This window comes from Trichosurus vulpecula, chromosome 4 (assembly GCF_011100635.1).
Source record: "Trichosurus vulpecula isolate mTriVul1 chromosome 4, mTriVul1.pri, whole genome shotgun sequence".
In the NCBI taxonomy this organism is placed as follows: Eukaryota; Metazoa; Chordata; class Mammalia; order Diprotodontia; family Phalangeridae; genus Trichosurus; species Trichosurus vulpecula.
Window position 1 is genome coordinate 21,517,706 of NC_050576.1, and position 144,179 is coordinate 21,661,884.

The 144,179-nt window shown below is 44.2% G+C and overlaps 2 protein-coding genes across 4 annotated transcripts; both read left to right on the forward strand.

Annotated features, from left to right (window-relative positions):
* Positions 1–780: 780 nt before the first annotated feature.
* Positions 781–2,166, forward strand: TACSTD2 (tumor associated calcium signal transducer 2). The gene has a single exon (XM_036753611.1). The coding sequence runs from the start codon at positions 1,198–1,200 to the stop codon at positions 2,134–2,136; it is 939 nt and encodes a 312-aa protein (XP_036609506.1). The 5' UTR covers positions 781–1,197; the 3' UTR covers positions 2,137–2,166.
* Positions 2,167–31,431: 29,265 nt separating this feature from the next.
* Positions 31,432–106,056, forward strand: OMA1 (OMA1 zinc metallopeptidase). Of its 3 annotated transcripts, none has more exons than XM_036753304.1 (10): positions 31,432–31,480; positions 42,892–42,989; positions 47,309–47,841; positions 60,192–60,420; positions 64,362–64,535; positions 64,646–64,753; positions 68,514–68,642; positions 73,336–73,410; positions 82,134–82,283; positions 105,605–106,056. In XM_036753304.1, exons 3-10 carry the CDS (start codon positions 47,330–47,332, stop codon positions 105,824–105,826), a joined length of 1,599 nt encoding a protein of 532 aa, XP_036609199.1. In that variant the 5' UTR covers positions 31,432–31,480; positions 42,892–42,989; positions 47,309–47,329; the 3' UTR covers positions 105,827–106,056. The 3 variants fall into 3 exon arrangements, with proteins under 3 accessions (XP_036609199.1, XP_036609201.1, XP_036609200.1); XM_036753305.1 differs by having other exon boundaries at positions 31,451–31,539; XM_036753306.1 differs by lacking the exon at positions 47,309–47,841.
* The last annotated feature ends 38,123 nt before the right edge of the window (positions 106,057–144,179 follow it).

Below are 144,179 nucleotides of genomic sequence, written 5' to 3' on the forward strand. Positions count from 1 at the left end.
AAAGTCCCTACTCCGAGCCAAGCACTTTGCTGACACTGGGCATGCAAATATAAACCTGAGCTGGCCCTGGTCCTCAGCGGGTCTATCAAATGTTAAGAATGAAGACTATCGGTGGCTGTCTTTTGAGATGTTTTGCCTTTCACTTTTGAGAGAGGGAGGAAGAGGGGGGAGGGGAAGGGAAAGAAGAAGGGGGGAAAAGAGAGGGGGAGGAAGAAAGAGAGAGGAAAGGATAAAGGGGAAAAGAGAGGGGAGAGATGGAAAAGGGGGAGAGTGGAAAGAAGGGGGAAAGAGAACAGGAAAAGGAGATAGAGCAAAAGAGAGAGAGGAAAGAGTTAAGGGGAGAAAGGAAATTGGGAGAAAGGAAAGGAGGGTAGGAAAAGGGGAAAAGAAAAGTAGAGAGGGAAAAAGGGACGAAAGGGGTAGAAAGGAAGAGAGAAAGATGAAATGAGAGAAGAGAGGGAAAAAGGCAAAAGCGAGAGAGAGGGAAAAGTAGAGAAAGGAAAGAAAGGGAGGGAAAAAGAAAGGAGGAAGAGAGCGAACAAAGAGAACAGAGGAAGGCGAGAAAGTCGAGTGGAGAAAAATATAAAGAGAAAAAGGAGGCAAAAAGAGCAATAATCTGAGAAAGATCCCGACCCAGAGTGATAGGGGAGGGGGACGGGGGAGAGAAGAGGCAGGTGCCTCTGTGGGTGTGTTTCCAAAACACAACTTAGTTGCTCTGTCCAAGAGGGGAGGAGCCCTGAGTTCTGGTTCACCTTGACCACTAGTCCAGTGGCTGGGGCAGGCGTTGATCCCACTCCTTGAAGGGCAGGGGCCCGGCCAGCCCTGGGGATGAGGGTAAGGGGCGTTAGTGGGAATCTGGATAGTACCCTCTCTTCTCTTCTCGCGGGGCGGGAGTTTCTGGAGGCGTACCGTCCCAGCTCCCCGCTCCCCAGATGGCTGGCAGGATACAAAGGGAGGCGGTGCAGCAGCTCTGGCTCTCCAGCCCTGCTCCTACTGGGCTAAAGTGCCATCAACATTCCTGTAGCTGAGTCAGTGGTGGAACCTGCTGTGCAGGTCGGACGTCCTATAAAAGCAGGACGGCACAGCTCTTCTGGGCACAGACACCTTGGGATCCTGCACCAGCCAGCCCAGCCGCGCACTCACGTTCCAGCCCGGCACCTGCTGCTCTTTCCTTCCTCCCTTGGTCTCCCGTCCTCGATGAGCATGGCCCAGCCACTGCTGCTGGCGTTGCTTCTGGTGGCGGCTGCGGGCTGGACAACGGCCCAGAACTGCACCTGCGCCACCAACAAGTGGACGATCTGCAGCCCGGCGGGCGCAGGGGGCAGCTGTCAGTGCAAGGTCTTTGGCTCCAGCCATGTGGTGGACTGCACCACCCTGACCTCCAAGTGCCTGCTCATGCAGGCGCGCATGAGCCCGCACAAAACCCGCAAGCAGATCAAGCCCAGCGAGCACGCCATCGTGGACAACGACGGCCTGTACAATCCGGACTGCGACAGCTGGGGCCGCTTCAAGGCCCGCCAGTGCAACCAGAGCGACGTGTGCTGGTGCGTGAACTCGGTGGGCGTGCGTCGGACCGATAAGGGGGACCAGACGCTGAAGTGCGACGAGCTGGTGCGCACCAGCTACATCCTCATTAACCTGCGGCACCAGGAGCGCTCCCAAGCCTTCAACCACTCGGACCTCAGCTGGGCCCTGCGGCGCCTCTTCCACGAGCGCTACCGGCTGAGCCCCAAGTACATCACGGCCGTGGAGTACGAGCGCCCCACCATCCAGATCGAGCTGCAGCAGAACGCCTCCCAGAAAGCCCACGGCGAGGTGGACATCGCCGATGTGGCCTATTACTTCGAGAGGGATGTCAAGGGCGAGTCTGTGTTTCACAACCCGCACCTCAACCTCGAGGTCCGAGGGGAGCCCCTGCGAGTGGAGGACACGAAGATTTACTACGTGGACGACAAGCCCCCCGAGTTCTCCATGAAGAGGATGACTGCCGGGCTGATCGCTGTCATCGTGGTGGTGGCCCTGGCCATCGTGGCTGGCATTGTGGTCTTGGTCATAAGCAACAAGAGGAAGTCAGGAAAATACGAGAAGGTGGAGATCAAGGAGATGGGCGAGATGAACAAACAGCTCAACTTGTAAGGAGGAGACTCGTTGGCGAGGATGCTGGGGAGGGGGATGAGGGCGGGGTGGGAACTTTACGGTGAAAGAGCCTCCTCCCTCTGGAATAGAAGCCGAGTGTGCGAGATCCTCGGCTGGACTGAGACTTTCCCTGCCATCCCTCCCCCCACCCAACCCCCACCCCAACCAAAAAAAAAAAAAAAACAATCTTAGGGCTAGAAGGAGAAATAGTCCAACCACTCTTTTTACATATGGAGCAACTGAGGACCTGGAAGACATGACAAGGTCCGTCCAGCTCTTAACATTGATGTTCTAAAGTTCCTTCTAGCTCTGACGGTCTGTGTTCTGTGGTCTAACATCTTCTGTTTTAAAAACCTTCTGGCACTTACATCCTGTTCCATGTAGGATTCTCTGTTCCAAGGTTCCTTTCTTACAATGCTAACATTCTAATTAGAGGAACCATTAGGACCAAAGCATTGGCCACCTTCCTTTCCCTAGTCTCCTAGCCCTTTCCACTTTATTATATTCTTTGGTCTTAGTCCTGTTTGTCTGACTTCCTATCCTAGCTGTGTGGCCCTGGACAACTTAATTTTTCTGAGCCTTTGTTTCTTCATCTGTAAAATGGGAGTTTAAAAAAACCACCTACCTCCTAGGTTGTTGTGACTGTTGAGAGAAATATAAAGTATATAACACCAGCGCTCTATAGGTGTCAGGTGGTATCATCCCTAAGGAAAAGCATCTGTAAAACAGCCCAATCATTTCAGACCTAGGACAGAAATATGACTCTGAAAACAAAGAACTCGTAGGAGCTAGAAAGGGCGGGGTCGGTTTCTATTGAATGTTCACCGGGTGCCTCCCTCTACCCACTTTGTGTCTTCTCCATTTATAACTTCTAGGCAGCATCTGAAAGTGTTATAAAGAGATTTTTCTGAATCTTAAATGAATTTGAATGGGCCCCAGCACTTAGGGTTTAAGCTAATTTCATTATTTCATGCTGTAAAAACAAGCAATGTGCAGCTTCTAAATTCCCCACTTTGTATAATGGCGTTCACTATGGGACAAGGATTCGGTTCTCTGTAACGTACTCATTTCGGCCGTTTGTATTACAAGCTGGCTCCCCATCCATCCTGCTGCATTGGTCTGAAATGCATTTTCCATGACTTGGTTTTTGGGGGAGGACTCTGTGTCTGCTCCCCTACGCTTCTGTAGAGCTCATAAGTGTTACTACTCGGTGTTGTTACTGTTAGCTTGTCAGTCTGTTTTGCAAAATGTATGTGTGTGTTGTCTTTGACGTCAGAATTTTTATAAGCTGTTGGATTTAATAAAACATGAAGAAAACCCATAAAACAGTGAAAGGCCTTTGTGACTTCTCCAACCACTTCCCCAGGAACTACTCAGATTTACTGTTTAAAACACTCAGACTTGGCTGGGGCAAGGATTCCCCAGTGCCCTCTCTCTTCTTGGGATTTTCTGTAACTGCAGCACAAAACTGGAAGAGGCCTCACCTTAGCAGCCGTATAGTACGCTCTGCTTATTTTACAGGTGAAGAAACTGAGGCCCAGATTTGCCCAAGGTCACATGGCCAATAATTCTGGAATGGGCAGAGCAGAGATTCGAAACTAAGTCTTCTGGCTCTAAGCCCATTGCTGGTGTCTCTGAACCCCAGCAGTGCCTTTGATCCTGTGATGTTGAGGTGCTGGGTTCAAAGTCTTCCCCATCCTTATGGAGACCACTTTCCTAGGTTTCCATTCTCTTAGAGAGGACTGCTTTAATACCAGGTACTTGGGGTGGGGTCAGAAGAATGCAGACTGTTCTTTCAGCTAGAAAATGGTTTCTGGGAAGTTTCTAAGCTTTGTCATTAAATAAGAATTTGGTAGGAGTCATCACAGCTGCTGGGACCTTTTAGCTCAGCCTAGCCCTCCCCCAACTCCCACCTACTGACTGAGGTTAACCACCTGTGAACTCATTAGTTCTTCCATTTGACTTCCTCCTCTCTTTTTCCCCTTCTTTTTCCTCCTTTCTTTTATCTTTACTATCCTTTTCTTTCTCTACTCCTTTCTCCTTCTTTCTCTTTCCCACCTTTCCCCTTTTTGTCTCCCCTCTCTCCTTTCTTCATCCTATTTACTCCCCATCTCACCTTTCTCATCCTCCTCCCCCCCAGAAATCTGGTCTCCTAACTCCCAGTTCTTCCTCCTGGATCCCAGGCTTTTGTCCAGAAGCGCCCCAAGCATTTAGGCGTGTCCTTTTAACACTTTTTCAGGGGAGGCTAGACTAGTTGGTGAAATGAGTGGGTGGTGAGGTAGGGGGCCCTACTCTGAGAATTTCCTGAAGCTCAAAACTGGTTCACACTCTGCAAAAATTCTCCATACTGCCTAGGGGGAATATATTTGTTTGTGTATTATATAAATATACATATGCTTTTGTGGCCCTACCTTCCAGACTGGAGAAAGTCTCTTACACCTTAAACTGGGAGGTTTGGGGAGGGGGTCATATTTAAAATTTCACTGCCTTCCTGAGTACTGGGCCTTACTATAATTTGCAGTCTGGAAAAGTGAAGTGAGACTCAGTGAAAAAAAATGTTGGACTCATCTTCTGGAGAGAGCTGGGTTCAAGTTCTGACACTTGTTGGGTGAGCCTGGACTAGACCCATAACCTCAGAAACCTGGAGACTGGAGCCCAGTCTCCAGAGAAAGGAAAGGATTTGTAAACTACAAGACTCTGCAGAAATGCTAATTATTATTAGAATTAAAGTATAATGTATAACCTACATCAGATTTTTTTTTTACTATCTCAGGGAGGAAGCGAGGAGAGAGGAAAGGATAGAATTTGAAACTCAAGACTTTTATTAAAAAACCACAAATGTTAAAAATTGTTTTTACATGTCAGTTGGGGGAAAATAAAATATTATTTTTAAAAAAAGGAATCAAGGTGTAGTTGGCCCACGAGGGAAAGGACAAGCGGTGGGGAAGCTGAGGTTTGACAGGGCTGACCAAGTCTGGGAACTTGGATCTGTGAGGAGAATATGAGAAGGAGCCTGGGATTCCCATGTTGGGTTTTTGAATTTAGTCATTTTTCTGTCTGCCTTGAAGTTCTCATAAAATCACTGAGCCAGGGATGTTGAATCCAAAACCAATGAGGTTCTGGGGCTTGATGAGAAGAGCCCTGGGCTTAGGCTCAGATCTGGGCTCTAACTGGTGTCGGGCAGTTCATTAACTGTGTGAATGAGCATGGGGAGAGAGGATGGGAGTGAAGAAGGGGTTAATGTCCTATTATTATGTGCTGTTCGACCTGAGGCAAGATTCGTTTCTGGGCCTCTGTTTCCTCAGGGACTATATCATGACCAAAGCCGCTTCCATCTCTAAGTTCAAACACCCCAAGCTACATCATCCCTCTGGGTCTCAGTCTCCTCAAATGTAAAACGAAAAGGAAGTCCTCAAATGTTCCTGCCACCTCTATGACCGCAATCCTGAGTGCTGTAAGGGGAATGTTGTCTGAGCCTAGCTCTGAGCCCACTATACCACTAATTAACAACAGCAACATGTACTGCCTTCCCGGTAGGGTCGTGGTCGGGAAACATTTTGTGAACTTTGCAGTAATATAGAAATGTGAGTGGTTGCTACTTTGGGGAAACTGAGGCCAAGAGGGGCAAATGACTCTATGCTGGGCCCCCAGCTGATGGAGCATCCACTGGGCACCCTCTAGTTGAGATTCATTGCACCAGATGGTTTTTCTCTTTGAGCTCACTTTCCAACCTCATGAGTCATCTACCTTATGATTAACAACTGAGGTAATGTATATAAAGTGCTTTAGAATCGCGAACCACTGTCCTATGTGAGATATTAAATAACAACAAAGCAGTAAAAAGGTGGGAGATGGGATGGAAAGGGAGACAAGGCTGGCATTTTGACTACTTTATTCCTCCCCTAATTGAAGGTTCTTTTATCTTTCCTTAAGGACTCCAGGATAAATACTTGAATTGGTCTGAAAATAGACTGGGCTTTCCCACAAAATCCTTCTGGGAGAAAATTCCCAGGTGCCCCAGAACTTGTCTCTTTTTTAGTTTTTCCCTCTATATTTTTTCCCTTTCAGATGAATCTCATTTTGTGAGGTGTACTTGTATTGGGGGTGACCTATATTCAGAAAGATTCAATATTTACCTCTCTCTCCACTAGGCAGAGATGACGTTAGGCACTATCGCCCACAGGTTTGGGGACACTTCTTACTCAATTTCTCTAGGGAGAGATTGGTACCTCAAGTTTCCTGTTTTGAGCACCTAGGCTAAAAAGGCCTATGACTAAAGATGGGGAACTCCAGAACGTGGGTATCTACCTGGGTCTAACTACCCAGCTTCTCAACACAGAGAAATCTCCTAAGAAGGAGGTAACCTTGTTCATGGCCCGGATACAGCCTGAAGGGGAGTGTTGTCAGGGGAGTGTCTGTAAGGTGTGGCTCCCCCACAAGCCACTACCTGTCTACCGAGGCTCCTTTCAAAGACCAACTGGCTGCTTTTTTTTGTTTTTTTGACTGCCAGGTCACAAGTGATTCCTTCATGCTGAGTCTTTAAAATGCCAAGTTTTTTTTTCCCCTAAACGATTACTTTTTTTTCCCTTCTTTGCTGCTTTTTGCCTACATAGTTATTTCACCAACTGCATCCCTTACCCCTCATCACCTCAACTCCCAATTGCATCCAGTATTCAAGAAGGTCACTCATCTTTTGGGGTTGAAAATACTTAGTGAGGTCACCCCAAGGCAGCCCATTCATTTTTTGGATAGCTTTAATTCTTAGAAAAGGGGCAGCTGGGTGGCAAAATGGGTGGAGCACTGGACCAGAAGTCAGGAAGACTCATCTTCCTGAGTTCAAATCTGGCCTCAGACACTTACTAGCTGTATGACCTTGGGCAAGTCACTTAGCCCTGTTTGCCTCAGTTTCCTTATCTGTAAAATGAGCTGGAGAAGGAAATGATAAGCCACTCCAATATCTTTGCCAAGAAAACCCCATATGGGGTCACAAAAAGTTGGACAACGACTGAAACAACTGAACAACAACAAATTGTTAGGGAGTTTTTCCTGACATTAAACCTAAATTTGAGGTGGTCAAGTGGATAAATCAATGGTCCTGGAGTCAGAAAGACCTGAGTTTAAGACATTTCACTAGCTGTGAGACCTGAGGCAAATCACTGAATCTGTCTGCCTCAGTTTCTTCCATTGTAAAATAGGGATCATGATATCCTATCTCCCAGGGTTGTTGTGAGGATCACTGGCAAAGTTCTTAGTATAGTCCCTGGTACACAATGGATGCTATAAAAAGGTTTATTCCCCTTCCTTCCTCTCCTTCCCACCAAATTAGCCTCTTTGCAACATCTTCCCATTACTCCTGCTTCTCTCTGTAGCAAAACAAGAGGAGCCTAATCACTCTTCCACATGGCAGCCCTTTGATGTTTGAATATGCTTCCCATGAGTCTTCTCCTCTCCAGGCTTCTCATCCCCAGTTCCTTCAACCCCTCCTCATTATGGGGCATGACCCAAGGCTCATCACTATGGAAGTTTCCCTCTCCCATTCTCTTTGCTATCTGCTTTCATCACCCTATCCACACCAACAATGAGTCATATCCTTTTTTTGGCTTTTCCCTTGCTGCCAGCATAGCTCAAACACCTCTTTGGTTGTCAGCCTTTATTGCAGACCTCAGTTGTTCTTTTTTTTCTTCCTGACCTACTTGGCAGTGTTGTTACAGGAGAAAGCTGCTCTCTCATGTTTGCCTTCAGTTACCCATCCTCAGGTCCATGAAACTTTCCCAGATTTCCCATTCCAGATATAACCTCTCCATCTTCTGAACTCCCCCCACCAATACCTTTTAATGATAATTATCACATACTGCTTTGGGACACAGAGGAAGAGGGCCTGGTGTGTGAATCCAGACCCCAAGAAGAAATGGGTTCCTTAAGGTAAATCATCTAGAATTGAGAATCTAAAATCAGAACAGCTTATCCGTCTGTCAGAGCAACTGGATATGGGGTCCTACCTGAGCACTTCAACAATTTAACAACAAGTATTGCATTCTTCACTATGTGCCAGGCACTATTAGACACTAGGGATACAAACACAGTGGTCACCGCTCTCAAGGATCTTACAGTCTACTGGAAAGTCACAAGAAGAGCCCTCATAACCTCACTTCTAGACTAACGTACTAGCCTTCTGCTTGACCACCCACCTCAAGTCAATCATCTACTCAGCCGTCACATTGATCTTCCTAAAGCACAGGTCTGCCCGTGTCACTCCCTACTCGATAAACTGGCTCCCCCTTGTCTCCAGGATCAAAGACAAATACTCCATTTGCCATTCAAAGCACTTCATAACCTACCTGTCTCCCATCTTTCTGGGCTTCTTACACCTTACTCCCAGACAAGTATTCTTCCATCCAATGACGCTGGCCTTCTGGCTGTTCTATGAGCAGCAAGACACTCCATCTCTGGCTTCGGGCCCTGCCTCTCCCCCGCACCTGGTCTCCTTTCTCTTGGTTTCTTTGGCATCTTTCGGATCCCAAATAAAATCCTGTCTTCTATAGGAAACCTTACCCAGCTCCTCTTCATTCTAGTGCCTTCTTTCATTTAATTATTTCCATCCTGTCTGGAGCTTGTTTGTACATTTTTGTTTTTGCTTTTTGTCTCCTCCATTAGATGGTGAGCTCTTTAAGGGTATCCACAGTGCTTAGCACAGGGCCTGGTACATAGTAGGTACTTAATAAATGTTTATTCAGTGACTATGACCATGGAACAAATCTCAACCTCTTTGGGACTCTATCTCTTCCTCTGTAAAATGACAGCCTTGGACTATTTCTGAGGTCTCTTCCAACTTTAAATCTATGACCTTGAGTTCCTACGACTCAGGCTGGTCACTCTGAGGACCAGCTTATAAATCAAATCAATTAATCAATAAGCATTTGTTGAGTACCTACTATGTGCCAGGAACTGTGTTTAAGTTCTGGGTATAGAAGTAGAAAGAATGAATCTATCCCTATTCCCAAAGAGAGGGTGATCAGCAGTGTCAAAGGCTGCATAGATTTAACAGGATGAGGATTGAGAAAGGGTCATTAGATTGGACAATTAAGAGATCATGGGTAACTTGAGAGAGATCATTTTCATTTGAGCAATGAGTTCAGAAGCTAGACTACAGAGCGTTAAGGTTGAGAGGAAAGAAAGTGAAGGAAGCCAGGATTATCTACAGTCGGATAGAGATACGTGAAAGAGAGGAGAGATATGGGATGATAGTTAGTGGGTATGGATGGATCAAGTGAGGGTTTTTTGAGAATGAAGGAGGAACGAGCATGTTTGTAGGCAGCAGGGAGGCAGCCGGTGCATGGGGTGATATTGAAATGAAGTGAGAGAATGGGGACGAGAGAGGAAGTAACCTGCTGGAGAAGAAAGGAGGAAAGAGGATCACTTGGGTTCTCCTAGGCAAAGAGTAAGGCCACCTTTTCATGTGAGCTGGGTGATCAAGGAGAAGGTGGCAGAAGGAATCTGGGTGATGTGAGGTGAGGAGGAGAGGAGTAGAAGCAATTCATGGGGAATGGCCTCCATTTTTTCAGTGAAATATGAGAAAGGTTCTCAGCTGAGAAAATTGGGGGGGCGGGGAATGGGACAGAGGCCTATGGGAGGTTTGAAGAGGGATGAGAAGGTTTGGAAAAGCCCATGTGGTGAGTAGCATAGTGAATTAATCAAGGAAGTATCAAAGGATTGCCTTGCTACAATGAGGACCCAGTTTAAACTATATAACATAACTTTGTAGTAGACCCAGTCATCGTAGTTTTGTGATTTTTCTCTAGCTCTGATAAGCATCATATGTGTAGAAGTGAAAAGATTCCACGATGGAGAACCTCAAGTGCGTGAAGTTTTGATTCAGTCAAAGGACCAAATTTGAGGGCCTAGAAAGCCACATGTGGCCTCAAGGCAGCAGGTTCTCCACCCCTGTGAGATGGTGGAAACAATTCCATATTGGAGTTTGACAGAACATTATTAGCAACTAGAAAACTAGGCAAGGGCTTTGGGAGTAGAATAAGGTAGGACCGGTTTGCTAAGGAGGGAAGATGAGGAAGGGAGGGGAATGTAGCTTGTGCCAGGGAGATGGTCTGTGAAAGAAGTAAATGGTGGCAGGATCAGAGGTCAGAAAGGATGAAGACCCAAGGTTGTAAGAAAGATGAAATGATAAAAGATTATGATCAGGTAAAGGAATTTGAGCATTCACAAACATGGAAGTGGGACACTTGGGAGTGATGGCGAGAGTGCAGCACAGACATCCCTGTGTAGGGTGAAGGAGTCATGGGGTCATAGGCAATGAGTAAATTGAGGAACCGAAACTTTAAGTGTGTTTGAGGGAGTATCGATCGATATGAAGGCAGGAAGTGAGCAGGAAAGATTCTGAGATAATCACTGAACATGTGAGGAAGGAGGGAGAGAGTCCTGGGGGTCAGGATATAACAACCACCAGAATCTTGTTTGGTGACAAAAAGGGATTGAATGAATCTCAAATGACAAGAGGTTACTGAGTGATGACAGTAGGAGAGTCAGGATGTGGCAATGCAGAGCAAGGAGTATTCTGACTCTCATCCTAGCCATGGAAGGGCTTGAAAAGCCAAAAAAGATTTTGTGTTTGATCCTGGAGGCATTGGGAGTCACTGGAGTTTGTTGAGGTGGGGGGAGGGGCATATATGATCAGACCTGCAATATAGCTAAATCCTTTTGGTGGCTAAATGGAGGATGGGCTGGAGTGGGGAGAGACTTGGGTCAGGGGGACCTACCAGCAGCTATTTCAATAGTCCAGGGGTAAGAGGATGAGGGCCTACACTGGGGTGGGGGCAGTGTCAGAGGAAAGAAGAGAGAGTATTAGAGAGATGTTACAAAGGTAGAATTGATAAGATTTGGCAATGGATAAAATATGGGGAATTTAGTCGTAAAAATTCAGTTTGAAAAATGTATTGAATTAAAGTATGTTACAATGGCAGAGAACCTGGGTTCAAATCTTAGTAGATGGTAGCTAGGTGGCACCACAGTGCACAGAGTGCTGGGCCTGGAGTCAGGAAGACTCATCTTACTGAGTTCAAATCTGGCCTCAGACACTTACTAGCTGTGTGACCCTGGGCAAGTCATTTAACCTGTTGGCCTCAGTTTCCTTATCTGTAAAATGAGCAGGAGAAGGAAATGACAAACCACACCAGTATCTTTGCCAAGAAAACCCCAAATGGGGTCCTGAAGAGTTGGAAAGCACTCAACAACAACAGAAGAGGAATGCTCCAATCTATAGCCATTGCTTCTAGTTAGAGGAGAGAGGAAGAGCCTATGTATACCCATTGTCCCTGACTATGGGAGGAATGCTATAATCTATACCCGTTGTTTCTTTCTAAAAACACTAACCACTGTCCCTGCCTATGGGTGGAATGCTCTAATCTATACTCATTGGGAATATTTCTATAGCCAGTGTCCCTCCCTAAAGGTGGTGAGGGAAGGTCCTGGGAGTCTGGCTTCCTTTGTTTGTAGAAGAGCCCAGCCCTACAGATGGACTCAATGGTCCCTTTGTGCCATGGGTGAGGTTGACCGTGAGTATTCAATGGATGGAAAGAGGAATTAAATCTCAGAAGAAAGCAGGATGAATAGCTAATACTAACTTGTTTCAACTGAAAGGGGCCTCTCCCTAGGCACTTTTATTTGTTCTCAAACTCAAGCATAAATGAGAATTGACTGCCATGCAGACCTATCTCTCCCCTTGTTCCATTCAGGTTAATGATGTTCCCCTCCTCTTGGTCACACAGGGTCAAAGACAATCCTGACTGTTTTCTCAACACCCAGGTCCAGCCAACTCCATCTGGTCAATGCTGCATGCCAGCAGCTTCTTTTCTCCTCCCTCTCCTCTTCACCAATGCAGCAAACATCTGAGTCTGGCTCTTTCCTGGTCCTCCTTAATTTTAGCGCCTTCCTTTCCTTTATCTCCAATTTACTCTGCACGTATCACTTTTGTACCTAGTCACTCCCGTGGTGTCTTACGCATTAGAAAGGGAGCTCCTTGAATTTTTGCCTTTCTTTGTATCTGCAGGACTCTGTACAACACCAGCACATGGTGCTTAACAAATGCTATTTGACTGACTAACTGGAGGCCCCATTTTCTCTCTACTTGACTATGGTCTTAGATGAAAAGGACTTTGTTCTCACCAGCCTCAGTTTCTCTAATCTGTTTACATTGGACTACCATCCTTCTCTGTGACTCCATGATGTTACTCTGCTCAAAAACCTCCTGTGATTCCATGTTGGTTATGGAGAGTGGATGTGGAGGAAGGAAAGGAAATAAGCATTTACACATCTACTGTGTGCTGGGCCCCATGCTAAGTGCTTATTTACAAATATTATCTCATTTGATCCTTTCAGAAATCTTCTATGTGACCAGCACCTCGTAGGTGCTTAATAATGCTTGTTGACCTATGACTGACTGGCTCATTCAAGTTATGCAAATTTCCTCAAAAGGTATTCAAATGATTCTTGAGTCTTGACTGGGTTTAGAGAGATTAAAGATTTAGTCTACTAGTATCATTTCCTGATCTCTTGAGTACAAAAGAGCCACCAGGATCTCCAAGGATGGCACATCATTTGATGAGCCGCTGAGAGGCAAAAAGGCTTCAATCCATTGAATGACTCAGGGTGTGCTCACTACGCAGTGTATGACACCTGTGGAATATCCTTTTCCATCTATGGCTAAGGAAATCTTCTTTGGTTGACTGTTGAATGCCTTAAGCGGTTCTCATTTTGTTCCAGTATCGTGGGGTCCACAATTGTCCAATCTGCAAGAAAAATCACTGAGGCAGAGCTTTGAGTCAATAGTACTTTATTTAAAGGTCCACAGCTCCCTCTGATGAAGTGGACCTCAGATCTTCCTCATGATCTGAGATGCCCCCTTACTCCAGGGCTTTAGTTTTATAGTTCTTGATACCCAGAGACAGAGTTTCACTAGATAATAGACCTTGATTTTGACCCACCGCAAGTGCCAGAAAAGATGCATCAGCATGAGTGGTCACAGGATGGACAAGGCAAGGGTCATCTTTGCAAGCGGTCATAAGATGGGGCCCTCCTCATGTTGGGCGAGGGAGGGGGGTCCAGAGGTACAAAAATAAGTTGGGGGACTTTCCATATCATGTCAAGACATCCTACCCACACTGAGTTGGTCACGCCTTCATCTCCCAAAAGGGTGGAAGTGCTCTAGTCAGCATTCTTGTGGTTAGGCAAGTGAACTACGTAACAGGTGAGTGAACAGTGAACTTACAGCTTGTAATTTAAAGTTTGGGGACTATTATAAGAAAGAATCTATCTCATCTTATGTAATTACTCCTGTATCTAAGATATGTAAAATATGTATTAATATATGTAATTCCTATACTACAGGTTTCTCAAATATTCAGAGATTTATTTTGGCAAATTCTCCAGTTCTTTCATTTCTTTTCTTTTCTTTTTTGTTTGTTCAGTATTTTATTTTATTTCCCTCCAGTTACATGTAAAAACAATTTGTAACATTCATTTTAAAACTTTGAGTTCCAAATTCTCTCTTCCCCCCTCCCCCTGTTGAGAAAGGCAAGCACCTCAATATAGGTCACACATGTGTAGTCATGCAAAACATATCCACAACAGTCACAGACAAAAACAAACAAAAAAAAACCCTCAAGAAAAATAAAATTAAAAAAAAAAGTTTATTTCAGTCTGTATTCAGACACCAGCAATTCTTTTTCTGGGGATGGATAGCATTTTTCATCAGAATTCCTTCAGTATTGTCTTGGATCATTGTATTGCTGAGAATAGCTAAGCCAGTCACCCCCAATCATCTTACAATACGGCTATTACTTTGAACAATGTACATTTCACTTTGCATCAGCCCATACAAGTCTTTCCAGGTTTTTCTCTGAGAGCATCCTGCTCATCATTTCTCATAATACAACAATATGCCATCATACTCATTTGCCACCACTTTGTTCAGCCATTCCCCAACTGGTGGGCATCCTTTCAATTTCTAATTCTTTGCACCCAGAAAAGAGCTGCTATAAATATTTTTGTACATATAGGTCCTTTTCCTTTTTGTTTTTTATCTCTTTTGGCATACAGACCTAGTAGTGGTATTACTAGCTCAAAGGGTATGCGTGGTTTTATAGCCCTTTGGGCACAGTTCCAAATTGCTCTACAGAATGGCTGAATCAGTTCACAACTCCACCAACTGTGAATTAATGTCTCATTTTTTCCCGCATCCCGTCCAACATTTTTCATTTTCCTTTTCTGTCCTATTAGCCCATCTAATCACTATGAAGTGGTACCTCAGAACTGTTTTAATTTGCATTTCTTCAATCAATAGTGAGTTAGAATATCTTTTTTCATGTGGCTATAGCTGATTACTTCATCTAAGAACTGATCATATCTTTTGATCATTTATCAATTGGGGGATGGCTATTTTTATAAATTTGACTCAGTTCTCTATATGTTTGAGAAATGAGATCTTTACCAGAGAAACTTGCTTCAAAATTTTTTTCCACAGTTACTACAGCTAACTGTATTTCCTTGCATCCTATTCTTCCCTCCCCCACCCCCATTTATTCTATTCTCTCTCCCCTTTCACCCTGTCCCTCCTCAAAAGTGTTCTGCTTCTGACTACCCCCTCCCCCAATCTGCCCTTCCTTCTATCGCCCCTCACCCTTCTCTTAACCCCTCCCCCTCCTACTTTCCTGTAGGGTAAGATAGATTTCAATACCTAGTTGAATGTGTATGTTATTCCCTCTTTGAGCCAACTCTGATGAGATTGAGGTTCACTCACTCCCTCTTGCCCTCCCCCTCTTAATTCTTTCAGTTTTTAACTTCTTGGTTTAATCTTCTGGGGCCCTAAGACAGGTCACCTAGGGCCCAAAGATTCTTTTTGAGTGAATAGAAACATTAAAAATCAGGTGGTTGGTTTCTGGAAACTCTTGTGTGTCTCTAAACTATTCCCTTTATCTTTGGGTTTTGGTGAGTAGAGGCCCCTGATCTGAAGAGTAACATGGTTCAATCCCCTCAAATCTTTGTGGGAGGCTTCTGGAGATCTAGCCACAGACTTAGTTTCCAGGCTTCTGGAGCTAAGGAAGTCCCAAGTGGCCTGAACTAGGTTACTACGGAGAAGTGATTCCCATGAGTTCTCTGCCAAGAAGGAGACACAGGTTTTCAGACTGATCACCCTTGCTTTCAAAACCACCATCACTTGGAGCTGCTCAAGAGAGCCCTGGTGCAGCTGTAACCAGCCCTGGTACCCTGGAAGCTAGTTTATATTCTAAGGCCCTTTCTTACTCTAGGGTCACTGGGTTCACCTACCAGCTTTCTGCAACTGGAACCTGGGTGGCTGCTCATCCAGTCACGGGTGTGGCTGTCAGCTCTGTAAACCCTTTCCCCTTCGTGCTGTGACTAAGTGTACTGAAGAGACTGAGAGACCAACTTTATAAGGTAAAATTAATTGAGGTCAAATTATAAATCAACAAGATTTACATCAGCTTTATTTCAAAACTTCCTAAAAAATTTAACTCTGGTCATCAGTAACTGACTTGATCCTCAGTAGATATAAGTGAAAATAGCCTTACTTGCTAACTGAAAGGGAGCCTTCTTTCCTTATCTCTGTAAAACTAAAATGAGCCTTTTTTTTTTCAGGTCAGAAGAGGCTGGGGTTGTTCCTGGGGTGGTCACACACCTTGACAGCTTACCTTTGAGGTGGGGAATCTCTCCCCTAAGGCTATCAAGTCTAGCCAAAATTATTGCTCCTTCTACCCATCCAAGGATAGGGCCTAGGGTCCTCAAGAGGAGTTGCTCACTCCTTTGTGAGCCACTGTTCAGGGTTCCCCCTTAGTCAGCTTGAGAGATCGCTCTATTATGCCTTGTTGAAAACTGTTCTTTAAAAGGCAAACCCTGTATTAGCTCTGCCAAACGGAAGTTTTTCTAGCTGCTGGCGAGCTGGCAAAAAATGCAGAACTAGCAGTTTCACTACTGATTGAATCTCCCTAGTCTTAAAATGAAAGCAAAAAACATTAATTTATGCTTTAAGAGTTAAATTCGGGACACATAGTTTTTACAAATATTCGTTTAAGTGCTCTAGAGTTTATACACACAAACAAATTAGTTGTAAATTTAAACAGTCCCTCTTGGGCCAATAAGGGGCCTTTCTTTAAGAAAGAAAAAATGATTTAGCATAAATCGAGGCAAACACACCAATCTTCAGCTTGGAGAAACTTAGCACAGGTTTGGAGAATTTGAATGTGGATGGTGAAGGGAATCTGACCTCCTGCAGCTGCTGTCCATGAGAGAGTCAATTTTTGTCCAGGTGTGTACTTCCTTCTGGGTCTCTTGCAGGGGCCAGCCTAAGGAGGTAGGGGTGCATGCTTCACTGGTTCACCTAGGGTCACAATAATGTGGGGTCCAAAACTATCCAATCTGTAACAAAAACCACGGAGGAGGAACTCCAAGCCAATAGGACTTTATTAAAGGGTCCATGGCCACCTCTAATGAAGTAGGCTTCAGATCTTTGTCATGATCTGAGATGCCCCATTGTCTTGAAGGCCCTATTTTTACAGGGCTTGACACCTAGATATACAGAAGACACAAAGTAAAATACAAAATCTCATTGATTGGTAGACCTTGATTTTGACTTGGGGGGGAGCACAGAAATGATGTATCAGCTAGATGGGCAAAGGAAGGGTCATTTCTCCTAAGTGATCATAAGACAGGCTCTTTATGTTTGGCAAGAGAGAGTGGTCCAGAGATACAAAGATAAGTTGGTCCAGCCTCAGACACTTACTAGCTATGTGACCCTGGACAAGTCACTTAACCCCAATTGCCTCAAAAAACCCAAAGTTGGGAGATTTTCTGCGTCATGCCAAGGCATCCCAATCACACTTGGTTTGACTGTGGCAATTGCCACAAGGGTGGAAGTACCTTGGTCGGCATTCTTGTGGTCGCACTAAGGTACTATGTAACTGGTAAATAAGTGATGAAGGGTAAAATTACAGTTTTAAAGTTTGAGGCCTACTATGAGAATGAATCTATCTTATCTAATTACCCCTACATCATTCCTATGTGATATATGTGAAATATGCATTAACATATTATTCTTGTACTAATATTAGTTGACTAGACTGACAATGTATGTTACTAGATGAGTATATCACTAATAATTGCTTACCATCATTACCTCTATGGAAGCCCACTGAATTGATTAATTCTGATTGGAAAGAATAGGGGTCCAATAAATCATTTCTCTCAAGGTTCAGTCTCATAGTATCATTTCCCATCTCCTCAGAGAACTCATGGATGGCACTCTATTCATGAGCCCCTCAGAGGCACCAGGGCTTCAATCCGTTGGATGACTCAGGGTGTCCTCCGTACACAGTGCATGATCCCTGTGGAATATCCTTTTCCATTTTTGGCTAAGTAAACCACCTCTGGTTAACTGTTGAATGACTTAAGTGTGTCTCATTTTGTTTCAATATAGAACATAAGCAACTGGGGCTCTGGCCTGCAATCAGACCCAGCACAGAACAGAAACCAGCTGATCCTGATCAACTCCACCATACACAGTGAGTGTTTACTGATGGGTACATTGTAAGAACTTGTTGATTCATTGCATTTTGGAAGCATTTATGAAGTGTCTACTGTATGCTTACCCATTTTCTTCTTTGTGATAAGGTAGTTCCATGGAAAGTGGGATATAGTTGGGAATGATTGTGATGTAAAAACAAGAGGTTGATTAAGTAAACCTATTATTTTTTAAAGAAACATGAGGAGTTCAATCTGAAGAAGTGAGGTTGGGGAGAAAGGACCCATTCCATGTTCTTTTACTTACTCCCCACCCCTGATGCAGCGATAAGGTAGTTCAAAGGACTTGATAGAATTCCATGATGAGCATGGATGTGATGCTGAAGAAAAGGATACAGGAGAGGCAGGGAATCAAGATAGGGAACAGTAGATGGAACTTGTGTTCATAGAAATGGAAACAAGCTTCGTGAAAGGGCCTTTTGGGAATGATCTGATTTCTTTTCCAATCAATAGCAAATCCTGCTGGACATTTTTCTGGTTGGTGACCATTTTCTGTCATTGTTAAAAGCCACTAGGGGCTTCATTACGGTTTTTTCCCCTAGCTCAAGGAAGGGATTTGGGGTTGGGGGTGGAGAACAAACTGATGATGGGAAATAGGAAAGCCTGTAAGTCAGCCCTCCTTCCCTTCACCCAGCTACTGCCCGAGCCAATCTATAGTCAACTCAATTAAAATGGAAATTTCAGGGGTGGGGGTGGGGAAGCTTCAGGGGAGCTGTTGTGAGGGAGGAAGTAGAAATGATAATCTACAGTGACAGTTAGGAGAAAGAATTAGCAAGCTGTTTAACTGAGGGGAGGATAGAGCCTCACTGGGAGAACTGGGAAAATGCTTGGTTTGATTAGATCAGAGTTAACTCCTTCATATCATTATCTCTTACCAGCTCATCTATCCTTTGCATCTCCGAGGAGATTCTGTCATCCCATCCATTCAATAAACATTTATTCAGCCTTTTCTCTGTGCAGACCACTGGGCCCGGCATGGGAGAGGGAATCCAAATAGACACGTGATTGTCCTTCTCAACCCAGCAAGGCAGAGGAGGCAGGGTACTGGATTGAGAGTCAATGGATCCTAGACCTCAAAAATCAGCTAGTCCACCTCTTATTTTACAGATGAAGAGACCGAAGCCTACTGGGAAGTGACTTGACCAAGGTCAGACTGGTCTTGAGTGGTAGACATGAGATCCCAATCTGAGTCTTCTGACTCTTTCTGTCTAATTAAGGCCTGCATTCAGATCCAGGCTCTGACACATAGCAGGCACTTAATAAATGTTGATGGAGCGGCTAAATGGATAGAGTGCTGGTCTAGAGTTAGGAAGACTTAAGTTCAGATCTGGTCTCGGATACTAGCTGTGTGATCCTGGGCAAGTCATTTATCCCTGTTTGCCTCAGTTTCCTCATCTGTAAAATGAGCCGGAGAAGGAAATGGCAAACCACTCCAGTACCTTTGCCGAGAAAGCCCCAAATGGGGCTGCAAAGAACCAAACATGACTGAACAACAACAGCTTCTTAAGGGCAGAAACCATGAGGGATGGCTTCATCGAGGCGCACCTTGAATTCAGAAGCTCTTCCACAGGAGAGCACCAGGAGCCTGATGGGAAATTCCTAAACCTGCATCTCCAATCCTACAATCTTGTAGATTTAGAGATTATCTAGTCCCACCCACTCATTTCTCAACCTCTCTATTATCATGGCCACACAGAGAGCTGGAAGAGGCTTTAGAGATAATTGAGTCCAGCCCCCTCATTTGGCAGAGGAGGAACCCAAGACCCTGAGAAACAAAATGATTGGCCCCAAGTCAACAAGTGAGTTGTTCCAAGAACCAAGAAAACAAAACTGGATTCTCCATTCAATCCACTTAAAGAAAGATCCTTTTTGTTCTCACAAACTTAAGAAAAATCAACAAATATGAGTATTTCCCTGTACAAAAAAACTGGAAAAAGGTTACATATGACACTGTGAGCCTCCATTATATACAGCTTGGTTTTTTAAAAGTGTATTTCAAATTCAACATGTTCATTCCAGTGCTGCCTTGCTTGTCTGCATTCCCTTCTGAACTTTGTGCTCTTTTCTGTGTATTTTTAGTGACTCACTGACATTCTTTAATTTCTTATCTTTAAAAAAAAAACCAAGCACTAGCAAAGCTCCTCACTCTCTTTCAACTCTCCCCTCCGAAAGAAAGAAAGAAAGAAAGAAAGAAAGAAAGAAAGAAAGAAAAGAAGAAAGAAGGCCTTCCTATACCAGTGAGTATAGTCAAGGGAAACACATTTGCCCACTGACCATAGCTGATAGTGTGTGTCTCATCCTACACCTCTTGTCCACTCCCTCTCTTCTAAGAAGTGGGCAGCATGATTCAGCATCAGTCCTCTGGACCCATGATTGGTCATTGCATTGATTAGAGTTCTGAGGCCTTGTGCCAATGATTTGTTTTGTTTTGCTTTGTTTTTACAATGTTAGAGTCATCGTATAAACAGTCCTCCTGGTTTGTCACACTTTCCTCTACAGCAGCTCATACAAATCCTGGAGATTTTATTTCCCACTACCCCAGGTTTCTGGGATTCACTTGCTTCCAGATAAAAAATGTGATCTTCCCAAGAATTGTAGATAAAGCATCACACCAACCGTCAGAGGCCACAGAAGGTCCAGTGCCCCAAGACTCAGCTCACGGGATGGTAGCATCACCATTTTACTATGCTTTTATGTAGGAAAAATACCTTATATCTCAATGTTTGTGATGCCCCTACAGTTTTGCCACTTTGAAAGGCTCCTAGAGCAATAGGTGGCTAAGACAGAGACTGCCACAAATAGATAAGGAATGTTTAACCTTTCTCTTTACTCATTGCCTTGGGCTAGGGTCTGTGAGACTCTTATCTTTGAGTTCTGATGACTGAGAATCCACTCTCTCCTGCTCTCTCAATAGGATTTCAACTCTTAGAGATTAAACCTCCCAGCCGCTTAGCAACATAGGAGGAAAACATTAAGACCTCAGTAGTGGTATTTAAACGTGCAGAAAGAAATAGCAAATTTCTCCAGCACAATATATGTCTATGTTGATGCGACATATGTAGGTAATTAAATATATTAATACAGACTATCTTCATTAAGGGTAGTGATGTGGTACAGTGGACATAGCACTGGGCCTAGAGTCAGGAAGATCTGAGTTCAAATCCAGCCTCAGACACTTACTTGCTGTGTGATCCCGGATAAGTCACTTAACACTGCTTTCCTCAATTTCCTCATTTGTAAAATGAACTGGAGAAGGAAATGGCAAACCACTCTAAGAAAACCCCAAATGAGGTCACAAAGAATCCACAGTTTCTTGGTAATTGAATAGCAAATAATCAGTACAAGATCTAACAGGTCTGACTTTAGTTTGGGGGAGGTTTCTCTTATCTGCTTACTTGTTCCCCAGGTGGCATCTATAAGTAAACAACAAAAGGGGATTGGGCAGGGAGATAAGAGGAGCTGGGGAGTAAAAGGATTCTTGGAGTTCCATCCCTCAATGATGTATTTGTTTGCAGAAGGCTCACACATATTTGGTAAGGGCAATATTTATCTGCCAATGCATAAGCAGCTAAGAGCCTTTCAGCAACAGGGGCAGAGAATTCAAAAGTCATCATGACTATGGTGAATGGAGGGCAAAGATAGTCTTGCCAAGATGGTATGGTGGGGCCACATGATAGTCAGGCGGAGGTAGATCGGAGGTAGATGCGAATAAGACAATAAGTCTTTGGAAGTGTTTTTTCCTAAGAGCAAGTATCATTTACCTTTTTATGTATGTTTATATTTGTACACATATTATATATAAAGAACAGAGCTTGTGGTTACAAAATCCTAAATTGCAGAAACATATTTATATGCATAATGGGCCTGCAGTTTCATTGGCATGGGGAACTCCCAGTGAGAAAACTTCCTCTACCCACAACTATTGCACAAGTTCTAGTCTTGATTGCCTGGGTCCTCTGAGGTTGTCACTTCAGGGCGATAGAGTTAGGATGTGTCAGGTTCAGGACTAGAACTCAAGTCTTTCTGGCTTTGGCTTTTTCCCTTCCGTGCCCTCTGACTCTTTCACAGCTTCAGAGCCAATACATCCTGACCAGACTCTAGAGAGTCACAAGCTAGAGGGCCAAAAAGACTTCTTAAAGTCAATCCAATCAATTAATCAACCAACCTGTCAACATTTATTAAGCACCTATGATGTGCCAAGCACTGGGGGTATAAAAAGGCAAAAGACGGGGTGTAAGAGCTGCAGGTGAGGAAATACAAGGGGACAGATGGATCCAATTTAGCAATCCAGTCAACAAATATGTATTATAATAACGATATTTATAGAGATTAAAGGTTTTGTGTAAAAGTTTTATTAATGAGTTCTTATTTTATACAAACATTTCTAGATTTTATATATATACATATTATACATTATGCATGTGCGTGTGCATGTGTGCTCGTGTGTGCTTGTGTGTGCGTGTGTGTGTGTGTGTGCGCGCGCACGCGCTTGTGAGAGAGAGAGATTCTGCACCTCTCCCCTCTCTGTCAGGAAGAGGAGAGCAGGTTTCTTCCTCTGTGCTCTGGATTCATGGACGATCACTGTACTCATCATAATTCCTACTGCTTTCAGTTATATGTCTTTGCTGTGTTGTTGGTGTTATTATATAAACTCATATTCTGGGTCTGCTCATTTCATTCCTCAGCAGTTTGTAAAAGTTGTCAGAATTGTGTGTTTTTATAAGACTGATGCTGTTGTGTAACTTGTTCTTCTGTTCTCTTCACTCTGCATTGACTCCTACAAATCTTTCCATGTCTCTGAAATCCTTTCTTTCCTCATTTCTTATAGCACAATTGTATTCCCCCACATCCCCATGCCACGACTTATTCAAGGATTCCTCAATTGATGGGCATCTCATTAGTTTGCCACAACATGGGACATTTTTGCTAGACGTATTTTGGTACATAGAAGACCTTTTCTTATTTCTTTGATCTCTTTTGGTTATAGGCCTAACAGTAATATTCTTGTCTCCATTTCACAGAGGAGGAAACTAAGGGTAATAATTTTCTGAGGGTCACACAGCTCACAAGTATCCAACAACAGGAGTAGAGCTCAGTTCCTCCTGACTCTCTGGCTCCTCTGCCAGCTAGCTGCCATGAATAAAGGAGCTGCTTTGGGCAGAGCCCAGAAGGTGCTAGGGGCAATACAAAGTTTAGATGATACACCATCCCTGCCCTCCAGGGGTTAAAGCATATACTGAGATAATGATAGCCACATGAAATAAGTGCACCCGTGAATCACAGCCTGTAGTGCTTCGTGAGGTCTTTGAGCAAGGTCCTGGCTGACCACTGAAGATTCCCTAAACCAAAGTGATGGCCTTTAAAAGATGAGGAGGATTTTACCACCACAAAGCCCAGCAGTGGGCTCAAGGTCCATTAGGTGGCTGAAAGCAGTCCAATAGGAGGAATGAATGAATGAATAAATGAATGGATTGAAGAGCATTTATTAAGCACTTGCTGTGTGACAAGCACTGATACAAATACCAAAGCAGTGCCAGCTCCTGTCCCCAAGGAGCTTACATTCTAAGAGAGGGATGGAGGGTGATGGTGACCAAGGAGGGTATTTTGCTTCTGGAAGCTCTAGGATGGTGAGTGGAGCCTGACCTATGGTCTGGCGGAACAGATTTGATCAGGGTTCTAGAAGATGTTTTGGGGGGAGCCACGGCCAGGTGGTTGGCTGATGATTTCCAAAAGATGGCCAGGGAATGGGGAGTGAAAGGGAACAGGTTTTGGGCCTTCCTGAACTAGTGAGCCAAGAGGGCCCCTTCCTAATATGGACATCTGGTGCCCCGGACAGAAGTTCCAACAGATGAAAGGGTGAAAACCCCTAGGTCATGGTCTCTGGTGTCCTTAAATCAAAAAAGCATTTATTAAGGGCACTGTGGGAAGCACAGAGACTAGAAATAAAGGAAAATTAAGTGGGCTCTACCCTCAGAGAGATTACATTTTAATTGTGGAAGATGATTTTAAAAAGGGAGTTAAAGGGGAGGGGTCTGATTCAAAGGGGGGACAGTGGCAGAGTGAGGAGACCAGAGAGAGATGGTTGGCCTGTGCCCTTCCTGGAAAGGGCTGTTCAAGAGGAACTAGGAGGGGGTGCCAAAGAGATAGAGGCATCATTCAGGGTGAGAAGGCCACAGGGGCAGGGGCTATTCCAGGGTGAGAAGGTGGCTGAAGAATAGTGGTGAAGGCCAGAGGCAGAAGGGGAGCGGCAGGTGAGGCTGTCCAAATGGAGGAAGAAGAGGGAGAGGGTAGCCAGAGGAGTGAGGATGAGCGCAGCACTGTGTGGTCCAGTCCACCCATAAACCATTCCTTGGCAGGGAGAGGTGGATGGCTCGACCTGGCTGGGAAAAGCCTGTTCGAGGTGACAAACCAAGGGCAGCTCAAATTCCTGAAGGTGGAAGTGAGTGGGAAGGTGAGGGAGGACCCCCTGTCTGGGACAGAAAAAGCAGCTAAAACCCCAGTGGCTGATGACCAATCTAGGGCAAAGACCTGCTGAAGCAGGCTGGGTGGGGCCATGGGATGCTCTGATCACTCCTTAGCTGGATGGCAGGACGTCATTAGTCTTGGGAAGCTTGGGCTGGGTTAGGAGCTGCCTTGACATACCTTCTCTGGGCTTTATAACAATTTAGCTCTCTACTGTGTCATGTCACTTTAATTCTGTTTTTTAAAAATGTGGGTACAACCTTTAAAAGCAAAACAAAAGAAATGAATATAGCTTTTGCCTCCTATTATGATAAAGCGGCAGTTCAGACAGGCTAGGCGAGGGAATCCATAAAGAATTCTTGTTGTTTGGTCATTTCAGTCATGTCCAACTTCTAACCCCATTTGGGGTTTTCTTGGCAGATACTGGAGTGGTTTGCCATTTCCTTCTCCAGTTCATTTTACAGATGGAGAAACTGAGGCCCAGAGAAGGTAAGTAACTTGCCCAAGGTCACACAGGCAGTCAGTGGAAGAAGCCAGATATGGTCTTTCTGCCTCCAAGTCTAAATCTCTTTCTGCAACATCACATTGGCTGCCGTAATGGCTTATGAGCCTTGGACATCACAAAGCCAAGTTCCAGGAAGGCCAACGGTGGGAGGGAGTAGATTGGAGTCCAGCCAGTTCCCTCTCCTGCCTGGGTCCAGGGTTACCTAGCAGATCACTTACATTTTAAGCCTTTTCTTCAGGGACTGGTTAAGAAACTAGCAAACAGATTCCAAATCCCTTTAGTCTTAATCAGCCTTTTAATACTATTAAAGCAATAATCCTTGTCCTCCACATGCATAATTATCCTCTTCAAAGTGTTCCCATTGATCAGCCCAAAGGGGCTTTTTTGAAATCCCCGAGTACAAGCAATTACTGCTTTTTTCCCCCACTAAAAAAAAGTTAATCTGGAATATTATGATTTTCTATCTACGCAAAGGGACATGCTCCCTTTAATTCATCAGACTGCAGATGAAGCCAACCCCAAGCAAAGCTAGAAAACTCTGTGCCTTTTGACCACCTTCCAAGACCCTGGGGCGGGGGAGGGGAGGATTCTTTGTCTACTGCTAAGCTTGGGCCTGTCCTAGGGGACTCTCCATCTTGGTGGTAGAAGAAGAGAGCGGGGAGAGCCCAGGCCTGGGAAAGAGGAATTAGGCTTCTAGCCCTTTCTCTACTCCCTAGTTTACTTTACACAAGTTACTTTCCTTTCCTAGGCCTCAGTTTCCTCATCAGTTAAGGGGGAGGGTTGGATGAACTCTGAGAGGTTTGGTCCGACTCTAAGGCCCTAAGGCACCGCAGAGACTGTGGATTTCACCGTTTAACCTGGAGGCAGTTGACTCGAGAGTTGGGGGACCTGTGTTCAAATCTCATTTTGGAGGTTTACTATGTGTGTCACCTCGGGTGGATTACTGAAGCACCTCAGGCCTCAGTTTCCTCACATGTAAAATGAGGGGCATAGATAACACGCCTTGTGGAACTCCTCTTGCTGATGTGCAAAGGGCTTGAACTCTTACGATGAAAGGAGTAGGTGTCCCTTTCTCTTCTGGCTATCTGGGGTCATGAACCTTGGTCTGAGGCATAATGACCAAGTAAAGATACATAAGAGTCAGCAGTGAGAAATGGCAGCCAAAAAAGACTCATTATTATCTCAGAGGAGAGAACCACGGCCTCCCAGGATGGGTGAGGAGAGGGCAGACCTGCTGGGCAGGGCTCAGATGCAGGCATCACAGTTTGAGGAAGGCCTGGAGGGCACCCAGAGGATGGCAGCCAGACTGGTGAAGGGCCCAAAGAGTCCTTGGCTGAGGGGAGCAGGTGTGTAGTCTGGAGAAGACAAGACTGGGGGATGGAGGGGAAGGGGCATGATGATAGCTCAGGTATTTGAAGGGCTGTCATTTCGAAGTGGCACCATGCCAATCACTGGGAGCACAAAGACAGACAGAAACAAGCTCTGTGCTCAGGGAGCTCACAATTTAACAACAGCAACACAATAAGAATAGAGACCTCATGGCACAGTGGACAGATGATAATCACGATAATAGTAATTATTAATGTCATTAGCACCATGGCATAGAGGATAGAAAATAGTAACAATAACATAATAATAAGAAAAATGATTGTTAGCACTATGGTATAGAGGATAGAGATGATGGTGGTGATGATGACGACAACAACAACGGTGGTGGTGATGATAATGATGGTGGTGGTGATGGTGGTGGTGATGGTGGTGATGGTGATGGTGGATGATGGTGATGGTGGTTTGGTGATGGTGGTGATGGTGGTGATGGTGATGATGGTGGTGATGGTGATGATGGTGATGGTGGTGATGATAATGATGGTGGTGGTGGTGGTGGTGGTGATGGTGATGGTGGTGGTGATGGTGATGATGGTGATGGTGGTGATGGTGGTGATGGTGATGGTGGTGGTGATGGTGATGGTGGATGATGGTGATGGTGGTGATGGTGATGGTGGTGATGGTGATGGTGGTGATGGTGGTGACGGTGATGATGGTGGTGATGGTGGTGATGATAATGATGGTGGTGGTGATGGTGGTGGTGATGGTGATGGTGGTGGTGATGGTGATGATGGTGATGGTGGTGATGATGACGATGGTGATGGTGGTGGTAATGACAGTGATGATGGTGGTGATGACAATGATGTTTTATGGCATAGAGGACATAGAGTCAGCCTCAGAGGGTAACATTTTCTTCTTGGTAGAAGCAGAAGCCCATGGGAGGAGTCTCCAAAAAGCTAAAACCTGGCTTTAAATAGGGACAAACTCCTTAATGATCAGAGCTGTCTCAGAGTGGTTCCCCTCTTCTACCCCAGAGCTCATCAAGCAAAATCTTGGATGACCACTGGTGGGGGTGCTGTGGAGGGAATTCTTAGGGAGGTCGAGATGGCCTTCCCACTCCTTCTGAGATTCTAGTAACAACAAACCTAGATGACGGAGGGCACTGGCCAAAGGCACTGGGGAGAGAGTGAACCTGGCAGCCTGTCCTTTCAGCAGGCCATCGCGCCACCTAGTGACTGTTGGAGGAAAAATACTTGCTTGGCTGCCCATGGGCCAAGGGGACTTCAGGATTTCAAGCTTGTCTCTCCTGTTGCCCTCTCGTGCCAACATTCAAAGATCAAGAATGTTTCCACAGCGACTTCTCCCTCCCCTGTCCTTGCCATAGACACCTGGGCTTTATTTGGGGGTAGATCCTTAACAGAAGACAGGCTCCCTCATGGGGACACGTAAGACCAGATATGAGAATTCCCTTTTGTATCCATTAACTCAACATTTATTAAAGTTGTACAGAGCGTGGTGCATGTGAGTGTGTGTGTGTGTGTGTGTGTGTGTGTGTGTGTGTATGTGTGTGTATGTGTGTGTATGTGTGTGTGCATGTAGCCATTCAATCATATATAAGACCTGGACCCCGTAGGAGGAATGGGGCAGGGATATATCACCATCATCATCATCACTAACTTATAAGGAGATTGCTTCTGATTCTATGGAAAGAAGAGAGAGAAGGAAATCAAGGAACACATTCTATGGAAGTCCCCTCCCCACTCATTACTTATGCAGTATAGTCGCCTAGTTACATCCTGGTTTGGAATCCTGAATATTGAAAATGATTGCCACAATGAGAAGGCGAGGAGGCCTCATTACCTCTCCCTCCAGTGAATGATCCTGTTGGGACTCGCTCTATGCCTGGCACCGGGTTCACAAAGACAAAGACACAGCCACTACCACCAGCCCTTGCCTCGAAGGAGCTTTGACTCTGCTGGGGGAAACAATTGGTATCTAGAAAATCAAATATAAAATTTAAGCAAACGTATTTTTGGGGGGAGGGCAGTAGAAATTGGGGTGATCAGAAAAGGTCTCACGTCTTCTCAGAAGAAGGTGGTGTGAAGTAAGATAAGGATTCTAAGAGGCAAACGATGATGTTGAAGGAAAATAGTTCAGGACTAGGGGTCGAGTCTGGGAAGAAGATTGGACGATGTTGTACGTGGCAAATGAGTACCTTGGTTTGGCTGGAATGTAGAACGGTGGAGGGGAAGGGAATACTGCCCAAGGCTGTATGTCCCCTGAAGGCAGCCCCCTGGAAGTTGCCCGGTTGGGGGCTTCCCCAGCTCCTGCTCCATGGAATGCACTGGAATCCTCACCACAGAAAGAAAATAAATGTCAGATATGCCTTTCTTCAGGAAGGTGAGAAAGAAGCCCAAATAGACAGACAGCTCTGGAAGCTCTAGGTTGAATTTATTATAGATTTGAAAAGAAAAGCTGCATATAAGAGAGATCCAGGTTCACGTACAATTCTCTTTTTGGGTTCTACTGCAAGTGTAGAAATGCCTCCATTTTATTTGACATTAGTTAAGTTCAGAACAAAACCCAGCTTCAGACACTTACTGGCTGTATGACCCTGGACAAGTCACTTAACCTCTGCCTGCTTCAGGTTCCTCATCTGTAAAATGGGGCACTGACAGCAGCTACCTCCCAGGGTTGTTGTGAAAATCAAGGGAGATCACATTTGTAAAGTGCTTAGTACAGTGCCTGATGCATCTCAGCGCTAGATTCGTTGTTGAGTTGTTTCAGTCCTGTCCGACTCCTCGTGACCCCATTTGAGGCTTTCTCGGCAAAGATACTGGAGCGGTTTGCCATTTCCTTCTCCAGCTCATTTTACACATAAGGAAACTGAGGCAAGCAAGGTGAAGTGACTTGCTCAGGATCACAAAGCTAGTAAGTATCTAAGGCTGGATTTGAACTCAGGTCTTTCTGACTCCAGGACAGGTACTCCATCCACTTTGCCACCTACCTGCCCTATAAGTGCTTTGTACATGTGTTGTTATTATTTTAAAAAACCTCATTCCTTTCTTTGTGCGGCCATCTTATACCCTGTAGAAGAATTCAGTTCCATGCTGAAAAAAAAATTCCCTTATTTGATAGACATGTAAAGCTATCAGGCAGAAAGCGGGCCTGTGAGAAGGCCCTTGGCATCTTTCTAAATTTATCCAATAAATACCAGTCCTGATCATCAACATTCAAGTGCTTCTGTTGTGAGGAGTAAATGCTTTCAGCAGTAATGGCCAAATTGATCTATTAATAGTAAACTAGGCCTTAATCTCTAATTAGACTGATTTTTGCCGGCAGCTTTTTAGATCTGCTTCCTGGAAATGCAAATATTCCAAACCGTTGGCAACCGGCCTGTTGATTGCCTAGGGGTCTGCCATCCCTAGACCAGTCTACATGAGTTCAGAGAGGGGCAGTACTGGACTGGTCACTGGAGGATGCATTTTTTGGACCCTCTACTCAAAGACCATCTACAAACCTGAGGAGGAGGTGTAGTCTTCGTCACCAGTCAGTCAAGCAGCATTAATGGGGATGATACCTGTAGTATCTGCCTCACCAGGCTGTTGAGAGTCAGAGGAGGTGTCAGTCAATCCACAAGCAGTAATTAGGGGGAGACAAGGAGTTGATCAGCTGTTTAATCCTGTCAGCATTTAGTCTCAAGTGACTACTGTCTTTACATGTGTCCCTTGGGGAGCACTTGTCTAAGCTCCCTGTTAATTACTCTGTATCCCCAATACAGTGGGAGGGGAAGATGCCCTTCCAATGGAAAGTCACCGGAGGAATCTGCTACAGCTTTGTGGAGCATTGGGCCTCTTGGCCCTGGGACCAGACCATCATTGACACTCTTTGTACAGGACATGGGGACCATGTAGGGGAGGCAAGAGGTCAAGGCCCAGCTGCCATTTTGTTTCCTTCTTTTCTGGGATAACCCTGGCTCTGACCAAATGCCAATCCCATGGCTTTTAAGAATCTCATCTGCTCAGAGGCTCATCCCTCTGCACATTCATGGACACTCTTCTGGGACATGTAGTTAGTCCCAAGAAGGTTCTGGGCTGGATCCTGGCCCAGTAGAGTTCTTATCATGCAACATGGCATGGGATAGCACAGCGGGGTGGAAAACATTCTGGACCTGGATGCAGAGAACCTGGGTTCAAATCCCCCCACTGCAACATGCTACCTGTGTGACCTTGGTCAAATCACCTGACATTTCAAGGCCTTGATTTCCTGACCTGTCAAATCAGGGGGTTGGACTAGGTGACCTGCATGCTACGATCCCATTATCTGTCATCTGTGTCTTTATACTCAAGTGACTGTGTTTTAATCTGCATAAGGAGGGGTCTGTTTTATCTCAACTTTGAATCTACATGAATGGATGAAAAATATTTACTATTTTCTATGTGCCCAAAACGGTGCTAAATGTTTGGCAAATGAAAGAATTACTATATTCAACACGATTCATGCAGGGGGTATAACTAATTCTTTACTGACGCTTTAAGTAGAATCATTGCCCCTTTCCATCCACCCCTTTGTGGTGTGCTTTATATAAAACTCGTTCAATATTCATTGAACGTTAGGAAGTAGGGGCTATTATCGTCTCCATGTTCCAGGTGAGAACACTGATTCGGAGACTTGTCGGGAGCCAGACAACTAGGAAGTGTCTGAGGCTGGATTTCACCTGGAGTCTTCCCAGTTTCTTTTCAGGCAACAAGCATTTATTAAGCCTCTACTGTGTGCCAGGCGCTGTGCTAGCTCTGGTGACAAAGAAAGGCACAAGGTAGACACAGGAGTCCCCTGCGTACCGGGGGTTCGGTCTCCTTCGGAACCAGTCGGTGTAGACAAGGGCTCATTTGGACCCTTGGAGACGTATGCCCCACTCGGCCCTGGTGGGCGCCCACCTCCCTGCTGGCGAGCAGAGGCAGTCAGGGTTTCCAGGGCCCCGCTCCGGGCTCTGCACGGCCTGGGCAGCAGAGCCAGGGGCCAGTTTCCCACGCTGCACCTTTGCGTGGACAGGTGGTGTCCTCCCGGAGCACTGAGCTCTCGGGGCCTCCAAGGCTCTCCTGAGCGCCATCCTCTCCTCCCGCCGCCAGGGGCCGCCAGAGCGCCGCGGCAGTCCGTCTCCCTCTCATGGGCCCCCTCCCGCTTCGAGCAGAGGCCCAAGAAGGCACCTCCTCAAGAAGGGATCGTGCGCATGCGCGCACTGGCGAGAGGGCCGGGGCAGGAAGGAGAGAGGCGGAGCCAGAGGGCAGGAAATAGGGGCGGAACCCCCTCCAGGGACCGGACATGATTGGGTGGGATAGCACCTGGGGCCGCGAGGCCGAGACCGGGGCCTGGTGGGGAGGGTGGGTTTGCGCCTGCGCCGAACACCTTCAGAACGTCGCCGCCACCAGGGGCTGAGGGGACGTCGGGGTCAGTACTTGGGGTGACGGCTGAGGCCTCTTCGCTTGGCCTGGGGACCAAGGGTCCTGGTGAGGGCCCGAGGGACAGTGGGGGCTGGTCTGATCGGGGAGAGGCAGGGGCGTATATGTAGCGGAGGGCGGGAGAGAGAAGGGAGAGCGAGAGGGGGCGGGGCTTCTGCTTCTTGGGCTACCACGAGGCGGGGCTTACAGTGAGGGGGCGGGGCCCGCGGGGCCGGCGGCTTGGAGAACATCTCCTAGGGCCTAGCCCTTTTTACAGGAAACGAGGCGAGTGATCTACCCAAGGCCACACGGGCTTGAGTAGCAGGGCAGGATGGCACTTGCAATCAGGACCTGAGTTCGAATCCATTTTTATTTGTTAACATCCCGTATGAGCTTGGTCGAGTCACCTCTCCAGGTCTCAGCTGCTGTAGATGGACTCCAAGGGCCTTATAGCACCAAGTTTATGATCAGATAATAAGAACAAGCCAAGTCGGAAAGCATCTCTGATGCGCTTCTTGTGTGCCAAAGACACAAACAGTTTATGTTCTCAAGGAGCTCTCAGTCTAACAACAGTTACAGTAGCGACAGTGGGCACTTGGAGGCCCAGCAGGCAGAGATGCTACTGTAACAAGGACAGCAACAAAGTAGCAACAAGCATAACAATGAACGTTGGTTACTTATTTCAGGTGTGTCCAACGTGGTTGTCATTTCCTTCTCTAGCTCATTTTACAGAGGAGGAAACGGAGGCCAGTAAGGTTAAGTGACTAGCCCAGGATCACAGCTAGTAAGTGCCTGAGGTCAGATTTGAGCTCAGGAAGATGAGTCTTCTCTGACTCCACTGTACCACTTAGCTGCCCCCATGTAACAATGAATAATCATTCATAATAATGGTGATGGTAGTGATAGAGAGTCAGCCTCAGAGCCAGGAAGATCTGGGTGCCTCTGGCATATCCTGGCTGTGTGAAAAGTGACTGAACCTCCTCTAAGACTGAGTTGCAGCAAAAATTGATCTGCTTTGAGTGGGAGGAGTTCTTCTGGAAGTCCCTCTTACCAATGACATTGTAGTTTCAGGCCCTGAGCTCAATAATAGCTGACCTGTGTGCTGGTAGTAAGTGGCAGAGCTGGGGTTCCTGATCAAAACCTTTTACTTCAGTTTGCCAGAAATTCCGACATTCCTTAAGGGCCTCCTACACATAAAAATGCTTAGAATTCTTTTGCTTCTTAGAATCCCAAGTTTCATTCACAGCCTGTGTGCCTCTTCCTACAGGAGGGCTTCCTAGCTGCACTTCTGACCAGCTTTGTGTTACTTTGAAGCTTTACATTTTATACCTTGTGATTACTTCTCTGGATCCTTGTCCTGTGGTCTTAGTAGAATATGTCCCTTTTACAAGCCAGCCCCTTAAATCTTTGTTGAGCTGACTTGGCTCTGGAAGGGAGGGGGCTTCTTAGGAAAGGGTGGAGGGATAGTGAAGGGAGGGGGGCATCCAAATTGGGAGGGAGATGGCAGGTTGCAGGTTGGTGTGGGGAAAATGATGAATAGAGTGTCAATGTTTCATTTTTCCTCATCTGCACTCCACAGGCTTCTTCCCCACTAGGCACACCTGGCTGGGTTCAAATCCTCCCCTTGCACTAATTGGGTGACCCTTGCAAATCAGTGAGCCTTAGTTTCAACATCTGTAAAATGGAGATGATGTCTGTAGTATCTACCTCAGCAGGTTATTGAGAGGCCCAGATGAGAAGTCAATCAACAAGCATTTATCGAATACTTTCTACTTGCCAGTTCTATGTTAAGCTCTGAGGATATGAAGGAAAACAAAATAAGTGTCAAATGCTTTGCAAATCTTAAGGGGCTTTTGTTCTGGGGGGCGGGGCAAGATTGAAACAATGAGATAAATCTGCACGTTATGGACAGGGGAGATAGAAGGGATGAAAGGGGGAGACCTTAGCTGAAGGAGGGGGTGGCATGGAGAGGCCACACAGTAAGTAGCCCAGCTAAATTGGAACTCTGGGCTCTTGATTCTAAATCTAGCATCCAGCCCAATATCTGGCACATAATAGTTACTTGATAAATTGAGTTGAGCTCCTGTGGGGGGTCTGAGAGGTAGAGGGGCTGTGTCGGGATGGAGAGGGCCCCCAAGTGGAAGGGGGAGAGAATAGATGGGTTGGGAGGAGGGCATAGGGAGCACACAGGACTCCCAAGGGGAATGTCTGGAGTAATAAGAACTCCCATTTCTATAGCATTTAAGGTTTCTTAAGCAATTTCCTCACAATAGCCCTGTAAGGCAGATCCTGGAAGGATTATTACCTCTGTTTTACAGACGGAGAAACTGAAGGAATTGTCCCAGGTCAGGACTTCCTGCCTGCACTCTCCCTTCCTGGCTCCGGGTGATGGGGATTGGTGCTAGTCATTTGTTTAGCTACAGTCTGGAAAGGTGCTCACCTGCTCCCCCCAGCCATAGCCAGCCTGCCTTCATTGCACCAGGGTTTATTTTTGGTTGAGTTTCTTCATAAAGAAGCACTATGTCCGTCAGTCTTTCACCCCTTCTCGTCCTTGAAACATCTTCCTGCTCAGGGTCTGAAAAAGGCCTTTTACTGACACAACCTGTTTTAAGCCCACCAATGTTTAATGCATCAGAAAGTCAATGCATAAGCTTCCAAAGTAAATAAAATAAGAATATCCCTTCATTTGCTCCAGAGCCTTTTAATCCTTCCTCAGCACCCTGTCTGTGTCTGTAAGAGCCTTTTCATCCACTACCTCAAATATTGCCCCAGTGAAATGGAGCACCAGTGGACGGCACCCAGCATCCCCACACAGGGAGTAGAAGTCCAGGGGGCTGAAAATAGCCTCAGGGAGCTGTGGGTCAGGTTGGCCATAGAGCAGAGAGGATCCCTTGAAGGGTGCAGCCAAGGGCACATCTGCCCGTCTTACCTTAGACCCAAGCTGTGCAGCAGGACAGACTGAGGCTTGCTCAAGTGGCTTTTGGGCCCTTCCTTGGTGGGTGGACTTTGCTCGAACGATTATTTAAAGTACTGTCCTATTTTTGCCAATCTGACAGCTGTTTCCATAGAAACCGGAGAAGAGACAGGCGCTCTCAGCAGAGTTGTTAAACCTGTCTTTGAGGCTTCAGCTGTGAATGCCAGGCAGTGTTGGACAGGCTCATTCTGAAATGATCTTTTAAAAATTAAGGCTCTGAAATGTTCTCAAAGACCATAAAGATTCAATTGTTTAATGAGCTAAAATGATTAAGTTAACAAAGAATCTTACAAATTCATCAGCTTTGCTCGTTAGCCTGCTAGAATTCTTTTGATGTAAATTTATGAAAGCCTTTGATTTGGTTCTAAAGCCTTACATCTTTCTATCAGTACATATAATCTGGTATTTGGTTCTGTAGCAATAAATTTCTTCCTCAAATAAATGAAAGATTATAAATTAAGAGATACTGCTATTCACTGTCTGTAGGCATTGAAGGTATGTTCCTAGGCTGTTTCTGTACAGCCTGGTAACAACTGAGCAGGTAACGCTTATGCACCTACAGTATAAATGCAGGGCACCCTACTTAGTGCCACTGCTGCTTGGTTCCTGCCCTCCAGGAACTTGGGATAGCCAGAAAGATGACAGGGAGACTTGGAGCTGCTGGGAAATCGATGAGGGTGTTGTAGGGAAGGGCAGCAGCGGTGCTCCGAGTCATTTCCTTGTTCAGGAATCTCCCAGCACTCCTCTGTAGCTCCTAGTTTGGCTCTTCAAGCCCTTCGTGCTTTGGCTCCAGGCTCCCTTCCAAGCTTGTGGCATATGACTCCTTCATTTACCTCGCCCTTTTGTTTTGTTCCTGGTATCTCCCACCTCCATGCCTTTACTCAGGCAGTGCCTTCTTCCTCTTCATCTCTGCCTGCTAGGATTTCTAGCTTCCTTGAAAACTCAGCTGAAGGGTTATCCCCTATAGCAGAGGTTCTTTTTGCTGTGTCCTGAATCCCTTTGGCCACCTGGTGAAGCCTTTGGACCCCTTCACACAATCATTTTCTGAAAATTATTGAAAGACATGCTCAAATTCAGTTAGAAGTTAATGAAAATAAAGGTGTAATACTTTTCTGATCCGTGTTTTTGGAACCCTTTTTGGGTTAAAAATCCTGCCCTATAGGAAGGCTATCCTAATTCCTTAGCTGTTATTGCCCTTGCCTCAGAAAGTATTTTGATCACATTATGTATTTAATTTTTTATTTTCTTACTGTTTTCCCTCAATAGAATGTAAGCTTCTTGAGGACAGGGATTGTTCTGATTCTGTATTTACGTCCCCCAACGTAGTATAGTGCCAGGTACACAGTAGATGCTTAGTAATTGCTTATAGAACAAATAAATGAGTGTTCTGAAGAAAGTACTTCTGGCTGGAGAGCCAGAGAAAGTTCGACATTGAAACCGTTTGTCAGCCCTTCCCAATGACTCCTTCATGAGTTGAATGTTTATTTTCTCATATAATTATGTGGTTTTTAATGTTGTATTAGGAATTTACTGGATAAAGTGGTGGAGCTACTGTACTTCTTTCAGATTTAAGCCAGAAGGTGGCATGTTAAGATTTGATTAGCTTCTCAAGGGAAGGTGTCAGCTTGTAGGTGGGAGATTAGTTAAATTTTAAAATAACGTTGTGATGATTATTATAAACAAACACATCCTTTAAGAAAAGGAGACTTAGATAATAATAGCTAACATTTATCTGGTTTTAAGGCTTGTAGGCCCTTATATCAGCATGTTCTGTGCTACTATTATCCCCATTTTACCAGTGAAAAAACTGAGGCCAGAGAGCTTAAATGACTTGCCTAGGATCCCAAGGCTAGTGAGATTCTGAGTTAGGATTTGCACTCAGCTTTTGTGTTTCCAAATACAGCTTCGTCCGCTGAGCCTTCAGCTCCAGGTTCTGATAGGTCTGCTTTTTGGGAGGGATGGGTAGGGGGAGAACTTGAAAAAAATAGGAACTTGGACCCTTCTCTCCTCTTCCCCAATGATGGGGACATTCTTCTGTTTTTCTATAGCTCCTTTGACAAGTGGTTAAGCATCGTCTAGGGTTCTATTGTTCTTCATTGTTCTTGCTACTTTCCACAAAGATGTTGTTAGTCTTTTGTTTTGGAAGAGGACCATTGACATCATAGGTGCTGTCTTTAGCTATCAGCCTCACTTTCTCTTCCTGAATCATAGAAGTCTAGTGGCAGAACAAAAGCCAAGATGACATGGCCTGGGAGGCAGTGGATGACCTTGGCGTTTTCAATGTCTGACCAAGCTCTGAGTGTTCCACAGTACCTGCTTTTGCCACCTTTATGGCCACTGGAACAAATTGTTCCATTTGCCCGTTCTGCCAGGAAAAGTCTTCACAAACCTGGCATAGACATCCCCTAATTCACCGACAAATCTGAGGCCCATCGGTTACCTTCAGCCTGGTTTAGCTGACGGTTTGCTGGGCTGTGGCCATTGTACATGCTACAGCTTTTTGGAGCCACAGGTGAGAGTAGTGTGAAGGTGGACACCAAGGGTGGATAAGCAGCCTTGAAAAGCTCTCACAGCAGAGGTGCTAGTCCTCCCTGAATACTCCACCAAGATTATGGAATTAGGCAATGCCATGGTTTAAGGGACTTCTTACTTTAGACTGATAAGAAATTCATGGATCCATAGATAGAGCTTTTCTTCAGTTCTTATCATGTGCCTGGCATTGTGCTGGAAATACAGATTAAAAAAAAGTCTCTCCCCTAAAGGAGCTTACCTTCTAATGGGGAGACTACATCCAGAAAGGACCCAGAAGAGGGATGGAATAAGGTGAAGTCAGGAAAGTTCAGAGCAGAGCTGGGGGAATTGAGCCTGGATGGCCTAGGCTCTGCATGGAGTACTGTCCCCTGGTTGGGCCTCACCATCCAGAAGAGGGATGGGATAAAGTGAAGTCAGGAAAGTTTGGAGCAGAGCTGGGAGAATTGAGCCTGGATGGCTTAGGCTCTGCATGGAGTACTGTTCCCTGGTCAGGCCTCACCATCCAGAAGAGGGATGGGATAAGGTGAGGTCAGGAAAGTTTGGAGCAGAGCTGGGAGAATTGAGCCTGGGTGGCCTAGGCGCTGCATGGAGTACTGTCCCCTCGTTGGGCCTCACCATCTAGAACAGGGATGGGATAAGATGAGGTCAGGAAAGTTTGGAGCAGAGCTGGGAGAATTGAGCCTGGATGGCCTAGGCGCTGCATGGAGTACTGTCCCCTCGTTGGGCCTCACCATCTAGAACAGGGATGGGATAAGATGAGGTCAGGAAAGTTTGGAGCAGAGCTGGGAGAATTGAGCTTGGATGGCCTAGGCTTTGCATGGAGTACTGTTCCCTGGTCTGGCCTTACCATTCAGAAGAGGGGCCCGGGGCAGAGGCATCTTCAGAGGAGAAGGCTTTTTATGAGACTCAGAGTGGAGCTGGCAGAGTTTCTCCTCTGGCCGATTTTTCGCTTGTGTATTTTGCTATAGGAAAGTGTTGTACCACAGTTGTAAGTGGATGTCAGAACATAGTGTTGTTAACATTTAAGATTATTATAATTTGGGTGAATCCATTAACAAGACAAATAAAGGATTGCAAGTCTCGCTCGTGGTTTTTTTTTTTAAACAGTGTACCTGCCCAAGGACATAACCAACAATTAGCAATTTATTTTAAATTGCTTCCTATGTGCCAGACATTGGGCTAGTGCTGGGAGTTAAAAAGAATCCCTAATTGAGATGAACCTCTTGAGGAATAGGGGATGTTCCTTCTGTCTCATGGGAGAGATCTGTCCCTTTCTTCATTGGAACTTCAGATTTCTTATGACCTGGAGCTGGTGAAGAGCTCAGCACGGTGCTTGGAAGGCAGGAAGCACTCAACCAGTGCTTCCTCTAGCTCTCTAGTCAGTCTTGAGATCCTTGTTCTATCAAATCATCTTCATTCATGACAACTCATATACATATCGTGCTGTAAGAGTTTCTAGAACGTTTTCTTCCAAACACTCTTCAGAGGTCGGACTAATCATGGCATCCTAGACTTTGAATAGAAGGGTACTTCCTGCCATTTTAGAGGTGAAGATGCTGAGGCTCCCACAGGTCATCTGGGGCAGGATTCAGGCCTAGCTGCTTGACTTCAAAGACAGTCTTCTTTCCACTTACTGTGATGCTCCCAGATGGGCAATTCCTAGGATCCTCATTTTCAAATTAGGAAATTGAGTCTCAGAGAGGTGACATGACTTGTCTATAGCTGATCATATCTGGACCTGGGACTCAAAAACCTTATCTTCCTTCTTCAAGTCCAGCATTCCCTACCTTTCCTGTATGTGCAAAAAATTGTTTCTTATTACTTATCTCACCAAATTTTAATTAATTTTTTTCAGTGAGCAAAAATTGGTCTTCCTACTCCCACTTCCTTCCTTCTCCCCTCCTCCCCCCACACCAAACCAAACCCTTGTTACAAATATGCATAGTCAAGCAAAAACAATTTCTGCAGTGGCCTTTTCCAAAAGAGGTATCCCCCATTCTGCACTGAGTCCATTGTCACATTTCTGGCAGTACATGGGTCCTCTGGAATTTCTGTTGGTCCTTGGGATCAAGATGACATTTTTCTAGGAGCGCAGAACACAACTCATGCATACCTTGATTCAGAATGAGTCTTGTCCAGGTCCTCATAAAACTTTGGCAAAGGATCTATCCAAGGTCCTGGAACTTTCTGGCTTACCAGCAACAAGGCTGTGCCTTACTTTTCCCCTGTGACAGGCCTCCTCTTCAGACCATACATTTTCTAGATGAGACTTCATTGCCCAGCATGCAGCACTCTACCACCCTTTGAGTCACTCAAGATTTTAATTCTTAAGAAATGGTGACACTTTATGACTCACAGCCATAGAGCATCACTGGAAGTCTGTTGGCATGGGCTGGCTTTTCTTCCTTTGATCAGGAGTCCCTGGGGTGCTTTAAAGCATGGGGCAGTCTCTTCAGTGTGGTCCAGCTGCAGGGTTCCTTTGGCTCAGTTCTGAACCTGGCTTGTGGGCATTAGGACATCCTTCTAAAGTTGATGCATGGATGTATTTTTCCAGTAGACTTCCCAGCCCAGTCTGTGTCATTGTCTGGGCAGTCAGCATCCTGTATCTATTTTGACCAATCATTTATTAAAACTGTTGCCCAGGAGATCATAGATTTAGAGATGAAAGAGACCCTTGCGGTCAGCTGGTCTAAACCAGTCATTTTATAGCTGAAGAAACTGAGAGTGATTAATTGTGCCTTAAATTTTAATGGAAACACAATATAATTATATTGGTAACAATAAAAGATTAAAATTTGAGTGAATGTTTTTTCTAAAGTTGATTGTTATGAGGAAACACTTATAACTATATGTTAACTCCCCAGTTGGTCTTTGTCAAGTCCTCTGATCTGGAGGAGACCAGCAGTGCATGTGGGCTGGTCCTCACTTGCTCTGGTTCTCCCTGTGTGACAGTCTGTCCTTTTTGGTTTTACATTTCTTTTAGAAGAGTTTATTGATATCTTGTATTTTTATGTCACCTCCTTTTATGAATATGCTCCTCCCTCCCTTACTGAGTGAACCAGCCCTGGCAACAGAAGAAAAAAGTGCAAAAAAAAGCAGTTCAACCAAACTAACCTGTCAGCTGCCTCTGAGCGTGGCTGCAGCGCCCCACAATTGTGTTCAGAGAGTCTGGGAGTCAGAGAGCCTGTGATACTTAGCTGTGTGGCATTGGGCAGGTCAGGCCACCTCTCTGAGCCTTAGTTTCCCCAACTGTTGCAAGGAGAGGTTTAAAATGGAAATGACGTTGAACTTGTTTCTACTCATGACATTCCACGGTCCATCTTCTGCCTGTCTTTTTGTACTGCAGGCTGTCTCCCATCTTTGCTATGATTGAGGCAGCTTATTGATGCGGTAGATAGAACACTGGGTAGACAAACACTTCTTAGCAGTGTGACCCTGGCCAAGTCACTTAACCTCTATCTGTTTCAGTTTCCTTATCTATAACATAGGAATATTAACAGCAACTGCCTCACAGATTTGTTGTGAGGACTAATTGAGATAATATTTGTAAAGTGGTTTGCACAGTGCCTGGCACATAGTAAATTCTTATTTCCTTTTTTTAAAAAATATATTTTATTTTATTTAAATTATTTAATTTTAAAGAAAGATCTGCTTTCTTTCCCTCCCGTGTTCTCATCCCTCCTCTATCCCCCTACCCCATTCTGTTGAGAAAGCAAGAAACAAAACCTGGTAATACAAACATGTCTAATCAAGCACAACAGATTTCCACTTTGACCATGTCCAGATGTCTCAGGACTCTGGTGAGTGTGTCATCTCTCTGGCAGGAGGTGGGCAACAGACTTCATCCTGAGTCCTCAGGAATTGTGGTCATCAAAGTTCCCAAGTTGGGCTATTTTTTTCAAGAGTTTGTGGAAGAAGGGATTAGCAGTAACTCATGTAGTACTTTACAAAGGACTTCACTTGCCACAACATGGCAGGATATGGAGTAGAAGTACAGGATTATTATCTCCTTATTATAGATAGGAAGCTGAAGTTAAAGTTGAAGTGAGGATAAAGTAACATATTCAGCAAACACAGCTGGTAAGTACAGTAGGACTCAGAGCCTAGGCAGGAATCCATTTCTGATTCTCTGAATTAAGATCCAGTTCTCTTTCTCTCATATTGTTCTGCTCTTGTCTGAAGGGGGCAAAGGGGATGGCAGCTTAACTGGGTGTTGGAGACCACAGCTCATGCATGCTTGTAGGCAGAGAAGGAAGAAGCTGGTGATTAAATCGGTCAATAAACATTCATTATGTACTTTCTGTGGGCCAGGCTCTGGGGTTACAAAGGAAAAAATGAAGCAGTTCTGCCTTCAAGAGCTTGCATTCTGTTGAGAGGGATAGAGTGTGTGTGTGCGTGTGCGTGTAGGTGTACCTACATAATAAATATGCAGTCATGTGAGGGAGTGTGCTAGTAGCTGGAGGGTTGTCGGCAGAGTCTTAAAGGAGACAAATGTGAGGAGGGAATGCATCCCAGGCAAGGGGTATAGACAGAGCAAAGGCTCAGAGAGAGGTTAGGGCTGGACAGAGAAATCTGAGAATTATCTGCGCAGATAGATGACAGTCAAAACCATGGGGGGTGATGAAATCAAACATAGTAGATTCAGGACAGAGCCTTGGTGGTCAGCAAGGTTAAATGCAGAGAGAGATCAAGAAGAAAGGGTTTGCCGTTTGAGAGATCATTAATACATATGGAGAAAGCAGTTTTTATTGAAGTCAGACTGCAAAGGGTGGGGACATTTTCTCCAGGAAAGTAAGTGGAGGAAACAATTGTAAACAGCTTCTTCTAGGATCATAGATCTGGAGCCTGAAGGGACTTTAGTCTCATCTCATTTTACTAATGAGGAAACTGAGGCTGAGAGTGTTTAAATGATTTGTCCAGGGTCATATAGCTGGCAGATGTTTGAAGCAATCTGCGACCTCGGGTCTTCCTGACTGGAAGCTCAGTGCCCTGTTTTGTGGATCATTAAGCTAGCCATGCAGAGGAGGAGGGAGCGTATGGCAGATAGAGACACAAATAGGGAGGAGGGAGGGCTTACTGAGGAGGGGGAGCCAAGGGAGAAAGGGGCACTGGGGCTGTTTGTTGGGAAGGGATGAAATCCAGGGCCTCCTTGTCATCAGATGCTGGAGCAAAGGAGGAGAGAAAGGGAAGGATATCAAGGGAGGCTGAGAGAGAGAAGAGAAGTTCTCTGAAAATGACCTCGATTTTCTCAGTATGAGATGAGGGGTGGACTAAATAAAGAGAAATAAATGGGTGCGTTAATAAATAGCATCAGGTATTACAGAAGGTAGGAGGCTTATGGGGAAGGAAAGAAGGGGCCTGGCCCTTAGAGGGCTCCTCAGGTAGGAAGGATGAGAGTATGGAGGGAAACAAATTCAGGTGTTGAGATGGGGAAAAATGAGGGAGCTGCCTTCTGATAACCTGGAATTCCATGAAAAGAATCCTACCTCTACGAGCTTTACAAAATGCTCCACAATCTAACTTGGACTCGGTCAAGGCCTCAGTCTTTTATGGGATACCCTATGGCTTTTCTGTTGTTTGGAAAGATTATTGAAAGCCACTCTGCCATGTGGGAATCAATACTCACTCAGTTGGTTTAATAGTTTTTGTAGCAAATTGATGCTTAATGTTAGTTCTTAACCTTTGTGGTTTGGTGAAGCTGCGCTAAGCAGGAACCCTCCAGATTGCTCTACATGGGCAAATTTGGGTCTCTTCTAATACAGCAAAGATTCAGGAACCTTAGAACCCTGGCCTTTCCCATTAATCCTGCTTAACACCTCTGTGGTGGAAAGTGGGGATGAACTCTGAGTTCAAAGACCATACCTGCTTTTGCCCCCTTTGACATGACTCATTGGTGGTCTCCATGTGTCTTTCAGCCAGAACAACTCACAGAGGAGCCTGCTCAGGTGTAGACGGGTGGTGACCTGCATCTGTGGAGAGGCCTCAGAGAGATGCACATCTTGAAGCATTGAAGGTATCTATGTAATCGCGTGGGAAAATGGACAGCTCCTTTTCCCGTTCCTCTGGCCCTCCTTGTCACTCATTTCTGAGCTCCTTTAGCAGGACTTACATGACATTTTGTAGTTTTTGCTAATTGTTTCAGGTACTTTGGATCTTGGTTCAAATGGATTTTTATGCTCGACTCTGTGAGGGCCAGGACTGTGTCTTAAGCTTCTTTTAACTCTTAGCTCAGCTCCTTGGAGGCTCTCGGGAAATACAGCTCTGTGACACCTGGGTTAAGAATGTATGGACTGATCACTTTTGCTTATTTTAGTTTTTTTTCTGTTACTGTTATTATGGATTTGCTAACCATTAACAAATATGAATTTTCCTTAGAAAAGAACAGAAAAAGATCTCTATTATGTATAGCTTTTTAGAAAAAGTATGTTAAATTTAAATGGTATTTCTAGCACTGTCCTCTGTATGTGTTTCCTTCTGAACTTTTTCCTGTTCTTTTCTGTGTATTTTCCTTTTTTTTCTATCTTTATAACATTTATTTCAGTAAACATTTATCAAGTGCCTACTGTGTGCAGAATATTGTGGTTAAAAAAAAGCCCTTGCCCACAACTTGCAGTTAAAGGTATACACAAATAAGCAAATACAAGGTAATTGGAGGAATTTATGTTTGCTAGCTTAAATCTTCTTGAAGTAGTATGTTAGATCGTCTTCTTAATTTTTTTCATTTGTTCTTTAGAATTAAAAAAATTATTTTTCCAATTACATGTAAAAACAATTTTTAAAATTTCATCTTTAAAAATTTTAGATTCAAATTCTGTCCCTTCCCCTCTCATTGAGAGGGCAAGCAATCTGATTTAGGTTATGCATGTGCACTCAGGCCAAACATGTCATGTTGTGAAAGAAAACTTTTTTACTGTGTATTTTCTAAATGTTTTATTGATGCCCTTCTCTAGTTTTTTTTATATCACTGTCGCCCTCCTCCCACTTCCCCAGCTCCCCAAGCATAGAAGCCTAAAGTCCTGTTTTGTAACAAATTAGTATAATCTAACAAAACCAAATCCACACACGGGCTGTGTCTGAGAACATATGTCTCATTTGGCACCTTTATTCCATCACCTCTCTATCAGAAGCGAGTAGTTTGCTTCATTGTCTGATTCTCTTTAATTGATCATTGCATTGATCAGTCTCTGATTGTTTTCCTTTACAAAATTCTTATGAATTCTTCTCCTGGTTCTGCCCAGTTGACCTGGCATCAGGCCCTGTGTGTTCTCCCAGATTTCTCTGAGTCTGTCCTTGTCATTTTTGATGGTTGAAATATGGTTTTTAATTCTACTAATTTGTAATTGGTAGAATCAGTCATTCCTTTAGAGATTGGGCCAGAATTTATACTTGCTCAGTGATTAACCAAGCACTTGTGATGCCTCTGGGGGCAAATTACTGCTCTCGGCAGCCAAGGAGACAGGCCTCCCTAAGGGAGCTCCCCCCCCTAACTAGGAAGACCACAGGTGTGAATAGAAGGGTATGTGCCAAATAAGTAATGTAGGGAAGAAATGCAAAGCCACTAAATGCAAGGTAGTTTGGGGGATCATGAAAGGCATCTCACTGGAGGAGAAGGAAAGAGAAGTGCATCATTCTGGGGCACAGGAGGTACAGAAGCTTAGCGATGGATGGGAATGGAGTGTTGTGTGGGAGGAGCAGAGAGAAGGCCAGTCTGGGTGGATTGGGGGAAAACGATGTCCAGGGAGGCTGGAAAGGCAAGGTGGGGCCAGGTTGTTGAGAACTTTCCTATTGAAACTGAAGGGGTTAGGTTTTCTTCAAGAGGTAATATCAAGCTTAATGCATGGCAGTGACTGGTCAGACCTGCATCTAGGATGGATTGGCTAGGTGGAAATGTGGGGAGAGAGACATGAGCCCAGGGGGCCAGCCAGGAGGGGCTGGGAGAGGTGGTGATGTGGGTGACTAAGTGGCTTAGTGAGCAGAGGAGGGCTCAGATGCCAGATGGGTTATGGAGGTAAAAGCAGCCAGATTGGACAGTGATACTTGGGCTGAGCAGAGGGAGGAGCTGAGAGGAACATGGAACAAAGCCTCTCTTTACTGTGTGCATGAAGACCAAAGGAGAAATGCGAAATATATCAAAGGGACTAATAGTTCAGGTGCTTTTATCCTTCTAGTTGCAGATAATTGTCAGTAGTGAGCCTTACCTACCCATGGAAACAGGGATGGAGCTGTACCTGTGATTGGAGGGCTATCATTGGGAGCTCCCAGAGAGGAAAGGCCTTCTGTCAGTGCAGGTCAATGTCTTGTGTGTAGCCAACACTTACTGCTTCCAGTTGCTGTAGCGTTACTCACCACTTTTTGCAGATTTCTAGATTTGCAATGATTTTTGATACTGGTCAGTGTTTTCTTTGATTTTATGAGCTCTCCAACCCTAGCTCCTCACCTAGGCCTTTGTATCAAGGCCAGCATCCACCTCCTGCTTCATTTTTGGGTAGGTAGGTGGGTTGGTTGGTCCTATGCTGATGCTCTGGAGTTTTCAGGACCCTCTTTAGTATCTCTGGACAGAAATATCAGGGATCTCTGAGCCCCTGTGCCTGGTTTGTCCTATTGGGAGCTCTTTGGGACTCTTGCTTGCAGCTGGACTGGGGCTGGTTACTTTGGCCACTCTTCAGCCCCCACCCCACCCACAAGCCCCACAGTTTGGGGCTTTCTCAGGGAACTTCTAGACTGAAGCTTGCAGGCTCCATCAGGGTGTGCTGGGTGGTAGTGCTGGTTTCCTTGGCTGGGCTCCCTTTCTCTGGTGCTCTAGCCCTTGGAGACTGACTTCTGTAGCCCTAGGGAGAAGCTGCACCTGTGGTAGTTTCTCATTGTACTTTTTGATCACGATTTGGTCCGGTTTTGCTGAAGGGAGGCTGGTAGGAGCTGGGTGGTCTGCAATCCAGACAGTCATCTTGGCAGACTATAGTGGTTGTTCTGAAAGGATCTGGGATCATTTTTAGTGGCCTGCAAGCTGTATAGGAGTGAGCAGTGGGTCTGCATTGAAGAGGGACTTAGACTGTAGGACTAGGAAGGCGGTGGTCCTGTTGTGCTCTGCTGTCCTCACACCTGCTCTGGAGTATTGTCCTCTGTTCTGTGTACCGTGGCTTACCGACGTTGATAAGCCTTGGAATGCCCATGGGAGGGCCACCCAGAGGGGAAGATCTGGAGTCCGGGGCATGGGAGGATTGGTTGAAGGAACCAGTCTGGTTTAACTAGAGAAGAGGAGACTCAAGGGAGACCTGTCTGCTCTCTACAGGCATTTGTAGGATTATTAAACTTGAATGATGCAGCCTTTACCAAGTGCTTATTGTCTGGGGGTGGGGGGAGGGGGAGAGTTCTTGGAGAGAAAGCCATAAATAGAGGCAAGCTCTGGAGGAGTTCACATTCTAGTGGAGTATAAGGGAAGATGTGGGAATGTGCACTTGCTGGCCTGGTTTGGAAATGGCCAGGAAGTGACCTGGAGGTTTGATTCCAGGCCGGATCAGGCCCAGACTCACTTGTTGGAGCTCCTGAGGCTGAGTCCGGGGTCCAGTGGGAGGGGAATGAGGAGGATGACTGGCTGCCTGGGAAGCAGGTGATTTAAATGATTTAAATTTCAGTTGGCCCCAGGGGACCAAAGGGAGAGTTCTGGGTGGATGCTGCTTGGAGGCACACTCAGGCTAGATGTCCAGAGACACCTGCTTACAATTAGCCATATTCAGAAGTGGAATGGGTTCCCTCTCCTTGGAGATCTCCAAGCACAGGTTGGATGCCAGCTTGTTGGGTGCATTATAGCAGGAATTCCTTGGGTCTCTGGCTTGGCCTGCATGGCTGCTGAGGTCCCTGCCAACTCTCAAGTCTGTCATTTTGTGATAAAGGGTTTCCTTGTCTGTGGCCTCCATGCATTCTCTAGGGGGAGGGGTGGGGGGAGACATCCTGGGAACCTTCTTAGGTTTCCCTTGATGTGACCAAGATAGTAATCATCTACGTATCCAAGCTACTTATTACATGGGCCATTTTTTTTCCTGTATAACAACAGGCTCCATTTTCTTTTTCCCGAATTTCCCCCTCTCTCCCCTTTATCCTGTGACTCAGATTCTCTATTCAAGTTCTTAAGTGTTCTGTGTCCCGAGTAGTTTGGGAGATAGTCTACCCTGTTATCATTTGTGTCCACACTGTGGGGAAGCCCTTTGGGCATTTCAACCGGATATGTGCTAAGCGAGCAATAACCCAACGTACCTGTTACATAAATAAAATTCTCAGTTTGCTAAGTTGCAGGTATTTTCCAGATATATTTATGGTTTCCTTTCTATGTTCTAGGATAATCAAGCAAAAGAAAAAATGAACACCATCTGTGGCCTACAGTCTGCTAGTAGAAACTGTGTTTTCTTTCGGTTAACTCCACTGACTAACTGGAACAGCTCTCCCAGACCATATTGGTCTCTGACTTCAAAGAGTCTTCATCAGGTACTAGTGAACCATGTCAGGGACAGATGCCAAGGACAAAGCCTGAGGAGGAGCCTTGGGCTCAATCGTTTACCAGGGGGAAGTTCTCCCTTCTCTAGGACCTGTAAGGACAGCCAGGGACAGCATTTAAGTGGCCAAAGCAGAGAAACTTGGAAGAGGATGAGCCACTGCTCTGAGTGGCCCCACTTCTCTTCAAGGCAGGGATTGATGGAGGGAGGTGCTGTCCTCTCTCTCTCACGATTCATCTCCAGGAAGGGGTTTCCTGTGAAAGGGATGAAAGATGTCAGCAGTTTCCACACGTCATCAAGGCTTCGCGCTGCGCCTGTTCCTCTTCTCTGGGTCATTCTTAAGCCTGTACAGAAACTTCTCGCCATCATCGTTGGCAGGTGAAATGCTCTGTTTTTTACTTTTGTGCTTTAGAGTGTGGAGAAGGTTGGCTCTTTTAAAGAAAAATACCTCAAGCCGACTGCACTTAGCATAAATTTAAGTTCTTGTTGATCCTGCTTCATTTTATACATTTCTTTGTTTATGAGAGTGCTTAGAGTCGGAGAATATTTGCTTTTAAAGGAATCTTAGAATGTAGGCCTAAACGGAATTCATTATCTTCCCCCAACTCCCTTCTCTTCCTAACTTCCCTACTATTTTTTAAAATTCATTTTTATTGTATTTTCAGTCTTGAATTCTCTCCCTCCCATTTTTCCCTCCCCCACACATTGAGAAAGCAAGAAAAACAAAACCTATCATAAATATGTACTCAAGCAAAACAAATTCCCATGGTAACTAAAGCAAAAATATGTGCCTTAATCTGTTTTCTGAATCTGTGACCTCTCTGTGTGGAGGGTGGATGACAGTTTTTATCATGAGTCCTCTGTTTCCCTGTTGCTGTAGAGGGCACCTGTGTCCTCGAAGCCCCTCAGGCCCACATTGGAGGGCTATCCTGGATTCTTCCCTCTCCTATCCTCCCCTATCCAAACTAAGATAAAATCCTGTTGCTTCTGCCTTTGTAACATCTTTTATGTACGGCCTCCTCATGCCTCTGCAGGCCCCCGCCTCACCCTGGACTATTGCAATCACTCCTGGGGGGCCTGCCTGCCTCATCTCTCCCTGCTCCAGTCCATCCTCCATGCAACCACTACAGTGATTTTCCTAAAGCATAGGTTTGCTCATGTCACCCCCCCCCCCCCCGCCAAACTTTTGTGCCTCCCCATCCCCTCCAGTGTTGAGTACAGAATCTCTGTCTGACATTCAAAACCTTTCATCGTCCACCTTTCCAGTCATCTTCCATCTTACTACCTTCATGCTCGTCCCAGGGACACTGTCTTTCCTGCTGATCCTCACAGCTGATCCTCCATCTCCTGACCCGGGGCCTTCTCACTGGCTGTCCCCAGGCTTGAAATTGCCTCCCTCCTCTCCTCCACCTCCGCCTCCAGCTGCCCTGGGCTTCCTTTGAGTCCCAGCTAAAATCTCACCTTCTTTGAAGAAGTCTGTCCTGATCCCCTTTAATCTTAGAGCCTTCTCTTGGAGATTGCCCCTCTTTATCTTGTTTGTACATAGTTGTTTGTTGTCTCCCCTGTTAGATAGACTATGAGCTTCCAGGGGGCAGGAACTGTTTTTGCCTTTTCTTTTTCTCCCCAGAGTGTCTGGCAATTAGTAGGTCCTTAATACATGCAAATTGACTTGCTTGTTGAGATGAGCTTAAAGAATCACAGAATTTCAGAATAGGAGGGACCCCAGAGATGAAGGTTCCTTTCAACTCTGAAGTTCTATAACTCTTGGAAGTAGTCCAACCCAGGCTGGAGAAAGGCTCCTCAGCACTGGAAGGGCAGGTTGAAGACCCCCCACCCCCCAAGAGTCGGGAGCTGCCGCTCTCCTCAGGCAGCCTCTTCTCCTTTGGGACAGCTTGGATTGATTGACATCCAGCCTAGGTCTACTTCCTTACACCTCCCAGCCTGCTCCTGGGCTGACCCCAAGCAACAGAACAGAATCCGTCCAATCACTTTTCCACATGATGGCCCTTTAGGTACTTGAAGATGTGTCTCCTTCGGCCAGGTCTCGTGGCATCACCCCCTCTGCCTGCTCTCCCCGAGATCTCGTTGGCTTATCACTGCCCTTCTGGACCTCAGCCCAGTCCCCCAGGACCCCATTGCCTCCTTATCCTCTTGGGGGTGCTGAGAGGGCTTGTTTGGCCTCCATATCTCCTGACTCCTTGAGATCGCAGTCTCCTAAAGACACCAGATCTTTTTAGATCTTAACCGTCATCCAGTGTGTTGATTTTCTTTCCCAACTTTGGGTCGTCTGCAGATTTGATAGACCTGCTATTTCTTCCTTTTTCCAAATCATTGGTAACTCTGTTCAGTAATGCAGGGCCAAGCACAGATCCCTGGGGCTCTCTTCACAATAACACTTTGAGACAAACTTCTCATTTTATCTTCACAACTAGCCTGGGTGACAGGTGCGGTTGTTACCTCCCTTTTACAGATGAAGAAACTAAGGCAGGTTTAAACTTGGACCTTCCTGAATGCAAGTCACAGCCTCTCTCCATGGCACCACACATTGCCTTCTATCAGTGCTGAGCCATCAGTGGCCAGCTCTGACTCCCTGCCTGGGTGGTCATCTCTCCCACATCCTTCCAGTTCCTTCCACAGTGACTGCCTGAGGCCTTTCGTGAAATGCTTGGCAAAAATCCAGGGGTACTCAGTGGGTGGCATTTCCTGCCTTTTTTCTTTTAGCCAGCTTGGCAACTGTGTCAGGATAAGAAGCACGGTTAGTCTGGCATGGCTACATACACATGAATACAATACAGGTGTGTGCGTGCACACATGTATGAACATGCACATGCATGTATGAAGACGCGTGCATGGATAGATGACCTGGACCTGTGATTGCCATTCCCCATGCCCATGCACTTCCGTCCTTTACACTGCTAGCCTTTTGTGGCCATTGCTTCTCTTTCTAGATGTCATCTAGTTAGATTCAGCCCAGGGCTGGAGCCTGTAAGGATCTTCTTGGATCTTAGCTGTCACCTAGCGTAGTGGTTTTCTAGGCATCTCTTCTGTACTGGATTCTAGAATTGTTTCATGAATCAAAGACAAGCCCCCTAATGCTGGCCTTCAAATTTTACAGTTGTGTCTTTTTGGATGTTCAGGATCTCATTTGCCCCCTTCCAGGCCTGGGGCCCTCCCGCTCAGTGAGATTTGTCTGAAGTCACAGGCAGTGGTTCAGCAGGCTCATTGGCTAGCTCTAGAACCTCTGAGTGTAGGCTGTGTGGATGAGAAGGATCTGAGGAAGCTGGAGGGAGCCCAGCGCAGGTGTGGGGGGCCATGGAAGAAGCCAGGCTCCTGAGCCCTGCCTGCCACTTCCCACAGTCCCTCTTGGATGTCTAATCTTTTTTTCTATTTTTGAGGTGGGAAGGCAAGGCTTTTGGGGTTAAGTGACTTGCCCAAGGTCACACAGCTAGTGAGTGTCCAGTGTCTGAGGCCACATTTGAACTGACTCCAGGGCCAGTGCTCTATTCACTGTGCCACCTAGCTGCCCCCTGGATGTCTATTCTTGGCCATGAATTTGTCCTGAAACATGAGACAGAAATTTATAGCATAAAGATGTTGGGTCTCCGCTCACGTCTCCAGAATGAGCGCTTTGGTTTTAAGGCTTGCTTTTAGAACTTGCAGACAAAAATTACAAGAAATATCAGTTTGTTGCTTCTCAGTCACATACTCCTGTGAGATGAGTGCCTTCAAGGCAGCTGGTGGTGCAGTGGAGAGAGCGCCAACCTGCAGTTAGGAAGACCTGAGTTCAAATCCATCCTCAGACCCTTTCTAGCTGTGTGACCCTGGGCAGGTCACTTAATCTCTGTCTGCCTCAGTTTCCTCAGTTGTAAAATGGAGATAAAAATAGCTCCTACCTCCCAGGGTGGTTGTGAGGATCAGGTGAGATAATCATTGTAAAGCACTGAGCACATTTCCTGGCATGTAGTAAGTAGGTGCTTAATAAATGCTTGTTTGCTTTTCTCCCTTGCAAACATTTCTGTTTAGTATGTGCAAGCTGGAAAAAATGACTCATAAAAGTAGAAGGAATCTTAATAGCTTATCTCATATAACCTACTTCAGTCCAAGTTCCCTTAAAAATTTTTTAATATTGATTTTAATGAACACCAAAAAATGCCACATTTTCATATGCAAAATAGAAGAGAAAGCTGTGTGAAGCCATGAATCTCTATTATGTATGCTTGCTTTAAAAAAATATATGTGTATGTGTATATATAATATATATACACATACACATATAATAAATTCAGCATTTCGTTTTCCAAATTCTCATGCTCGTCTGCGTTTTTCTCTGAACTAACTTCTGTCCCCATCATTACATTTCTAAAGATGCTCCAATAATATCATTTCTTATCTCCTTCTCTTTCCCCTGGCCATTCTGTCTCGAGTTGCCAGTCCTTCCCCTCAATAAGGAAAGAAAAAGCACGATCCCTGTAACAAGCAGGCAGAACAAACGCACACATTTGCTATGTCCATATGTGTGTGGCACGCTGTGTCTTGGGTCTGTCCCTCTCTGTCAGGGCAGCCTGCCGTTACTGGTTCTCAGCTGTGCCACCTCTCGGTGATCTCGGCCTACAAAGTGCTGCCGTCTTTCCTACGTAGTTTTCTTCCCACAGTCATTGTTACTCAAGGTCTCTCTTGAGCCCCTGCAGATGAATGGTTTCTGTACAGTTTTAAGAAATATGGGATGTTTTCTAGTGACTTTTCTAATGATTAATCATCCTTATAATTAAAAAGTTCTTTACATCAGCCTATATACTTTCTTTCTCTAATTTAGCCACTTTTCTCTTTGACCCTGGCAGATTGAAAACAACTAACCAGGGTCCACATAAAACCTTTTATTTTTTGGACTGCTCTTAATTAGCTGTTAGCCTTTGCTTTCTAAGCTCTCCTCCCCTTGCCCTCCCCAACTCTTCTAACCCAGCTTTAAGAGTACTAGTGGAAGTGTAAGAGTTTATATCTAGACATGTCCAGAGGCAGTTTGGGCCTTGAGGCTGTTGGTTCGTTGTCAATCAGTGAACAGTTATTAAGTTCCTACTAAGGCCAGGCCCTGTTCTAAATTGCTGAGAATACAAAGAAAGGAAAAAGAATAGTTCTCGTGAGTGTATGTTCTAATGGAGGCAACATAAAATGACTAGGTATGTACCAGATCTATACAGAGTAGAGGAAGGATAATTTGAAAGGAGAAGCTTTAGAAGTGGTGGGGCGTGAGAAAGGCTTCCTCTAGAAAGATGGGCTTTGAAGGAAACCAGGGAAATAGAGGCAGAGGTGAGGGCACAGGGGCATTCCAGATATGGGGGATGTGAGTGGCTTGTGGGAGGGTATGGAGGGGAATATAGGAAATATGGGAAACAGACAGGTTAAAGAGGCCCCTATATGGTATTGTAGATGGAGCCCTGGATCTGGAGTCAGAAAGACTTGAGTTCAAATCATGCCTCAGTTACTTACTAGCTATGTGGTTTTCTTTTTGTTTTTTTTTTTTTTTGAGGGGGGACGGCAGGGCAATTGGGGTTAAGTGACTCGTCCAAGGTCACGTAGCTAGTAAGTGTGTCAAGTGTCTGAGGCCGGATTTGAACTCAGGTCCTCCTTACTCCAGGACCGGTGCTGTACTCACTGCGCCACCCAGCTGCCCCAACTTACTAGCTATGTGACTGGGCGAGTCACTTAACTTTTGTTTGCCTCAGTTTCCCCATCTATATAATGCGGATACCCCTGGATTATTTTGAGGCTGAAAGAGATATTTGTAAGGAACTTTGCAGATCTTAAGGTGCTAGTTATCATTATCAAATGCCCAACAGAGGAGTTTTTATTGGATTCTGGCAGTAGTAGGAGCCCCTAGAGCTCCTTAGTAAGAGGAGAGAGAGGTGTGTGTGTAACTGAATAGGGGATGGACTGGAATGGGAGAGACTTGAGGCAAGAATCCCATTTAGGAGGCTGTTGCAATAGACCAAGTGAGAGGTGTTGAAGGCCTGAACCAAGATGGTGGCTGTGAGTGGAGAGAAGGGGAGGTGAATGAGAGATGATTTGAAAGTAGAAATAGCATTTAACAATGCATCAGCCATGTGGGGTGAGTGAGAGTGAGGTTTGGGGCCTGGGTGACTGGATTCTTCTACAATAATAGGGAAATTGGGAAGAGGGAAGGGTTTTGGGTAGAAGGTAGTGAGTTCAACTTTTGCACGTGTTGTTGAGATGAATATGGGCTATCCAGTTCAAGATGCAATGACTGTAGCTAAGGAAAGAGATTAGTGCTGTCTAGAGCAAGGAGCAGCTCTTGAGGTCCCCAAGTAAGATGAGTGAAAAGAGAAGGGGGTCCAGGACAGAATTTTTGGGGACACTCACAGAGGACACGTCTTTGATTAAGAATCAGCAATGGAGACTGAGAAGGTAAGAGGAGAACCAGGAGAAAGTACATAGAGAACATGTTCATTGATGTGAAAATGTAGAGGGGAGAGAGTATTTAAGGGAGAGGGTGAGGTTTTCAGGACACCTCCCCCCCCCCCCCCCCCCCCCTCCCCGCCTTTCCTGGTTCTCTTCCTATCTCTCTGTTTCTTCTCTGTCTCCTTTGCTGAATTCTCATCCAGGCCATACCCACTAACACTGGATGTCTCACAAGGCTCTGTCCTGGTTCCTCTTCTCTTCTTCCTGTATATTACTACATTAGCTCCCATGGATTTAATGACCATCTCTATGCTGAAGATTCTCAAATCTACCTATCCTGCCCCAAACTTTCCTCTGTCCTCTAGTCTCACATCCCCAGCTGCTTTTCAGACATCTCGAACTGGATGTCTGGTAGATGTCTTCATTTCAGCTTCTTGAAAACAGAACTCATTATCTTTTCCCCTCAACCCTTCCCCTTTCCTACCATCTCTATTACTGTAGAGGGCAAGACCGTTCCCAGTCCCCCTGGCTTCCAACCTAGATGTCATCCTGAACTCCTCATTATCTCTCACTGCCACCGCACCCCCCCCATCCAAGCACCTTTGCAGCATCTCCTGAATGTGCCCCCTTTTCTCTGTGCTGCCATCCCCTGGTGCAGAACTTCATCCCCTCTTGCAGACTTTCATCCCCTCTTGCCTGGACTACTGCAGTAGCTGCTGGGGGCGGGGGTGGGGTGGGGGGTGGGGTCTGCCCACCTCAAGTCTCTCCCAACTCCAGTCCATCTTCCATTCAGCCACCGAAGTGATTTTCCTAAAGTGCAAGTCGAACCATCCCATCCATCCACCCCACTTAGTGAACTCCAGGGGCTTCTTATCACCTGCAGGATCAAATACAGAATCCTCTGTTTAGCATTTAAAGCCCTTCCTAATGGAACCACCTTCTACTTTACACTTTACTCTCTGACATGTACTCTTTGAACGAGGCACACTGGCCTCCTGGCGGTGTCTCGAACAAGACCCTGCATCCCTTGGCCCTGGGCATTTTCTCTGTCTGTCCCTCATGCCTAGAATACTCTTCCTTCTCTGCTTCAGCCACTCACCTCCCTGGCTTCCTTTAAGTCCCAACTCAAATCCCAGCTTTTACTGGAAGCCTCTGCAACCCCTTCTAATTGTAGTGCCTTCCCTCTGTTAATTATTTCCCATTTATCCCATTTATTTATTATATGGCTTACTTTGTACATATTTACATGTGGTCTTCCCCATTAGATTGTAAGCTTCTTGAAGGCAGGAATTGCCTTTGCCTCTTTTGTATCCCTGGTGCTTAGCACAGTGCCTGGTACATAGTAGGTACTTGGTAAATGTTAATCGATTAAGTGATTTATTGATGTCAGATGTTACAGGAAGATAAAAGAAATTCAAGATGGAGAAAAGGCTGTTACATTTGGTAATTAAGAGATTGTTGGTAACTTTGGAAAGGACAATTTCATTTGATTGATGAAATGGGAAGGCAGACTGCCTGGGGTTTAGAGTTGAGTGAGAAGAGGGGGTGGAGGCACTGATTACTTTTTAAAAAATGAACACCAATTTCTCTCTCTTCCATCCTTCTCCTCTGCCCCTCCCCCCCCCCCCACCCCTGGGCATTGGGAGGAAGCAACAACAAAAACAAAACCCTTGTAAGAAATACACAGTCAAGAAGATTCCCACATTGGCCATGTCAAAAATTCTGTCTCATTCTGCACCGAGTCCATCAGGAGGTGGGTGGCAGATTTCATCATCAGTCTGTGAAATCATGGTTGGTCATTGTGTTAGTCAGAGATCTTGAGTCTCTCAAAGCTATTTGCTTTTACAGGGTTGTTATTATATAAACTGTGTTCCTTCTGTCCACCCACTTCACTCTGTATCGCTTCACACAAGTCTTCCCGAATTTCACTGAAACTTGTGTGGATGGATGGTTTTCTTAGGGAGTTTAGTCATGAAGGGAACGAGAAACATGGCCCAGTAGGTAGAAGGAGTGTTTTAATCAAGTGAGGGATTTGGAGGATGGGAGAGAGCTTGTCCTGCTTGTGGGCCTCCGGGAGGCAGCTGGTAGATTGGGAGAGAGTGATCATAAGAAACAGAGTGGAGATAGGAGTGGCGGCACTTGGCCGGAGAAATCAAGGCAGGATTGGTTCAAGGACAGATGTCAAGGAGTCTGCCTTGGCCATAGAAGGACCACCTTTTGTCTGAGAACAAAGGAAGAGATAGTAGGGGTAGAAGTGCAAGTATGTGAGAGGAGGAGAGGAGAGGGGCAGGCTCTCTGGGGAAGGGTACCTCAGCTAGGACGGTAGGGGAAGAAGATGCTGTGGGAGGCTAGAGGAGAGATGGATAGGTTTGGAAAGCTGCTGTGGAGAATGGGCTAGCAAATCAGTTTGGTAGGAATAGAATGTTTGCTTTGCTAGAGTGAGGGCCCAGTTGAAGTCAGATTACATAAATTTTTGGAGGGCCCAGTCAGCAGTTTTGTGATTTCCTTTATCTTCTTTAAGGAATCAAGAAGTCAGTGGTGCCTAAGTCCAGTGTTGGGTCTTGGCCAGGTGTGACTGGCAGTAGGACAAGGGTGGAGTGAATCCTGGATGGAATAGAGTGTGGAGCTGAGTCGGCCAACCATGGGGTCAAGAGAGGGAATGGCAGGAGAGTGGCCAGTGCAGGATCAATAGTGAAGGAAAGAACAGAGGGCTGGACTGATTGACCTCATGGTGTTGTAAGGCAAGAAAAAAGTGGAATGAAAAATGATCCTTATCAGATACGAGAATTTTAGACTTCATGAACATGGAAATAGAACACTGTGGGTGATGGTAAAGTGAAGGATGTGACCATCTTTGTAGCTGGGGTGGAATGGAGGAGTTGGTTGTGGGAGAAGTTAGGGCATTTGAGGGAGTCCCCAAATAGTAGGGCAGGAGATGGAGAGAAGATGGAGACTATGAACCAGGCAGTAAAGTCATTGAGGAAGGAAGGTGAGCCAAAGGGGTGTGATTTGGGTGATGAATTGCATGAACCTCAAAGGAGGAGAAGATGATTCGTGAAGCTGGGCAAGGGTCTGGAAGGAATATTTTGACTCCTCTACTGCAGTCTGTGAGTCAGGGGGTGTGAGATAAAGTACAGCCAGGACAGAGAAGTCCCTGTATTTGCTGTCTCACAGTTAATACTCCAGTAATTTCACAATGCCTAGTAAACGTCTGGGCTTTTTTCTTGCTGTCTTTACTCACTCATTTGATAGTTTCATGGATGTTTGATCAGAATGCATGAGTGCCATGGCTCTGTGAACATCAGCAATGATGGCTCGCATCTCTGTTCAGAAGCATCAGTCATAACGTACAGGGAAGTAAAACTGACATTTTAGCATTTTTCCATTAACAGCTTGGTTGAAAATCCTTAAGGAAATAAGTACATACTCCATTCACTTGTGTGTTTGCAGAAAACATTGTGTCACAAAAGTGGGAATCATTGGTTCCTTCTCAATAACATGAAGCTTTGTTCCTTTTTTATGTTTTGGTTTATGATATGTATTCCACCATTAGAGGCAGAGGAGAGAAGCCAACCTAATTTCCAGAGCTGTGTGTGAATGTCTAGTAATGTGCAAAGTCACATTAATTTCAAGGACATTGGAAACAGGAATGTCAAATCAGTATTTGTTTAGCCGAGTAAGACCAATAGCAGTGAAAGAAAGAACTTAATTCTAGCATCTACTAGGATAGAAGTATTGCGAAACTTTTTTAAAGAAAGAAAATGTAGGTGTCATTTTTAGACTCATAATTTTCTGATGTGAGATAAACTTGATTTATTTCCAAATGTATGGTAGATGTCCTTCAAAATAAGATTTGTGCCATCTCCATTCAGATGCTTTGTCTAAAGACTTGTACACACGTAGAGCTGTGTGTTGTACCTCATTTTGCAAGACCAGGCCCACAAACTAAAGCATTTATTAACTACTTAGGTGTGAAGCTTTGTGCTAAGCGATGGGATATGAAGACAAAAGCAAAACTTTCAAAAAAATTCGATAATTTTTATTGATATCTCTTGTTTTTATATCACCTGAATATCCTCTTGCATCTCCCCCACTCCCGGAGAATCATCCTTTATAAGAAAGAAAGAATAACAAAAAGAGGAAGAAGGAAAAAAAATATTTCCCCAAACTAACCGACATGTCCTCAAAGGCAGCCACGGCCTCCTGTCTTTGAGTTCTTGGCTGCCACAAAAAGTGCTTCTGTCTATTGTTAGATGTTTATAAGGGCCTTTCTTTTTGTCATTGATCTCCTTGGTTTATATCCCTAACAGTGAAATCTCCGGATGAAAGTATATGGACGCTTGGGGCACTTTTACTTTTCTTCTGCAGTTCCAGTGGTTGGATGACTTTGCAGCTGCAGTAGTGATGCATCCATGTGCCTGTCTTTCCACAGCCCCTCCCAAATGAACTGTTCCCATGTTTATGTCATCTTTGTCACTTTGCTGGCTGTGAGGTGAAGCCTCAAGGTTGTTTTCATCTGCACTTCTCATATTATTAGTGAGTCAGAACAGAGGTGTCAAACACATGGTGCGTGATACTCCCCAGTGCAGCCCAAAGCAGATTAACGTGTAATTGGGAAACATTTAACAAAATAAGCAACAATATAACAAAAGAAAGCTAATATGAATATCATTTCCTAAGTCAATGTGTAGCCCACAAGGGATCCTTATTGATGGCCTGGTGACCCCTGTTTCTATTTGATTTTGACATGGCTTTAGAAAGTTCTTTCATATGGTTGTTAATAGTTTGCATTTCTTCTTTTGTGAACTGCATATTTATATCCTTTGACCAGTTATCTTTTGGAGGATGGCTTTCACTCATGTGTGTCTGTTCAGTCGCTCTATCAAAGATATTTGACACAAAGATTGATCCAGCTGAACATTCCCCTTTTTATCCTTCCTTGTTTTATTAATATGGTTATGCAAAGGCTTTTCAATTTCATGTACTCAAAATTACCCTATTTTATCTTTTGTAATCACCTCTCTCCTTCATTTGGTTAAGAATTCACTCTTTACCCATGGGTGCGAAAGGTCTGTCATCTATTTGTCCTCTGATTTTTTATGGTGTGATTTGTAACATTCAGGTTATGAATCCATTTTAAACTGGGTGTGGAATATGTTGTAAGATTCAGGTTAGGAGCTTAGTATCTAGTGGGGGAGATAACAAATACCCATATGAGTTTACACGGAATATGTACAAAATATGTAATACAAGGTCATTTTGGGAGGAAGGATTCTAGCTGCTGGGAGCATTAGCAAAAGCTTCCTGAGGAAAGAGGCATTGAGCTGAGTCTTGGAGAAAGAGAGAATATGGCGGGCCCAAGGACGGCCACTGCCAAGGTGTGGACATGGGTATAGAACAGGGGGTATAAAGGCCAGTGTGGCCGAAACACGGAATGTAAGCTTGAGTGTGAGAAGATTGGAAAGGAAGGAGGAGCCAGGTTCAGCAGAGATTGAAATGTCAATGAAAGAAGTCTGAGAGGTAGTAGGGAGCCACTGTCATTTGTTGGGGGAGAGGAGGATGTGACATGATTAGATGCTTCAGGAAAATCACTTTGGCAGCTGAGGCTTGAGATAGGGATGGTTATAAAAGATTATTTGAAAAATGAATTTTTCTGGGTTTTTAGAAATGCATTGCATGTTGTTTTTCAAACGTTCCCAGTCTGATAGAAAACGAGTATCATGGATCTTTTTTGGAATCATGGTGCCTGGGAAATTTCCCTTTCTCCTTGTATGTAATAGCAGTCTGTTGTTTGCCCGCTTTTCTAAAACCCCACTTTTTAAGCAGACTGTGGAACATAACCCATCCTTTTTCAAAGTATTAGGAACTTTACACTGAATGTATTAGTCAGTTTATGGTTTACAAGTGGTACCATGGAGCTGTGTTGAGGCTTTGCCTGTGTCCAAGGGCCCAAGGGAGATATGGAACCTCCCGGATGTTTGGCAGCCTCTGCTTCAGGGAGTGGTTTCCTAGAATCTGAACTTATCTGAGATTCATTCTCCAATTTTTAACGAATTTGGATTGCTTCAGAATAATTGAAGAATTTCAATCCAGGATAAGGTTTAATGGTGTAATCACATGTCATTTTTTTCTTTGCTCTCTTTTACTTAAGAGCTTTGTAAGATGAATAAGCACTGTAGAAAAATGTGGTACAAAAAATGACCAAAGGAGATCTCCTGAATGTATCTGATGCTAACAGAAAGTATTTGGTATTTGCTTGGTAGATTTGATGCTATTTATTCCCTGCAGTTTGTAATTCTTTTCCTTTCCAACAGGGGCATAAGAAAATGGTGGCAGACCCTTCCTCCCAACAAGAAAGAGCTATTTAAAGAAAGTATGAAGAAGAATAAATGGAGATTATTCCTGGGCTTGAGTAGTTTGGGAGTGTTATTTGTTATCTTTTATTTTTCTCATCTGGAGGAGAGTCCAGTCACAGGACGGAAAAAGTTACTGGTGTTGGGGAAGGAGCAATTCACAATGATATCGCAAATGGAATACGATTCAGTAAGTAGTAAAAATAGTGAAAATCCTCTTTTTAGAACATCCCTGATGTAGCCTTTTGTTTAAAGCACGTTAGGAAGGGCTGTGTGAGAGGTGGGTCGGCATGGAATTTGCAGGCCTGGGCTGGGGCCTCATTGCTTGTGTTTGCCAGTACTGAGCCTGCATTTCCATCCTCCCAAGCAGTTATGGAATAAAATATATTGATTTCTCTGTTTATGTTGGGAAAAAATGATCCTGGTTTTTAGAAACCTTAGTTCTCTGGGTGGTGTCATTGTATCCTAGGGAGCTGAACTTACAAAGAGTTAAAACTTTCTTAGCTGTACATTAAAGGTGGGTAAGGTTGATGCAAACAAGCATTACCCATTGCTCAGTGGGAACATATTTTACGAAAGAGGCTTGTGTCCCTAGAGAAGTGGAAGCTTCCATACTGTGTTTAGCGAAGTTTGTCTTGAGTCACTTCCCTGAAACTTTGGGACCATGTACTGTGTGCATGGCCTCGCTTGGTGCTGCTGTGGTTCACAGAGGTAAATGGGACCCATCCCTCTTGCTGTCAGTGATGACAGTTTGTTGAAAGGTCTTCAGGGTTTTAGTCATGGTTTAATCAGAGGCTATTTAACGGACAAACAAGGAGAACGGGAGCACATATTGATGAAGCACTTTAAGATGTGCCAGGCCCTTTCCATCCATTGATTTGTTTGATCCTCAGAACAGTCCATCACAGCTGATGAAACCCCAGCCCTCCCAGAGTTACTCAGCTAGTAAATACTTGGGTGAATTCTCCCCACTCCCAGTCCAGCTCTGCCTTAGGGCCAGGAGCTCTCCGAGGTCCTTTGCTGCTTCTCTGGAGGTAGGCCCCTCATCTCTAGGATTTCCCCTGTGCTGGTGTTCTCATATCATACTCATATGTGTTATCAGGTCACTTTGTAGTCTACGTAGACTTATTCCCACTGGAGTCTAAGTTCTTGAGGTTAGGAGTTGTTTCACTTTTATATTTTGTATTCCCAGTGCTAGTACTGTTCTCTTGGACATTGTAGGTAATTAGTAAATGTTGGTTGAATTGGATTCAGTTTTGTGAATTTGGACTAAGAGGGGCCTGTGTTAGAATGATGTGGCATTTGCTTTTCTTACCTCTAAGAAGCCTAAAATAAAGTCTCGGGTGAGGAGCTCCCATTAAAGATCCATCCTGGTGTGAAAAGAAAAGAGACTCGGGTTCACTTGTGGCTTCTGACATTTGCTGGCTACGTGACCTTGGGCACCTCACTCCATCTCTATGAACTGGCTTTGTCATTGGTAGAATAATCATGCCTATAGTATGGTGTCATAGGCATATGTTACTACTACCATGTGTAGAAGATCAGAAAAGCCCAGAAAACATTTTAGTCAGCTGACACTTCACTTATTTGCCAAGCAGAGAAAGATGGAGGTCAAAGGTAACACTGGTTTTGAATATAAACTTGTTAGTAAAATTTTACAATGGATGAAAAATTATAACCAGTATTTTTCATAAAGCAAGGAAGTGCAATAGAAGGTAAAACCAGATTAGAAAAAAGTTTGGCAAGAAATCCAAAAAAGCAAAATCATCTCAGGACAGTTAATGATATTTGTGGAAGGAAGACAATAAACAGAAGAAAAATGGAAAAGATGTGTAAAGTTACTGTGACAAAATATTTCCACCCTCAAAGACAGTGGAATTATCATCATGCTTGGACCCTAAAATTACAGTCCTGTTCATACCTATAGGGAACAAAGACAAGAAATGTAGCTCGATTGCACCAAGTGTGCATAGGGTATATCTGGACCAAAAATCCAAATACAAAGGAGATCCCCCAGGGGGATCAGGGTATGCTTTGTGTAGGAGCTAGACCCTGAGGTGAGCCTTGCAGGAAGATAGGCATTCTGGGAGGAGGAAGTGAGGAAGGAGTGTATTCCAGGCCTAGAGGACCTGTCATAGGTGGAGACAGGACATGGAATGTCACAGAGGGACTAGCAAATAGGCCAATCAGGCTGAAACCTAGGAGAGTCATGTGCCCAAAGCCTGGAAGGTCAGCTGGAGCCGTCTGTTAGAGCCAGGTTGTGAAGGGTTTTAGAAGAGGCACGAAGGAGTTCTTGCTGATTCTTGAGTAGGTGAGTGACATGATTAGGCCTGGCAGCAGCCAGCTGTGTAGAGCTGTTCTCTGAGGGGCCACCTGGCTGCATTTGGAGAAGCTCTTTGCCAGAAGGTTGGCTCCAAGAGACTGATTTTTTCCATCATAGCGGCTCGTGGAGATGGTCTATGAAATCATAAGAAAGACTTTGTTGTCTGAAAACCAGGCAGACTAAGTAAGTTTGGAAGATTATTACAAAGTTGTCTATTGACTAATGAATTATCTTGTCCATAGCAGCAGCTCAGAAACCCCGAGGCCTAGCATGGCTGCCGTCTTGACTTCAGGGAATCTGATGAAATCATGGCCACTTGAAGGAGGAGGTGTAGATGAGGAAAGGCTGGTTAACACAAGCTATTCCACAGTCATTTGTAACATTTAAATTCATGTTTAGTACATTAATTTATGTATAATTAAATAGTTACATACTAAATAAGGAACATTCAGACCATTGCTAACTACCAATCAAATGGTATTATGAATGATACAGTATTGACTGGTTTCTGGACTGAAAGTAGTTTTTGAATGTATTTCAGCTGATGCTGCCTTATATTCTAATGTTTTTCTCACAGTGAAATTTCTTTAACGGTGTCCCAAGGACTGATTAGAGAAAACAAACATGACTGCCTGTGAGAGAACATTATCATAAAGTTATAAGGTGCTAACATTATATTTAGTGCTAGAGAGCTTTTCTCCCAGTAATAGTAATTTCATTTGAACACCTCCTTCAAACTAGGTTAATATAATTGCCTTATTTATTCTGTGTTTTAACATGTGTCATACCCTGAGATAAGTTGTTACAAGTAACTGTACATTATTTTTAATAGGCTTCCTTTATTTCATTCCAGAATATTTGTGAAATAAAACATATTCATTATTAAGAAAGAAGCCCCCAAACAAACCATAAAGTTTACCCAGGTTTGAAATAGTTACCATTATTTTTTTGTGGGGGGAAGAACCAGGTTCAAAATATTATATGACTATGCCAAGATTACTTTTTAAAAAAATTAAACCACCCATTTAAAAGTGTGACATGTTAGAGGAAAAATTTGAAAATATATGCATATGAAAGGAAAATTCAATTTTTTCTTAAGTAGATGAAATTATCTGCCCCAAGTATTCTGAATTCTATCAAAGTAAACTCTTATCCAGCTTTGTGGAAGAAAGGGAGTGTTTTTAATCATGGTGATACTTCATCAGTAACCTGGGGAGAAAATGGCACATCTATTAATACTGAAATTTCAATAATCTTCCGTCAGTGTGTGTGAATAAAACTTTAAATTAATGATACATTTAGGGATCCCTCTTCTCCTCCCCAAACCCGGTTAGGTTCAGTATATTTTCAGTCCACTGAGCCATAAAAGTAATTATCTTCTGTGTTTCACTTTTCTCCATGATACTCATTTTTCTCCTGATGACAAAATGTTTTCTCCATACAAAGTTTCATTTCGTACATTATTTTACAGTTAGCAGAATAAAAAACCATTTAAATGTGTTTCTTGTTTTCATATGCATAAATAAAAAAGATGAATTTCATTTTAATTTAAAATGATTCAGATAAAAAATCTTAATCATTAACAGTTGTTCAAGATAATGAAGTATATTAATTTCACATGAATAATTCAAATTTCAAAAGTTTAGAACTGTGCTTTAATATATGTAGATCTTTGCATATATCTTTAAAATACAGAATTAAAATATTGAACTGTTGGCAGCAGGATCTTTTCCCACAAAACATTTTGAACCGTTTGCAGCATTAAAATTGTCTAAAATTACAACTCCTTTTCTTTGTTAATCATGTAGTGGATGGAAGAATTCAAAAATGACCTGCTGACTGAGAAAGATCCCAGGTACCTGGCTGTGAAAGAGGTTTTGCAGCATCTGGTGGACAGCAACAGAGACATCCCGGGCATCTCAGAGTTCAAGTGGATTATTCACGTGGTGGACAGGCCCAGTGTCAATGCCTTTGTTCTTCCCGTAAGTACGTTTCCTCCAGTTAGAGTTCAGTGTTCCGTTGGTGAGCTCTGTTTTCTCTTTCTCAGTTTTCAGCTTACAGTCCGGTTGTTTTTTCTTTTGTGTGTGTGCAGTATGGGCAGGTGTTTGTTTTCACTGGGCTCCTCGAGGCGGTCACTGATGTTCACCAGTTGACTTTCCTTTTGGGCCATGAGATCGCTCACGCGGTGCTGGGACATGCTGTAAGTACTTCACAATTAGCATTCAGTTGTTAGAATGTTCGTCGTCGTCACAAATTAATTGCCTTGAAAGTGTAGAATGTTTTAATGCTAATTTTTTTCATGGAGAGAATAGTAAAACAGAACAAGTTCTATGACACCATCTAAGAAATTGCAGCAAGAGAAGACCGTGCGGGATGGTGGATGGAGCGCCAGGGTTCGTGTCAGGATTCTGGGCTCTCTTTGGCCACTTACCAGCTGGACGTGTCACTTCACCTCCCTGGTCCTGTTGCCTCCTCTGTAAAAGGACGTGGTTGGGCTTGATTATTTCTAAGGTCCCTTCTCCCTCCTTAAGTTCTACAAATGTTGGAACATGGTGAAGAAGTTGACAGTTATTTGATGTCATCATTTCTAACTTTGAATTCTTAGTACTTCACACGATAGTAATATTTCAGAGGTGTAAGGGACCTGGAAGGCCATTTAGTGCAACCCATCCCCATTCTCCCTAAAGACATGCCCCTTGACAAGTGAGTGTTGTCTTTGCCAGAAGGCTTCTGAGGAGGGAGATCTGCCATCTCTTATGGCAGTCCTCTTCACTTTGGGACAGCTCTTATCATCAGAATTGTTGGAGACTTTCTCCTGACATCAGGCCTCAGTTTCCCTTTTTGCAGATGCAGCTCATTGCTCAGTAAAATTAATCCATGTCTTGAAAACATCTGATGATAGAGGAAATGTTGCTCCTCCTTCTACCCTCTGGCCCATGCTGGTGTACAGGCAGTTAGACTCTGGGATGAAAGCCAAGGGAGAAGCTGATGAGGAGAGAAACCACTGTCCCAAAGTCCATCCCCTACATGTAGGCAAGCCTCCTCTGCACCCCAGAGCTGGCTTTGGATGGCTACACTGCCACAGTTGGTCTTTTTTCTAGAGAAGCTTTTGGATTCCTACTCAAAGGGAGTGTTTGATAATAAGAGAATCCATCTATTGAACCAGGAAGAGACAAGTGGCAGCAAGTTCATGAAGAGCTGACACATTCCACTTATTTGGGGAGTCTCCATTTCCATCATTTCCTTGAGGGCACACCCTGACCTGGGCCATCACTTGTTGCTTTGGCTCAGACAGTGCATTTTGAACTTTTTTTTGTGCATCCAGATGTTAATGCTGCTAATGTTTTCTCTGTGTCCTGCTTGGGGGATGGCAGAATGACCTTTTCTCTGATGCCAAGTAGGAAAGGAAGGCTGTGGGGGAATTCCAGTGCCCCCAGATGGCCGGGGATCTGCTTCAGGCCGTGCAGGCATCAGTACCGGAGCCATGCTGAGAACCCTTGCTCCAAGTACTGTGCTTTTTTTCCCCATGAAGACGGCTTCTATTTTTCATCTTCATACATTTGTTTTCATTATGTTTTACCTAGATTAAGAGAAAACAGCAGTAGTGGAAAAGCAGAGTATCCTTTCTTTATAATTTTTTTACATAGCTTTTCCAACCTTGGTTCAGTTGAGTACCTCTCTCTCCTAGGTGCTCTTCTCACTGACCTCAGGAGCCTGCCTGGTGTGCAGATACTGTAGCCACGGTAGTCTTAAACTGAAATGACTCCCCAAATCTCTGTCGGAGGGAGCCCCAGGTGCCACAGAGTCCAAGCTGTGCTCACACTGCAGCGCACATGACAAGCAGCCGACCCCTTCCTTCAAGGCTGTCCCTGACGCTCTTTAGCAGAGCTTAGGAGCTGGAAGTTCTTCCTTCTGTCCGTCCCCTAGATTAACCTCAGTTTCCATTCCCATCATAGAGTTTAAAGGAAGGTGGTCAAAGCTATTTACAAAGCTGAAGGAACTGCCTTTCCTTTCTTCCTCTAACTTTTTACCAAACTTAGGATCCAGTTTTCTTGAAGCCTCCCGGATAAAGCCTTCTATGAGGCGGTACATTTGGATTCCTTGGTGTCATTATTCAAGGCTGTGGAGCCTATGTTGCCTGGTCTATTATCACTGCTTCATAACAGCTCAATCAGTCTTGGTCATCCATCACTTAGGAAGCGCTTTGATATACACTACATCTGCTGTCTGGCATTGCATCCCATGCCTCACACTGAGTGCACCGTCTTGATCTCTGCCGTGGTGCATCAGTAAAGAAATGAGTGATTTCGATCATTGGATGAGATGCCAGACAGCAGATAACAGCTTCGAAGACTGAAAACATGAACGTTTCTTTTGCACATCTTAAATGTTGCCAATGCTTTAAAGTTTTTCTTGTTGATACCCAGTTGCTAACTTAATAATAATGATGATGATGCTAGCCTACATTTACAGAGTACTTTAAGACCTGCCAAGTGCTTTGTGTATGTCGTCTCCTTTGATTCTCCCTGGTGTCCTGGCAGGTAATGCTCTTAGTCTCATCTGACATGCGTGGTACCTGGGTTTCACCGAGATAAAGGGACTTGCCCAGGGTCACATGGCTAGTAAGTGTCTGAAGCAGGATTTGAATTCAGGTCTTCGTGGCTGCAAGCCCAGCATTCTGTCTACTGTGTCACACTGACTCTCTCCTCCCTCCTCACCTTTTTGTTTTTTATTACTTTAGTTAAAGCAATTACCTAGTTCTACGTAATGCATGCCTACATTTGTGTTCAAACATACTTCTGTATTTAGCAAGAGTTCTTCGGACTTCTTTGGCTAAGGTTCTGAAAGTCTGATCATGGGAGGGGTGATCCTGGATCTCAAAGACCATATATGTCAGCAGACCAGAAAGGTGTCATTTATGGGTCCAGCAGCAAGGTGTTTGCAGTCCAAGAAGCGTCTTGGTGAAGTATGTGAGGCTGATTACCCAGCCATGCCACTCACAATGGTTACAAAGAGAGGGTGAGAGCAGTTAGCAGCCCGGCCTGTCTCCATGTCCTGGGAAGTCAGGAGGGGCTGCTGAGGAGGCAGCTCAGGTCTCCGGACTGTTTTAGCCGTGCTGTGACTAATGAGATCGTCACTGAATCCTCAACAATAGCTGTTATTGGGAGACCTGTGCCCTCTGCAGCAGGGCAGAAAATGAGCATCTTGGCAATTGGAACTCAGGCTTACCCTTCAATTCACAAAGGTCACTGATATTCAAGTAAAACATTTTGCAGTAATTTCTGTTATAAGCAAATGATTGAACTTCATTCTCCGGTGTGAAATCGAAGACTGAAATTAAGGCACACTTTGAGAAATATAAATGTATTTTCCATTTCTCAATAACTGTAGACAAGACCAAAAAGCTTAATTTAAGCAAATGAATACCTTTGGAAGTAGAAATATAAACCTAAGCATGAAGTTGCTAATTGCTCTCTCCCACATCAGATATTAGCTAGTATTTGGTATGTAGTAGAAATGTATGTACATAAGCACACATCATTTTATGGCATGTATAGGCATTATGATCTCTGTGGTATAAAATTTTTATTCTAATTTCCTATAATAACCAAAAACCTTTTGGGTTAAAATATATTTTCTCCCTTCAAATATCTAACTTTTATGTAAGATTTGTTAAAATTGGCCATCTTGAAATTGGATAGATGCTGGCCATGTTCCCATTATGGGAATCTAAGCTCAATTTGCCCACGTGTCCATGTGTGAGATGGGGATATAGAGGAAGGAAAAGCCCCAGAAAGGCCAAAAGCCTTGTCTCCATCTCATCTGTCGCCCTTTGTCCTTGAGCCTTGGCTGAGGAGGGCTGCTTTTTGGTGGCCACTTAGGACACAATAGAAACATGTCTGCCGGCACGATGTTATATTGTATTAGTGTAATCATTTTGTTGTTTTGATTGTTCTCAGGCAGAGAAGGCCAGTCTGGTTCACTTGTGGGATTTTCTAGGTCTGATTTTCCTCGTGATGATTTGGGCCGTCTGTCCTCGAGATAGTTTGGCAGTTTTGGGACAGTGGATCCAGTCTAAGCTGAAAGAGGTAAGAGTGGGGGCCAGTGACTAGAACCAGAGAGTACCTTGTGGTATGGCATTGATTGGCATTTTACTGTAGATAAATGGAACCCTGATACTGTTTTACATTTTGTCATTAGGAAATATGGGCTTTCCTATTAAACATCATAGATTTAGAGCTGGAAGGAACCTTGGAGGTGATCTAACTTAACACCCTCATTTTACAGATAAAGAAACTGAGACTCAGATTAGCCCAGAGTCTCACAAGTTGTTAAGTATGGGATGTGAATCCAGGTGTTCTGCCTAAATTAAGTGTTCTTTTTCTCTTGGCCATAAATTTGTATCTTATCCTAGAGGCAAAGAATTGGAGGTTACCCCAGATTCTTGGGGGCTGTGTCAGTGGGGCTCAGTCTTGGTGTGGCCCACACCAAGGTGGTAGATTTCAATTACAGGCCCAGTGACCAACTCTGTGTCCAGGATCTGACCAGCCCAGTGAAGTATGGAGACTTCCCCACCTGTTTAGCTCCAGAGAGATAAGCCTGTCAGCTACATGACCTTGGATACCAAAGAAGGGCTACAATTTTCTGCAAAAGCCCAGTAGACATTTGGGCCTGGCATTGCTGTTTCTCTGAGCTTCTGGAATCCCAGAATCTTGGTCGTGAAGCATCTCAGAGGACCCACCCAGTGAGTGGTTTTGCCGCTTCCCTTTAAGTCCTCCAGTAATTAGGCCCATCCTCAGATAGCCTAGTCCACGTTGGTAGTTTTGATTCTCCCTCTATGTGATTTCCCATGGTTCCTTGCTCTGCCTTTGGGGGTCAAGCAGAATAATTTGACTTCCACAAAATGGTTATTCATTATAGCCATTGGGGATGGAAGAGTTTAGGACAGGGGTCCTTAGTGCTTTTTGTATCTTGGACCCCTTGGGCAGTCATCTCTGGGAAGCCTGTGGCCCCCTTCTCAGATTCTTGTTCCACAGTGCTGGCACATATTAGGTTCCATATAAAGTCTAGGTATTGTTCTTCTTCCTCTTAAATGAATAAAATAAAATACATAGGATTACAAAGGCAACCAATTATATTTAAGTAATTTTTAAAATATTTTATAAAAGCAGTTTACGAATCCCGGGTTATAAACTCTTGGTTTGAACTTGCAGGGGTGAGGAACCTGCGGCCTTGAGACCACATGTGACCCTCTAAATCCTCAAGTGCAGCTATCAGAGGGCCACATGTGGCCTCGAGGCCGCAGGTTCCCCACCTTGGAGCATGGTTTGGTAACTCTGGGTTTGAGTGAGGCGGAGGTGATTTTTATGGCCCCTTCGTTGGGTTTGTGAAGGGGGCCCATCCAGACCCATCCTTGTCTAGGGCCTCTGCTTCCTTTGGCCTTTTTGTTTTCCTCTCACACTCCCTGCCCTAGCCCCTCAGTCTGCTCAGCAAACACCCACCTATCTAGTCTGTGCCCCAAATGAACTACAAAGGTGTATTACTTGATAAAGGTGACTCTTCCAGGGGATGTTTCCATTTTAATCCAACATGGAAGCTTTCAGTCCTTAGAAGACCGTGGTCAGGCTGAAGCTGCCCCTGGTCCTGCCCAGCCATTGTATGAATGTGCACTCCCCACGCCGCTTTGTAAAGGGGCTGGACCTCAGGCTGGGGCTTAGGAAGGAGGCTGTGGCTCGACATTGACCTTTTCTTGTTCCTTTTTTCGTGTATAATAGTGATCACGCAGCATCTTCCATTGAGGAGCTGCCATTGTGGTTCCTGAGCTGCCATATGTAGTTCTTTCAGTTCCGGGAGTGCCTAACTGCTTGATTAGCTGTGATTAATTATTTTATTTCACATTTCTCTCCAAATATTTCCCCTTGTCCTGGGAGATTTGACTATTTAGGCACAATCTGTTATTTGTTTATTTAATGATTTGTGGAACACCCATCCGAGTGCCATCTGGGTGCTGTTCCAAATCTAAGTCATAAACCACAATGAGATAAACTGATAACGAAATTGAGCAACAAGGATCTTTATACAGTCATGTTATGTTAGCGGCACTTCGTTCATAATTACTGAAAGTTCTTAAAGGGAAAAAAAGAACAGCCTTTGGTTGAGTCGTAGGACCTGATCTCTGGAGTGGTTTGATTTGGCCTTTTCCCCCACAATATAGTGAGGGCTTTTCCTGTGTTCTTTTTTTTATAAATTTATTTTTTATTTTTATTTTACAACACTCAGTTCCACAAGTTTTTGGGTTCCAAATTTTCTCTCCCTCCCTCTCCTCCCCCCTCGCCCCCGAGATGGCATGCAATCCAATGTAGGTTCTACGTAGACCTTCACATTGAACTTATTTACATAATAGTCCAGTTGTAAAGAAGAATTTTAACCAATGGAATGAATCATGAGAAAGGAGAAATGAAACCAAAAAAGAAGGAAAAAAAGAGAGAGCGAATAGTTTGCCTCGATCTGCATTCAGACTTTGTAATTCTTTCTCTGGATGTGCACAGCCCTGTGTTCTTTTAATGACTTCATTAGAATTGTGTAGCAAGGAAGAGGTCACAGAACATCACAATTTTAGTAAAGTTCTCTGGAGAACATCCGACAGTCTAACAATTTAAACTGCTTCCTGGAAAATAAAGTTGGATTAATTCCCACTTTGTGTTTGAACTCCCTCCCCTTAAATCAAGGGTTCCTGGGACTCATGTAAGGAATAACTACCTGTCATTTTCCTAAAACTGTAAAATCACTAGTTTGATAATTCCAGGGGACCCACGAGGAAGCTTACCTCCCACTTCCTCACAGAGAGGAGAGGGGTCTTAGGGTGCAGATTGAGAGACAGACAGACAGACAGACAGACACACACACACACAACCAATATTTGTTTTGCTTGGCTTTACAGATTTGTTACAAAGTTTTGGTTTTCTTTTCCATTGGTTGGGAGAGGGGAGTGGAGAAGAGAGAAGGTAGATTTTTGTTATTTGAAAAAAAAAAGAAATTGAAATGAAAGAAATCATTAGGCTGGAGGGGAGCATTCAGCTGGTAGAGTCCTTCAGTGGTGAGGGCAGGATTAATGGATTGAGGATGAGGCAGGAAGGGGGAGGTTGTAAGGTTGCTAGTCTCGGAGGCCTTGAGATCTGTTCCTAGATTCTGACCTGGTAGTTGGAGGCCCCTGTGTGTCTCTGGAGGGAGAGAGGTGCTCTTCTACCCAGCTGACCACTTGATTGTGGGGGGACAGGGAAGTCAGGTATGATGCTGAGTTGAGCTTCTTCAAAAGTTATAAACCTTTCCCCCCTCACCAACCCCGGCGGTGGGTAATAGAAATATTATATCTGTATTTTACAGATAAAGGCTCCATGAGCCTTTGTGTCTTGCCTGGTTAGTAAGGCTGGGAGCCCAGACTTGAACCCAGGCTATCTGTGATGAAGATCAGTGCCCTTCCCACTCCCCAGTGCTGCCCTTTCACATATGATGCTGATCGAGCATCCCCCTGTAGCATTTTTGCTACAGTTCAGCGAGAATACATTTTTGTTACTAGTAATAAATAGGAAAATCCAGGATCTAAACCGACCCTTTAAAGTGGGTACATGGCTTTACAAATAAAAGAATCTTAGCTAGCAGGAACCTTGGCAGCCATGCCGTGCAATCCTGGGATCTGCACCTGAACCTTGGCTTCCTTGTCAGAAGGCGGTACCTTCTCCTCGGGGACAGCCCCCCTCCCATTTCTTCTATGCACTGCTCACTTGTGTGCTTCCTGGTCTCCCCTCCCAGCTGGTGGGGTCCTGTTCTGGATGGAAGTGTTTAGAGACTGTTTTCCTTAAGTAGAGTCTAAGTTTCCTGAGGGCAGGGAATGTGGGGTTTTTAGCTTTGTGCCTCTAGCTCATGGCATCGTGCTTCGTATGTCTGAGGCAGAGTGTTAGTGGAACAGAATTAAATGTGGACAGTGCTTTGGAGCACAGCGGGAAGACCTTGGATCTGCTTAAATACATGGCGGTTTTTGGGACACTCTCAGATCCGTCATCTTAATCTCAAGCCAGAATTTCACTCTATCCTCCTACAGCCCTGTGAGGCAGAGGCTCTGGTTATTCCCCTTTTGTAGATGAGGACACTGGGACATAGGGGGGCCAAGGGACCTGTCCAGGGTCACACAGCTAGTGTTCAGGCAGCATTTGAACCCAGGCCAGGCTCTGGCCGCTGGGACACCACCAAGCTGCCTGTCTTGTTTGCTCTTCAGCAGCTTTCTAGCATGGGTTATTGTTCCCATTTCACAGAGGAAGAAACTGAAGCTCAGGGAGGGTGAGGGATAGGTCCAAGGTCACACAGCGAGTCTGTGGTAGAATTGGGAGTAGAACTCAGATCTTGGGACTCCTACCCCAGTCCTTTTTTCTCTGCCTCACGGGAATAGACTTTATTTTTGTACTTGATCTTGGCAGATTGCAGACATTAGTTCCCTTTAAATTTTCATTTCCTGTTTGGAAGTTAACCCACCTGTCATTAACAAGATATTTATTCACTCCTGATATAAGGAATGAAGGCTGCAACGTGTACTTTGTCCCCATCTTCTTTGCTAGTGATGCTCAGTAAATGTTAAATCTTCATAAGGAATATACACATTTCATCTTACACGCTTCAAGTATCCGTTAAAATGAGTAAAATACCCTTTAGTACTGATAGGGAAAAATTGTGTTTCTCTGAGGTTATGAATACAAATTGTTAACAGATTTTATGTCGTCTTTCTTCTAGTATGTGTTTGACAGACCCTACAGCCGCACCCTGGAGGTGGAAGCTGACAAAGTGGGACTGCAGTTTGCAGCCAAGGTAGGTGGAACCGGCACTTATGGAAATGGTGGAGAAGCCCTGAGAGTGAGCAGGAGGATCACGCTGAGCATGAGGGTAGTTTGGCAGTCAGGCTTCACAAGGAGAGGTTTTCTTATTTGGAAAGGCGGTGTAGGTCATAAAGGTGATTGGACTTGAAAGGTTATTTTTATAGCATTATCTTCCAGGAACATCCAGCCAGGGCTGGGACAAGTCCAGCCTAAACTAAATAGGGGTGGTGTCCTAAGAGGAGGAACGTTAGGCTTCTGCTAGGGGAAGGGATTTTGGTCCCACTGGGTCTTCTGCATGTGGATGTTCGTCATGAAAATCATGTCTTAAATAGAGCATGGTTTACCTGAAAATCAGATTTTCTTCTGTTCCTTCTGCCTTATTTTTGGCTTCTCCTTGTCTCTGGCTGTCCTCATGGTCATCTTCCCCGACACTGTTTAGATGCCTGAAGGTTTTGGAAATGTTGGACATACTTTTCAGCATCTTTATCTTATTTACTTATAACAGCTTTAAAGTAGGTGCTACAGGTGTTATTATCCTCATTTTATAGATGAGAATACTGAGGTCTGGACTGGCCCAGGGTCCCACAGTCTAGGCCAGCAGGGCCCATTACTCGGTGCTGCCTTGCAGTCTGCCCTGCCGTCCCTTCTACTCTCTCTTCCTCATCTCTCCCCTCCTGCCTCGCACCTCCGTTGCCATGCCTGAGTTCAGGTCCTTCTGATCTCTGGCCTGGACTATTATAGTGTCCTTTTCATGGGTGTCTCTGGCTTCCTTCTCCTCCCCTGCCTAGTCCATCCAACATAATGCTGCCAGATAACTCTTTCTAGTGCCCAGAACCTTCCCTTGCGGTCGTAATGTTGCTCCCTCTGCAGTCCTGTCCATTGTTCAGGGCCCTTAAATGGTCATTTGTTGCCTGCCAGAGAAACCAGCCTCCTTAGCCCTGTATCCTTGGCCCTCTGTGGTCTGGCTCTGACCTCCACATTTATGTCAGGGAAGTGATGTGTCTGTAAGTAAGTGTAATATCAATTAAGTTGGGACTTTTTTTTAACTGCTTTAAAATGATAAATTAAGTGTCTTTGATTGAGCCTTACTAGGTGCAAAGCCCCAGGCCCAAACCCCCCTATCTACTAGGTGCTAAGCCTATGTGGGCATGAAGCCCTCAGGGCCCTAAGGGGAGTTGTTAAGACCAGAGCCAATAGTATGCGCCTAAGTTCTGGTCTCTCAAATGACATTTGATGATGTCCAAAGACTGTAAAAAGAGGGAACAGAGCTATTTGCTAGGAGCTCTCACTCACTGGAGGAGTGTTGATGTGGAGATTCTGGGCAGCTGTAGTTAAGAGCCCTCCAGCTTGTGAACCCAGATGTTGACGCCTTCTTGGTAACTGAATTGTATGTGGTCTGTTTATAATGTATCTTTGTAATTTGTTTGTATTTGCTCTGACGTTCAGGGTGCTGGCTTTTTCCCCTGAATTAAGTGAATGATATTTGTATGTTGGGTTGAAATAAGATTGTTAACCCCTTGACGTTGCTTTCCTTAGTAAAGCAGATCAAAAGAGCCTGTGCTGGCAGCATTCTTGTTGTTGGGCTTGTGTTGGTCTTTCACCCCCACAGCAGCTGCTAGCTGAATTGTTGCAACAGTAAGTAGTAACACAGTTAAACATGGCAAATCGAAATTAGTTCATTTTTTGTGCTTAGGATCCTTCATTTTGAGTTTGTAGTTGTCAGAGATCAGTTTTCTTTCTTTGGCTGTGGGACCATGGACAAGGAAGGTGCTTCGTGAACTCTTGGCCTCTCACTCTCCCGTCTGAGAATTGAAGATAATTATATTTGCATTATCTATAGAAGCAGCATGGTGTAAGCCAGGGGTGGGGAACCTGTGGCCTTCTAGGTCCTTGAGTGTGGCCTTTTGACTGAGTCTAAGTTTTACAGAACAAATCCTGGTGTAATCAATGAAGACTTGGAGGCTGGATGAATTGAGTCCAAATCCTGTCCCAAATACTTCTTTGAGGTGTGACCATGCACAAATCACTTAACCCACTCTGCATTGGGCGAGACCCACATCAGTGAACATTTATCTAGCTCCTCCTGAGTGCCAGGCCCTGGACTTGGAGGTGATTGATATGAAGGCAGTCATGAAGCAGCCTTTGCCTCTCACTAGGGGAGATGAGGAGCACACATGAAAGTGTATTCCAAAACTCAGTAAGGAAATTGTGGGGCTGGGGGTGGAGGTCAGGAATGTTCTCATGGACTGAAAGAGGTAGAGATGAGGTAGAGGAAGTACATTCCAGGGATGGGGGCCTGGAGGTGGGAAAGAACAACAGGAAGGTCTAAGGCCTGTTTGGATGGATCATAAAGTGCACAAACGAGCAGGAGATGGAATGAAGTTGCAAGGTAGGTGGGAGCCCCATAGTGAAGGGACGTCAGTGCCAGACAGAGGAGTTGGTCTCATATTCTTGAGGGGGTAGGGAGCCGCTGGCATTTCATGAGCAAGACGCTGACTTGGCCTGGCCTATGATTTAGGGATGCCCCTTTGGCCCCTCCGCTGAGAGGGCAGGAATGTCATTTAGGAGCCTGTTGCTGAGCTGAGGGGTGGGAACAGATGGGAGCGGCAGCTGGACCGGAGAGGGAGAGGCCATGAGCCGAGGTTGCGAAGCCGAGTGGGGGCAGGGAGGGACCATGGCAGCGGCCTCAGCAGTAGAGGGGTGTTTGGAAGTGGCACTGACCCTGGGGAAACAGTGGCGAGTTTTGTTTGGCACCCGTGCAGTGTGCAATGGCTTTGGGACAGCTGGCTGGACACGTCCAGCAGGTAGCTGGTGATGGGGACAGACAAGGGACGAATCTAATGCCTGTTTATGATTGAATGTTATCTGTAGATCTGGGAGTCACCTGCATAGAAATGAGATTACTCCTCCTCACATTTAGACTGTACCTACTGTGTGCCGGTCATTATGCTAATTAAGGGTTTTTACAAATATCATCTCATTCGATCCTCACCACAGCCCTGGGAGGTAGGTGCTATTATCATGCCCATTTTACAGATGGGGAAACTGAGACAGAAAGAGATAGAGTGACTTGGCCAAGGTCACACAGCTGGTGAGCATCTGAGGCTGGATTTGAACTTAGGGTTTCCTGACTCTAGGCCAAGCTCTTTGTGAGAGGGAGAGGGAGGGGGAGGGAGGGAGAAAGAGGGTGGGGGAAGAGGAGAAAAGAGGAGAGAAGGAAAAGAAAGAAAAGAAAGGGCTGTTAGAGAAGGGACGTGTAAGCCATCAAGGGACATACGCATGTGAGATAGTATTCTTCTCATATTTAATTTTTCTTAAAATAAGGGTTATAGATTACATTAGCATAAATGTCAGCTTACGCGGACTGTGAAGTCAGTGGTGCAGTTATTACCACCCCTATTTTACAGGTGAGGAAGCAGAGTTTTAAGCAGGCTAAGTGACTCTCACAAGGTCACCTTACCAGTAAGCTCCAGAGCCGGGGTTCCATTGTTTCATGCTGCTTCTTGCCCCTCCATGTTTGGGTTTCATTTCATAGATGAAGATCCGACTCATTCTCGAGCATAACAGTCCCTCTCCAGGGCTGTTCGTGTCTTACACAAATAATCCAACAGATGATGAACTCTCAATTTACTCCATTCAATCAATATGTAGTTTAGAATGAGCCAGAGAGCGAAAGAAGCTTTACTTCTCTTAGTCTCCCTTCCCTCCCTGCAAAAAAGAAAAAAGGAATCCAGGTTATATAATCAGTGGAAAAATGCACGCATTCTTCCCATTGGTTGTGGTTTGTAAGGAATGTTTGTGAAGGTGACTGTGGGGTTACATGTCACAGAGCCAGTGGTGCTGCCATAGGGAAGGTCTGTACATGCTGGGGGCCTTCAGAGGGAGCCCTGTCCAAGGCCCATCCTGGCTGGGCTGTGGCCGAGATGCTCATGGGACGGCATGAACATCATCCAGGAGATGCCCTTGTAGCCATGAAGGGAAAGTGTATTCAAAGTCTCCATGAAGAAATTGTGGGGTTGGGGGCCGGTGGCAGTTGTGCTTTCTGGAATGAGGGGCTCATCTTTTTTCTGGTGATCGCTGTTTCTTGATGATTGGTTTTTAGGAGTGGACACCATCTCTCATGCATATGACATACATTTTGAACAATAAGTGCAGATGTTCTTCAAGTATTTTCTTCAAACCACTTGGGAAATTGTCTTAATGTAATTATTTTCTAGATTGAAAAGTCACTTACGTGCCACACCTGATGTCCTGTTCCCCACCCCCACCCCCTCCTCTTTGTGGCACAGTGGTGTTCCTGGGTTCCCTGTGGTTATTTGCCAAGTGAATGCCAGATCCGACAGGTCCTGCCAGAGTGGGGAAGTTGTCAGTGTGGGTGCAGGGCTGGACCAGCTTGGCTAAGCCTAGAGAAGCTTATTCTCCCCTTGGCTTCAGGGACATAATGTTTGGGCCACAGGAGCTTTTGAGGACTGTCTGTTTAGTTAGTGAGAGAGAATTGGTAGGTAAAGAACTACTAGAGGGATGAAATGTTTGAAACTTTCCTGCCTGGGGGGTGCACCAGATAAACAGGTAGAGTCATGCTGATGTGGTCTCAGTTTCCTCATCTGTAACATGAGAGGTTTGGCCCCAGTGATCTCGATGGTCCCTTCCAGCTCTTGCCTCCTCTGAGGGTATGCCATCAGTAAGTGGAGCATCCACGTGGCTCCCAGGAAAGACCCGAGACCCCATTGCTAGGCTCCTTTCTCCACCGTCCAAGGCTGCAGCCCCCATGTGGCCTGTCTTCCTTGACTGCTAGCCAATCCCCTTGCTTGTCAGAGTTGGCAGACACAGTCTTGGGGAGCCTAGGTCGTTACTTTTGATGTGCTCTATCCTAGGAGAATCGGGGTGGAGTCCCAGGGTCTCAGAGAAGCAAAGGGGCTGGCTCAGGGACCCAGTTAGCATGGAGAAAATCTGGGAGCTGGCCCAAGTCTGAGGAAGTGAGGCTCGGCCTGGAGGTCCCCAAGTTCTCAGAGTGAGAAAAGAACTTCTGGGCCATTAGAACTGGCACCCCACTGTGAGGTGGCTTGATTCCTCATACAGTGGCCTTTTTCTCCATTTCCTCATCAAGCTGCTGGGTCATCTTTATCTCTTGAGCCTTCAGAACCTTCCCTTCTGGTCTGAAATGGAAAACCTGTTCCCTTGACCTGCATCTTCTCATCCTGGGCTGGAAAACTATGAAGACAGCACCATCTAGTGAGAATATGGGAGAAATGGCGGACGACTTCAGGAATCCACTTTCTAAGGGGGATCTCGAGATCAGAGCTCTGGGGAGGGGAAAGGAACGTGGAGACAATTCAGTGCTTCCTGCCAATGTCTGCCCCCAGTCCGTGGGGGAGAAAAGTGAGGCTCTCAGGTGCCATGACTCGCTTGTCGTCATAGCTCACAAACCGGAGCCAGCTTGGGAGGTAAGTCTGTGTGCAGCAGGAAATCCAGTGAGGAAAGACCAAGAGTGAATTGTTGGGAGAACATTCTATTGACTAACGGTTGGATTCCCTGGTGATGGAAGGCATGCTGTACAGTTTACATGTGACAGTGATAAGGAGTATCAGGGGATCTAGAGAAATGAGGTGATCATCTTTGATTTTAGCTGTTCTGTGGCTTTGAGGCTGATGGCTTAGACCAGTCACACATTCAGTGTAAGATTCTTTATGTCCTTCTTGAGGTCTTTCTTTTATTAACTAGGGATTGTGTCCCCAGCACGTAGCACAGTGCCTGGCACATAGTAGGCACTTAATAGATATTTATTGGATTGGATTAGGTGCTGCTCTGATAATTAATGAGATGGCTAACCTGCAAAGAAGGCTTCTAAAACTAATATGAAATGAACTACAAAGCACCTGGTTTAAATTCTTTGTGCCCCTTCCAGATTGGGGAGATAGAATTTTTATCAGATTCAGACTTTAAGTGACAAGAGAGGCATTGGCAAGCATTGAGTGTGATTTGCAAATAGATGTTTTTTGTCAGTAGCTCTCATTGTTAAAGCTGTCATGTGACTGGCCAGAAATCTTTGGTTCAGCCAGGAGTGGACACACATGGTTCCCTAGAAGCATCCTGCAGAACCTGATCAGGGGAGCTAGAAATAGCAAAATGATAAAACTCCCAACACAGATAACGAGGATTCCAGTGGGGGAAATGGGTTGCCTCTGAAGGTGAACAGAACACAGATGTACCAGTGTCTTGGCAGTGCTCGTTGTCTTCTTAGGTTTCCTGGTCGCATTCATACCTGTACTGAAACATTCCACCATACTTTCCTCTGGCATATTAGGTTGAGGCTACACTTGCAGTAAACAAACCCAGAGAGCTTTCTGGCTCAGTGATGGTCTATGGCCATCATTGTCCTCACTGGGAAAAGGATGGGGACGGCTCAGGTGACACGCCAGGCCTCTTCTAGATCTACCGTGCTGAGTCCCAGCATCCAAGCTTGGGTGAAGGGCAGTTTTTGTGAATTATTGTAGTTGGTAAAGTTAAAGCCACAGAAAGGTTACCCAGAATCTGTGACAGGGGACACGTTGTAGCAGTGCTGATGTCCGTCTGCTTCTTGGGCCTCTGGGGGTCACCAGGGGAGGAGAGGAGTCAGAAGCCATCCATAGGGAGTGGGGGACCAGGAGGATCAGAAGTAGCCTGTGGGGACAGCTTCCCCTTTTGTGTTTCTGGTAAAAGTCTGGCTGCAGGCAGCACTTGCCTGGAGTAGCTACACATGTAACTTCTGGAATCCTCAGACTTCGAGTTATCCCCTGGCATTGTGTGCTCCTGCTCTAGATGCCTGCCTTCAAGCCTGGTGATGATAGAAAATAGCCCGAGTTCAGAATTTCCCAGATGACCGGAAGAGTATTCTGGCACAACCTAGGGCCTAGGCATGACCTCGGCTAAATCAAATTGCATCCTACTTACCCCATTGACATCATTTATGGCCTTATCAGTTGTGACAAGACCAGATGGACCATTGGTCTGGGACCACGCTTGGTCAGAGTGAGTGCCCTGGAGGGGAAGGTGCTTCCTTATATAGAGGTCACTGGACCAGTGGGATTATTTTGGTCCCAAGGTTGAAGAGTGAAACCAGTTCCCTTTCTTTCTCCCCTTCTGTGATCTTGACACTGGTTGATGCTGACTTTCTCCCACTTGTATCTTATACAGTCCAATTCCTCTTTAGAAAAGTGAGTTAAACTGGTGGCCTGTAGCCACTTCATTTTAAAAATGACTATTTTCATACCTAATCCAGGCCATTTTTATTTTTTATAAATGGAGAGAATAAATATAAGTGACATATTCATTTTCAAAAATTTCACCTTCCCTTAGTGTGTCTTTGTAATTAGTTTTACAAAGTATAGAGAAACAGGGATACCTCCATCTTAATTTTCAAACAGATGTCTCAGTTCCTTTTGGAATCTTAGTCTGTTGGGATGATTAATTTGTTCCTCTGATGTACTCTGCATACCAAGTATTACTTTAAAGATTGTCTTCAGCTGTGTTTGTTAGAGATTAAAACAGTGACATAGTTTTGTTGTACTTTGATTAACTCTTTGTGTGCTGAGCAAGACATGGTAGTGATGTCCTTTCGAGATATCCGGACAAACCTGTCTAGCCAGGTGACTCGTGAACTGTCAAGGATGACTGATTATGATGGGGTTTTTCCAGGTATTTGTTTTTAACATAGCTCAGCTATGCTAAATCTACAGGGCTCGGAAATAGGAGATTACGATATTCTAGTCACTTCTTTTCCAATCAGTTTTTTACTTTTATGAAAACTTTTGGAAGCAGCATTTTATACTGGCTAACGGCATTTTTGTTGCTTTCTTGGGAATTGGAGAGGAGGGTGAGCTGGATTTGAAGGAACAAATCTGGTTATTTCTGAGCTTTAGATGTGTCTGAAATAGGCTTTGTTCCCAGCAGCAGCTTAATTGTTGTTGATGATGGAAAGTAGTTGGTATTTTCTCTACTTGTGTCACAAACAGACATTAGAGATGTTGTCAAGTTTCAATCGTGTTGTATTTAATTCAAAATCTTTTTCTCCTTAAGTTTCCTCCTAACAGTTTCGCATCTGATGCTTTGATAGCACGTAGTCAAGAACGGTTGCCGCTGTTAGCAGGGCTGTCCTCTGCCTAGCGGCTTCATCTTTGTGACTATCAAAGGATTCAGCAGTACTTCTGGTCAATGCTGTGGTCATTTCCTCCTCAGATTTCTTAGAATAAAGAAAAAAGTTTCAGATTTGAAATATAGTAACTTCTTTATTACAGTGTTTCCTTAAGACATTTTAATGTGGATAAGGTTATGCTGGTGTTCAAGTCATTTAAAAATATTTAAAGCCATGTATGTCACCTCTCATGGTTATATAAAGTTAGATGGGACCCTGGAGACCCTCTCTAGTCTGGTTCCTTCATTTTGCAGGAGAAGGGAGGTGATTTTAAATGGGAGGCCACCTACGTAGCTAGTAGCAGAGCTAATATTGGAACCTGGCTTTTTGGCCTCCCAGTCCACCACTCTCCCCTGTGCGTGTTGGCATAACTGCATTCTGACAACGTGTATGCGTTGACATTGCTATAAATAATGTAGCTTTTTTCCTCCTCCTCCCTTTTGTATGTATATTTTCTTCCATAAAACTGTATTTTGTGTATTTTTTCCCTAATATGTCCTTAGAGAGTTAACTTGATTTCCTGGTTTTCTGCATTTTATTTGCAGGCTTGTGTGGATGTGAGAGCAAGTTCAGTGTTTTGGCAACAGCTGGAGTTTGCCGATAGGATTCTGGGTGAGCCTAAGTTACCTGAATGGCTGTCAACGCATCCCTCTCATGAGAACCGAGCTGAGCAGTTGGAACGACTTATACCTCAGGTAAGCAGAGATGCTTTTAGGTCAGAAACTCCTCTTTTCATATTGTTTACAGTAAATTCTGTTATCCCGCATAGCCTGGGACAAGGAACAATCTATTTTGTCATTGACTCTTTGTCTATGATGCATCTTATGCTGATTAATACACAGATTCAGAAGTTGAATCCCTGAGGTTATATTAAGACTAGGAAGTGGTTAAAAAAAAACCTCTCAGATATTCATTTTCTCACAGTGAGGACTATGGTGTTGTAACAACAGATTAGCTTTGTTCCTATTGAATACACATCTTGAAATAATCACTGAAGGTTCAAAAAGATGATAGGTCCAGTGAACAGAAATATATTTATTGAGCCTTCAGTTTGTACTGGGCAAGCAACAGGTAAATGTCCGGCACATTTGAAAACTCCAATCAACAGAGGTTCGATTTTATGGAAATCTGTGATATCAGCACATGCAAGAACAAGCAGCTTTCATTTGTTCCACTAAAATGTTGGGGAGCTTGACTGCCTGATGCCTGCCTGTTCAGGATGGGGAAAGTCTGACAAAGTAGACAAGTGTCTTTGACTTAGAGCATTATTCCATGTCTAGACAGCACTAAGAATTGTCTCCTGAAAAAGCCACAAAATTCTTCAAGTCAATCATGATTGACTTAGCCTTCTAATGGCCGGTATCACTTGGAAACTTTGAAGCAGTTCTTCTGAAAATAATACACTTGGTTCATCCAACTGCTTTTGCTCCCAACAATCTTTGGCCTTTTCATTGAGTATTGGACTAGAGAAGGGTCATCCTCCTGTGTTTTTATGGAGAATCATGTATCTAGAATAAAGTGTAGGTACTTCAATTGAGCCATGCTTATCAGCTGCCCAAAGTTAGATTATTCAGAATTTACAAAGAATTTTACCCACTCTACTTTCAGAGCACTGACATAAAACACAACATAGCTTTTTTGGCTTTCATATCACGTAATTGATTCATATTGATCTTCTCATCAGAGCTATAATTAGGGTATGGGTAAGTGGGCCTTTGATTCTGGGTACAGGTAGGTAGCTGATGTCCAGGAGAGTCCTGTGTCCTAGGAGGGGATTGTGTCCCTATACCTAGGGTCCTCCTCTGGCTGCAGGCCATGACCCTCCCCCACTCCAGATGCCCCATGCCTTTCAGGGTCCCAGAGACCATAAAGCCCATCTGCTGCACTAACCGCTCCCCCACACCCCAATATGTTGTCAGAATGTGATCCTTTCCACAACTCAGGTGAGCTTCTCCCTGACATAACTGACCTTTTCCTTCCCACTGCTGGTTTTTTGCCCCTCAGGCCATTCTAGGATCATGCTCTTGTTGCCTTGGGCCAGTGTCTTGAGGTCTTTTCTTCCACGGAGCCTTTGACTTGAGGCCTGGAGTTCCTCTCCACGGAGTTCCCCCATAGTTGTCCTCTTCAGCCTTATGTTGTGGATGGCACCCTGGACTGGAAGTCAGAAGATTTGGGTTCAGATTCTGCTGCCAGTGGTTACTAGCCCTCTGAAGTTCCTCAGGTGCAGAATGGAAGGGTTGGACCCAAGGGCCTTCACAGGCCCTTCTGGCTCTTAAGTCTCTGATCTTGTGCCTTCAGGCCATTTCTTTCTTCGTCTAAGTCATTTCATTGGGAATGACATTGAGTTTGTAATAACTGTTCTTTGGGTTTGTGCAGTCACTCCTGAAACTACTGAACTGTGTTAGCATACAGCTCAGTGGAGGCAAGTACGCAGCCAGAGGCAGGCCAGGAGAACTCCCTACTGGGATCGCAACTAGATGAAAATCTAATTCGGAAATGTTTCACAAAATAAGTAAAAGGACAATGTAATGTAGGTAATGTTAATTTGTAGAGTGCTAGACCTAGAGTCCGGAAGACTTGAGTTCAACTCTGGCCTCAGGCGTTTCCTAGCTGTGTGGTCCTGGGCAAGTCACTTAACCCTGTTTGCCTCTGTTTCCCCATTTGCAAAATGAGCAGGAGGAGGAAATGGCAAACCAGTGCAGTATCATTGCCAACAAGGCCCCAACTGGGGTCATGAGGAGTTGGACATGACTGAACAACAACAAAAGTCAATATTTGGCCTGCAGATTTGTTTCTATTTGAGTTTGACACCGCTGACCTAGCTCATATCTCCTTGATTAGTATGCCTAAATTTTAATAAATCTCTCTTGTTATTTGATCAAGGAATGGCTGAATCAGTTCACAACTCCACTAACAGTACATTAGTGTCCTAATTTTCCCACATCTCCAACATTTTCCTTTTATGTCATGTTAGCCAATCTGATAGGTGTGAGGTGGTACCTCAGAGTTGTTTTAATGTGCATTTCTCTAACCAGTAGTGATTTAGAACATTTTTTCATGTAACTATAGACAGCTTTGATTTCTTGGTCTGAAAGCTGCCTTTATATCCTTTGATCATTTATCATCATATGACTTGTGTTCTTATAAATTTGACTCAGTTCTCTATATATTTGAGAGATGAGGCCTTTATTAGAGACCCTGACTGTAAAGGAAATGTCTATTCTCTTTTTTCTTTAATTGTTTATGATGTGGCCTCTCATGGCTTTCCGTATTCATGATGATGCCACACCGACTGTGATTATATGTTGAATTTCCCCGGGAATTAAAGTTTAGCTTAGGGTTCACAGATTCCATTTTCCTTTATTAGGGCAGTGGGTGGGAGGCAGAGAATCAGGACAACACTTTTCCTTCCCTTGCTCTGCGATGCTGTTCTAGTCTCTCAGAAATCACTGACAGTGGCTCCAGAGTTCTCTCTGCCAGTCCTCTTGCAGCTGAGGATCCATGTCAGCTGCAGCCCATGACTTGAACTTGTCAAGGGCAGGTAGCTGCTCTCCTATTAGCCCATGATTTGGCTGGGGTAGCAGTGCTTGATTTCCCGTTTTTGTTAACTCCTCAGTCCAAAGATTATTTTCCTTGACAGAGAAAGCAGACACAAGACAAAGAGTTGAGCAAGTTTGTCTTCCCTCTGTTATCATTATCCTATTTCTCCTTGTGTTTTCAGATTTTGAGTCCCTTTTCCACCTTTTCCCATCCCTTCTCTTCTCCCTTCCCTTTCTACTCTTTCCTCCGTCTTCTGATGGGGTTTCCGCTGTGCCCAGCAAGCTCCTTACTTTCCTACCTTTTGCCTCTTCTGGGACAAGGCAGATACATCATGGCCTAGTTCCTTATCCAACACACTGGGTACCTTACAACACTCCCCAGACTGCTGAGCCGCCCAAGTTGAGGATGCCACAGCAGGAGACGCAGACGCTCTTGAGGGCCCGAGATTCTGTGCAGTGGGTTTGCCGGCCTCCATAGGAACCTTTCACCATTGAGAATGATGGGATGAAGAGCAGCCCGGCTGCAAAGAGCTGGCTGCCTCCTCTCCTCATCTCTCTACTGTCCTTTGTTTTCTTCATCATGGCCTAGTGTCGCAGCCCTCTGGTCAGTCCCATTTGCTGCTTTAGTCCCTCATCTCCTCTGCTGTCTCCCTTCTCTTCCTTCCTCATCACTCCTGTCCCTTATAACTTCTTGGCCAAGAGTGGCCCTTGTATGGACCTCGTCAGCCTGTGGAATGCCACTTTTCTTCTGTGTGGGAAGCTTCCACTTGGTGCATCAACTTAGATCGTGGGCTCTTTGTGGCCTTGTCAACTTGTTGCTAGGCAAATGAATGAATAAGCGAAGAAAAAATGCTTCTGTTAACCTCTTAGTACGTGCAGAGCACTGTGCTCAGTGCAGATAGTGACGCCAAAGCATTAGTGCCCTGGATGGCTGGAAATAGAGCTGCTGGTCTTGGGGGCATTGCTCTCCCCAGGCCACTTGGGTTATCTCCACTGGATCTGAGGACAGGCAGGGATCAAGACGGAGGTGGTGGTTTGGCTCGCCGGACAGATGCTGCTGGCTGGCCTGCTCTCAGCTGAAGGATTATTTCTTTGCCTCCAAAGAGGGGTGTGTGTGTGTGTGTGTGTGTGTGTGTGTGTGTGTGTGTGTATGTGTGTATGTGTGTGTATGTGCGCGTGCATGTGCATGTGTGTTTGGAGTGGTGGTGCTGCTTCTGCGTCTGCAGCCATTTGAGAAGACAGAGGTTTCGAGTGGCCCCCATCATGTTGACCATCCTTTTCTGATGCAGTCATGGGAAGGAAGGGCTGGACGAGGTCACCTGGGAGTTCTGTTCTGATTCTAACTTCTCCTCCCCTATAGTCTTGCAAGCAACACATCCTGCCACTTCCTTTATAATGTTCCTCAAATGGTTTGCATCCATGTCTGCAGCCTCGACCCTTGGTAAGGTTTCTACAGTAAGTAGTCCATTACCAGCCAACACACACAGGGTTTTACGGGTCCTCCTTGGCCTGGTTCTTAGAAGCCATCCTGAACACTCCTGCCAGATTAATTTTCCTAAAACATTTAACTCACATTGCTTCCTTTCTTTTTTTTTAACTTTTTTCTTTTTTTTCTCCTTTTTTTTCTTTATTTTCTTTATCATTTATTTAATATTTTTTAGTTTTCAGCATTGATTTCCACCAGATTTTGAATTACAAATTTTCTCCCCGTTTCTACCCTCCCCTTCACTCCAAGATGGCATATATTCTGATTGCCCTGTTCCTCAGTCAGCCCTCACTTCTGTCACCCCTCTCCCTCCCATCCATTTTCCCTTACTTTCTTGTAGGGCAAGATAGATTTCTATGCCTCATTGCCTGTATATCTTATTTCCCAGTTGCATGCAAAAACAACTTTTTTTTTTGAACATCTGCTTTTAAAACTTTGAGTTCCAAATTCTCTCCCCTCTTCCCTCCCCACCCACCCTCCCTAAGAAGGCAAGCAATTCAACATAGGCCACACATGTATCATTATGTAAAACCCTTCCACAATACTCATGTTGTGAAAGACTAACTATATTTCCCTCCCTCCTGTCCTGTCCCCCTTTATTCAGTTTTCTCCCTTGACCCTGTCCCTTTTCAAAAGTGTTTGCTTTTGATTACCTTCTCCCCCTACCTGCCCCCCCCTTCTATCATCCCCCTTTTTTATCCCCTTCCTCCTTCTTTCCTGTGGGGTAAGATACCCAATTGAGTGGGTATGTTATTCTCTCCTCAGGTCAAATCCGATGAGAGCAAGATTCACTCATTCCCCCTCACCTCTTCCCTCCCAACAGAACTGCTTTTTCTTGCCACTTTTGTGCGAGATAATTTCCCCCATTCTAGCTCTCCCTTTCTCTCTCTCTCAATATATTCCTCTCTTATCCCTTAATTTGATTTTTTTTTTTAGATATCATCCCTTCATGTTGAACTCACCCTGTGCCCTCTCCCTCCTCTCTCTCTCTCTCTCTCTCTCTCTCTATATATATATATGTATGTATGTATGTATGTATGTATGTATGTATATTCCCTTCAGCTACCCTAATACTGAGGTCTCATGAATTACACACATCATCTTTCCATGTAGGAATGTAAACAAAACAGTTTACCTTTAGTAAGCCCCTTATGATTTCTCTTTCTTGTTTACCTTTTCATGCTTCTCTTGATTCTTGTGTTTGAAATTCAAATTTTCTATTCAACTCTGGTCTTTTCACTGAGAAAGCTTGAAAGTCCTCTATTTTATTGAAAGTCTGTATTTTGCCTTGAAGCATTATACTCAGTTTTGCTGGGTAGGTGATTCTTGCTTTTAATCCTAGCTCAGTTGCCCTCCGGAATTTCGTATTCCAAGCCCTTCAATCCCTTAATGTAGAAGCTGCTAGATCTTGTGTTATCCTGATTGTGTTTCCACAATACTCAAACTGTTTCTTTCTGGCTGCTTGCAGTATTTTCTCCTTGATTTGGGAGCTCTGGAATTTGGCGACACTATTCCTAGGAGTTTTCTTTTTGGGATCTTTTTCAGGAGGCGATTGGTGGATTCTTTCAATTTCTATTTTACCCTCTGGCTCTAGAATATCAGGGCAGTTCTCCTTGATAATTCCTTGAAAGATGATATGTAGGCTCTTTGTTTGATCATGGCTTTCAGGTAGTCCAGTAATTTTTAAATTATCTCTCCTGGATCTATTTTCCAGGTCAGTGGTTTTTTCAGTGAGATATTTCACATTGTCTTCCATTTTTTCATTCCTTTGGTTCTGTTTTATAGTATCTTGATTTCTCATAAAATCACTAGCTTCCACTTACTCCAATCTAATTTTTAAGGTAATATTTTCTTCAGTGGTCTTTTGGACCTCCTTTTCCATTTGGCTAATTCTGCCTTTCAAGGCATTCTTCTCCTCATTGGCTTTTTGGAGCTCTTTTGCCATTTGGGTTAGTCTATTTTTTTAAAATTTAATTTATTTAATATATTTAGTTTTCAGCATTGATTTTCACAAGAGTTTGAATTACAAATTTTCTCCCCATTTCTACCCTCCCCCCGACTCCAAGATGGTATATATTCTGGTTGCCCTGTTCCCCAGTCAGCCCTCCCTTCTTTCACCCCACTCCTCTCCCATCCCCTTTTCCCTTCCTTTCTTGTAGGGCAAAATAAATTTCTACGGCCCATTGCCTGTGTATCTTATTTTCTAGTTGCATGCCAAAACTTTTTTTTTTGTTTTTGAACATCTGTTTTTAAAACTTTGAGTTCCAAATTCTCTCCCCTCTTCCCTTCCCACCCACCCTCCCTAAGAAGTTAAGCACTTCAACATAGGCCACATGCGTATCATTATGTAAAACCCTTCCACAATACTCATGTTGTGAAAGACTAACTATATTTTGCTCCTTCCTAGCCTACCCCCATTTATCCAATTTTCTCCCTTTACTCTGTCCCTTTTCGAAAGTGTTTGTTTTTGATTACCTCCTCCCCCATCTACCCTCCCTTCTATCATCCCCCCTTTTTTATCTTCTTCTTTCTTCTTTCCTGTGGGGTCAGATACCCAATTGAGTGTGTATGGTATTCCCTCCTCAGGTCAAATCTGATAAGAGCAAGATTCACTCATTCCCCCTCACCTGCCCCCTCTTCCCTTCCTACAGAACTGCTTTTTCTTGCCACTTTTATGCGAGATAATTTACCCCATTCTATCTCTCCCTTATTCCCTCTCTCAATATGTTCCTCTCTCATCCCTTAATTTAATTTTATTTCTTTTAGATTTCATCCCTTCATCTTCAACTCACCCTGTGCCCTCTCTCTCTCTCTCTGTATATATATATATATGTGTGTGTGTGTGTACATACACACACACATACATATATGTATATATATATATATATATATATATATATATATATATATATATATATATACATACACCCACCCACACACCCACACACACACACACACACACACATATTTGCGTATTCCCTTCAGCTACCCTAATACTGAGGTCTCATGAATCATACACATCATTTTTCCATGTAGGAATGTAAACAAAACAGTTCAGCTTTACTAAGTCCCTTGCGATTTCTTTTTCTTGGTCTTTTTCTTGATTACCTTTTCATGCTTCTCTTGATTCTTGTGTCTGAAAGTCAAATTTTCTATTCAGCTCTGGTCTTTTCACTGAGAAAGCTTGAAAGTCCTCTATTTTATTGAAAGTCCATATTTTGCCTTGGAGCATGATACTCCGTTTTGCTGGGTAGGTGATTCTTGGTTTTAATCCTAGCTCCATTGACCTCTGGAATATCGTATTCCAAGCCCTTCGATCTCTTAATGTAGAAGCTGCTAGATCTTAGTCTATTTTTTAAGGTGTTATTTTCTTCAGTATTTTTTTGGGTCTCCTTTAGCAAGTCATTGACTTGTTTTTCATGGTTTTCTTGCATCATTCTCATTTCTTGTCCCAATGTTTCCTCTACTTTTCTTACTTGCTTTTCCAAATCCTTTTTGAGCTCTTCCATGGCCTGAGAGAAATTCATATTTTTCTTGGAGGCTTTTGATGTAGGCTCTTTGACTTTGTTGACTTCTTCTGGCTGTATGTTTTGGTCTTCTTTGTCACCAAAAAAAGATTCCAAAGTATGAGTCTGAATCTGAGACCATTTTCACTGCCTGCTTACGTTCCCAGCCAACTGCTTGACCCTTGAGCTTTTTGTTGGGGTAGGACTGCTTGTAGAGTAGAGAGTACTTTGTCCCAAGCTTGTGGGGCTGCGCTGGTATTTTCAGAGCTATTTCTACATGGCAAGCTCTGCCACACCAGCGCTCTTTCTCCCCCAAGAACCAGTAACCAGGATTGTGGTCCAGATCCAGGCAGGGCCAAGCAGGCTTTGCACTCCTGCTCTCATCTGCAGCTTAATTCCTCCCACCAGGTGGGCCTGGGGCTGGAAGCAACTGCAGCTGTAGGTCTGGAAGTAGCCTCAGAGCTGCACCACCTCTGCCTCCTGGCGATGGCCGATCGGGAACTCCTTTCATTCTGTCCCAGCAGCTTTTCCCACTAACCTGCTCTGTTGTCTTTGGCATTTGTAGGTTGAGAAGTCTGGTAACTGCCATAGCTCACTGATTCAGGGCGCTAAGCCTGTTTCACTCGGCTCCCAGTCTAGTTGGTCCTGGCACAGCCCATGCTGGGCTGTGCTCCGCCCCGCTCCCAGCTCCGTGCGATAGACCCTCCCCAGCGACCATCCGGTCTGTCCTTGCCTGGAGCCCTGCTTCCCTCTGCTATTTCATGGGTTCTGCAGCTCTAGAATTTGTTCAGAGCCATTTTTTATGGGTGTTTGGAGGGACCTGGGGAGGAGCTTAAGCAAGTCCCTGCTTTCCAGCCTCCATCTTGGCTCTGCCCCCCTTGTTGCCTGCTCCCTTTCTTTAAAAAACAAATATTGTTCTCTCTTGGTTTTATGTCACCTTCATTTCCAGGTATTTCCCTCCTGTATCCAGAGTAGCATCCTTTGTAAGAAAGAAGAAAAGGGGAAAAATTCAGTTGAGGACCAATTACAAACACAGCCACCGAGTCTGACTATTACTTCCTTAAAAAACACCAATGGCTCCCTATAGTGTACATGCATACAAGAATTCCATGATCTAGCCCCAGTGTAGCTGTTTAACCCCAGCCTTCCAGGCATGACCTAAGTTCCATAACCTTCATGAAACCTTCCCCTGATGTTCTAGCCCAAAGTGATCTCTCTCTCCCTCGGGACACCAGCAGACCTTCCTATGTGTACCATTCATTTGGCACTGACCACACACACTCTCTCCCTCCCTCCCTCTTCTTGTGTCTCTGTCTCTCTCCCTCTTACTTATTACCTTGTCACCCAGACACATGTGCCTTATTCCCCTAATTAGATTCTAGCTGCTTGAGGGCAGGGCCCATGTTTTCTATTTCTCCTGCTCTCTAGCTCAGAGCTTGATACATACTTGAGAGGCAATGCTCTACAATCCTGGTTGGGGGAGGGCTCAGTGGCAACAGAAGATAACGTGGTCCCAGCAGCAGACACTTGAGGCCATCGAAGCCAAAGGTACACTCTTCAGCCTTGGGAGGCACCAGCGTCTGCTGCCCTTTCCTGGAGCCGCTGCTCTGGCTCCCAGGAATCCCGGAGGAAGGGGCTCTTCATTGTCTTGATCTCCTGCTGCTCATGAATTCTGAATGGCCGAAATCCTTAGGACTTGAGAGGCAGAAATGGATGCCCGGGGTCGTGTGGTTCCTGTGCCTCCTTCCTCTCTAAGATAGATGCTGTCAGTGCTTTTCATTTCATGTGCAGATTCTTTCCTGCTTTGTGGATGACATTGTGCTGATTGCTTTGAGTCTCTGCACACCTCAGGACCTCTGTATCCAATGAGATGTGTGGCCATGCAGGAAAGTTTATCCTCGTATGTGGATAGAGAAAATGAAGTGAGTGAAGAATGCTTATTGTTATTCCAGATCCGGACATGCAGTTAAATAGACAGACTAGAATTAGCCCATCGGTATGGCGTTACGTGTCCAGAATGAAATAGAAGAGCAGACTGGGCCAAATCTGGGAACGTGGAAATGGCTCCCCATGATCCCACACTGCTTCATCTTTTGAGTACCAATATTTTCCTTGTAGCGGTGTGACATGATATAGGGGATGAAGAAGATCTGGGGTCACATCCCATTTCTGATCACTACTGGTTGCGTGACAGTGAGTTGCACAGTGTGCTGTCTGCATTGCTGCAAGACTTTCCTCACCACTTCCTTTTACCACTTAATGTATAACACTAGCATTTCTTTCCCTGACCTCTAACTCTCTCTCCCCATTCTCCTGGTGTTGCCATATGGCTAAAATCATAGACTATCACAATATCAGGAGAAAAAAACCAAACTTCCAGTGACCTAAAGGTTAATGAAGAGTCACATCATAGTGTTCTTCAGTAGGCTTAGCATATTACCAATGGTTGCTTATTCTTAAGAAATGATGTAAAAGACATTCTCCGGGATGTTTAGGGCCGGAAAAAGAGGTGGGCAGATGGACAGTCCGAGGGTTGTTTGGTGTCTTTGTGTGCCAGCCCGCTGCAGCCGTTTGGGGGATTGAGGAGGCTTTTACAGAAGAGGAGGCTTTTGCAGACCAGTGATGATTCTCTGAGTCTTTATTATGGGCACATTTGAACTCTCCAAGGGAAGGTATAGGGTCCAACTCAACACCCACCGAAAGGGGAGAGCAGCTAGGGAAGAGTGGGGCCAGAACATGAGGGAGTGAGGTCTGGGGGAGGGGTGTGGAGAGTTGAAGGACCTCTTCCATTCCATGGTAGTAAACTCGAGCTTAGCTCTTGTGTCCCAGGGGCCGCAGGCTGAGGCCTGCTCTGATGCCCATGAAGAGGACTTGGCAGCATCTTCCAGAGGTTTTCAGTTGTCTGTCGTCCATATTTTCTGACTGAGTCAAATAGCCCTGGATTCCATCCGTGGTCAGGGATGAAATCTGGATTTCACAGTGATTCAGGGTGCGTAGGATTCCTTTTGGGGAACAATCATAGCTAATGGTAATAGCTGGATACAGCACCCATTGTGGGCCAGGCACTGTGCTAGGCGCTTTACAGTTATCATCTTGTTGGATCCTCACAACAACCCTGGAAGGTAGGAGCCGTTATTACCCATACTTTATAGTTGAGGAAACTGAGGCAGACAGAGGTTAAGTGACTTGACCAGGGTCACACAGCTGGTCAGTGTCTAAGGTTGGATTTCGACTTGGGTCTTCCTGGCTTTATCCATTGCACCACCAGCTACCATTAAACATTAACTAAAAGGTTTGAATATGTAAACTTGGTGATGGCAAAAGAAATCACTTTTTAAAGGTGATTTTTAAAGGATTTTATATAAGGCATGAACCTCAAAAGAAGGCAAAAAGCCACTTTGGTTCCTCAAACATTAAGTGCTTACTGAATGCAGGGCAGGGCAGTTAGTAGGCGAGGCATGAGACTCATAAGTGGCTGTTAGCAAAAGAAAGGAAATGAAGGTAAACCTGGAACATAAGACAGATTCTGGAAGGACACAATGTAAGGGAGTCAGACTCCACTCTGTTTGGAGTGTGTATTGGACCTGGATCGTCCAGTGGATGGAGTGCTGGCTGAACTGAATTGAGCAAATATTTGTCTTAGAATTTCTGATTTGGAGATTCTAGTGATGTGGCTGGCTTTTTCTGGAATGTTTCCTTAGATTTGTTGTATACTCTTCAGTTGTTCAGAAGATCTGTGACATCCTTAGGGCAGATCTTCTCCACTGGCACGTTTCACCACATATCTATGCCCAGGAGAAGACGTCTTCATGATTTGCCATGGCCAGAAGGATTAGTCGCTCCATATTTAAGATGTTGGTTGCCAAGTGGAAGGGGCTTCACTGTCAGGCCCTTCATCCAGGCTCTTCATTCTCCAGTCTATCTGCCACAGAGCTGCCAAAGCATAAGTCTGTCTGTCACTCTTGCTCAAGGAGCTGCCGTGGTTCCCCATGGCTGCCAGGATGATGTGCACACTGCCCATCCAGCTGTTTCTCCAGGCTGATTAGACATGGCTCCCAGCCTCCAGCGCTTCATTCCAGTGAAGACGGGCTGCTTGATGTACTCCTCCATTCCACCCCATTCCCTTTTTCTTTTTTTAATTTCTTTTCTATTTTTAGTTTACCACACTCAGTTCCACAAGATTTTGAGTTCCAGATTTCCTCCCCCTCCCTCTCCTCCTCCCCAGCAAGACGGCATGCAGTCTGATATAGGTTCTACTTATACCTTCACGTTAAACTTATTTTCATAATAGTCAAGTTCTAAAGAAGAATTACAACCAATGGCCATTCTCTTTTTCTGTGTGCTTGTACAGGCCAACCCCCCGCCTGAATTGTGCCCTCTGCTCACCTCCACCTTTTGGACCTCTGGTTTCCTGCAAGGCTCAGCTCTTGCCAGAGGCCTTTCCCGATATCCAGTGGTTGGTTGCGTCCCGCCCCCCCCCCCCCATTACCTTTATTCATTTGTACATGTTTTATATTTGTGTATCTGGGTACATGTTGTTTTCCCCCTAGAACGTAAGCTCCTTGTGGGCAGGGACTGTTTTCTTGTTGTCTTTGTATGTCTAGGGCCTAGTACAGTGCCTGGCACACAGTAGATGCTTCATCAGTGTTTTTCATGTATTTCTTTGATGGTGTTGAATGGAATTGAATTGATTCACATCATCCTATTCTAAAAATGTTCCTCACCTGCCCTCTCCATTAGAAGAAGGGGAAGCTGTGGAACTGATTTTGTTCGCTCTTTTGTCCTCAGAGAACAAGAATTGCTGCATGCATGGGGCTGGTGCTGGAAGGGACCCTGGAGGTCATCCAGGCTGACTCTCTCCTCCATAGCTAGCAAGGGGACAGATTCCAAATGCAGAGTTCTGAAACATCGACCAGTTTGTTTTTCTTATGCTTTAGTACTCTGTGGCTTATGCGTTGGGTAAAGCAGTTAGGTCACTCGTGGATATTTCATAGCTGTTATCAGGAACCAGAGAAGGATGAACCTCCCACCTTGGTCCCCAGATCACAGGGAGCCACACTGCGTGACCTAGTTTTTGTCATTAGTTTTGTTAACTCTTGTTAGCGGGCATGTGCTGGACAGTGGGGTTGTTGTCCTCTCAGTTCCAAGTCTAGGGAGAAGAAAGATTCCCGAGAGCTTGGTATTTTACAGCATTATTAGTAAAAACATTATGCTTTTTTTTCTGACTGGTTACTTTCACCCTCAGCTGTAATTCATTCTTTGTGAGACAGTATTTTTTTATTAAAAGGATTTTTATTGATACCTTTGGTTTTTGCATCAACTAGATTTCCCTCTGTGTCTTTCCCTTATCCCCTCCCAGGAAGCCATCTCTTATTACAAAGATTTTTTTTTTTTAAGAGGAGCAGAGAAAAAAAAAATGAGTAAAAGTCATCAACATATTGAAAACAGTCTGATGTTATTTGCCGTATTCCACACCTCTGGACTCCAACCTCTCAAAAGGAGCAGAGTGAAGTGTCTTCTCGGGTCTTTCCTTTGGAATTGTTTATTCATCAGAATTTGGCAACCTTCAGTTTTGATTGTTTTGTGGTTGTTTTTTTTCCATTTACTATTGTTTTCCTGGCTTTGAGGTGCCTTGCCTGAGTTCATGTAATCTTTACATGTATTGAATGTACATGAATACTCTGTATTTATCATGCTTATTGTTTTATCCAGCACGATAGGGTCCATCCTATCCCCTCCGTTCCCCTCCCCTGCCTCCCTTCCCAGCCCAGCCTAGCCCAGCCCACAGCTCAGCCTATCCCTTTCCATTCATTACATCACGGCAATTGGTTTAACTATTCCCCAGTTGATGGACATCTAGTTTGTTTCCAGTTCTTTGCTATACTGGTTCAATATTAATGGAGTCTTTAAAGCTGCAGAAGCCTTCTGTTTTGCTAGAATGTTCCCCCTTTTCAATTTTCAATCATTGAACCAAAATCTTTGAAAATTTTTCTTTGAACTGGTCGACAAATGCCAACTTGTGCTGAAAGCCTTTCTTAAATTCCATTTGGTAAAATTTCACCAAAATATATTTACAGATGATCACTGGGGACCTTGAAAATGTGCTTCACTGCCACTTTCCAATAGAAGAATTCTTTAGAATAAGAATGATTTGATTAGAGAGTACAAAGAAAAATGATTGCATAAACTGTATATGTTGGGGATTGGTAATGAAGGAAAGAATTGAGACAAATTCCTTTTAAAACAAACTAACACAGTATGGAAACATAATTTTGAAGCTTGATGTAAGCCTTCTCTATTTTTTTCCCAAGTGATTGAATTCATTTTGAATATGATAAAACTCTATTATAGCATTGGGAATAATTTAGTGCTTGAAGTGAAACTGATATTTAGTACAAGAGTGTGCTGTTAATTACAGTACATAGTTATAACTCAAAGATTGGGATGCCCTGCAAATATAAGACTGATTTTTATAATAAAGAAAGGAGACTTTTCTGGTGATTTATAAAATTCTGTACGAAAGTCTGTGGCATTGGAAATCTTAATTTTTTTTGGCATAACATCATGGAATTTACCTTAGCATTCTTCTCTGAACTGAACATAGTGCTCAAGAATAAATGATACAAAACAATGAACCCTAGCACCTGCTGAGTTGTATGAGGTGATGAGGATGCCCCCCCTAAAAAAAATAAAAGAAGACCTGGTTCTTGCTTTCGAGCCACCATCTGTTGGGGACATATAATGAGTCACCAGCACAGATAGCGGTGATACCCAACTTACAAGATGAGCAGTTAGACAATCGTAAAATAAAATTGTTTGGGGGGAGCTGATACTAAGTGGAAGCTCAAAGAAAACCCCGAAGGAGGTGGAACTTATTCTACACTTTAAGATGAGGAAGAATTTTATTGGTGAAGAGGGGACAAGTGAACAGATCAGGGGAACCAGTGACGACTTCCTTTGCCTTTGCCTTCCCTTATATCTGATGATTTTCCTAACTCTGCAGGCTTTCACTGTCCTTCCCTCTCTCTGACTGTGGGTCCATTTCCTCTTCCCCCTCACTCCCCACAACTCTCCTCCCACCTCCGTTCTCGGCACCAGCTCCCTTGCTTTTCTCCCCAGCGATTTTTGCTAGGTGACTTTGTACACTGTCTTGGTACAGCCCTGTGTACACCATGCCTACGTATCCATGGCTGACACTTTCCCAGGTGCTGATGGGATATACATATCTACTGGAGAGCCTGCTCTCACTCCAAATGTGATACGTCCAATACAAGACTTCCTCTTTAACTCAGCTCTTCCTCACTGCCCCAGTGCCACAGTGATTTACCCTCCAAAATGGTTTGATCCTTGATGCCCAGAAGTCCTGATGCTTCTTCATTTTGGGTATATATATTTTATATAGTATTAGGAGAAGAAGCTAATTTCATTTTTTAATCTAGAAAATAGCTATGTATCAATTAAGGGGAGTTAGATTTTGTTATTTTTTGGTCAAATACTTCAATAAAATGAGTATAACTATGCAATAATAAACATAATGCAATGATCCATTAGCTATTTAAAAAGGTAAATATAGGTTTGCACTGAGAATATTATTTGAAGATAATTAGCCAATAATCATGTTAATTTTATTTACTTGGAATAATCTGTTAAATTTGGGAGACATCCATAGCATATGCATTCTGGTTACCATAACGACTTGGGCGCAGGCTTGGGGAACAGATGCTGCATCAACCTGTTGATGTCTGGTAGTATGACAGTTTTAAAATTATGCTCCATAGTGACGCTGTTCAGACATTACATTTAGTGTAGACCATAATTTGTCCTTGAAAGAGATATATGATTTGGCTTTTCCCTGTAAGAGTTGTTTTAACGTGAAACGTGGGGAGGTGCAAAATCAATAAGGGAACTTGCGTAGTAACCCAGGGTGGAAATGCACAATTCCTTCTTTAAATCTGGAAGCATTGAAAATGTGGAATTTTCAGATAGAGAAAAAAAAAAGGAATATTCAGATCATGCAGAGAATCATTTCATTGTAATTTCTTAGTTTTGGGATTATCGTAATCAAAGACTGTCTCTTCAAATTTTAGGAAATCTCGATGACAGCTTTATTTGTATAAAATCCTTATCTCAAAGGCTGAATCTAACATGTGCAATCTTTATATAGCAAAGCACTTTATGTAAGTATTTAAATAGATTCATTTTAATCTCATTTCATTTTGAGTCCGATATACTTTCAGAAGGCCAGGGCTTTGAACTCTGGTGTAAATCATTCTTATGCATTTGTAATTGGACAAAGTGAATTCATAAATCATGAATATTACACATCTTGTGAGTAGCAAATACAAGAGTGTTAAACATTTAAGTAAAATGTGGGTATTGCCAATGTACACAAACACACAGCGTTCACCTTCCGGAATTTCATTTGTTGGACATGGAGAGTGTTGGGGTAAAGGTAAATATCATAGCAGCTGCTGTAATTGAATTGGCCTCAGAATCGACTAAAGGCACTGAGCCTGACAGCAGCATTGTCTAAATGCTCCTTAGAACCACATTACAGGACCTGCTTGAGGTGGAAGTGAATAAACTATTAGCAAAAATTGCTTTGGGGGAAAAAAGGGGAAGAAGAGAATGATATTTTTAAAGGAACACAGTTTTAAAAATTGGGATGATCTTTTTTTTCCTCCTGAAATATCTTAGTTTCCATTTTCGGAAGAAACCTTTAAATGTATCGTGAGTCCTCTCTGGCATCCAGGTCACTTCTCTTCTCTTGCATCTTTTCCTTATTGCAGCTTATTCTTTTCCAGTGTGGAGCTCACTTCACAGCGATGCTCACAGGCAGGGAGCCTCTGGATAAATGCTTGTGATGCTGCTGGCGAAAGAGAGTCAGCCCTTCCTGCACAGTCCTTAAATATTCAAAATGTGTCATCCGACAGTCTTTCCATTACTTGTACAAATGTTTGGTATTTAATGATCACGGCTAGCGGGCACACAGCCTCCCCACATGCCAGGCACTGTGCAAAGGACAGCTCTGCGAGGGAGGGGGGTGCCGTTATTAATCCCATTTTGCAGATGAGGAGGTCAGTGACTTGCCCAGGGTCACCCAGCTAATAAGTGTCTGAGACTAGATTTGAACTCAGGTCTTCCTGACTCCAGGCCTTGTGCTCTGTGTAGTACGTTTCTGTTTACATCATTGTCTTCGTCGTAATTGTCGTCATGATTCTTATGGTTTTTTTCAGGGATTCTTGGTGTGCATTAGTAGGCCATGACCATGAGTGTGCATGGAGTGTGGACTAGGGGTGTTGGTCTTCCCTCAGGGGAAGGGCCAAATGGTGGTGATCCCAGTGTCCCCCAGAGCGCCGGCACGTCCAGCCCACATTCCCTGCGTGTCCATGATTATAACATATGATGGATGAGAGAATGCATGTCATCAATATGTATATTGTAGCTGGAAGTCCATGGACATGTTAATATGCCATCCAAACCCTAACCTTCTCATTCTTCAACTTTCTTATTTTCCATGACTTATTCCTCTACCCGACTGCAGCTACAGAGAAGCCGTATCTTTGGTCTTGTTGTCGCTCACCCATGCACAGCCTCTGTGTTCACGAGTTCCAAGATGCTTGTCACTCCAGCTCTCTCTACCTTGCACGCTCCACACTTGTTCTCCTGTCTGTGACCTCTCGTGCTCCCACCCCTCAGTTCTTTCCCAGGTCATTACGTTATTCGTATACTGGCCAGATTCTTCTCCTTTCTCCATCTGGAGCTGTTGATGAAGTATTTCAGTGCTACTCTGTCCTCTTCCCTTTGGTCTTTTGCCCACTTATCCTATTGGAGATCTTGCCTCAGCCTTGGATTAATCCCACCCTTTGCCACCTTTGCTCATGTACTGCTGAATACAAAACTGCTGTTTGGGTCCACTGCCCTCTTCTCACTCTTGATCTCAGGTGGTCCCTGAATGAGGTAAGAGGAGGAGGTAAGCCCCTAAATGACTTAGTATCCCACGCACTGCATCAGTTTTTCCAAATCTTTTCATCCCTCTTTAAGCCTCCTGTGGCTCCCCCAGCTCTCACCCTCTTAACTCAGGGCAAGGAACTGCTGCATATTTCATTGAAAAAAGTTGAAACCCTCCCTGTGAGCTTCCTCTTCTCTCCTTCACACCTGTCCCCGTGATGCCTTGCACTGCTCTCTCCTCCTTCACCCATTTCACATTCATTGATCTCCTTTCTCCTTGCCAAGGCACATGCTTTTCCATGCAAAAGTGTAGGAGCATTTCCGTCCCATTCTACCCCATTCCATCCTGTCTTCTCTTTCTGTCTCATTTGTCTTCAGTCTTTCCCTCTCTACTGACTCCATCCCTTCCACATACCAACATGCCCATGGCTTTCCCATCCTCCCTCACTGGATCCGTCCATCCCTGCTAGATACCTTCCCATATCTCTTCTCCCTTTTGTAGCTATCATAAGTGCCATCCACTTAATTCTTTGCAGTCTACCTTCCAACCTCTAGGTTCTGCTCCTCCCCATCTGACCTCCCCATTCTCTGGCTCCTGTGTTGTGTCTTTATCCAAGTCAGATCTGTTCCCCGCAGATGTCCCTCAGGGCTCCGTCCTGGACACTTTGTGTTCTTTATTTATTTTTACTTTACGTCTTTCTCATTTTATGTTATTTCACTTGATGATCTCATCAGTTCCTTTGTTTTCAGCTATCATCTTAATGCAGATGATTCTCAGATTTGTTTGTCCAGCCCTGACCTCTCTACTGACCTCTACCTTCGTATCTCCAACTGCCTATTCTAGTGTCTTATTAACTGTCTCATAGACAACTCAAGGTCAACGTGTCCACAACTGAACTTGTAATCTTTTCCCCAAACACTCCCTGCTTCCTAATTTCCTATCATCCTCCCAGTCACCTGGGCTTGCAGTCGGGCTATCGCCTTAACTCCCTTCTCTCTCACCACACATCCAGTCTGTTGTCAAGCCTTGTTGGTTCTACCCTCATCATGTGCCTTGTATGTGCCCCCTCTTCTCTCCTCACACCGGCTCCCATCTGCACCTTACACTTGGGCTGTTATCATCACCTGCTGGTTGGTCTCCTTGCCTCAAGTCTCTCCCCACATGCTCCCATCAGACTTATCTTCCTAAACTACAGGTCTGATGCTGGCCATCCCCTGGTCAGTCACCTCCACTGGATCCCTGTTACCTCAAGGAATGAATACCACATCCTCTCTTTGGCTTGTAAAACCCTTCTCTCTCTTCACTCTTCCTCCCCATGTGTGCTATGACCTAGGGACACTGGCCTCCTTGTGTGCTTTGAGCACCAGGCTCCAGAGTCTGACTTGGAGTGTTATCACTGTCAACATGCCTGGCATGCTCCCCCTCCTCATCTCCACCATTGGCTTCCCCGGCTTGCTTCAGGCCCCAGCTAAGATCCCGCCTTCTACAGGAAGCCTTTCCCAGTCCCCCTGATGCTGGCTCCTTCCCTCTGCGGCTTCTCTCCAGCTGTTTGCATGTGGTCTTCCCTGTTAGACTGGGAGCTCCTGGAGAGCAGGGACGGGCTTTGCTCTTCTTTGCACTCAGAACAATGTCTGACACACAGTAGGTGCTTAAGAAATGCTGGTTGACTGACTGACTGACAGCTAAACTGCCCAGCCAATAAAGGGGGAGAGGGGATCAGTTGGTAAGAACAAGGGTTAAAAGGCTAGTAGACCATTCCAGGCTCCTCACTGTCTCCCTCCCCGCTGGCTGTTAGCAGGGCCTGGCTGGTGGATGTCTCATTTACAGCATCTCTCCCACATGCCCCCTTCTCTCCTCTGACAGTGCCACCCCCAGTGAAGACCCTCGTCCTCTCACACCTGGACTATTGTGAGACCCTGATGGGGGGAGGGGGTCTGCCTGTTTCCAGCTTCTCCCCACTCTAATCCATCCTCCATTTGGTCACCAAAATGCTTTTTCTAAAGCACAGGTCTGATCAGGTCATGCTTACTCAATAAACTCCAGTGGCTCCCTATCACCTCCAGGATCAATACAGAATCCTCTCATTCAAAGGCCTTCATCACTGGCCCCTCATACCTTTTCAGTCTTCTTAGACCTTATTCTTTGGTTGCATACTCTTTGATCCAGTGACACTGGCTTCCTGGCTGTGCCTCAAACAAGACCCTCCATCTCTCAAATCTTACTGTGAAATTAAAGAAAAGGGGGACCAGAGGGAGGATTGGGGGAGAGCAGAAAAAAAAAAAGGAAAGGAAAAAGGAGAGAAAAAAATAACAGAAAAAAGGAGAGAGAGGCTCACAAGAACAAGATAGAATGGGAAGTAGAGAGAGAGGAGGCTGTGTATGATTGCAGAAGAAGGGAGAGAGAAGATGCCTTTCCTTTGCTGCTACGGTCTGGCTGAAGGGACAGGAATTCTGCCTCCATTCTCTCTTTCTTCTTCGCTGCCCCTATGTGCACCATGGGGCCCTCTGGATCTCAGCTTATCCGTCATCTCCCAGTCCCCCGTGTGGGAGGCAGTAGGCAGCGATGAAGGAAGGCTCAGGTGAGTGGAGAGAGCCTTGTCCTCACAGCTGGGAGACCCACGTCCCTATCATGTCTCTCATTCCCGTGACATGGGACCTTGGGCTTGGATGCCAGTTCAGATTCTCCATCTTTCAAGTGGTGATCTACAGCTCTGATTTCTCTTTCTGTGGTTTCTGTGGTTGGCAGCCAGGCTTGGAGCCCCATGCTAATTTAACCTCACTTTTTGGTTTTTCTCTTTCCAGTATATACTAAACTCCTCTCCTCCCTCTCTAGGAGATCTTGGTGACTCAGAGTGTGCTGTGAGCCCTGTTAACATGGTGCTTCATATTGACTTGACTGGGGAGAGGAGGTTGCCCTCTATTTGTGTGCATTGGGAGACCTCCCGTCTGATCCCTTGTTGTATCTGGAAATTGAGTATGGATTTCTGAAATTGGTGCTGGCAGAGTATGGGCTTGGCTGGTCACTGCCCATTTGGAAAGGGCAGAGAAAGGTTTTGACCTCATCAGAGTCCTTCCCTAACTACTTTTGGAGGGGTTTATCTCCAGAGAAAGTTCTGGTCCTCACATGATGTTTTGTCACCTACAAGTGACTCAAGGAGACTGTTCACTCAGCTGTGTGGAAAGGGTTCAAGTCACTGATCTTTGAAGTACTGAAAATACAGAGTTGGTGGGGATGCAGAGGGGAAGGTGGGCAAGCCAGGCAGCCAGGCCAAACTTTGGTGATTAGCAAACTATGCTAGCGAGAAAGACTGGCAGTAAGCAGACAAGACTAGAGATTTCAAAGTGCTAAATGAGTTTAAGAGGATTACGTTGCTTTTTTTTTATTGAAAGGATTTGGGGGTTTCAGCTTGCTTTGAATAATGGCATTTGACATTAATGCAGTTCTTCAGTAGCTTTCAGAGTGCTGTAGAAGGGGAGGAAACTCGATCTGTAATTATCAATAGCATTGTGGACATTGAGGGAATGCCAAGCCAGAAGCGTGATATGGGAAGTAAGGTGCTTTGCTTTCATGTGTGGATGAAACTTGAGGTATTGTGCTAAGCAGTTATGGAACAACAGATCAGGGTGGACAAATGCCTGCTTATTCATATTTACTGTGAAAATGTGAAGCCCAAGGGAGAGCCTTTTTAGAGCAGGTTGTGAGATTTTTCAGATATTTGTGAGGGTTAGAAATGAGTGATGGAGGGAGGGGAAGGGGGAGAAGAACTGCTCCCAACAGGAGATTTATGGGAGTGACTGTTAGAAGACCAAATGTAGCCAACGCTAACTTAGCTTTGCTAAAAAGCTTTCCTTTTGAAACCTACTACACTATTTATAAACCTTTTCAAAATAGATGAGGTGTTTTGCTTTTAAAATTTGTTTTGGGTCAAACTCTGCCCTTTTTGGAATAGTGAGGCATACATTAAGCCTTGTTTGAAAAAACAACTGGTTAATATTCCAACTGTGAAAATGAAAGAAACGCTAGTGTTGTGAATACCAGATTTGTGGGATTGCCCTGTGCACTTCTAGAAATGTGCCCTCTCCCTATGCCAGGCTGCAGTTGGCCCCAAAGGAGGCAGAGCCAGCAGGGATTGCTTATCCCGGGAAAATCAACAGCCCTGTCCCTGACCAGGGAGAGTGAGGATGAAGGTGGTGGCAGGGAAAAACAGCCTTGCAGTTGTGACCGTTTTTCTTCTCTTAATTTGGGGAGTTTAGTAATATTTTCTAGGGTTTTCATTTTGAAGGGAATTGAGAAGCAACATGGCATCAGTTGGCAAGACTTGGGTTTAAATTCCTACTCTGACATATACTGGCTGTGACCTGGGCAAGTCCACAGACAGAGGGCTGGGCCTGGAGAAAGGAAGACCTGAGTTCAAATGTGGCCTCAGACACGTACTAGCTGTGTGACCCTGGGCAAGTCACGTCACTTCTGTCTGCCTCAGTTGCCTCATCTGTATAATGGGGGTAAAAATAGTAGCATGTACCTCCCAGGGAGGATTAAATGAGACAATATTTGTAAATCTCTTAGCACAGCCTTGTGCGTAATGGGTGCTCTATCCATATGAGCTGCTCCTCCTCCTCTTCCTTCTCCTCCTCCTCCTCCTCCTCCTCTTCCTCCTCCTCCTCCTTCTCCTCCTCCTCCTCCTCCTCCTCTTCCTCCTCCTCCTCCTCCTCCTCCTCCTCCTCCTCCTCCTCCTCTTCCTCCTCCTCCTCCTCCTCCTCCTCTTCCTCTTCCTCCTTCTCCGCCTCTTCCTCCTCCTCCTCCTCCTCTTCCTCCTCCTCCTCCTCCTCCTCCTCCTCCTCCTCCTCTTCCTCCTCCTCCTCCTCCTCCTCCTCCTCTTCCTCCTCCTCCTCCTCCTCTTCCTCCTCCTCCTCCTCCTCCTCCTCTTCCTCCTCCTCCTCCTCCTCCTCCTCCTCTTTCTCTTCCTCCTCCTCTCATGTAGAAGGAGTCTTCACACTCAGAGTGCTTTTCTTGGTCTTTCAGTGAAACCACAGGATTAGGCCAGAAAAAGAAAGAAAGAAAGAAAGAATGGTGAATTAATAGAGTACTGAAGGAATAGTTCAATAAAGTAACTTTCTTCATGTGTTTAATATAAAAGATTAAAAAGACCCCTAAGATCTGGTTTTTATTACATGATTTTTATTTGAATGCAGGGGTTATAGTGTTATTTCTTTAGCAAACATCTGCAGCCTGGCTGAAACCTGAGGCCGTGCGTGGAGAGCGCGTTTGTCCTCAAAGATCATTTGCCACCTTATTTGCAGCTGCTGATTTATATAAAATTGTATTATTGAGGTGAACTGGAAGATTATGGGAAGATAACTATGTGTAGTGTTTTATATGTGGCCATTTTCATTTTCTTTCTGTCGTTGTTACAAAGAGGTATAGAGGAATAAAGAAGTCTGTGTGGCTGTTTTGTGTACGGTATATTAGGAATTGATTCTTGAAACAAAGGTCCAAATAAAACGGTTTATTGCTTTCATCTCTTTCCTTCTAGGCCATTAAAATTAGAGAGAGCTGTAACTGCCCGCCACTTTCTGGACCAGATCCTCGGGTGCTTTTCAGGCTTAGGGTGAAGCATGTCCTGGAAGTGACGGAGGAAGAAGACCAGAATATCACTGGAGCCTTAGTTAAAAAGCATAAATTTGATTCTCTTCCAATTCAGAAAAAAGAGACAATCCCACTAACATTTGTGCTTGATAAAAGAACTGGAAGTTGATTTAAATTTTACATGAGAGCCTATATAGCAATATTTATCGTTTTCACATATCGCTATTTTAAAAAAGATCAGTTTAAAATGAACAAAAAAAAGACTATACCAGTTTGAATCATGCGGACTCCTGACGCTAGTAAAAATCCTTTAATAGCTATTGAAACTTTTGCTCATGAATCTTAAAAGTATTTATTCTATTTTTAATACTTTCAATAAAGAAAGCACATTTCAAGGTGGGTTCGAGTTGTATATTTTTTGCCCTCCCCCATGCTTAGCTTGGTTGACAGATTTGATTTGAAAGATGAACTCATCACAGAAATTAAAGCAGAGGGTCTAGTGTGTACCCTCATGTAGCTTAAATATTTGCCCTTTAAGAAAAGACTCAAGATAACAGAGGTAAAAAGGTAAGTCCACGGTCTTTCATTCACTTCATAATTTGCTCTTTAACATAGATACATAGAGGCAAAAATTTCATTATAATAAATTGTAAGCCTTCCAAAATTAATTCTGGGACTGTTCTGTTGGGCGCAGGCTTCCTCTCAGAGCCTTTTTTTTTTTTTCCAAATTCCATCATAAAAAAAATAGTCTCCAGGGTTCCCTGGTGATGGTGATGGCAAGGGCTCAAGCCAATCCTGTGAGATCTCATTCAATTCTGGCCCTGACTTTGTTCAGTTCCTTTAGTCACAGAATATTTATCAGCATGTTGGGATGACAGCTGCAAAGCCTATTTATAGATCTCGGGATTGACTGCATGAGGCTTGTCAGGTATTTCTTGATCCAAATGCGAGGCAGCCTTTGCATGGTGGAGGCTCAGATGGGCTGTTCTCAGCAAACTCATTCCTCCTGTTTGTAGTGATGGGAGTTTAGGTGAGAGGTGCCTGATGACTTGTAAAGATGTTTGCAGGATGTTACCTAGAGGCGAACTGTAAAGCATGCCATTAGATTTCCCTGTGCATTTCACGGCAGAATTTTATTGTCAAGGCCCTAGTCTATTTTTCCTCTTCTATCCCACCATCACCCATAATTCTGGTGTTCAGTCTGCCCAGACAGCATAGACATCTTGACCTGATGTCAGAAAGAGAGGTAATACAGGGTTGATGTCATTAGAGTACTTATGAGCAACACTTTTACTTTTTTTAAAAAACTTCTATTTTATTTTCTATTTAATTTATTTATTTTCAGTTTTCTGTATTCACTTCCATAAGTATTAAATTTTCTCCCGCTCCCTCCCCAAGACAGCATGCAATCTAACATACACACATACATTCCTATTAAACACATTTTCACATTAGTCATGTTGCATAGAAGAATTTTAACTAATAGGAGAAACTATGAGAAAGAAAATAAAACAAAACAAAAGAGAAGAGAAGCATTCTGCATTCTGACTCCATAATTCTTTTCTCCAGATGTGGATGGCATTTTCCATCATGAGTCCTTTGGAATTGTTTTAGGTCCTTGCATTGCTGAGAAGGGCTAAGTTTATCGAAAATCAGTCCTTACACACCGTGGCTGTTACTGTGTACAGTGTTCTCCTGGTTCTAGGAACAAAACTTTTAAATGCTGACTAAATAATACATGTAACAGAAATTTATATTTCTGCTTGGAGTTTAGGAAAGATTAATGAATGAATGAATGAAAAAAAAACACATTTATTGTTTCCTAACCCTGAACTTAGGGCTGGAAATACAAATACAAGTAACTAAGACAGGTCTTATCCTCATGGAGCTTATAATCTAAAGGGAGAAGGAAACATAGAGGGGAATGGTGGACAAGGAAGAACATTTTGGTTTGGGAAGTCCCAGGGATCGTGGGTAGATTCATAGGACTAATAGTGTCAGATTGATTACTGTTCTCAGGACATGGTATGAGGTTGGATAGAGTGCATCATGGTGGGACTAGATCACGGCGAACTTTCACCCATCAGAACTTCAGGTCCCAGGGCAGAAACTTCCATGTTGGATGGCGTCAGAGGGTGGAGCAAGTGGGTGAGATGGTATGCCATGAAGCTCTCTGGTGTGTAGGATTAAGTGGCCTAATACAATGTATTTGCATATACGTTTGAAAATGTAGCATATTGTTAAAATCCTTGCATGTTTTGTATTTAGATGCATGGCTTACTGTCATTATACCTATAGACCTTAAAGACCAGTGGCTAGAGAGGCAGCATGGCCTTGTGGATAAGGAAGTGGGACTCAGGTTCTCAAAGACCTGGCTTCTCTGATACATGCTGGCCCAACATGTAAATCCTTCATTCCTCTGGGCAACTCTGTGAAACCCTCAGTTGCAGAGGAGTTGTCTATCTACCTTGCTAGAGGGAGTTCTTCACAAGGAAATCCTAGACTGATGAATTGTGGATCCAGGAAGACAAAACAAAACAAAACAAAAAACCCTAAAAAGACAGTGAATCTTTCGTTTGGTCGGCATGTGGGGCTAGGATGATATGTGAGGTTACAGCTTTCCCATTGGTATCCCCAGTATCCCCCAAAAGTCACCCTCATGTCACCCATAGGCAAAGGCTGATGAGGATGGTGGTAAAGGAAGGCCTAGGATGTGATCGAGGAGAGTGAGAGAGACAAACTGGCGAACCCAACTCAACAAAGCAATGGTGGCCCCACCCGCAAGCAAGAGAAAGACAAGGCCAAGGATGACCAGAGGCTAATTACACAAGGGACAGTTGCCCATCCACATTGGCAGCTAGGGGGGCGTGTCTGGATAGAACGCTGGACCTGGAGTCAGGGATACTTGACTTTAAATCCAGCCTCAGCCACGCACACCGGTTGTGTGACCCTGGGCAAGTCACTTACCTGCTGTCTGCCTCAGTATCATCCACTATAAAAGGGAATGATAATGGCGCCTATCTCATAGGGTTGTAGTAGGGATTAAATGAAATATTTATGAAGTGCTTAGCGTAGCGCCTGGCACATAGTAGGAGCTTTCTGAATACTTCTTCTCTTGACGTTGGTTTGTTGCTCATTTTGCATTGACAGTGTAATTGCCATAAATAACGGATGACTTGTAGGCCTTTAAAGAAATGCAATGTTAAAAAAAAAGCCTGGAGAAAAGTAGAAAGCCGAGTCTCACATTCTCTTCCATTCCATCTTAAACACTTAGAGCTCACTGTGCTGTCTGGGATCAAAATTGTGTGTTTAAGGAGTAAGCAGCGGATCATAGTGGTTCGAGGCCCGATTTCAGCGAGACTGTTGTGCCCTGAGGCACGTCCCTTCTCCTGCTCAAGCTCCATTCATATTCATGTCCTGTGCAGTCCATAGAAGACACTCAAACACCCATGATCTCAGCTGACTTTTGAGCTGGACTCTGGCCTGATTGCGGATGGAAAAACCCCCAAGCTTGGAGCTAGAAGCCCTGATTTTGGGGCCCAGCTCTGCCACGAGCATCATGGGTCAATAACTTAGAAATAGGATTCTCATCTGCAGAATAGAGAGAGGAGTCCTTGGAAGACCTTGCAAGGGATTAGCAGGAAAACCAGTCATGACCCATGTCTGTAGGGTTTTTTGACTTAAAAGAGCTTTGCTCATCCCCTCCTTGGGCAGTTAGCAGTCTGAGTATTGTTTATTCCCTTTTTATATGAGAAGAAACTGATCCTCAGGGTCCCGAAGCTAGTAGAAGTACATAAGTCTTTGGCCTGCCAAGCTCAGTGTTCTTTGTCATGGAAAGCTAATGATATGTGAGATACATTCATACATATACAGATAGATAGGCACACACATAGTGCTTTGTAATTATAACTCCCTCTTTTTATAGCATTTTAAGCCTTGCAAACAAAACCCCTCCTTTACATTGTCTCATTTGATCCTCACAACAACCCTGTGAGATAAATGCTATTATCATCTCCATTTTACAGATGAGGAAACTGAGGCAGTGCCTAGGATCAGCCTAGTGAGGCAGGATTTGAACTCAGATTTTCCTGATTCAAAGATCAGTGTTCTGTGTGTTGTGCTGTCTTGCCCTTATAATATCTAGACACCTCTTAATTTTTTTTGTTTTTAATAAAAAAATGACCCTTCCCTTTCTTATTTTGAAAAAGATAAACCAGATTCTTGCAACAAATATGCATAGATTTTTTTTAAGTTTTGCAAAGAACTTAACATATTAATCTCATTTGATCGTTTGAAAGGGCAAAATGTGAATTATTTCTGTGTGGTTCAGCGTGGTGTATGGTTGGATTTGGAGACTGAGATTTTAAGTTTTAGTCTTGGCTCTTGTGCTTCCATTTGAATGAATGAATGAGCATGTCTGAGGTTCCTATGGTATACCTGGCACTGGGCATCCATCCAACATAAGAGCGATGGGCTCTTTGAAAATATCATTTTCCTCATTTGACAGATGAAGAAACAGAGACATGAATTGACTTGTGACTTAGCTGTAGGTGCCAGGGGCGGGATGTGACCCTAGGTCTCTTCTGCTTCAAGTCCAGTGCTATTCTTCACTAGGCCACATAGCCTCTTACAAATCGTCCAGATCTTTATTAAAAAAATTAATATCTTTTTGAGATCTTAATATCACCTTTCTTTTTAAATATGTTTTCCCTTCTTCACCGCAGGGAACTCTTCCGCATAACAAAGACTGAAAAAGAGGAAAGAGCAGCAAGGCCTGACAATTCATGCACTTGTTCCACACCCAGGGTCTATTGTGTGCATTGTCTCAGCTGGGTCATTATAATCACAAAGTACTCAGTTTCATGTTATTTTTCCTCTACACTTACAATGTTTTAGTCACTGTGTATATATTGTTTTGAGCATTATTTTTACTTTGCTCTGTATCAGTTCATGCCTCCCCTTGCTTCTCTGAATTCTTCATAGCTATCATTGGCCATTCGCTCATGGGAGGGCATCTGCTTTGTCTCCAGGGCCACACTTTTATTTTTGAAGATTGGGACATTAGTTCAGAGGAGGGAAATAATTTGTTCATGGTCACTTGCACAGGGAGGTGTCAGTGCTATAACTCAGGCCTTCATCGTGACAGACTTTCATACCTTGACTCCTTTACCAGAGGATCTGTGTTGCCTCTATCACATGTATCTATTACATATATGCCTGGCTATTGTTGTATTCTAGGTTTCAGCCTACTCTTCCCATGGTGATGAGTGAATGTGTAGGAGACTGTGTCCCAGGTTATGTTTTGTAACTTTCTACTCATACTGTACTCTCTTAGTAAATGCCTTTGTTGCGACCTAATTGAGACAACTGGCTGATTGTTAATGAGAAGCACACCAATGGGGGCTCATGAACTACAATAATAAGAATAGCCATAAATGCTTTATTACTATCGTCAGTCAGCCAGGTATTTTCTTACAACCTGGCTATTAGATGTGAATGAACCCTTAATCAATTTGAAAGGATTATGGTGCTTTGACCCTTGGTAGATGAAAGCATCTTGTGAGTAGCTAAGAAGATGACACCTCTTGGGCTACATATATAAAAAGAGCAAGCCAGCTTGGAATCTGCCAGTCAGATGGTGAAGCCATTTGGTAGTGGAGGATTCTCAAATTCCGGAGTCAAGTCCTGTTTTACAGCTGGAGTCAGACCCCAAATCCTTGAGGATTACTTGGGGTTTGTAGCAGCGGTGGGGCAGAGTTTGCCTCTGTCTCTGTCTCTGTTCTCCCAAGTCTGGAATAGGAGACAATACATCCAGTCAGGGGTAGATTGGGACACTGAGAACAACTGGATTCAGAATAACTGTTATTGGAGGAGGAAGTCAGCCCCAAGGAGCATGACCCTTTGTACAACATTATGCTACAAAGTCAGTATGACTTAGTACCATTGTTCTCTAACTTTGAGCGCACTCTCCCCAATGGAACTGAATTCTTTTTTTCTGTAAAAATGACTTATATTCAATGCTTGCAGGTTTATTTATTTTATTATGTTAAACATATTTCCATATTAGTCATGTTGTGAAAGAAGAATCAGAACAAAAGAGAAAAAACATGAGAAAAAAACAAAAACGACAGCAAAAAAGGTAAAGAAGTCTGCTTTGATCTGCATCCAGTCTCCGTAGTTCTTTCTCTGGATGTGGATGGCATTTTCCATCATGAATCGTTTGGAATTGTCTTAGATCCTTGTATTGCTTCGAAGAGCTATGTCTAACAAAGTTGGTCATCGCACGATGTTGCTGTTACTGTATACAGTGTTCTCCTGGTTCTGCTCACTTTACTCAGCATCAGTTCATGCAAGTCTTTCCAGGTTTTTCAAAGTCCACCTGCTCACCGTTTCTTATGGAACCATAGTATTCCGTCACGATCACACACCACAACTTGTTCAGCCATTTCCCAATTGATGGGCGTCAATTTCCAATTCTTAGCCCCCACAAAAAGAGCTGCTGTAGATACATGTACATGTGTTTCCTTTCCCCTTTTTAATGATCTCTTTGGGATACAGACCTGACAGCGATATTACTGGATGACCTGAATGTTTTTGTGAGAGAGTGTATGTTTCTTAACAACTTCTTACTATAGCATTTCAGCAAATATCTTTGTTAAAAGCTATTTAAATCTTTGACTGATTATTAATGAGAAGTATGCTGGTAGGGGCCCATGAGTGATGATGTTAGAAACCCAGGCTGTGGGCATTACCCCTAGAACCGTGAGAAGTAACAATAACCCTCTAGGGACCCCAGACTGGGGCTTTATCTGCAAGTTTGGGGACTAGTCCCAGGCCAGGTGCTACAGATGGAATAATGACAAATGCAGTTCAAAGGCCGTTTCTTCCAGGAAGCCTTCTTTGATTCCTCTTTATCCCAGTACTTTGCTTGTGGCTCTTTCACCTCTTTCCTGCCTTATTTTGTGTTCTAACTGTTGGGGAGTATATTCTAATTCCTTGAGTTTATATCACACCCTCCTACTTGGCTGCTTTAGCTGCCTCTGGGAATGTCGCTCTGCTGTTTTTATATTGTTGTCTTGAACATGATTTGTGGTTTTTATTATTTGTTTCTTTATTCAGACATTATTCCCCAAGCATTCCTTGAGGTCTCCAGAAGATCCACATCTTTTGTTAGATTTTCCTTGTACATGATTAATTTTACCTACTATTTCATGATCTATGTAGTGCTTTACATTTCTACCACTATGAACTTATTTATACTTTGTCCTTTCCTAGACGGTGATCCATTTTGGTGACTCTTCCACGTGTCTTTTAAAAACATGTATTTTCCTGACCAGATTGTGAGTTTCTACTTCCCTGAATAATAGCTTCTTAATAATTGTTTTTTGAATTGAACCTGAAAACCTATAGTTGTAGCTCCTTGAGTAATTTTAGAAATGAAGGAAATTATTTAAAAATCACTTTGTGTGTAGACTTTGTCTAATTCTGAGTTTAATTCAGAACAGAAGATTTAAGATCCAGTCCCTTTAAGGTTTTTATTTTATTTTTGTTTTAGGTTTTAGTTATGTCTTTAGTTTTTAGTGCCACATTCATTTCCCTCTCTATTCTTGCTGGAATCAAACCCTCCCTTATAACAAAAGAAATAGTAAAGCAAAACTAGCCAGTTAAAACAACCTTAGCTCACAGTGTAAACAGCACTCTGCTCCCACAGTCCCCCACTTCTCTATGAAAAGGAGGGACATGTTTCCCTAGTCATTGCAGTTAATCTGTTCTCATTTCTTACCTAGCCTTAATCACTAAATGGGTGTTGCCTCAGTCACATTGAGACCTATCAAAGAACTTAGCTTAAAAAGACCAAGACCTCCCACTGCATCCTGGGCCATCTCCAGTTGTCCTGATCTGTATCTGGCCACTAGACCCAGATGGCTCCGAAGGAGGAAGTGAGGCTGGTGACTTTGCACAGTCCTCCTCACTTAAATCCAGCTCACCGGCATGTCATGTCATCACCTCCCTGATGTCATGGTCCTTGTTGAGAACAAAAGACAAACAACAATCTGTTATTGTATGCCTTTTGTGCCATTTTTGGTGTCATCATTGTAACATGTTCTCATTCTGCTTAGCCTCTCTGCCTCAGTTATCTGAATTGATTTGCATGTTTCTCTTAAAAGTCCTCAAGTTGCTAATTTCTTACGGTATAATAATATCCCATAACATTCATATACCACCATTTGTTCGCTCATTCTCCTCTTCACAGCTTTTGTTTATTTTTACCCACCAACTAATCGTAGCACAGTCCCGGAGAGATTTAATACTAATTCACATTTCTCTATAATGATGAGAAAATCATCATATCACACAAGGGAAAATGGAGACCCAGAGGTGCAGTCACTTACCCAAGGTCACATAAGCTTGTAACTTTCTAAGGCGGGATTCAAACTCGTATCGCCTGATGTGAACCCCATACACTGCACTTTAAAGCCACACACAACATGACCACTCTTGGCCATTACCTTCAGAGTTGGGATTGACCTTAGTCATCCAAGTCCTTCATTGTATAGAAGAGGAATCAGAGGCTCTGTGTAAGTGACATGCTCCAGGTCCTGCTGTGAGTGAGCATCTCCCCTGTGGCTGGTAGCATCCCATGCATTGGAGGGAGAGCAAAAGCTCAGTCTTTATTCTCCCTTCCCACAAGACTTAGGTCTGGTAGCTTTTTCCCCCTTAGCGTAAAAGCAGTGATCTTAATAATATTTTATGATGAGCAATAAAAATGTCCATTTTAAGCATATTCATACATTTGAAGGATAAAATCCTGTTAATCATCTCATAAAATGTATTTTATTTGGGCCTGGAGTGCTCTTTAATGTGCAGTGAGAAATTTCTCTGACTTAATTACTGGGAAGGAAACCCCATCAGTGCCCCTGGCCGCCCCCAGAAAACAAACAACCCACTAAACCCAACATGGTGAAAACTGGCTTGGCTTTGATGGAGATTTTTTTTCATTTTTAAAGTTGCAACCCACATGTTTAAGCAGAATAGCCACGAAGTGAGTATTTGTGTACATTAGCGACGAAAGTCTATTTGAGGATACTATTGACAGAAGGATATTTTTTTAAACTTGTTTTTACAGAACAAAAAAAAACATGTTTATGTATTTTCCCCCCAAACAGTTCCCTTTCTCCTGCTGTGTTAGCTTTAAGAGAATTTGTAGTGTGGTATTTTTTAAAAAGTGGAAACCATATAATCCTGTTGTGTTTAGAACAAGCCAAATCTTCTAGGGTTTTTTTGTTAGCATGGGGTGAAGTTTTCCAGAATTTATGCTATTGTTTGAGTCCTTTGGGCAGGAGAGAGAGACAGTGCCAGGATGAAACTAAGTCACCAACAGGGGCCCAGAAGGCGTCCCTGGGGTAGACGAGCCAGGTCATAGATACAGTGCTGACTTGAGAATAAGAAATCCTGCTGATCAGATCCTGCCTCAGCCATTTGGTAGTTGTGTGCCCAGAGACACATCACTCAGCATCTCTCGGGTCTTTTCATCATCTTTAAAATGGGGGAGAGACTGCATTTTGCAGTGGAAAGAAAGATGGATTTATAGTCAGAGAGGCTGGGTTCATTCCTTAGTTTTGAGACTTACTATGACTGTGATCTCGGTCAAGTCACTTAACTCTTTTAGCCTTTATCTCTAAAATGAGGGGTTTGGACTGGATGACCCCTGAAGTGCCTTCCAGCTCTATCTATGGTGTTATTGGCGTAATTGTGACTGCCTTTCAGAGTTGTTTTGAGGCTCAAATCAGATAATATGTGTAGTACCCCATGTGAGCTATTTTCCCCAGTTTATACTTGTACTCATAGGCAAGGCCCCAGAGGGTGGCAGCCACTGTATATTCTAGGAATAAGGCTGTGGATAACTATTCTTATTATTATAGCTTATGAGCCCCCATTGATATGCTTCTCATTAACAATCAGCCAGTAGTCTCATTAGGTCTTAGCAAAGGCATTTACTAAGAGTATAGTAAGAATAAAAAGCAACAAACCATAAATCTGGGACACATTCCTGCCCATTCACTCATCACCACGGGAAGAGGGGGCTGAGACCTAGAGTATAATGGTAGCCAAACATATGTGTAATAGACACATGATAGAAGCAATTCACACCTCCTGATATTGCCAGGCCTGGAAGTCTTTTCTAACTTCCTAGACCCTTCATGATGGGGTTCCAAGGTCTGTACCTCTCTCAATCAGTCCTACTTTCAGTGGCTAGTAATCACTTTCTTTTATGCTTCTTTCTTCTTTGGGTGACAATTTTTATGTATTAATATCTTTCTAGAATATAGATCTCTCCTCTCTTGATGGATGCAGTATCTCTTATTGATCCAGTGGTGTTAATGTTGTGACCCCTCTCTTCTCCCTTTGTTGCTCTGTGGTAAAGGTGGAAGAGTCTCATACACAAATTTCTCCAACTCTGACTCCTCAACTGCGTAATTGCTTGCTTCTTTTGTATATAGGCCCAAGGGACACGATGGATTCTCTCAGAAAATCACACGATGTTTCCTGAGTGGCGTCAGCTGCCTTCATACAATGGCCAAGGCCTTCTAGTATTCACAGTTGACTAAGGAACTTTTTCACACATTGTTGTGAGGTTGTGGGAAAACTCCTCATCACTTCTTTTACACTTTGTAAATATGTTCTGGGCCTTCTGTGATTACATCAGCTGAAGTAGAGAAGTGAACTTTCCTCCCTTACACATGCAAAATGTTTTATGAACTTTAAAATAATATATGGTGTAAATGACAGCTATGATAACAAAAATGGTCTTGACGGGGAGAGCCGGCGTAGTAAAGGAGGACTAGTCAGCACATGGTGAAATCCTGCAGATGTCCCAGAGTGATTGCAAATTAGAAATACAAAAATACAGAAAAGAAATACAAGACAGTCACAAAGCAGCAACATACTCTGCCCTGTTGGGGAGACTGGAGGTGACATGGGCCAGGCAAATCAAACCACCGATATACCATCTCCTCTCAGATGCTGAAGGAGATGGCTCCAGGCCCTGAACCCAAGATAGCCAGGCACGGTTGTGCCCCCTTACCTCCAGCCTTGCTTCTAGGCTACCCCCACCCCGCTTCCGCCATCGTCCGGGGAATCAGTCCTCATTGAGGTGCTGTCTGGCAAGTGCATCTGCAGATTCTGGAAAGCAGATCCTTGCTCCCAGACTCCCTAGACACTGTCAAAATGGGTCAGCATCAGAAATAGATATGGTTTTACCAGTAGAAGTGACATTAAAGAAGATCTATCACCATCGGCTTTGCTGCTGACCCCTCTTCCATGTCCCCCTCCCCTACCCAATTTTATCAGGGCAGAGCCTGCCTCGTTTTTCTGTTTGCACCCCTAGTTCTTAGCATGGTACTTGGTACATAGTGGGCACTTAGTAAATGCTATCTTCATTCATTCATTCATTCATTCACTCATTAATTGTACAATAGAAAGTCATGAACTTGGGATCAATATTCAAGATAGAGGATAGTCTATTTTGGAATACAATTCAATTTTAAAATAATTAAGCACTTACTGTATGCAGAACATTAGGTCTCTTTGGACCTTCCACCTAGTGCTTCTAACTAAGTGGTGCAGTGGATCGAGTTCTGGGTCTAGAGTCAGGAAGATCTGAGTTCAAATCCAACCTTAGACACTTGCTAGCTGTGTGACCCTGGACAAGTCACTTAACCCTTCTGTGGCTCAATTTCCTCATCTGTAAAATGGGGGTGATATTAATAACACCTGTCTCCTAAGGGTCGCTGTGAGGACCAAATAAAATAATAATTGTAAAGCGATTGACACAGCGCCCAGCACATAGTAGGTACGACATAAATATTAGTTATCACTGTCCTAAGAGAAATGCCAAATGCCAAATGTGAGATGTGGACCCTCCGGCCTCAGCCTGTTCATTCTCCTGCTTCGCCCCAGCTCTCTGCCTTTAATGCTTCCCTTTCCCTGGATGTCTCATAGCTGTCTCTTGTTTTTTCCATCACCCTCATTGTTTCCTGCCCGTAAGCCTTTCCTTCCCTCTTAACAAAGTTGACAAAGGGGCCAAAAGCACTTGAGAAAGACCCACCGAGGCATCGCCTCTACCCGACTGTGTGGGGCTTTTCCAGTGACACCCAAGTGGAGGAAGAATGCTCATTGCTTCCAGAGGACTGATGATGAGGCGCACTCAGCAGAGAGGTGGTGGACTGTGGGTGCTGGATGAGGCATGTGTGATTTCCTATGGTTCTTGTGGCAGGTTTTCTTCTCTGCCAATTAACTGTAACTCTTTGTTGTAGAGGAAATTTCTGTTGGGAAGTGGCTTCGGTAGCCTATGAAAGGAAGAAGATGCATTCTCAACTTGTCTCTAGGATCAAATTTGCTCATTAAAATTGCGTAACATTCAATGTTAAAAAAAAATCAAGAAAAAAAATTTTAAGAATAGATATTACCCGGATTGTGATGTGCAGTTGGAAAGATAGCCATCAGTGTGGACAGATATTAAAGATGGAGAATTTGGGTCCAGAATTGAATAGGAAGAAAGGAAAGCAGGACACATTTGGGACCCTGGGCACTGGACTCAGTGCTCACCAGTGGCTTCCTGCTGCCGGGACTCATTTCATTCCCCCCCAGTACTCTCCATGTGATGACATATAGCTGAATATCATAGTCTATCACAATCAAGATTGTAGGTGAGCCAAAGGGCACAGAGAGCCACACCTGGGCAGTTCAGCGCTTGCTGCAGCTCACTGCCAGTGAAGGCCTGTCCTCGAGAAGCAAAGCTTGAAACATTCTCAAGGAAATGGGAGACCGGCAGAGAGAGGAAGTGGGCCAGTCACAGTCAGAGGTGCAGGTAGCCATCCCCAGGGGATGGGAGGAAGTGGATATGCCCTTCACTTGCAGCTTTTTTAGTGAAAAATAATTATGGACTTGACAGACATCAACAAACGTGAACATTCCCATAAGCAAAGAAGAATGTTTAACCATGAATCTCTATAGTGTTCAGCTAGGTTTTTAAAATGACTATCTCTGTTCCCTCAGTTCTCTTTTGTGGATGAAAAAAAGTTTCATAGATGCTTTTTCCTTCCTTCCTTCCTTCCTTCCTTCCTTCCTTCCTTCCTTCCTTCCTTCCTTCCTTCCTTCCTTCCTTCCTTCCTTCCTTTTTTCCTTCCTTCCTTCCTTCCTTTTTTCCTTCCTTCCTTCCTTCCTTCCTTCCTTCCTTCCTTCCTTCCTTCCTTCCTTCCTTCCTTTCATCATAACCATTGCTTGCCTGTATCTCTCCTCCATTCCATCCAAAATAAAAGCCTTCCTTCGTAACAAGGCACAATGTCTCCTCATATTTAGCTTTGTCTCAAAATGCATGTCTAATTCATGTCTTGTCCAGCGCTCCTCAAATATTTTGGTCTCAGGGCCTTAAAAAGAGCTCTTCTTACTTACTGAGGACCAATCAAAGAGTTTTTTTGTTTATGTGGGTTATCTCTATTAATATTTACTGTATTAGAAAAGAAAATATCTTAGTATGATTATGAAAATGGTTTTGACCTCACAGACCCCCTCCCACTTTGAGAAATGCTGCTCTAGTGGGTCCCCTTTCTACAAAGAGATGAGAGTCGCACGTCATCATTGTTTGGAGAGTTACGATTGTCCCTGTGCCCATCAGTTTTCTCAGGTCTCAGTCATTTTTCTTTATAGTACTGTAATCATTGTATATGTCGTTCTCCTGGTCCTGCTGACTTCACTTGCATCTATTCATCCAAATCTCCTCAGGCTTTTTCAAAGCCCTATTCTTTCATCATTTCTTACAGCATCATAATATTTTGTTCAATTCTTATCCCATGACCCTTTTAGTAATTCTCCAGGTGATGTTCCCCACCTAGTTCTTTGCTACAAGAAAAAAAATGTGCATATGGGTCCTTTACCTCTTTCTTTAATCCCTTTGGGACATAGGCCCAATAGTTGTATCATTGGGTCAAAGGGTACACGCAGTTTGGTGTCCTTTTGGTGTTAATTCTAATGGCTTTCCAGAATGGCTGGACCCTTTCACAGCTCCATCAGTGAAATATAAGTTTGCCTGCCCCTGCAGCCCCTCCAGCAGCTGTCATTTTTGCTAGCCTGAATCATCACATGTAGGACCTCAGCATCATTATAATTGACATTTGTGCCTGAGATTTTGAAGTGATGGTCCATGCTTGGGCATATTTGAGAGGAGAATTTTATTCCGTCATGTGTTATACTAGATGGTTGCTGATGGTCCCTTCCAACCTGGAGATTCTATGATTGTACAAACATATATATGTGTGTGTGTGTGCATGTGTGTGTATGTATATAATGTTTTTGAATTATTTATAAGGCCATTCATATCTTTCTGGTTTTTTTCTAATATAAGAAGCCAGTATTTCCCTGAACCCCATGCAGTATAAAGCTGTTGATTCCTATATACTCTTTTGCGCTCATGTCCATGCCCAGAGTGAGGCAGAGACAGTAACCCAGGGCCAGCCTGAATAGCTGTGTCTCCCCTTCTGTAGGATAAGAGGAGGAACCAGGGCTAGCGTTGGGCAAAGAGATAAGAAGAGCAGAGTTGGCAAATTCAGATAGGGCCATAGAATGCTAGAGCTGGGAGGGAGATTAAAGCTTGGATTCATTTTTAAAATTTTGAATTTTCCCCCACATTTTTACCCTTTAGTCACATGCAAGAATCAGTGTTGTAAGGGGCCATAGAACAGAGAATATCACAGGTGAGAAGGAGCTTAGAGCATAGGATGTCAGAGCTGGGAGTGGCCTAAGAACAGGCGATGTCAGAGCTGAGAGGTAGCTTAGAACAGGGGATGTCAGATCTGGGAGGAGCCTTAGAACAGGGAATGTCACATCTGGGAGGGGTCTTAGAACATGGAAAGTCAGAGCTGGCAGGAACCTTAGAACAGAGGATTTGCTGGCTCTAAGGGACCTTGGCTATCTAGTCTAATCCACAAAGAAAAGGAATCCACTAGAACATACCCAACAAGTCAAGCCTCCGCTTGAAGACCTCGCAGGAGGGAGAGCCTCCTCCCACGGAGGCAGCCCCATTCCCCTTTTAGTGAGTTCTTGACTGTCCTTGATTGGACGCGTTTCCTGACCTCAAGCCTTGACTTATCCCTTGTCCACCATCCACCCACAACTCCTGATCATGCCCTCTGGGGGCCAACAGAACAGGCTTCTCCCGCCTCCCCTAAATGGCCCTGCATTGTCATGTTCCCCTGGGTCTTTTCTTCTCCGGGACAAACACCCACAGCTCCTCAGCCAGTCCTCATATGACATGGACACAGGACCCTCCTCTGGCCACTCTGCACACATGGAGCGTCAGTCAGAATGTAAAATGTGAGAGCTGAGAGAAAGAGTGTTAGTCTCATCCCTGCATTTAACGAATGAAGAAGCTGAGGGTCAGCGATGATGGTAACTAGAGCCCAGGCCTCCTGACTCTGGGCCTGTGTCCCACAAAACAAACCCACAATACAAATTACTTGTATTATTAAACTATATATGTCACCTAAGAATTCTATATAGCTCCAATTTCTACTTCCCTAGAAACCTGGCTGCCGGGTGATGAATGGGCCACAGCGACTCATGAAACCATTTCCTGGGATGTCAAGGGCCTGGGCTCTGCATCTGTGGAGGAAGAAGCTCCCAGATCCAATAAAATCACAGGTCTTTGGAAGTATCGAAGATGGACTTTTGCACGCGGTGCTCGCTCTGTGACTAATGACTGTCCTCTGAGACGCTCCACAAGGCGATAAGATCCAAGGCCCTGAGTCTGTGGCCCCCTCCACTACCCCAGCTGGAAGGTCAGAGAGGTCACCTCTCCGCGGGTTGGTCTCCATCACACCAGGACGTAGACAAGAACGATCGAGGGTCTATGTGTCAGAGCTCGGAATGAGCCTTGGCCGTTACATTTGGGGATATTCAAAGACCAGGGACGTGTAGCTGGGGCTGCTCCGGGGACCTATTCATTAATTTATATATTCACATTTTTAAAACCATATTTTTATTGACGAGAAGTGGTGTGTCATGGTGGATTGAGAGGCGGTCTCAGAGTCAAGAAGACCAGGGTTCGAGTCCCACCTTGGATGCATGTTAGCTGTGTGAATGGTGGAGGGAGTTACGCTCATTAAGCACCAGGCGTTTGGTATACAAAGAACAGTAAAAGATAGTCCTTGGGCTCGAGGAGCTCATGATCTAATGACTGGATCTCCTTATCATTGACATTACAGGTCTAGTCCAAAAATATTATTGTATTGGATTAAAGACAGCTAGGTGGTGCAGTGGTTAGAGCTCTGGACATGGAGTCAGGAAAGCTTCAGGGCCTTAGTAGCTGTGTGACCCTGGGTAAGTCACTGAACCTTTTGTCTGCCTCAATTTCCCCAACTGCAAAATGGAGATAACAGCACCTACCTCCCAGAGTTATCATGAGAATCAGATGAGATCCTGTGAGTGACACACTCTGAGGCCTTAAAGTGATGCGTCAGTGCTGACTGCTGTGGTTATTGGTGTCATCGCATCGCCTTCTTGCTTCCTACGTGGGTTAGGGTTGGGAAGGAAGGGAGGGAGGGAGGGAGGGAGGAATGGAGGAAGGAAGAAAGGAAGGAAGGAAGGAAGAAGGAAGGAGGGAGGGAAGGAGGAGGAAGGGAGGGAGGGAGGAGTGAGGGAGGGAGGAAGGAAAGAAGGAAGGAAGGGAGGGAGAGAGGGAGGAAGGAAGGGAGGAAGGAAGGGAGGAGGGAGGGAGGGAGGAAGGAAGGGAGGGAGAAAGCCATTCTTATAAACGAGACTAAGAAAGAGAAAAAGCAGTTCAGCAAAATCAGTCAATGTCTGCTAGGTGTCGCCATAGGGCACAGAGCAGCAGGCCAGGGGGCAGGAAGACCTGAGTTTGGCCTCAGACACTAGCCGTGTGACCCTGGGCAAGTCACTTAACCCTGTTTGCCTCAGTTTCTTCATCTGTAAAATGAGCTGGAGAAGGAAAAGACAAACCACTCCAGCATCTCTGCCAAGAAAACCTCAAATGGGGTCATGAAGAGTCAGACACCATTGAAAATGACTGAACAGTAACAAAAGCCATCAACACATAAATGATCTCTGGAAGCATATGCAATATTCCACGCCTGCAGCCCCCATCTCTGCAAAGCACTGGGTAAAGATGCATTTTCTCAGCTCTTCTTAGTGTCCAAGGCTGGTCATTAGAGTGATACAGACCAGCCCGTCAGTTTCAACTGGGCAAAGGTATGACACGAACATGAAACCCATGGTGGCGGGGGGAGTACAGAAATTGCCTATACCTCCAGGTCAGCAGAGGAAGCCATGACCCTCTCTGGAGATGACAATTCAGACATGGAACTAAGCTTGGTCTGCTCCCAAGGCTTCTGAGACCCTGGTGTCTGTGACTAGTCTGCCTCCTGCTACCTCAGGGGGTTGATTAAAAAGGAGGGGTGGGCTTGTAGGAAGCTGTCAAGATGCAGCCTCTGGTAGCATTTAGCTTTTGGAGTTTGTCCAACATGGGGAGTACGCTCCCTGTTTATTTCTCTTCCCTGAGATGGAGCCCACGGCGTCCTGGACGTCCTCTTCTTGGCCCGATGCCCCAGCACTGCCTATTCCTGCCAAGGATCCAAAGTTGAGCTGCGGGAGGAAGGCTCATTCTTGGATGTGTTTCTAGCCCTCTCCAAAGCACGCAGGCTTTTAAAACTTCCTGCCCCACTTCTACAAACTGGTTATCCAGGGGTGATCTGGGAGTGTCTGAATGATCTGCATGGAACCTTTGGAGCCTCACCCATCACTCTTCCCCAAGAAGCGCTAATGATTAATGCCACTACAGGGCTAAATCGGTCCCAAGTGTTCTCAGTGCACTTGATAAAGAAGCTCTCTGATTTATAGCAAACACCATTATTGAGCGGTGGCAGGGAGAGGCCAGGGGGGGATTTATCTTGCTGGAAATTCCATCTGTTGGAGCCTTCAAATGAGCAGGAATACTATGTGTCTCAAAATGGCCTGGTTTGGAGGGTTGCAATGTTTTCTCGTCCCCCCACCCCACCTCTGCCCTTTTAGTAAATTAAAATTTAAAAGAAAAAGAGGGAAAAACTATGATAGAAGATAGCTACCTTGTGGGCTAGATGTACTGAATATATTTTAAAATGATAATCACAAATTCTTTAAGTGTCTACCATGTGTGAGATACTGCCCCAAGTGCTGGGGATGCAAAAGTCAAGAGTCAGAATTAGAAGGAGATCACCACGGTTGTGACTACCAAGTAGGGAACCAGGACTACTGGAAAGATTGGGGTGCTCTCCATAGAAATGAGAAGTCAGGAGGAGGGGGGCATTTAAAAATAATGAGGTCTGGGTTGGCTATAGAATATCCAGATAGAGATAGCCAACAGGCTATTAGACCACAGATTTAGAGATGGAAGGAGACTTGGAGGTCATCTGGTGCAGCCCTTTCTTTCATTTGAACCTCGGTCCTCTGAATCCAGATTTAATTCTCTTTCCACTGTACCTTGCTGTCTCCGAATGACTGGAACTCAAGCAAGAGATCAAGGCTGCATACATAGATATGCGGGTCACCTGCATAGAGATGATAGGATGATTGTTGAATACATGGCAGCTGATAAAAAAGGGTGTGTGTGTGTGTGTGTGTGTGTGTGTGTGTGTGTGTGTGTGTGTGTGTGTGTGTCTGTGTCCGTGTGTCTGTGTGTCTGTGTGGGGTGGGGTGGGGAGGAATGGAGGGTGGGAAAAGGAGGTGCGGGGAGAGGCAGAGATAGCAACAAAGTTACGGAGATGCAAACACAGAGAACAATAAAAAGACAGGGAAAGAGGGAGAAACAGCAAAACAGACAGTGAGGAGACAGACAGATAGACAGACATAGAGGGGCAAACAGAGAAAGGACAAAACCAGAAAGCATTATAGAGAGGGAGACACAGATGGTCAGAGAAGGAGGGAGAGATAGAGAATGGGAGAGAGACAGAGATGTAGAGAGAGAGAGAGGAAGCGAGAAGCAGATAGAATGAGAAGGAGAAACAGGAAAAGACAGAGAGAGGGGGAGAGGGCAAGAGCCAGAGAGACAGACACGGACTGATGCATAAAAGTCTGATTTCCTTTTCCTCTTCCTCCTCTTCTTCCTCTTCCCCTCCTCCTCTTCTTCCTCCTCTTCTTCCTCTTCCTCCTCCTCCTTCCCCCCCCCCCCCCCCCCGCCCCATGAGTTTTCACTTGTAATAGGCTGGAAGTTTCAAGATGGGAACAAAGGGAACATGATCAGTGAGCTCTGCTGTTCAGACTGGCTTCCTATCTTCTGTCTCCTAAGCTGGCTCTTTGGAGCTTCCATGAGGGAAATGGGAGAGGCTGGCTAGGTCTGGAGTAGTAGTGGCTGCTGCTGCCAGAGATAGGAGGGACTAGTGACTGGGACCACATATAGAAGAAGCACTGAGAACTTGGCTATGACACTGTGAGAGCGAAATGATCAGAGGTCAACACGGAAAAGGGAGTTCTGATCCTGGAGACTGTGATGTGTGAGAAAGGAAGATCTGGGGCTGTTGAGAATCCCATTGGGCTGCTGATCTGGAGGCAGAATGATTTCTTTTATTTTCTTTTGCAGTTTCCCTTGGTTCTTTCTAGTCCATGATCCTGAGAGAGGTCATGCATCCCTCTTCCCTTGTTCCTTTCCCTGATCCTTGAGGCATGTGGCCAGAATTCCTTGGACCATAACTTAAAAATCTGGGAGGGCAATGGGAAGAGGTTTAGCAGATGTCTGCCTTCACACAGGAGCTGTTGGTTTATTTCATTTTCTTGTTATTCAGTGCTGTGCTATTTAAAAATAGAAGTGCACCTTTCATAATAATGGCTAGGGGCCAATTTTTAATTAAACAAGGGATAGAAGAGATCAGAAAAGATAGAAGAGACAATTTTGACTAAATAAAATTTAGAAGCTTCTGGAGGAAAAAAATCAATGAAGGTAGAATTAGAAATGGTAGGATGAGAATAAATATTTGCATCAAATTTAACTGATAAAAGACTGATACCTGAAATATGTGTAGAATTGATACCCCAAATAATACCAAAACCCATTCCTTAATGGTCAACTGGTAAAACTATATGCAGACTTTTCCTTTTTTTTTAAAAAAATTCAGAGTTTTAAAAAGAAGAATTGAAACTATAAATGACCACATGAAAAATGCTAGTCACTGATGAGATAAAACAGCTCTGAAGCTTTACCTTACACCATGCAAATTGGCAAAGAGGACAAAGGATGGGAACAGTTACTGTTGGAAGGGCTGGAGATTGACAGGGACACTGATATACTGTTGGTGTGGCTGTGAAGTTGTCTGACCATTCTGGATGTCAATTGGGAATTGTGGGAGAAATGTGGCAAAACTGGCCAATAGCTTTTAACCCAGTGATCTAGCCACTGTGTGGATGTCCCAAGGAAGTCAAAGACAGATAAATAGGTCCAATATATTCTGAACTATTCATAGTAGCACTTTATCCTGTATACAGTAAATTATGTGAAAGTAGCATGCCAGGTCTCTGAATCCTTTGAATACAACTGGCTATGAATAGAAAGAGAGGAGCCCGTGCAGGGTAGGATATTATGAACTGGCTTATAGAAAGTAGAGTTTACATTTTCACATTTTGGGCAACGTTCCATTTCATCATTAAGATTAATTCTCCACACAACCAGGGAGAGTTAACCCAAACTTAGCACAGCTGCCAAAGCATGGCCTTGACTAGGCTAGAGGAGGAGCAGGTGAATTCCCTTTGGTGGTCAGGAAGGAATACTTAAAGGTTCTCCCTCTCAAGCCCCAGAGACAATCTGATAAGGCCCTTTATAAAGGCTAGTGGCTTAAGTGGAGTTGCCCCTGTGGATGACTTAAATATTGCACTTGCTTGTTGGACAATTAATACAGTGACACACTACTTTTCTATAGGCTTAAGGAAGGCAGCAGGTGATCCACATGAAAAACAGAACCCAGATGTAGGAGTACCATTTAAGGAGCACCATTTTTGTTGTTGGAGCTTCAGCATCTAATCTAGTTGCTAGAACAAAGGAGATGCTTAACCAGTATTTGTTGAATAACTAAGATGTCAGAAGTGAAATTTGAACCCAGGTGGTTCTAACATTCTATTCACAAAACTGCATTGTTGAATTCTGAGAGCCATCCATGATACTAAGAAAAGAAGACCTGGAGTGAAGTTAGGAGACCCAGTTTCGAGCCCTGTCTCCAGTCCTAGCTATGTGCCCTTGAATTAGTGACTACACATCTTTGAACTTTCATTTATTCATCGTCAAACGGGAATTGAGCCATCTACCTTGCAGAGTTGTTTTGGGGAAAGTGCTTTACAAAGTTCTGTCTACAAGGCTGCTATTTGAATCTTAACCTTGACTCTCTACACATGTGACCCGGGAATTGAGTCTGTGCCAACGCACATGTGAACACACACATCCAAGCTAGGCTTCCCCACTCTGCTGTCTCCTCTGAACTTCCTGTGCTGACGGGTTCAACAGCAACCTCTGCCCTTTGGCAAAGACGCACTTTAGCAGATTCTCAGCGGAAACCCTTATGCTTCTATCATGTTGTCTCAACCCTGGACAACATGCTGGCATTTGAGTGATCCCTGGTCCTTCCCAGACACACTCTCTACTCTCCAGACCCTGCTGAACACCCTACTCTCACCCTGGGGCCCCCAGCTACCTCTCTGCAAAGGCTGTTCAAGCTAGAGGTAATTAAATTTCTCTCTGTCCCCTCTAGCAACATTGATCTGTATTGGGTAGGGAGGCTCCAGAGAATTGTTTCCTGGCTGATATGTGTTGTCCTCAGACTCACGTTGAATGTGAGCTGCGTGAGTAATGAAGAGGCCCACAGAGAGGTCACTGTCAGCCACTCTCTGTTGGATTCCGTTTGGCATTCCTCAGGGGATGGGGTGTCACTCATAATTTGGGGTTGGCTTTTTTTACCCTAAACAGCACTGCTGCCTCCCATTCACTTTCTCCAAAAGTTTAGTTCTTTACAGAGAGTTTTATGATCATAGTTACTAATTCTTTCTGCAGCTACTCCCCTTGAGGACGCTTTGTGCTGCCAAAATGAACATTCCAATAGAATTGCTTTCTGTTCTAATCTTATGTATTCCGTTTTATGCATTTAAAAGTATTATTTTGACAAGGGGTTAGCCATAGGCTGATGATTCAAATAGTTGAGGTCAATTTGGAGGGACAGCTAGAGTGTAGCAACCACAGGGATCATTTTGGCTTGGTTTGTCAGGAAATCCTTCTCAATGACTCGGATAAAAGTATAAATAATATTATTATGAAATTTTCAAATGACACAAAGGTGAGAGGAAGAAGTACCATGTTGGATGAAAGAATTAGTGTTCTAAAAGATCATAACAAGCTAGGGCAATGGGTTGTCTAATAAGATGAATTGACTAGGGAAAATGCAAATTCATATGCCTAACTTAAAAAAAAACCCTTCATATAATGGTAGAAGATGGCTAGAAACAGCAGGGTTTATGTGTAAAATATCCAGGGGTTTTAGTATACTGTATGCTAAATACGACTCAACATGGAAGCCAAGAAAAAAAAAAACCTTGAGAAATTATAGGCTGCATTAAGAGAGGAATTATATCGAGTGATTGCTCTAGGATTGTCTGCCTCAGTCAAGTCACATCTGAAGGACTGTGCTCAGGTTTAGATGCAGTATTTGATGGGGCAGCTAGGTAGTGCAGTGGATAGAGCACCGGGCCTGGAGTCAGGAAGACTAGAGTTCAAATCCAGTCTCAGACACTTACTAGCTGCATGACCTTGGGCAAATTACTTAACCCTATTTGCTTCAGTTTCCTGATCTGGAAGATGAGCTGGAGAAGTAAAGGGCAAAACACACATTTTTGCCAAGAAAACCCCTAATGGGATTATGAAGTCAGGCATGACTGAAATGGCTGAATAACACAACAACTACACAATATTTTAGGAAGGACATTGACAAACTGGAGTGCCTCAGAGGAGAGTGATCAGGATGGGACCAAACACGGCGTCTTGCAGGGACTGATGGAAGGAACTGAGGGTATTGAAGCTGTGGAAGAGAAGGCTTGAGGTGGCCTGAAAACCCCCTTCGAGGACTTGAAGGACCATCAAATAGAAATGGTATTGGACTTGTTTGGTCTGACTCCAGAAGGCAGAAGGAGTGACAATTGCTGAAAGTTGTTGAGGAGCAGATTTTTTGCTTAATATAAGAAAATAATTCCTAATGCAATTGCTTACACCACAGAGTCATTGCAAGGAAAGTTCTTTTATCACTATATAATTATGAGTTATTGGAATAATAACTATTTTATCTATTCAAAAGTGGAATGAATTGAACTGCTTTGAGACTAAGTTTTTATCTAATGACTTGGATAAAGGTATAAATGACATGTTTATCAGATTTGCATATAGACTCAAACCTGAGAGGGACAGCTAAGAAACAGAGTAGGCATCCAAAAACATGGTGATGTTGCCTTGGTCAGTGGGAAGTAGCCGTTCCCCAGTCAGTCTTTTTTTGGAGGGGTTATGAAATTAAGTTGCTTTATTTTTATTAATACTAATAAAATGAATTTCTTATTTTCATTCCATCTCCTTTTGAAGTACTTTGACATGAGCAAGCCAGTAAGTTTCACAATAATAGAGATTTGTACTATATTCTGCCTCCTCATCACCACTTAACTTTGCAATAATCCTTCCAATTGTTTTATTTTGTTTTTTAAAAATTAATTAATTAATTTTTAGTTTTCAATATTCACTTCCATAAGATTTTGAGTTTCAAATTTTCTCCCCATCTCTCTCCCCCCCCACTTCAAGATGGTGTGTAATTTGATATAGGCTCTACATATACATTCATATCGAACCTATTTTCACATTAGTCATGTTGTAAAGAAGAATTAGAACCATTGGGAGAAACCATGAGAAAGAAGAAACAAAAAAAAAAAGAGAGAGAGAGAGCAAATAATATGCTTCAATCTGCATTTGGACTCCATACTTCTTTTTCTGGGTGTGGACAGCATTTTCCATCGTGAGGCCTTTGGAGTTGTCTTGGAGCCTTGCATTGCTAAAAAGAGATAAATCTACCAAAGTTAGTCATCATATATTGTGACTGTTACTCTGTACAATGTTCTCCTGGTTCTGCTCACTTCACTTAGCATCAGTTCATTCAAGTCTTTCCAGGTTTTTCTGAAGTTGGCTTGCTCATCATTTCTTATAGCACAGTAGTATTCCGTTACATTCATAAACCATGACTCGTTCAGCCATTCCCCAACTGATGGGCATCCCCTCAATTGCAAATTCTTTGCCACCACAAAAAGAGCCGCTGCAAATATTTTCGTACATGTGGGTCCTTTTCCATTTGTATGATCTCTTTTAGATACGGACCTAGAAGTGGTATTGCTGGGTCAAAGGGTATGCACATTTTTAAGGCCCTTTGGGTATAGTTCCAAATTGCTCTCCAGAATGGTTGGATAAGTTCATGACTCTACCAACAATGCATTAGTGTTTCAATTTTCCCACATCTTCTCCAGTATTTATAATTTTCCTATTTTGTCATGTTAGCCAATTTGATAGGTGTGATGTGGTACTTTAGAGTTGTTTTGATTTGCGTTTCTTTAATCAATAGTGATTTAGAGCATTTTCCCACATGACTATAGATAGCTTTAATTTCTTCATCTGCAAACTGCCTGTTCATATCCTTTGACCATTTATCAATTGGGAAATGAGTTGTAGTCTTATAAATTTGATTTGATCTCTATACATTTTAGAAATGAGGCCTTTATCAGAGATACCGGTTATAAGAATTGTTTTCCAGTTTTCTACTTCCCTCCTAATCTTGGTTGCATTGGCTTTGTTTGCACACACCTTTTCAATTTAATGCAATAGAAATTATCCATTTTGTATTTCATAATGTTCTCTATTTTTTGTTTGGTCATAAATTCTTCCATTCTCCATAAATCTGACAGGTAAACTATTCTTTGCTCTCCCAGTTTGCTTATAGCATCAACCTTTATATTTAAATCATGTACCCATTTTGACTTTATTTTGCTATATGGTGTGAGATGTTGGTCTATGCCTAGTTTCTACCATATTGTTTTCCAGTTTTCCCAGCAGTTTTTGTTGAAGAGTGAGTTCTTATCCAAGAAACTGGGATTTATCAAATAGGAGATTTGACTACTACTACTACCAGTAGTAGTCATTAACTACTGCATCTTGTGTACCTAACCTATTCCACTGATCCACCACTCTATTTCTTAGCCAGTACCAAGTCGTTTTGATGACTGCTGCTTTATAATGCAGTTTAAGACCTGGTATGGCTAGGTCACCTTCCCTAGCATTTATTTTCATTAATTCCCTTGATATTCTGGATGTTTTGTTCTTCCAGATGAATTCTATTATCAATTTTTCTAGCTCTATAAAATAATTTTTTGGTAATCACTGTCAGTCTTTAAGCAGAGGCTGGATGGCCACTTGTCAGGTACGTGGTAGCAGGGATTCTTTGGGGCCAGGGCTGGATTAGATGTTTTCTCAGCTCCCTTTCAACTCTGAATTTCTGTGGTTTTATGAACTATTTGAGAAACTGTCTTGTGGAAGAAGTGCTAAACTTATTCTGCCCAGGACAGAACTAGGTACTGTAAGTGACTATTTTAGGGAGGCAGAGAAACAATATCCTAACCATTGGGAGTGTTTAAAAATAGACCAGGCTGCCTCATAAAACATGTCCTAGGTAAAGCACTTTCTGGATCTTCAGAGCTAGGTAGATCTCTATTATTACTGTTATGTTATCATGATGATGATGATGGTAAAGCGAGCTCCCCATCACTGACAGTCTTCACTGGAGTCTGGATGATCACTTGGTAGGTATATTCTTGAGGGGATTACTGCTGCAGGTAGGGGTTGGACAGCATGCCCTTTGAGATCCTTATAAACTCTAAAAATTTATTAGCCAGAATTCTTTCATGCAAAGGTGTTATCCCTAATTTATGCATCTTCTCTGTGTATAGTTATTTTCAGGTTGTCTGTCTTCCCCAGCAGACTGGGAGCTCCTTGAGAGCAGGGACTGTCTTTTGACTTTTTTTAGATCCCCAGTACTTAGCACAATGCCTGGCTTACATATAGGTGCTTAGCAAGTGCTTACTGGCTGGTTAAAATGTTACTTTTTCCAAAGATCTGAAAGTCTCAACCCAATCATAAAGCACATGACTCTAGAAGACTCTTAGTTCATCGATAATGCTTTTATTGGAAAGTAACATGGCCAGTGCTCTGCCAGATGCCGTCTATGATGGAGCTTGCAATCCCATCACGGCTTAGTAGCTGGACAGTGTTTGAGAGTGGCCTGTGGCCATCCTCTCTGAACTTTGCCAGGCTGGTCCTCAGATGACAGGCAGCCAGTCCATTACCTGGTCTTTAGTCAAAACCTTTTCATCTCAGTGCCAGAGTATACACATCACCCAGTCTTGGGGAACCCATGCCCTGGTGCACCTGAGGCACCTGAGGACCAGATAAAGTTGAGGAAGGTGATGGAAATAACCATGATCCCCATCGGATGGATGCTGTTACTAGTGAAGCAGTTGAGCATTAAAAACAGAGAGCCATCCTGGAAGCCAGGAGGGGCTGCATTCAGTTCCTACCTTTGATCCTGTAATGTTAATGGGATATGAAGATCTTCCCCATCCATTAATAGGCTTGCTGCTTTGAGCTCTGGCCCAGCTGGGGTACATCTTGAGTCATCTAGAGCCCATTGTGGGAGGAGCTTACTTAGGAGAGGCTTGCTTGTAGGAAGGCTTTCACGCCTTTTGCTAATTTCTAATTAGGCACTGAGTCACAAGGGTTGTGAAGCCTTCTGGCTCTGAGAAGTGTAGATATACTCTGGGTTGGTATTTTGCTTTGGGGGTTTGCTGATGAGAAGAAGGATCTTGTAATTTCCTGGTTAAGATTCTGAGTAGCCGTATGTTCAGAGCTCCCTGACTACTCAGATGTAAAGGCTCTCCCGATCCAGTGGTGTATGTAAAGTGCGTAGCAATACTGCTTTGATTCGGGCAGTCAGAGCCCTGTCTGCTGGTCTTTATGCCAGTTTCTCTGCTCGTAATTTCTCTGTATTTTCTCTGAGTTCAGGGTGCTGACTTTTCCCCTGAACTAGTGAATGTAATTAAAAGTAGGATTGTTAACCCCTTTTTTGGAGCAATATTTCCTAGAAAAGCAGATCTAAGAACCTGTGCTAGCACCATCTTGGGTGTGCCAATGTGGTGGCCATTACAGACCCGTACTGGTTATATGAGCCTGGCGAGTCACCTCTCTAGGCCCCTCTCTAGTGGTATAATACATGTCTAGAAGGTGCTTCTCTAAGGGGGAGATAACCTGAAAATCACTGAACAGGCAAGATCTATCCAGGATAAGAGAAGTTTTGGGAGTTCCTGTGCCAATGAAATCTATCTGGTCCCTATCCCTCTTTCTACTAGTTATCTGAGATTTCCTTTAGCACTTCAAGGCCTGCACATTTCATTTCGTTTGAGCTTCACAACAGCCCTGGGATGTGGGTGCTAGTATTTTCTCTCCATTTACTGAAGAGGAAAACGAGACTCACAGACATGGCCTTGTTCAGGGTCTCACAGAGAGGAAGTGTCAGAGGCAAGATCTGAGTGCAAGGTTGGTCATCCGTAATACAAGGCCATCTCTCTAACCACCCACAGTACTTCTCCAATGCCATGCTTCCTCTCCTAGATTAAGACACTGGAGCTGAGGGAGATGAATGGACTCACTCACAATCATACAATTAGGAAGTGTCCGTGCTAGCCTTGAATACAAATCTTTTAACTCCAAGTCCAGGGATCATCTAGCAAATCAATAGGACCCTGAAGCTCCAGGGGATACGCCTCCCCTTTCCTTGGAGTGGGTGTTTCCTGGGTCCAGCCAGAAGCAGAGGCTCATTTGCTGGGTCCTGCTGGGGCTTGGAGGAGATTGGGGAGTGTCCTAAGGTCCCTAGGCCAGCGTTCCAGGGTCCCTGTCAGTGGTATGCTGAGCCCTGGTTGTGAAATATACACCAATGAGATAATTTACACCCCAAACTGGCAGATGCTGCTAGGCATGCCCCTGGTTGCAGTCTTCTCATTGATTGAGCTGCCCCAGGTCAGCGTCTGGAATGTGGTTTGTTTTACAAACTCTTGTCCAAGTCAGAGTAATTGGTGAATGCACCTTTATTTGAGAATGGGCAGGAGCAGATTAGGCTATCTCTTCATCCGTTATACATCAATGTGTAACATTAGCTCTAAGAATAAGAAGCACAGGACATTCTGTAGCATTTGGAAGTTCTCACCATAACCATTCCTTTTTCCTTAGCATGGCCATTTGCTGGCTCTGGCCTAACTACCTCTGTCTTCTTCCCCTTGACTTTTGGATGGTATGGCCCACATTGTGTTTGGCCTCCACACTCCGCAGAGAAATCTCCAGTTTGGATTCAGCCTTGATGCTGTCAACGGCTCCTCTCCCAGGAGATGCTGGAGGAGCTAGTCACCCTCCCTGGGCCTTGGCATCCCTTCATTAAGACAAGACTAACACGCCTGGGCTCTCCTGCTGATCCAGCCTGAGGATTAATTAGCTCCCACTGGTGCATCTCCTGCTAGGAAGGTGAATTAACTCTTTCCACTTATGCTTGTGGGCACTGGATGAATCATTTACTAAATCGTCCCGTGGAGGCCAGCAAGAGTTTATTACTCTCAGAAGTTAATCCTGTGACCAGCATCTTTGTTCCTTTCCAGTGACCACAGACAGACACAAATTAGCAGGTCCTCTTCCAAATGGTCCCTGCTCTCCCCTTGGAGCTGTTTGGGACTGGGTCATACCACCCTGGAGAGTACTATGGAACTGGCTCAGTAACCTGTGGAACAAAAATGCACTTTAGTTACTTGTCTGGGACAGAGGAGGGGAAAGGAAGGAGAGGAGATGAGAGTTGCCTGATTCCAAGTCCCTGAAAACTGCCTTGCACAATATTAGGTACATTGTGAATGCTCCATAAATATTTAAGTGAATGAATGGATGAATTAATGAATGAATGAATTGTTTAGGGGGATTTACCCAGACTACTTCACAGAAGTCATGTGATGCCCAGGCCAGTTCAAAGTGCTTTGAGCTCAGAAGCAGACACTCTGAGGGAGTCAGTGCTTAACTAGGACCTGTGATTTTTTCAGCATTTTTACTCTCTCCCCCAACACAGAGGGCAGCCTCTTGAGGACTTAGTGGATTATCTCTGAAAGTTACTGCTGATTTGTGGTTTTGGCCAAGATGGTGATGATATTCTTTGACAATGGCAAGGATCCAGGCTAGTCCCTGGACGACACTGCTTGGCTTATAATCAGAGCTTTCCCAGCTTCATGGGAACTTCCATTACTTCCACTCTCAGAAAGAACCTGGGTTCTATGTATAACCTAAGTCAGATTGCTCACTGTCAGGGTAGGGGTGGAGGGATGTGAGGGAAGGAGGGAGAAAATTTGGAAGTGAAAATTTAAAAATAGAATATTAAAATTGTCTTTGTGTGTAATTGGGGAAAAATAAAATATTGTTTAAAAAAAGCACTTTATCACAGTGTCTAACATGTAGTGAATGCTTAATAAATTTATCGAACATGTAAAAAGTGCTTAATAAATGCCTCTTGATTATTGAAAAAAAATAAACAAAACCCAAGTTCTTCACCAAGAAATGGAGGATGCCCCATTTATTCCAATGAGGTATCCAAGCATGACTCCAGGGGAGGCAGGATGATGCGGTGCATTTATTATTTTCATTTTACTCAGAGACATCAGGTAGCTTATCTAAGTTCACACAGCTCATGACCCACAAAGCTCTCAAGAAACCTTCATTTCCCCTTTTTACACTCTTTCACTCGACCCTCCAAATTCTCTTTTGTATTTATTTAACTACCTTATATCTATTCTGTATTTACTTATATACATAGTATCCCCTTTGGGCTTATCCTAGTTTGGTATTTGTAAGTTATAGGTTGGGTTCCCAGGGGTATGACAGTCTCACTGGTTCCAGGGTACTCTGTGGGTCTGAACTGTTTTTTAAAAATTTATTTAAAAATTTTCTTCACTTAATAGTATTTTATTTTTTCCAATTACATGTAAAGATAGTTTTCGGTATTCATTTTTATAAGATTTTGAGTTCCAAATATTTTCTCCCTCCCCTCTCTCCAAGACAACAAGCAATCTGACTTGGGCTGTCCATGTACAATCATATTAAACATAGTTCCACATTAGTCATGTTGTGAAAGAAGAATCAGAACAAAAGGGAAAAAAACACGAGACAGCAAAAACAACCACAAAAAAGTGAAAATAGTCTGCTTCGATCTGCATTCAGACTCCATAGTTCTTTCCCTGGTTGTGAATGGCATTTTTCATCATGAGTCTTTTGGAATTGTCTTAGATCATTGTATTGTTGAGAAAAGCTAAGTCCATCAAAGTTGATCATCACACATTGTGGCTGTTACTGTGTACAATGTTCTCTTGGTTCTGCTTACTTCACTCAGCATCAGTTCATATAAATCTTTCCAGGTTTTTTTAAATCCACCTGCTCATAATTTCTTATAGAATAATAGTATTCCATTATATTCATAAACCACTACTTGTTCAGCCATTACCCAACTGATGGGCATTCTTTCAATTTCAATTCTTTGCCACCACAACAAGAGCGGCTATAAATTTTTTCCTTTTAAATTAATTAATTTATTTTTAGTTTACAACATTCAGTTCCACATGCTTTTGAGTTCCAAATTTTCTCTGCCTCATTCTCCTCTCCCTCAAGATAGCATGCAATCCAATATAGCCTCTACATATACATTCACATTAAACACATTTTCACATTAGTCATGTTGCAAAGAAGAATTATAACCAATGGAATGAACCATGAGAAAGAAGAAACAAAACAAAAAAGAGAGAGCAAATAGTTTGCTTCAATCTGTATTCAGACTCTGTAATTCTTTCTCCAGATGTGGATAGCATTTTCCACCATGAGTCTTTTGGGGTTGTCTTAGAACCTTGCATTGCTGAGATGAGCCGGGTCTATCAAAGTTAGTCATTGCATAGTGTGTCTGTTATTGTGTACAATGGTCTCTTGGTTCTGCTCACTTCACTCAGCATCAGTTCATATGAGTCTTTCCAGGTTTTTCTGAAATCCACCTGCTCATCATTTCTTATAGCACAATAGTATTCCATTATATTCATAAACCATGACTCATTCAACCATTACCCAACTGATGGGCATCCTCTCAGTTTCAATTCTTTGCCACCACAAAAAGAGCTGCTGCAAATATTTTTGTACATGAGGGTCCTTTTCTAATTTTTATGATCTCTTTGGGATACAGACCTAGAAGTGGTATTGTTGGGTCAAAGGGTATGCACAGTTTTATAGCCCTTTGAGCATAGTTCCAAATTGCTCTCCAGAATGCTTGGATCAGTTCACAACTCCACCAACGATGTATCAGTGTTCCAATTTTCCCATATCTTCTCCAGCATTTATCATTTTCCTTTTCTTGTTATATTAGCCTATTAGATAGGTGTGAGGTAGTACCTTAGAGCTGTTTCAATTTACATTTCTCTAATCAATAGTAATTTAGAGCATTTTTTCATATAACTATTGAGTCTGAATTCTTAAGGCTATATGTAATGTGCCCCCACCAGTGACCTTCCTCTTAACAGTCAGTCAGTAAACATAATTAGCTTAAAGCAAAGGCATTTACTAAAATAACATAGTAAGAATATTAGCTACAAAATGTTCCCCTCATAATGGGGGCAGGGAGGGGAGAAGATTCACACCCCCACAAATAAACAAAGTATCCTTGGGTAGAGTTGGTGCAAACTTAGAGTACCTTTTGATAGTGAGATACATATATAGAGAACACATTTGGCCAAGGCAACTCATGCCTCTGGTAGTGGGTCCTCAATTCTATTTCTCTCTTTGGGGAATCATATCTCCAGTTTGACCCCCAAAAGCCAGGGCTAAATCTCCCTTGAATCCATGGTTGGCTCTCTTGTCTATTGCCAGGCTTCACATTCCTTAAACTTCTTCCTCCCTCAAGTGATTGCTTCTCTGTGCATGTGTGTTGGGTGTTGGGGGTGGGGAGGTATCTGCCTCTGTTCCTTTAATTCTGCCTCAAATGCTTTAACTAACTCCTGAAATGGTGGACATGTCCTTACTATGTGTCATGGCCAATGGTGAGAAGGAGAGAAAGTCTTCCCCTCCCCAGCTTCATGCCTGTCCTCTCATGTAGTTATACGAGTCATACTCTACAAAGTTGCTCTGAGACTGCACTGTCTGCAGAATTGGTGATTTTTAAACTTTTAAGGATCATCGCTAATAATCACTGGCCAAAGATACTGAAGATTCAATCAAGAAGAAACTGGTTCACACATTGTTAAGAGGTGATAGGCCATGGACGCATCACTACAGTTAATTTGGCACCTTTGAATCCCCCCCTTACTTTCTGGGATTATAATTGGGAGGGGTAGTGGGCAGTGAGCCAGTTCCCCACCCTCCCATCCCTGTGTGTGTACACATATATACATGTGTATACATACATATTAGCCATGTATGTGTATGTGTATACATATTAGCTACAAAATGTTCTCCCACAATAGGAGAAACATTTTATAGCTAATATTCTTACTATGCCTGTGTGCGTGTGTGCATGTGAGTGTGTGTGTGTATATGCAGCTTCATATCACCCTGGGCAGGGTGATTTAGTTGGTATGAGGGTCTGGGATAGTTATTCTCTTCATTGAAAAGAAGCAATCAACCTATCCAGAAGCACTTATTAAGCACCTATTGTATCCCACTGAAAAAACACAAAGACAATTGCTACCTTCAAGGAGCACGCATACTAATGGGGGGACAGCAGGCAAATTAAAAAAAAAGTCCCCATAAAATGCACAGAGAGCAAAAAGGAAGTGAATTCACATGGTAAGGAGGGAGCTGAGGTGAAAGACCTTGAGATACTCAAGCTGAGTGCTGAAGCAAGGCAAGCGATGGAGGTGAGGAGAGAATGAATTCTGGGGGTGGGGCACAGTCTGTGCAAGTGTGTGGAGGTAGGAGATGGGGCACCATGAGTGAGTAACAGCAAGAGTGTGGTCTGGAAATGTCTCTTTTACTTGTCGAATCAAATATAAATTTCCCTGTTATTTAAAGCCTTCTGCACTGTCTTTCCCATCTTATTATACATTCTTTCCTTTGATCCATAGTGTTGGTGTTTAGTTGATTCAGTCATGTCTGACTCTCCGTGACCCCATTTGGGGTTTTCTTGGCAAAGATACTGGAGTGGTTTGCTATTTCCTTCTCCAGCTCATTTTACAGATGAGGAAACTGAGACAAACAGGGTTAGGTGACTTGCCCAGGGTACACAGCTAGTAAGTTTCTGGGGCCAGATTTGAACTCAGGAAGAAGAGTCTTTCTGACTCCAGGCCAGGCACTCTATCCACTATGGCGCCCCCTAGCTGTCCTACTAGAGTCTGGCCCCACTGGCCTTCTGATTATTCTTCATATTAAACCCTTTCTCTCTGAGCCCTGTCCTGGGCTGTTGCCCTGCTTAGAATGCACTCCCTCCTCACCTCCATGTCTGAGAATGCCCAGGGAGGTAACCCAGATAGGGATCATTATCTATGTTTTATAGATGGCTAAACCGAGCCTTAGATGGGATTAGGTATAGCGGAATCACTAAATGTTGGTGCTTGAAGGGACATGAGAGATCACTAATCTAATGCTCTCCTTTTACAGAGAAGGAAACTTATCATTGGAGAGAGGAATAGACTTCCCCAAGGTCATAGAGCTAGTAAGTGGCAGTGCTGGGATTTTAATCCAGGTCTACTGATTCCTGGTCTAGTACTTCCCCTCCCCTCCCCCCTTCCCTCCCCTGTCCTCCCCTCCCCTCTCCCCTCCCCGACTCCCCTCCCCTCCCCTCCCCTCTCCACTTCCTCCCCTTCCCTCCCCTCCCCTCCCTTCCCCTCCCCTCCCCTCTCCTGCCCTCCCCTCTCCTCCCCCTTGCTCCTCTCCCCTCCCTCCCCTCCCCTCTCCCCTCCCCTTCCCCCCTTCACTTCCTCCTTTTCCCTCCCCTCTCCCCTCCCCTCCCCTCCTCTGCCTCCCCTCTCCTCCCCTTCCCCCCTCCTCTTCTCTCCCCTCTCCTCTTCCCTCCACGCCCCTCCATTTTTATCAAGGCTTTAACAACAACAACGTATTAATTTACAAATGATGGCTGGGGGTACAGGGGGCAGAGTGCTGGACTTGGAGTTGGGAGGATCTGAATTAAAATCTTGGCTCAAACTCTTACTAGTCATGTGACTTGACTTACAGTTGTCTCATCTGTAAATTGGGGATAACAATGACTCCTACCTCACAGGCTTGTTGGGAAGATCAAACGAGTCCAGTTCTTTTCGAATTGTAAAACATCACCCTGTGCTTCAGAGCATCATCAGTGCATCAGCCTCACCTGGCTGAGTGTGCGCTGTTACACACCCGTAGCCCCTCACTTCTCTACTAAAAGGACAGAAGCACATCTTCTCGTGTCTCGCCCAGAGCCAAGCTGGATCATTATCACTTTAGGGAGTTCCGATGCATTTTTTCCTTTCTGTTTACAATGGGTCACCTTCCAGCCTGCTGCTTTCCTGGATTTAATTTGCTTCCCTGTGCTCCAGATCACACCAGCCTTTCCATGTTTCTCTGAGTTGTTCATATTCATAGTATCACAACCTGGAAGGGACGGACCTGAGAGGCTCTTTGTTCCTCAAATAAGGGACCCAGAGAAGTTATGTGACTTACCCAGAGTCACTCAACATGTGTGTCATTTCTGACTTGCAGTAATACTCTATAACGTTTCTGCAGCCCAGGTTATGTCACCATTCCCCAACCTATGGGCACCTCCCTTATTTCCAGTTCTTTGCCACCACAAAAAGTGCCCAGAGCTCTATATACTATATACTGACTCACCCAAGAGCATGTAGCCAATGAATGGCAGAACTGAATTTGAATCCAGATCTTCTGACTCTTACTTCCTCCAGGGCCTTCCCCACTGCACCATGACTTGGCCAAGGTCATAGAGCTGGTAAGAGGGGATGTTGGCTCCAGAGTCCTGTTCTATGTGGGGTCTCTTCTGCTTTTCTCTCTCTCTCTCTCTCTCTCTCTCTCTCTCTCTCTCACACACACACACACACACACACACACACACACACGGCTCAGTTGTCTGGGCCTTCTTTTCCCCCCTCCCCTCCCCTCTTCCATTCCCAGATCGTTTGTATTTCTCACCTTTCCCACCACTTGCCGACAGAGCTAATTATAATCCCGGGCTTGGCTGGCATTTCAGCTGCCAGAGTCAGGACAGACACTTGCTTTCAGGTGAAGATGAGAGAAGGAGATGGACAGAGCCCCCCCACCCCCACCCCCACCCCAGTCGGTAATCAGCCACCAAGGAAGGAAACGCCCTGCTTCCCTTTGACGATGCCTCAAAGTTCAGCTGTAACTGTCTCAGCTAAACTAATTATGAGGTAGGGGTGACAGAGGGGCAGAGACCGCCTCCTAAATGTCACCTTCATTATTTCTCCAGCCCACCAGACCAAACGCCTCCCCAGCCACCCTGCCTCAGGGTGGAGGAGTTTTAGTTATTTTTTTCTCTCTAATCCCTACAACACAAGTGGCTGTAAATTCAGGGAGGGTGAAATGGGGAACGGAGCAGGCCTTTTGAGGAGCAGGCTGGCTCTTGGTGTCATGGAGGGTGGGATCAGGATTACAGACAGAGGCCTCTTCCCCAGACCTTTCCTTCTCTGTCTTCTGCACATTGTCCAACTCCCAAGCCTTTGGAAAGTGTCAACACGGCAGTGGCTTTGAATGTTCCAGTGGTCATTTCCCACCAGCATCCTAGGATCTCCTGAGTGGGACAGGTGCCTGACCCTGTCCAGTGCTAAGGACCGGGGTGGATCAGTTCCAGCCAGCTGCCAAATCTTGTCATTTTCACTTCCACAGCATGTTTTGCATCCAACCCTTTCTCTATGAACGTGGCGGCCACCTTAGCTCAGGTTCCCATCACCTCTTGCCTAGACTATCACAGTGTCCTCCGAATGGGCTCCTGGCCCCAAGTCTCTCCATTTTCAACCCATCCTCCAGAAGAGATTTGTCTTAAGCATAGGTCTGACCATGTCTCTTGTGTTCAGTACACTCCAGTGGACTCCTCTTGCTATTGGATAAAATGTAAACTCCTCAAGCATTTTAAGCTGACCAAAGCCTCCCTTCCAGCCTCGTTATATACTATTCTTATTAATATTACTATGTTATATTACCATTACTGATCACATATTGCTTAATTATTAATTAACAATTATCTAAATTATTAATTCTATGTTACTATATTATTGTTCCTACCTCTAAGGTCCATCCGCAATGACTGTCTCACACATGGTAGCACATCTCCCATCTGCAAGCCTTTGTAGTTGCTGTGCTCTGTGCCTGGAATGCAGTCTCTCTTCACCTCCACCTTATCACAGACTCTCTTCATATAAAGATGGAGCTCAAGCTCTAATGTCTACATGAAGCCTTTCCTATTCCCCAACAGCTCCTGCCCTCCCTCCCTCTCTCACCAGCTTGGATTTAAATTGCCTTGTGTTTATTTAGTATTACACATATGAAAATATACCCACATTTGTATATATAATTGACAACATATATAAAATCTACGATGTATAGAAATATGCATATATAAAATCTATTTCTGTACATTCCTGTGTCTCCCTCAATAGAATAGAAATCCATTGAAAGTTGACTTTGGTTCACTTTTGCCTTCTTCTGCCCAGTACCTAGTATCGTGTCTTGCTCATAGTGGGTACTTAATAAATGCTTTTTGAATTTACAGAGCACCCTCCTTACAACGGCCCCATGTGGCAGGCAGCAGAAATATCATCATCCCTTTTTGACTTATGAGATCTCCTGACACTGACTTTAATGTTTTTTTTTTAAACTATATCATGCTACAGATAATGTCACTCTATGTAGCTTGGGATAGGGATTCCCTAAAATAGCTGTTTTTAATGATTGGTCTCCTGAATTCTTCAAGAACTTGGATTTTGGGGCCTGTTACTGTTTTTCCTGAGTTCATTGTTACCATCTTGAATAAACCATTACGGAAATTATAATCCGAGCCCCCATCCAGTACCTACTATTACCAGATCATGTAGAAGACAACAAGACAGTAGAGAAAACATTTAATTGACAAAGATTGATGTAAACAACAAGGAAGAGATGAAGCAGTAGAGTACATAGTTACCTGCCTCCCATATATGAGTGAGATCGAGCCCACTTGATTCTCCCCCAAGGGGAGGTGAGGAAGCGCTCAGCTGTTGCCCCTCCCTTCTTAGCACGATCTCTGGGGTTAGCATGGGTGGCTAACCCCCCCATGGGGCAGGCAGACTGTCTCCTGAAGGCTCAGTCTGGCTCTAAGGTCAGCAGGCTTCTACTGGGATTGCTGGGTTTGGAGATGCCATACCGCTTCATTTACCCCTGCCCTGCAGATCTCTCTGCTCCAACTAGAGCCTGTCAATGCCTCGCCATACTAGGAATCTAGCAGGACTCCTTGGATCCTGGCTCTTTACATCTCTCCCCATTTCTTACTTCCTTTGCAATTCCATCTGTGGCTCCTGCCTCACTCTCGTTTATCTTTTTATGCAGTTTGACAGAATCCCTGTTTCTAGGTAAAAATTGCCCCCTCCCCATCCCATCCACTACTCCCCTATAAATCCAAAGTTCTGGAGCATTTTCCAACCACAAATCAATCATTCAGCCCTTCAACAAGCATTTATTAAGTTCCTATGATGTGCCAGGGCAGCCAGGTGGCCCAGTGGATAGAGTGCTGGGCCTGGAGTCAGGAAGACTCCTCTTTGTGAGTTCAAATAGGCCTCAGACACTTACTTGCGTGTACTAGTGTGACCCTGGGCAAGTCACTTCACCCTGTTTGCCTCAGTTTTCTCACCTGTCGAATGAGCTGGAGAAGGAAATGACAAACTGCTCCAGTATCTTTGCCAGGAAAACACCAAATAGAGTCATGAAGACTTGGACTGACTGAAAAGTCTGAGCAGCAATAACTATGTGCCTGCAGGGGCAGCCGGGTGGTGAGGTGGATACAGCATCAGCTCTAGAATCAGGAGGACCTGAGTTCAAATCCAGCCTCAGACACTTGCTAGCTGTGTGACCCTGGGAGAGTCACTTAACCCTGATTACCTTAAAAAAATCAAACCCAAACCAAAACAGCTATGTGCCAGCCACTGGGCTAAGTGCCGGAGATACAAATCCAAAGAATGAAAGGATCTCTACTGTCGATGAGTTTGTATTCTGATGGAAGAGGCAATGGTTATGTCTGTAAGTATACATGACGTAATTTTAAGGTGAATAGATATAAATAAATTCAAAGTCATTCAGCACCGGAAGTTGGAGGGGTCAGGAAACCTTCCTGTAGAAGCTG

Coding starts and splice junctions, on each gene's coding strand:
- TACSTD2 (XM_036753611.1), top strand. CDS start 1,198: ATGAGCATGGCCCAGCCACTGCTGCTGGCGTTGCTTCTGGTGGCGGCT.
- OMA1 (XM_036753304.1), top strand. CDS start 47,330: ATGAACACCATCTGTGGCCTACAGTCTGCTAGTAGAAACTGTGTTTTC. Junction 64,536..64,645: donor TCAATGCCTTTGTTCTTCCC/GTAAGTACGTTT, acceptor GTGTGTGTGCAG/TATGGGCAGGTGTTTGTTTT. Junction 73,411..82,133: donor GACTGCAGTTTGCAGCCAAG/GTAGGTGGAACC, acceptor TTTTATTTGCAG/GCTTGTGTGGATGTGAGAGC.